Source organism: Dendropsophus ebraccatus, chromosome 4 (assembly GCF_027789765.1).
Source record: "Dendropsophus ebraccatus isolate aDenEbr1 chromosome 4, aDenEbr1.pat, whole genome shotgun sequence".
In the NCBI taxonomy this organism is placed as follows: Eukaryota; Metazoa; Chordata; class Amphibia; order Anura; family Hylidae; genus Dendropsophus; species Dendropsophus ebraccatus.
Genome location: NC_091457.1, coordinates 45,106,303 through 45,250,481, shown reverse-complemented (window position 1 = coordinate 45,250,481; position 144,179 = coordinate 45,106,303). Strand labels below are relative to the sequence as shown.

Below are 144,179 nucleotides of genomic sequence, written 5' to 3'. Positions count from 1 at the left end.
GGCATAGCAGAGCTGAGATGGTGATGGCATAGCAGAGCTGAGATGGTGATGGCATAGCTGAGATGGTGATGGCATAGCTGAGATGGTGATGGCATAGCAGAGCTGAGATGGTGATGGCATAGCAGAGCTGAGATGGTGATGGCATAGCAGAGCTGAGATGGTGATGGCATAGCAGAGCTAAGATGGTGATGGCATAGCAGAGCTGAGATGGTGATGGCATAGCAGAGCTGAGATGGTGATGGCATAGCAGAGCTAAGATGGTGAGATGGTGCAGCAGAGCTAAGATGGTGATGGCATAGAAGAGCTGAGATGGTGATGGCATAGCAGAGCTGAGATGGTGATGGCATAGAAGAGCTGAGATGGTGATGGCATAGCAGAGCTGAGATGGTGATGGCATAGCAGAGCTGAGATGGTGTAGCAGAGCTGAGATGGTGATCGCATAGCAGAGCTGAGATGGTAAGATGGTGCAGCAGAGCTGAGATGGTGATGACATAGCAGAGCTGAGATGGTGATGGCATAGCAGAGCTGAGATGGTGATGGCATAGCAGAGCTGAGATGGTGATGGCATAGCAGAGCTGAGATGGTGCAGCAGAGCTGAGATGGTGATGGCATAGCACAGTTAGACACGGGTGCCCGGGGGTGGGGGGACGTACAGTCAACAGCCGCGGGTGAACGGGGGGGGGAGGCGGACAGTCAGCCGCGGGTGACCGGGGAGGGGGCGGGGGGTGTTTGAAGGGGCCGCGGTCACGAAGGTGATGGGGCCGCAGGTGACCGGGGGCCAGTGAGCCGCGGGTTACGGGGGGAGGAGGCCACCGCCAATCGTAAGTGACAGCGCGGGTACAGTGAGTCGCCCGTCACTCACTTGCTGTCAGCCGCTCGGCCGCGGCGCTTACCGGCGGCCCTGCGGCTGACAGCAAGTGAGTGACGGACGACGGGGGGGCAGTGTGGCACGGGTAAGAGGCCCCACATCGCCAGTGACGGACGGTGCGGGGTGGGACAGTGAGCTGCGGTAAGCGCAGCGGCCGTGACGCGGGCGGCGGGCGATGGGTGCCGCGATTGAGGGGGTGCCGGGGGACAGTGAGCCACGAGGGGGGTTTGCCACCGGTAAGCGCCACAGGGTGCTGCGGGCGACAAGGCTTACGGGGGTGCCGTCAGGGGTCACAGTCAGGGGGTGAGCTCTGGGGCTTTGGGGGTCGGGCACACGGTACCGGTGACTGGGGTGGCTGCTGTTAGAGAAGGAGACAGTGACAGCTTCACTGATCAGTCTCCTTCTCTAACAGCAGCCACTGCCGTCCTCCTTCACTTCAGATTGGCTGGGTTAGAAGTGCTAACCCGGCCCATTAAAGAGAAGGAGGACACGTGATGCCGTCTCGGAGGGTGCGGGCCAGGAGCAGGGAGCGTGTCGGAGTGGACTGAGGTCTGATGATTCTATGCAATCCGTGGGGCTGGGGGCACCTAGATAACAGCAAAACTGTGCAGAATCCATAATAACTTTATATTGGAAAGATGAAAAGCTACGGGTGGGCAACGTATTAATGCAAAAATAATTTTGGGGGGAATACCCCTTTAATCTCTCCTCTGTGACGCAGCTCCATTGATTCTAATGGAGCCATGTCACAGAGGGGAGGAGGTTTTGTCACACTAGGGGCGGGCCCGGGCGGGCCCACCCGAAGTGCTACATGCCAGGTCGGTGCCCAGGAATAGAGCAGTGCCGTATGCGGGAACAAGCGCTGGTTAAAACTGTAATCGATTCAATTAATGTAAAACAACTTAAAGCAAAGTACCTACTGGCAGGGGGACACTGAGGGACACAGGGCACTGGAGGGACACTGAGCATCCCTCTGCCATCATCCTCTCCAGCAGCCACAGCCCGCACAGCTCTAGGAGTCGGGTCGTGACATCACCATTTTATCCAGGAAGTGAAGCCTTGATGCAGTAGTAAGTGCAGGGAAAAATACACTTTATAAGCATTTCCCATAATATGTGTATATTGGTGATTTGTATAACTTTTAGGGGGCAATACAATACTTTTTCGCCAGACTTCTCCTTTAAGTTGAGGAAACATTAAAAGAGTACCTGTCATAAGAAAACAAAAACTTTTGATATGTCAGAGAGAGATATAAAAAGCTTCTATCGTTTAGGGTCTGAGTTTGCAGAGAGTGAATGCGCTGTATGGTGACTTTTTCTTCTCCTGATCGGTCATAGCCTGAACACTGACATATTAAAAGTTTTTTTAAATGACAAAGTGCCCATTAAAAGGAGTCATTCACAAAAAAAATTTTCTTTCAAATCAACCAGTTCCAGAGATTTGTAATTTACTTCTATTAAAACATCTCAAGTCTTCCAGTACTTATCAGCTGCTGTATGTCCTTCAGGAAGTGGTATTTTTTCCAGTCTGGAGAGCAGGAGAGGTTTTCTCCTGAAAATTTGCTATGGCTTTGGACAGTTCCTGACAAGGACAGAGGTGGCAGCAGAGAGCACTGTGTCAGACTGGAAAGGATACACCACTTCCTGCATGTCACGGCCGCGGCGGCGGCCCGTATTCCGGGCCGCCTCCGCGACCTCCCTCTGCCCCATGCAGCCGCCGGGGTCCTTGTGCAGGGACCCAGCGCTGCTACCTGTTCCACCCCTGGGGGGGCGCCTTACCTCGCTCCGCTCCTGTCTCCGTCTGTGCCTGCACTATCTCCTGCCTACTGCTCCTGCCACGCCTCGCCTGCCGTCACTATTAACCAAGCCAGGGGTAGCGACCTGGGGGGTCGCCTGCCGCAGCAAGTCCATCCCGCCTTGCGGCGGGCTCTGGTGAAAACCAGCGGCCCTTAGACTCCGCTCCCTGGTGAGGTTAGTGCCATCGCTAGTGACGGTCCAGTGGATCCACTACTCCAGGCGTTACAGTAGGCTCCAACCATGGATCCCGGCGAGGTGCCTGATCTCCGTGACGTAGCCAGAGTGGTCGCTCAACAGGCTCAACAAGTCCAGCAACAGTCGCAACAGATCCAGCAACTGACTGCCGCCTTACAGCAGCATACTACAGCTCAGCGCTCACCACCACCTGCAGCCACCTCGAGACTTCGACTGGCCCTCCTGAGTAAATATGGAGGCGATACCAAGTTGTGCACCATGCATATTGAACTTTTAAGTAGTCAGTTTCCCACCGAGCGCTCTAAAGTGGCTTTCATCATCAGCCTATTGGAGGGTAGAGCTCTGGCCTGGGCCACGCCACTGTGGGACCGAGATTATCCGATTGCAGCCAATCTCCATACCTTCCTGGCTGAGTTTCGCTCCGTCTTTGAGGAACCTGCCCGTGCTACTTCAGCTGAGACTGCTCTCCTCAACCTCTCTCAAGGGAGCTCCTCTGTTGGTGACTACGCCATCCAGTTCCGCACCCTGGCAGCTGAATTGGACTGGAATGAGGCCGCTCTAATAGCCACCTTCAAGAAGGGCCTATCCAGTCGGGTGAAAGACGTGCTCTCCGCCCGTGACCTCCCTACATCTCTGAACGATCTTATTCTACTGGCTACCAGAGTCGACAACCGATTTTCCGAGAGAGAGGAGGAGGTCCGGCAAGAACTACGACTAAGCCTGCCCCGTCGCCATCATTGCCTAGCACCGGTTTTCCAGAATCCTGTTGCTCCTGTACCCCAGTCGACTCCTGAGATTCCTATGCAAGTAGAACGAGTTCGCCTGACTCCTCATGAGAGGGGTGCAGGGGCGCAGGATTCTTCTTTGTACAGAAGAAGGACGGTTCTCTTCGCCCATGCATAGACTACAGGGGCCTAAATAAGGTGACAGTCAAGAACCGTTATCCTCTTCCACTTATCCCTGAACTATTCGACCGTCTCCGTGGAGCCAAGATCTTCTCTAAGCTGGACCTCAGGGGAGCGTACAATTTAATCCGTATTCGTGAAGGAGACGAATGGAAGACCGCTTTTAACACCAGAGATGGGCCCTACGAATACTTGGTCATGCCATTCGGCCAATGCAATGCCCCAGCGGTTTTCCAGGAATTTGTTAACGACATCTTCCAAGACCTCCTCTATGTCTGCGTCATTGTCTATCTGGACAACATTTTGGTCTTCTCCCCTGACCAGCAGACTCACGTGGCATAAGTACGTCAGGTCCTACAAAGACTACGGGCCAATCATCTGTACGCCAAGCTAGAGAAGTGCATTTTCCATCAGCGCAGTCTTCTGTTTCTTGGGTATATCGTCTCCGACCAGGGTCTACAAATGGATCCGGCCAAGCTCTCAGCTGTTCTCCAGTGGCCACGTCCTGTGGGACTCAGAGCTATCCAACGCCTCCTAGGATTTGCCAACTACTATTGGCAGTTCATCCCACACTTCTCTACCCTGGTCACACCCATCGTGGCCCTCACTAATAAGAAGGCGGATCCCAGGCATTGGCCACCTGAGGCCAAGCAAGCCTTCACTAGCCTTAAGTCAGCCTTTGCTTCTGCTCCTGCGCTAGTTTGCCCGGATGCCACCAAGCCATTTTTACTTGAGGTTGACGCATCTTCAGTAGGCGCTGGAGCCGTCCTCTCGCAAAGGGACGCATCAGGCAAACCCGAACCTGTGGGTTCTTCTCTAAGACTTTCTCCCCTGCCGAGAGGAACTTTTCTTTTCACGTTTCAACTTCGTTGTCCATTTCTGTCCGGCTGAGAAGAACGTGAAAGCCGATGCTCTCTCCCGAGCATCTGACGTCATGGGACAAGAGGACTCACCACGCCACATTATACCTCCCGATCGCCTAGTGCCTAGACATCCACTCTTCAAAGATTGCCTCCCGGTAAGACCTATGTGCGCCCTGCTCTTCGAAGACGCATCTTGAAATGGGGTCATTCCTCTATGGTGGCCGGGAGTTCTAAAGACCGGGCAACTGATCTCCCGCCACTACTGGTGGCCTAGCCGACTCCAAGATGTCAAGGACTTTGTGGCTTCCTGTACCATCTGTGCCAGGAACAAGTCCTCCCATCAAAAACCTGCTGGCCTACTTCAGCCCTTGCCAGTTCCAGACCGCCCCTGGTGCCATATAGGCATGGACTTTGTCACAGACTTGCCTCCATTTGCGGGTAACACGGTCATTTGGGTTGTTACTGACTGCTTCTCCAAGATGTCCCACTTCGTGGCTCTTCCTGGACTACCATCAGCTCCTCGCCTGGCCCAGCTGTTCTTTCAGCATATCTTTCGCTTACATGGTCTTCCTCTTCATATAGTGTCTGACAGAGGCTCACAATTCGTCTCCAGATTCTGGCGTGCTCTCTGCTCTCAACTCCAAGTAAAGCTGGACTTCTCATCGACCTCATCCCCAGACCAATGGGCAAGTGGAGAGGGTCAATCAGATCCTTGGCAGTTATCTTCGGCACTTCGTCTCCGCTCGCCAGGACAACTGGTCCAGTCTGCTTCCATGGGCGGAGTTCTCCTACAACCATCTGGACTCGAGTTCCACAGTTCCAAGTCACCTTTCTATGTGGTCTATGGACATCACCCTCGTCCTCCTCTGCCTCTCTCGCCATCCTCTGAGGTCCCAGCCGTGGAGGAGTTGTTATCTAACCTGCAGTCGATCTGGAAACAGACTCGACAATCTTTGCTCAAGGCATCTGACCGCATGAAGACCAGGCGGATAAGAGAAGAAAACCTGCCACAAATTTTCTCCCAGGTGACAAAGTCTGGCTCTCGGCCAAATATGTCCGACTCAAGATTCCCAGCTACAAGTTGGGTCCTCGATTCCTCGGTCCTTTCTCGGTGCTAAAACTCATCAACCCTGTCACCTACAAACTCCGCCTACCCCCTACTATGCGGATTCCGAACACCTTCCATGTTTCCCTCTTAAAGCCAGTGGTCCTCAACCGGTTCTCCAATAAGTCTTCATTGACTGCTCCACAAGCCGTCTCTGACGACGTCTACGTTGTTAAAGACATTCTGGGCATGAAAACTGTCAGAGGGAGACGGTTCTTTCTGGTGGACTGGAAAGGATTTGGTCCTGAGGAGAGGTCTTGGGAACCCGAGGCTAACATCCTGGACCAAGATCTCATCAAGAGTTTCCTGCGGGCTAGAAAGAGGGGAAGGCCAAGAAGGGGGGGGGGGTTACTGTCACGGCCGCGGCGGCGTCCCGTGCTCCGGGCCGCTGCCGCGACCTCCCTCTGCCCCATGCAGCCGCCGGGGTCCTTGTGCAGGGACCCAGCGCTGCTACCTGTGCGGCCCCGGGGGCGCCTTATCTCGCCCCTCTCCTGTCTCCGTCTGTGCCGGCCGGCGCGCGCGTCCCCGCCTCCTAGGGCGCGCGCGCGCCGGCTGTCTCAGATTTAAAGGGCCAGTCCGTCCCTAATTGGGTAGTTGCACTAATCACTCCCTATAAATTCCAGCCCTGCCCCACTACAGGTGTTGGAGCCTCTGCATGCTTCCCTTAGCGTTTGGCCCAGCTCCCTGTTGTTCCTGACCTTAGTCCTTGTCCCTTGTTCCTGTCCGCAGTCCTTGTCCCTAGTCCTTGCCCGCTGCCTTCCCATTGTTCCTGAGTCCTGTCCGCCACCTTCGATCACGCCTACAGACCTCTGCCTGCACTATCTCCTGCCTACTGCTCCTGCCACACCTCGCCTGCAGTCACTAGCAACCAAGCCAGGGGTAGCGACCTGGGGGTCGCCTGCCGCGGCAACTCCATCCCGCCTTGCGGCGGGCTCTGGTGAAAACCAGCGGCCCCTTAGACTCCGCTCCCTGGTGAGGTTAGTGCCATTGCTAGTGACGGTCCAGTGGATCCACTACTCCAGGCGTTACACTGCAGGACATACAGCAGCTGAAAAGTACTACTAAGTCTGCAATTATTTTTATAGAAGTAAATTAGAATTCAGAAACTGGAATCAGTTCATATGAAAGAAATTTGCGTGTGCGTGCGTGTGTGTGTGTGTGTGGGGGGGGGGGGGGGTAAAAGAAGTTAAAGGTAAAGAAAGATGTCAAAACATCAAGATAGAAAACTCACAGACATAAACCTTGGAAATAGAAAATGCACAATTAAACAAATAGGTGGAAACATGAGTCTGTGTTTGTAACAAAACTGTAAGAAACCAACCAAATTAAATGGGGTTTACATATAGAAAAAAAAGGGAAAAGAAAACCAGAATTAAGACCGCCACAGGAGAAAATATCACCATGAGCCTTCTTGGGTACATTTGACTTAGAGGGATCAATAATGTGGCACACACCTAGTCTCTTGACTGTTAGGGAAAATGTAGCTATTGTTGCTGCTAGTAGAATTGTCTTAGTTGCCCCTAGCAACCAATTAGATTCCACCTTTCATTTTCCCAAAAATCTTTAAAGAATGAAAAGTGGAATCTGATTGGTTGCTAGGGGCAACTGAGCCAATTCTACTTTACACCCCTTTGATAAATCTCCCGAATAGTCTCCAGATGTGCATGCTACCACTAAGTATTTTTGCAATCTAAAGTGAAAGTAACCACCAAGTGTTTGTGCCTCTAGGAAGAAAAATAAAGACCTCTGTTTTATTACAAACATGTTAACAACCTTCCAGCTGGGTGTTGACCCCTTACATGTGTTCTCCTTACTCACAGGTCGGGCCCCAGTCAGCTTCAGGAGCACCAGGTCTCAACACTGTACAATGTAAGGACATTGAATTTGTCAATCACAATGTCCTGACGCTGTTTAGGCCCCTCAATACCCTGAGCTGAAGAGGACATAGCTCAGGAGGAACCACAGCAAAGATAGAGAGCAGGGGAGAATCCTGTTACATGTAGGCCATGGTTATTCCCATTTCTGGTATGTTTATATATGCCCATGTGGAATTGTTCATTATCCTCCTTCATAATTGAAGATTTATCACTTCCCTATTTCTAGGTTGATGACAATAATTAATTTTAATTCATTTTAAATAACACTCTTGTGTGGGAGCTATAAGCTAATAAAAAGAAAAAATAAACAAATACGGTTTGTAATTAAAAAAAAAAAATTAACACAAGAACAAGGGGCATGGTGAAAGGTTATTTTGGGAAAGTTTAGAAGCAACCTGATGAAATATGACTTTACTGAAAGAGTAGTAGATGTGATAGTGATCACAGAGGTAGAAGGATAGACACTGTCTGTTAGAACCAAACATAGATCACTAAACTAGGGAACAATGACCTAGGATAGGACGACCACCACAATGATCGTAACTTTCTACAATCCGTGTTTTATGGTGAACGATTTCAGCTTGTTTGCAAAATCACTTGTTTGCGATAGTTAATTGTTGAAGCAAAAAATCAATTTGTCTAATAGGACCCTGTCTGTATACATGATGTCTGGGTAGAAGTAGAAGAAGCTGTCTAGAGTATGTCAGTAGGACCTCCAGTGCAAGAAGTTATATTTTTTGCAAATAGTCCTGCAGAATGATTTCAACATTTAACCCCAGCAGTCAGTAGCTGGTAGACAGAGAAATTCAAAGAGTCACTGTGTTGTTGTTGTTGTTTTTTTTTTTTTTTTTGCAGAAATCAATACTCCAGGTGATTTTTAACCCCTTCAGAACCAGGCTAATTTTCGTTTTTTGCGTTTTCGTTTTTTCCTTCCTGTGCTTAAAAGGCCATAGCAGTTGCATTTTTACACCTACAGACCCAAATGAGACCTTATTTTTTGAGTCACTAATTGTACTTTGCAATGACAGGCTGAATTTTTGCATAAAATATGCTGCGAAACCAGAAAAAAATTATATGCGCAGTGAAATTGAAAAAATTTTACGCTGTGTGTCCTATGGAAAAATTGAGTTGTTATATATGTTCATCAAGTCGTTACGATTACAACAATATGTAACATGTATAACGTTTATTGTATCTGATGGCCTGTAAAAAATTCATACCATTGTTAACAAATATATGTTCCTTAAATTCGCTCTATTCCCAGGCTTATAGCGCTTTTATCTTTTGGTCTATGGGGCTGTGTGAGGTGTCATTTTTTGCGCCATGATGTGTTCTTTCTATCGGTACCTTGATTGCGCATATGCAACTTTTTGATCGCTTTTTATTACAATTTTTCTGGATTTGATGCGACCAAAAATGCACAATTTTGAACATTGATATTTTTTTACGGTTACGTCATTTACCGTGCAAAGTCAGGAATGTGATAAATTAATATTTTGGCCGATTGCGCACGTGGCGATACCAAACAAGTTTATTTATTTATTTTTATTTATAACATGGGAAAAGGTGGGTAATTCTGACTTTTATTAGGGGAGGGGGCTTTTTATTAATAACAACCCTTTTTTTTTTTTTTTACACTTATACTAGAAGCCCCCTGGGGGACTTGTAGTATAAGCACACTGATCTCTCATACAGATCTATGCTGCATAGATATGCAGCATAGATCGATGAGATAGGCACTCGATTGCTTCTGGCTGCTGCAGCCGGAAGCAATTGAATGCCAAGCCGGGATCAGCGCCATTACGGCGCAGACCCCGGCCGGCACCAGTCACGGAGATCGCTCCTCTGTGACAATGTCACAGGGGAGCGATCTCCCCACTAGACACCAGGGAAAAGCTGCTCTGAAGTCTTCAGATGCAGCTGTCAACTTTGACAGCTGCATCTGAAGACTTAATTAGCAGACACGGCGATCAGACCGCGCCCGCTAATAGCCGCAGTCCTGGGCTACATGCGGCACCCGGGTTCAGAGTGGGGTCGCCGTGGGGCCCTGCTCTGAACACCCCCACCAGCGCGAGGACGTACAGTTACGTCCTCGTGCGGGAAAGGGTTAAGAAACTTTGTAATTGGGGTTATTAGGCAAATATGCCATTATCTGCATCTAAAAAGCCTTTCCCCAGGTCCCCCCCCTTCCTCCCCTTTTCCATTCACTGCAAATTATCAGGAAATTGTGTCTTGTTGCATAAGACATGCCCTTGTCTGTTCTAAGAAGAGCGGAGGGTGGACGAGGAAGGAGGGAGTTTAGTCGGCAGCAGAGAGCAGAGAACAAAGGGTTACACAGCTGGGAGCTGAATGAAAGCCCCTATTAAGGGGTCAGAGAGGTCAGTGCTGACTTCAGAGTAGATAGCCAGTGATGTAGCTTTAAATAAACTCTTTGTTGTCTTGTTTTGGTGCCTCATCTCCCTCCAATCCTCCCCTCTCCATAGATAACCATAAAGACAGGGGGGAGAGCTTCAAACTGCTTTTTCATGATAAAAGCTTTCTAAAAAGTTTCCTAAAATCGCCTGTACTATTGATCTTTGAAAGAAAAAAGTAAACGACAGTGACACTTTAACCCCTTCGTGCTGCAGCTAGTTTGGGCCTTAATGACCAGGCTAATTTTTCAAAATCTGACCTGTCTCACTTTATGCTCTTATAGCTCAGTGATGCTTTAACGTATGCTAGCGATTCTGAGATTGTTTTTTCGTCACATAAGGCACTTTATGTTAGTGGCAAAATTTGGTCACTACTTTGTGTGTTTTTTGTGAAAAACATCAAAATATCATGAAAAATTTTAAAAATTTGCATTTTATGAACTTTGAAATTCTCTGCTTCTAAAAAAAGAAAGTCGAAGCACATAAATTAGTTACTAAGTCACATTACCAATATGTCTTCTTTATTCTGGCATAATTTGGTAAACATATTTAACTTTTTTAGGGTGTTATGGGGCTTAGAAATGTATCAGCAAATTATCACATTTTCGTGAAACTGATTTTTTTAGGGACCAGTTCTTTTTTTAAATGGATTTAGAAGTCTGGTATCCTGAAAACCCCCATAAGTGACCCCATTTTGGAAACTACACACCTTAAAGAATTAATCTAGGGGTATAATGAGCATTTTAACCCTACAGGGGCTGGAGGAAAGTATTCACAATTAGGCAGTAAAAAAATTTAAAATTTAAATTTTCCAATAATATATACGTTTAGATTAAAGTTTCTCATTTTCAAAAGGAATATGAGACAAAAAGCACCCCAAAATTTGTAATGCAGGTTCTCTTGAGTACAACGGTACCCCATATGTGGGCGTAAACCACTGTATGGGCACACAGCAGGGCTCAGAAGGAAGGGAGCGCCAATTAGCTTTTCCAATGCAAATTTTGCTGAAGAAGTTTCTGAGCGCCAGGTGCGTTTGCAGTGCCCCTGTAGTGTCAGCAGAGAGAAAACCCCCATAAGTCACCCCATTTTGGAAAGTACACCCCTCAAAGAATTCATCTTGGTGTGTGGTGACCATTTTGACCCCACAGGTATTACAGGAAAGTATTCAAAAGAAGACAGTAAAAATGAAAAACTTGAATTCTTCCAATAATATGTTCGTTTAGTTTGAAATTTCTCAATTTCACGAGGAACAAGAGGAAAAAAGTACCCCAAAATTTGTAACGCAGGTTCTCCTGAGTACAATGGTACCCCATATGTGGGCATAAACCACTGCATGGGCACACAGGAGGGCTCAGAAGGGAAGGAGCGCCAATTAGCTTTTTCAATGCAGATTTTGCTTCAGAAGTTTCCGAGCGCCAGGTGCGTTTGCAGTGCCCCTGTAGTGCCAGCGGAGTAAAATCTCGCCATAAGTCACTCCATTTTGGAAAGTGCACCCCTCAAAGTATTCATCTTGGTGTGTGGTGACCATTTTGACCCCACAGGTATTAGAGGAAAGTATTCAAAAGTAGACAGTAAAAATGAAAAACTCAAATTTTTCCAATATTATGTTCTTTTAGTTTGAAATTTCTCAATTTTATGAGGAACAAGAGGAAAAAAGTACCCCAAAATTTGTAACGCATGTTCTCCTAAGTGAAAAGGTACCTCATATGTGGGCATAAACCACTGCATGGGCACACAGGAGGGCTCAGAAGGAAAGGAGCGCCAATTAGCTTTTTCAATGCAGATTTTGCTGAAGAAGTTTCCGAGCGCCTGGTGCGTTTGCAGAGCCCCTGTAGTGTCCGCAGAGTAAAATCTCCCAATAAGTCACCCCATTTTAGAAAGTGCACCCCTCAAAGAATTTATTTTGGGGTGTGGTGAGCATTTTGACCCCACAGGTGTTTGAGGAAAGTATTCAAAAGTAGACAGTAAAAATGAAAAACTCGATTTTTTCCAATAATATGTTCCTTTAGTTTGAAATTTCTCAATTTCTCGAGGAACAGGAGAGAAATGTCACCCCAATATATGTAAAGCAGGTTCTCCTGAGTAGAACGGTACCCCATATGTGGGCATAAACCACTGCATGGGCACACAGCCGGGCTCAGAAGGGAAGGAGCGCCAATTAGCATTTTCAGTGCAGATTTTTCTGAAGAAGTTTCTGAGCGCCAGGTGCGTTTGCAGCGCCCCTGTAGTGTCAGCAGAATAGATTCCCCCCAAAAGTCACCCCATTTTGGAAAGTGCACCCCTCAAAGAATTCATCTTGGGGTGTGGTGACCATTTTTACCCCACAGGTATTAGAGGAAAGTATTCAAAATTGGCCAGTAAAAATGAAAAACTCTAATTTTTCCAATAATATGTTGGTTTAGTTTGAAATTTCTCAATTTGACGAGGAACAGGAGAGAAAACGTACCCCAAAATCTGTAACGCAGGTTCCCCTGAGTACAACGGTACCCCATATGTGGGCATAAACCACTGTATGGACACACAGCAGGGCTCAGAAGGGAAGGAGCACCAATTTACAGGAGCAAAATTGCAGCTAGTAATGGTTATTAGAATAGCGCAGTTACTAAAATAGAATAAAAAAAATGAGATTACAGGTAATGTGGGGTGGTTACGGGCAACCAGGGGTGGTTATGGGCAACCTGAGGTGGTTACAGGTAATCTGGGGTGGTTACGGACAACATGGGGTGGTCACGGGCAACCTGCTGTGGTTACGGCAACCTGGGGTGGTTACAGGCAACGTGGGGTGGTTACGGGCAACGAGGGGTGGTTATGGGCAACGTGTGGTGGTCACGGGCAACCTGCTGTGGTTACGGCAACGTGGGCTCTTTACAGGCAACGTGGGCTGGTTACAGGCAACGTGGGCTGGTTACAGGCAACGTGGGCTGGTTACGGGCAATCTGCTGTGCTTACAGACAATCTGGGATGGTTACGGGAAATGTGGGGTGGTTACGGGCAACCTGCAGTGCTTACAGACAATCTGGGGTGGATACGGGCAACGTGGGGGTGGTTACGGGCAACCTGCAGTGCTTACAGACAATCTGGGGTGGTTACGGGCAACGTGGGGTGGTTACGGGCAACCTGCAGTGCTTACAGACAATCTGGGGTGGTTACGGGCAACGTGGGGTGGTTACGGGCAACCTGCAGTGCTTACTGACAATCTGGGGTGGTTACGGGCAACGTGGGGTGGTTACGGGCAATGTGGGGTGGTTACGGATAAACTGAAGTTCTTATAGGCAATCTGGGGTGGATACCTGTTATCTGGCATGGGCACCGCAATCTGGAGGGGGTCATTGGCAATTTGGGGTGGTCAGAGGCGCTGTGGCGTGGTCAGAGACGACGTGTGGTGGTCAGAGGCGACGTGCGGTGGTCAGAGGCGACGTGCGGTGGTCAGAGGCGACGTGCGGTGGTCAGAGGCATCGTGGCGTGGTCAGAGGCATCGTGGCGTGGTCAGAGGCAACACGCGGTGGTTACGTGCAATCTGGGGGGGGGGGTTACATGTAATCTGGCATGATTACGGGGAACCTGGGGGGTTATGTGCAACCTGGAAGGGTTACAGACAATCTGGGATTGTTACTGATAAACTGAAGTGCTTATAGGTAATCTGGGGTGGGTACATGTAATTTGGGGTGGTTACGGGCAATCGGGAGGGGGTCACTGGCAATTTGTGGTGGTTACGGGCAACGTGCGGTGGTTACGGGCAACGTGCGGTGGTTACGGGCAACGTGCGGTGGTTATGGGCAACGTGCGGTGGTTACGGGTAATCTGGGGAGGGGTTAGGGGTAATTTGGGAGTAAACTGCAATTATTACTATAATAAAAAGTGTGTGTTTTATTTTTTTGTATGTTTGTCACTTTTTGTACTTTACATATTCATTTTCACTGTATTACTATGATTACTGTGATATTTTCTATCTCAGTAATCATAGTTCAGTGACAGAGACCAAATTGGTCTCTGTCACTTTAAATTTTCAGAGTTGGCTGGTTGTGAAGCGCATGCGCACTTCATAACCAGCCAGGACGTCGAGGAGGAAGGAGCTCCGTGGATCCGGTGAGTATATGGGGAAGGGGGGGTGACTGGGGGACGGGGGGTGACAGGGGGGGGTGGGGGGGCGACTTGGGGGGGTGGGGGGGGACATCACTTTTTATCCCCTGTCACCAATCATTCATGGTGACAGGGGATAAAAAGTGCCTGGATGCACATGGCACAAGCGATCAGCCGGTATATAGTATATACCGCTGATCGCTTGTACCGGGACCAAACAGGGGGGTCCCCGATGACTGCCCCATGCTCTCCGCTACCTCCGGTGGCGGAGAGCATGGGGCTTTCACTCATTTTAACTTTTACATCGCTGTGAACCGACATTAGTCGGTTCACAGCGATGGCGGCGGCCGTCTTGGAAATGATGGCCGCCGGGGGAGGGGGGTTAGTTATTGGGGCACTAGGGGGGGCTGATCTGAGGTCTGGGGGACACTTATTTCATCTCCCCCCACCGTAGATTCACGGCGGGGGGGGATGAAAGGCGGCGGCGGCACCGGTAATCTCCTTTACCGGCGGTCGCCGCTATAACGTTAATAGCGGCGATCGTCGGTAAGGGGGGGGGGGCCGGGACGGACCCCACACACTGCCCCAACCCCTCAGCTACCTCCGGTAGCCGGGGGGATGGGGTGGGGGCCGTCCCGGCCCCGCAGCCTTATTCTCTGCCATCGCCGTAAAAAGCTGATGGCAGCAGAATAAGGACCATTAGTGACCGCCGTAGAAAGCCGTATCGGCGGTCACTAAGGGGTTAAATAGAATATAGGTTTGGTGGTGATCAGACTGGTAGTTTTTCCTCTAAATATTAATGAATCAACATGTCTGATCCCCCAAGTCCAAATACTGAACCTTATTCATGAAAGAGAAAATCAAGAATTTTTCACTAATTACGATGCACACAAGTTCTCTTCTGTCTTAACAAAAAACGCCCACAGCTTTCTTTCATGATTCAGCTATGGTAATGCGAGCAGCCAGAAACAGCAGAGAAATTAAAATACCAAAATAATGAGATTTATTGCATGAAGTATGTATTAGAAGTGCCTCCGCAGTGTCCCTGCATCAAGGGTGTGGAGTCATGTGGCTTAAGGAGTCTCTCACGGCTTGTCTGGCTCTGTGTGAGTATCATGAGCTGACAAAGTAATTTTGCTTATCGTGTTGTTGGACACTGAGGTATTATGAGGTATTATGGATATGTGAAGGTTAAAGGGTTAGTGCGGCCTTTAACATTTATTCACTTAAATAACACACATTACAAAGTTGTATAAGTGAATGGCCCCCTTCCCCGTGTTCCCCCCACCCTGGAAGTGTGGTGCAGTATACTTACTCAATTGCTGTTGACCCCGGCCGCCATCTTGGGTCGACCAGGCCGGCCAGACCGCTCCAGCCGTCCCTCATGCCAGGCCCCCCCTCTGCCGCGTGCTGAGCATAACTATGCTGAGCTGAGCATAACTATGCTCAGCCAATCGCGGCTAAGCAGCTGATGACGGCTGAGCATAACTATGCTCAGCCAATCGCGGCTGAGCAGCTGATGACGCGGCAGAGGGGGGCCAGCATGAGGGGCGGCTGGAGCGGTCTGGCCGGCCTCCTGAAGATTGACAGCAATTGAGTAAGTATACTGCACCACACTTCCGGGGTGGGGGGGAACAAGGGGAAGGGGGCCATTCACCTAAATAACACAAATTAAAAAGTTGTAGAACCTTGTTTCAGTGGTTGGATCGCATGTGATCATACAATATCCCCTTTCCTGAGGAGATGGAATTATTATCATTAGTGTAAGAAACAAAATCACTTTTATGAGCTGTAGAATAACAGTTATCACAGGTAGTTCAATTCCTGATATATAGTATGGCTAGAACATCATGATCGTGTAAATCCTTGCAGACCGAACACAGACTTAGGGTCCTATTCCACAGGCCGAGCAGGCAGGGCCGCTTTAACCAGAGGGCACATGGTGCACGTGCACCGGGCCCACTGGTTAAAGGGCCCCCCCCGAGCAGGCCGGCCGTTGCTATGTGCGACCAATGCGGTCGCACAGCGCTGCGGCCACCAGCCTGTCAGGGGAGAGCGCCATGGATGGGTAATCTACTTACCCCTCCATGGCGCCCCCTGCAGGGCCCCCCCGGCGTTCGCCGCTGCCCCCGTCCGCTGCTGCTGCGGCGCTTCAGCGCTGCAGCAGCAGCGACACTGACAGAGAGAGAGCCATTGGCTCCCTCCCTGTCAGTCACTCTTGTGGCCGTACTTCCTGCGGTCACAAGAGGCCGCACTCTCCCTCTAGCGCCCGACGTCACTGGAGTGTCGGCGCGAGGGTAAGGGGAGTGCAGCCTCTTGTGACCGCAGGAAGTGCGGCCACAAGAGAGAAGAGAAGAGGAACGCGAGGACCTAGGTGAGTAAGTGTTTTTTTTTTTCAATGTTATATGGGAGGGGGAGCTATATACTATGGGGGGGGGCACAGGGGGCTATATACTATGGGGGGGGCACAGGGTTCTATATACTATGGGGGGCACAGGGGGCTATATACTATGGGGGAGGACAGGGGGCTATATACTATGGGGGAGCACAGGGGGCTATATACTATGGGGGAGCACAGGGGGCTATATACTATGGGGGAGCACAGGGGGCTATATACTATGGGGGAGCACAGGGGGCTATATACTATGGGGGGCACAGGGGGCTATATACTATGGGGGGCACAGGGGGCTATATACTATGGGGGAGCACAGAGGGCTATTTACTACTGGGGAGCACAGGGGGCTATATACTACTGGGGAGCACAGGGAGCTATATACAATGGGGGAGCACAGGGGGCTATATACTATGGGGGAGCACAGGGGAGCTATATACTATGGGGGAGCACAGGGGGCTATATACTATGGGGGAGCACAGGGGAGCTATATACTATGGGGGAGCTATATACTATGGGGGAGCACAGGGGAGCTATATACTATGGGGGAGCACAGGGGGCTATATACTATGGGGGAGCACAGGGGGCTATATACTATTGGGGAGCACAGGGGTCTATATACTATGGGGGAGCACAGAGGAGCTATATACTATGGGGGAGCACAGGGGACTATAAACTACTGGGGAGCACAGGGGTCTATATACTATGGGGAGCACAGGGAAGCTATATACTATGGGGGAGCACAGGGGAGCTATATACTACTGGGGAGCACAGGGGAGCTATATACTACTGGGGAGCACAGGGGAGCTATATACTACTGGGGAGCACAGGGGGCTATATACTACTGGGGAGCATAGGGGGCTATATACTATGGGGGAGCACAGGGGAGCTATATACTACTGGGGAGCACAGGGGCTATATACTATTGGGGAGCACAGGGGAGCTATATACTATTGGGGAGCACAGGGGGCTATATACTATTGGGGAGCACAGGGGAGCTATATACTATTGGGGAGCACAGGGAGCTATATACTATTGAGGAGCACAGGGGTCTATATACTATGGGGGAGAGCACAGGGGGGCTATATATTATGGAGAGCACAGGGGGGCTATATACTACTGGGGAGCACAGGGGAGCTATATACTACTGGGGAGCACAGGGGGCTATATACTACTGGGGAGCACAGGAGAGCTATATACTATTGGGGAGCACAGGGAGCTATATACTATTGAGGAGCACAGGGGTCTATATACTATGGGGGAGAGCACAGGGGGGCTATATACTATTGGGGGAGAGCACAGGGGGGCTATATACTATTGTGGGAGAGCATAGGGGTCTATATACTATTGGAGAGCACAGGGGGGCTATATACTATTGGGGGAGAGCACAGGGGGGCTATATACTATTGTGGGAGAGCACAGGGGGGCTATATACTATTGTGGGAGAGCACAGGGGTCTATATACTATGGAGGAGAGCACAGGGGGGCTATATATTATGGAGAGCACAGGGGGGCTATATACTATTGGGGAGAGCACAGGGGGCTATATACTATTGGGGGGAACACAGGGGGGCTATATACTATTGGGGGAGAGCACAGGGAGGCTATATACTATTGTGGGAGAGCATAGGGGTCTATATACTATTGGAGAGCACAGGGAGGCTATATACTATTGGGGAGAGCACAGGGGGGCTATATACTATTGTGGGAGAGCACAGGGGGGCTATATACTATTGTGGGAGAGCACAGGGGGGGCTATATACTACTGGGGAGAGTGCACAGGGGGGCTATATACTAATGGGGGAGCGCACAGGAGGGCTGTATATAACTGGAGGAGCACATGAGGGGCTATATACTACAGGGACACCTTAAAACTATGGAGGCACAGAGGGGTGTAACTATGTAGAGGTACAGAGGGGTGTAACTACTGTATAGGGGTACAAGGGACCTAACTACTGTATGTGTTGGAGCCTAAAATATTTGTCTGACAGATTCTGGAGAGAAGATTCACAGCCAGGAGAAGACTTCAAGGTGGCCCAGGCTGGATGTAGAGAAAAAGAAAAGGTGACAGACTCTGATCGGAGAAGACGCCCCCGGTGAGTCACTGGATGTAACTGCACTCTGTTATAGGGTTGTAGTGTTAGGGGTCATGATGTGGCGGTATTATGTAATGGTATCATTGGTGATATCTTTCTGTTTTGTTCAGTGCAGTTTTTATGTAATATGTAATCACTGTATGGTGGAAATAGTGTTATAAGGTAACTACTGTATGTATTGGGGCTCTTGATACAGTGTGGGGGCAAATTCAGTACATTATACAATGTGCCGAAAGGGAAGGGGGGGCCCACTCTTGAGGGCTGTGCACTGGGCCCACCAATGTATTAAAACGGCCCTGCGAGCAGGGCCCGATCAACGATGTAAACGAGCACCGATCTATGCATTTAAAGTCCAAACCTAACCTAAACGAACTGCACTAAACAGTCCATTTATCAATACTATCCGTGCTTCCCCAGTGTCCCTCGCTGATCCCAGACGCCTCCACTTCCTGACTGAGAAAAAAGTGACAGCCCACTCAGCCAGTCATTGCCAGACACTGTCCCGTGTCAGCCAGTCAGTGATGGACTCTCGTCTCGAGAGTGACAGTCACTGACCAATCACTGACTAAGACTTGTCTTGGGAGTGACAGCCCGCCTAGCCAATCACTGGTCACGGCATCGTCTTAGTCAGTGATTGGCTGAGCGGGCTGGAAACCTACAGAAGGACACCAGGGGAGTGTAGACAGGTAAGTGTTTTTTGCTTTCTATGTGTATTAATATGTGCAGCCACCATCTTTAGGAACTCGCTACAAACTCTGTAACCAATCAAACGTTTTACTATTTCTTCTTAACGAATCTCGATTCATGTAATTCAGTTCACTCATGTCTATTCAAGACACTAGCATTACGTGTGTACATAATAAGTGCAATAACAGTAAGGCTATGTTCACACAATGTCAGAAATAAAGAAAAGGCCGCAGTTTAACTGACTGCAATGGCACAATGCATTGAATAACGGACGTTTTTAGCACGGATGTCAAAATAATGAACATGATCATTATTTTCGGACGTTTTTATTAGTTGTTCACACACAGTTTTTCTTTTTCCACCGGTCTTTCTCCATTCTTACTATTAAATTCAATGGACTTTTCAATTAAGCCACATCCAAAGGCCAATTAGTAACCCAAACTAGAATAATGTACCAACACCAGTCATTGCACTAAGGGGAGGCCAGGCTGCTAAATGACGTCCGTTATTTTAGATTTAAAATAACAGACGTAATTTTAAACAGAGCTGAAAAAAACGTGTGAACATAGCCTAAGGTAGATTGAGGGACCCATAATAAACAAAGTGATAGGGCTGCAGAAGCAATGAGTGAACCTAATGTTAGTATAATAAACAGTATATCTTCATGAGATATAATATCAATAGAGCCAGTCTACATAACTACCACAGAAAGGCTATAACTCTGCGTAATAACAATAGAGAAAGATGAAGTATTCTTCATAATAACCTCAGTATTATAAGGCTGCAATCTGGTAGTTACCTCCCTGGCCTTGAAGTATTATTTTGTCAATAACAGCTGCAATAGCAGCAGAGGATATGACAGCCGATGATGAACAGGGCCCGGTGCAATTAAGGCACAAGAAGCTTTGATTAAAAAAAACATATAATGGAAAGATTTGCACCTTGGCTGTGTTTTAACCTCAGTCTTGGTTTTTGTTAAAAAAAAAATTCCAACCAAAGTTCTATGTGTGAACCCTGCATTGAGAACTACTTTTCACCTTTTTCTATGCCTACCCATTAAATTCACTAGATGGCACCACATCACTTTGCTTAAATAGCAATGCTGATTTATTTCGAATGCAAGTACAATTGAGGTTGTCAACCTGCGGAAACCTGAATTATATTCTTTTTGATGTGTAAAAGAAAAACAATATTAAAAGCCTTGACAATAAAGAACAAAACATAGTGAAGGAACATTTGCATATTATCTATCAAATATAAGTCTTTCAGTGGACGGTATGAACAGGCGGCTGAGGACTCATTCACAGCCAAATCAATGTGTATTTGCATATATACATATACAGTGTGTACTTCTGTGGCTGAGCCCTCTTGATGCAGTCCAGTTGGCTTCTTAGCATGCATCATGGAATTATCCAGGTATAGAAAAACACAGGCACTTTCTTGAGCAAACAGCGACAACCCTGTCCTCAGGTTTTGTGGGGTATTACAATTCAGGTCCATTCACTTAAAACTGAGGACAAGAGTGGAGCTGTTTCTGGCAGAAATCAGCCATGTTTTTCTAATCCTGGACAACCTCTTTAAGCATTGGGGTGAGGTGCAAATGTTGGGTGCAGATGTTACAATCAATTGTAACAATCAATTTAGGGTCCTATTCCACGGGCCGAGGAGGGCCCGATCAACGATGTAAATGAGCGGCGATCTGCTAGATTGCCGCTCGTTTACTGGGCCTATTCCACGGCCCGATGATCGTTGAGCGAGGGCTGCAAGGACATCATTACCGATGTCCTTGCAGCCCTTGCAGCATCATACATTACCTGGCTGCAGGGCTTGTCCTCCGCTCCTTCTCCTCCCCGGGTCCCCCGCGCTCTATCTTCTGAATGGCCGGTCAGCTGACAGGCCACACTCAGCCAATCACAGGCCGCTGCGGTCCCGGCCTGTGATTGGCTGAGTGCTCCGTCAGCTGACCGGCCATTCAGAAGATAGAGCGCGTGGGACCCAGGGATGAAGACAGCGCAGAGAAGAAGCCCTGCAGCCAGGTAATGTATGATGATGCTGCTGCTGTTTCTTCTCAAATCGTCGGTCGCCCTCCACGCACCGCTATTCAACCGTTGCGATGCGCGGTGGGGGAACGATGATTTTAGGTCTGGCCCTAAATGAACGATCAGCCGATGACACGATCATCGGCTGATCGTTCTCTCTATTTCACCAAGCGATAATCGGCCGAATCGGACCAAATGGGGCCGATCCGGCCGATTATCGTTACTGTGGAATAGGGCCCTTACACTCGGGCTTAGACAGTCTAACAACAAGCCCTCAGGACAGATGCCATTTAAACCATTTTGAAAAATTGTCCAACTATAATTTTGTTTCTTATATAAAGAGCAGCAAACAAAACCAGTATTTTGCATGGCCATCCTTTACCTTAAAGGGGAACTATTAGCAGTTTAGACAAATCCAACCTGCTTAAAGCCCCTTATTACACAGGAGGCGCCAAGCAGGACAGTATGTGTCTCACCTTACTCCTCAACACTGTTCTGGTGCAGTTAGTTTTTTGCTCCATGCTCCGGTGAGACAGTTAGGAGCTCTGTCCAACCCCATAGCGATGATCCGGCCTGCCCCATTCATTATCATTAGAAAGGGGTGTGCTGGACAGAGGCAGATCAACGCTATGGGGGCTGGCAGTGCTCCTATCGGTCTCACTGGACTGTGGAGCAAAAGACTAACTGCACCAGGACGATGTTGAGGAGGAAGGTAAGACACATGACGCAGGTAAAACAGACCTTGTCCTATCACCTAGCCTGAAGATACCCGATTCTTCCTCCCCCCTACTGCTGGACCACCTATCCTAAATAAAACACACGACCACCTGTTTGGATAAAGTGGCCACAGCAGCCGTTTATTAACATAACAATAAAATAGATCATGTAAATAGCATACATAGTAAAAAAACATCCTAAATGCTATATTTTAAACAACTATACTTTAAATATCTTGTCGGGAGGGGGTCCTTGAAGCTTCAACATTGCAGCTCATCTGCTTCACCAAACTTTTGCCCCCCCCCCCCCCCCCCCCCCCCCCCCCCCCCCCGCTGCTGGTTCAGGAGCCCTCTATAAAATTACTTGCAGATGGCAAAATACCTGTTAAAAGACACCAATCCCCGTGACAACACACAGACGGGAGCCCAGATACGAACTTCCACCGGATGATCATTTACATTGGGGGAATTACCTTCCTGTGCACCCCCACCCATCAGTTTCTATGACCAACCTTAAGGACCCCCAGACCTGCCACAGCTGTTATGTCAAAAAAAAAAAAAAAAAGACACACCCCAAAGTGATTAAAAACAGGATTAGCTGTGTCATAGAGTGGCTGGAGTTTCCTCCTACTGGGGAGCCGGCCTGCCTCCAGTGCTTCATCCCTGGCCATTGACCAGGAATAGAACAGCGCCATATGCGGTATCCATGTATATATCAGAAAAGTGATCTACCGGTGGTACATTCACTTTTTAAGCACTGAAGTGAGACAGTGTAACAACAGGGTGCAAGGGCCCCGCATATGCAGCAATGTCCAAAGGACAATACATTCTGGCTCTATACTTTTTTTTTTTTAAGAATTTATTTAAACCTTTTGCATATTATACAAAAAAACAACAAACAGGCACAATCCGCCCACAGTATGCAAGTGAAAAGTACACCAACAGGACTACAACAGGTGAAATGGCGTAAAGCCCCAGTGAACAGTACAGGAAGCATTGCAATAGGTGTAAGTCTCGAGGTGGAAACATCTACCATAAAGGCGAAAGCGTATACGTGCGGAGTATTAACATAACATAGGACTGGACACACAACCACATAAACACAATCAACCACACCGAGGCACAGCGGCACCCCCCCCCCCCCCAAAGTACTAAGAGAGGGCTAGACATCTACCGTCTCAACCAGCATAAGCCAATGAATCCAGATTTTCTTGAAATTTCTGGGGCATTTACGACTTTCATATAAGACTTGGTATAATGGAGCATATTTTTTTACAAGCTGCTTCCAACGGGCCAGGGAGGGAACATCCGTACATTTCCATTCCATAGCAATGATCTTTTTGGCACAGAATAAAAGAAACCTGATAAATATTCTGTAGTATTTGTTTTGTGTGATCTCTTTAATGAGCCCTAGCAAACAAACAGAGGGGGTACAGACAAACGGAAAGTCAAAGTGGTCGGACAGAAACCGAAGCACTGAGCGCCAGAAAGCCTGAATCTTAGGACACGCCCACACTGCGTGCATGAAGGTTCCAACATCAGACTGGCATTTGAAACAAGTATCTGAAGGTTACACCAATCCTCCTGAGCCTCTCCGGAGTGTAGTATGTTCTGAGTAGGTAGCGAAACTAAATCAAGCGGTCCCTAGCGCTGACCACCGTAGTAAAGTAAGTATGCACTACCTTCTTCCACCGCCGCTCACTCAATGACGGGATGTCTATCAGCCATTTCTCATATGCCTTTTGGAACGGGGATTTCTCATCAGGGCATAGCAGCAAATAGCTGTGAGTTAGGGGTTTAGTGAGATCCACCGTGCCCAGCAGTTTCTCAACCGGTGTGAATTCCAGGGGAACCACCAGGCTGCCAAATTGTGTCTGGATGGCGCGGCAAAATTGTAGGTAGTGAAAGAGGGCCGTACGGGGCACCTCGTACAATTCACACATGGTCGAGAACGAGTGAAACACATTGGCGGAGGAGAATAGGTGAGACAAATATCGGACACCGTGTTTACCCCACAAGGTCGCACCTGGGAGACCTACAAGCTCCGGCAGATACGGGTTCAGCCATAGGGGTGTGCGCGGGGAGAAGGGAGGCGAGGATAGCCGCCTGTGTGCAATCGACCACACCCTCTGCACCGTAGCCAGCGGAGTGGGCCAAGAAGAAGCGCGCGTATACCTATAGAGCGTGTTGACCAAACCCTCATAGGAGCCAATCAGCGCCCCAGCCAGGGCCACTGCTGCATTACCAAGGTCCAGATCCAACCAATTAGCATAAACTAGCTGAGACGCCAGAAAATATTGGTACATATGAGGAGCCGCCAGCCCTCCCTGGTGTTTGGGCACAAGGAGATGAGTATATTCAATCCTAGGGGACCCGCCCTGCCAATAGAAGGATCTCAGAATCCTGTCCAGATCAGTGAAGAATTGAATGGGAGGGACCGTGGGGGAGGCATGAAACAGGTACAGAAATTTTGGGAGAAAGATCATTTTAAAAATGTTAATCCTACCTAGTAAGGATAAGGGAAGCTGTCCCCATTTTTGCAGACGGAGATCCGTTGTTGCCAGGAGGGGCGCTAAGTTTAGGGTCATATAGCTGTCTACTGATGTGGTGACCTCAACGTCCAGATAGCGAAATTGACAGGCCACCAACAGCTGGTCCAGCAGGTTTGCGGGTATGGGGAGAGAGGATGCCAGTGGCATTATGACAGACTTAGGCCAATTCACAACCAAACCGGATATGTCACCAAAGCTGTGGATAATTGCCATCAGGGCTCTGAGGGAGGGACCAGTGTCAGCCAGATATACAAGGGTATCATCCACGTACAGTGATACCTTCTCAACAATTGACCCCCACTGGAGGCCACGGATGGAGGGCGAGGCCCGGATGGCCGCCGCCAGCGGCTTAATGGCAAGGGAAAAGAGTAAAGGTGACAGCGGACAGCCCTGCCTCGTCCCCCGACCGAGTGAAAAGGGAGGGGAAATATCTAGATTGGTACGGATCCTAGCCAGGGGGTCCGAGTACAGTAAGCGGACCCAAGCCAGGAATCCCGGGCCAAACCGGAGCCTACCAAGGAGGGACCACAGATAAGACTACTCCACAGAGTCGAAAGCTTTGTGAATGTCCAGGCTAAGCACATAACCCCGCACTGCATCAGATGTGCTTGCAGCGATATTTAAGTGTAAACGGGAGATGTTAATGTCAGTGGCCCTCCCCGGCATAAATCCGGTCTGGTCAGGGTGGATTACGGACTGTATGACTCCATTTAGCCTCAGCGTGAGCACCTTAGCCAGAATTTTGACGTCAATTGTGAGAAGTAAAACTAGCCTGTACGAGGACGGGGACAGGGGTCCTTGCCCAGCTTCAGGAGTAAAGTAATCAGAGCTTCCCGAAGGGATTGTGGGAGACGCCCCACTTGCAGGGAGTCATTATACATGGAGAGCAGGCGAGGGGCCACTACCTCAGCGTTAGCCTTGTACCAGTCTATAACTAAGCCATCCATACCTGGCGTCTTTCTCAGGGGCATGGACTTAATTGCCTCTACTATCTCCTCAGTGGTGATCGGGGAGTCAAGGGCTTCGGATTGCGCGGGAGCCAGGGGGGTTAAGGGAGACTGATCAAAGAAAGCCGCATATGCTAGGGGGTTTTCCGGACAGTGGGGAGAGTAGAGGTCTTTATAAAAGGACTTAAAGACAGCGTTAATGTGGGCAGGATTGGTCACCTTGGCCCCTTGGTCATCCAAGACTCCGGGGATGGAAACCGTGGGACGTTCTGCTCTTGCAAGGTACGCCAGTAGTTTGCCATTTTTATCGCCAAACTCAAAGATGGCCGCCTCTGTGGCAAAGAGTTTTTTCCGGTTACGTTCTTTCTGCAAGATCAGAAGGTCCCTTTGAGCCCTGGCCCACTCCTTCTTCCTATCCTCCGCCCCCGTACCCGCCACCTCAACTTCCAAGGAATCTATAAGAGAGACCAGAGAGGCCTCCTTTTGCCTGTTAATAGACTTTTGGGTGGTCACCCCAGTTATGTATGCACCCCTGATGGTTGCCTTATAAGCATCCCATTTTATCAATGGATCGGGGAAGTCAGAGTTATGCTCCCAATAAGTGGAATGAGCTGCTGACATAGCCTCTGTAACCGCCTCTGAAGACAGCCAACCGGGTTGCATCCGCCATAGTCTGGAGGTGGGTGGGGTGGCCAGTCGTAGGGAAACCAACAATGCGGAATGATCTGAGATCCCTCTACCGGTGTATGACACGTCACCCACATGGGGCAGTAAGTCAGGAGAGGCGAGGGCTAGGTCGATCCTAGAAAAGGAGAGGTGTACCTGTGAGAAGTACGAATACTTCACGGTATGTGTTAACCTCCAGCGCCAAACATCTTTCAGGTGGAGGGCAGCGCACCAGGCATTTAGATGAGAGGAAGCTGGATCTGTACCACTGGTCCGGTCCAGTGAAGGATCAGGGACCGCATTGAAATCTCCGATAAATAGAACAGGATCTACGGGAAAGGAGGACAAGTGAGCAGAGATAGTATCCAGGAGAGAGTGTTGCTTCACATAATCAAGAACAAGGGCTCTTTTAAACTTAGAGTTGAGACCACGCACATTCCAGCTGAGGACCTTAAGGGATCCCATGATGCAGGTTTAGGAAGATTGGGGGACCCACCAAGGGGGCCATCCTAGGGGGAGGGCTGCACCACCACGCACACCACCAAACATTCCAGACAGGCACAGGACAAACATAAAGCAATGTACAAATAGTAAACACAAACATTCTAGTCAACCTGACTAGGTACCCAACACCCTGTCTAACACTTTTTAACAATCGGTGCAGACCTTATACCCTAACTCAATACAACTATGCAGGGCTAGTCACCGCTGAAGAAAAGTACACTAACTAACACTGTTAGCTGAACCCCAACCCTCCCCCCACCCCTGGAACAGATTTGCTATAAGCTCCCCCAACCCCATGGTTGAAATAAACAACTAGTAATTGAAGACCCAGTAACTAACCAAACGGCAGTCCCGGACAAACAAAAGACAGACAGAACATCGTGCCCCCCCAGACCCTCAACCCGGAGGAAGGACGACCAGAGCAGCTTCCACCCAGTCCAGGGCAGCAGTCGGAGATGTGAATAACTTCGTGGAGTTGCCGTCCACCACTCTAAGATGGGCAGGATACATCATTGAGTATTTGTAGCCCTTGGCTCGAAGCTTGGCACGGACTTCCGTAAATTGGGTGCGTTGTTTCTGAATTTCAACCGAGAAATCCGGGTAGAATGATACTCTGTTGTTGTCGACCAACACTTCTCCTTTAATCCGAACCGCTCTCAGGATGGCATCCCGGTCACGAAAGTGCAACAGTCTCACAAGGAAAGGCCGAGGGGGGGCTCCTGGCTGCAGGGGTTTAGTTGGAATTCGGTGAGCACGCTCAATTGTAAAGAACTCAGAGAAAGTCTCGGCGGGCAGGGTTTGGCGCAGCCATTGCTCAGTGAACGCTACCGGGTCATCGCCTTCGGTTCTTTCCTTCTTTCCTTCGTAGCCTGTTTTCAAAGTCATCAGCCCGGGCCATGAGTACTTTCATTTGCTTTTGCAGGTCCACGATTTGCGCAGGGATAGGATGAATGATGTCCTCCGCCTTTGAGACTCTCCTCTCCACTTCAGCAGTTCTCTCCCTGATTTTTTGGGTTTCGTGCCTGAGGATAACAAAGTCCTGGCGAAGTTCATCCACTTTAGAGACCAGCATAGTCTGACAGGTGTTTATTGATGCCAAAATTTCTGAGAATTTCCCATCAATCGTGGAGGCTGAATATTGAGATCTTTCTGGAGAGTGCAGTCTGGGTGGACTAGGGGAACCCTCGAAATAGGAGGCACGGCTCTCCGGAGAAACATCTCTTTGGCGTGTGGCAGACCTGGAGAACCGTTCTAATTGTTTGGCTGCCTGGACCTGCACTTTAGTGGTTGATGGGCTGTGAGCTGCGGATGACGCCTCCACCTCCTCCGACCCCGAGTCCACGTCTGATTGGGGATGGGAAATTGATGCCTGAGCCGCCTTCCCCTTTTTCTGTTTGTTGGAATTATGGCCCCCTTTAGAGCCCCCCATACCTCCAAGGTAGTGTATTCTGAAAGCGTGCAGGAACCCCCAAGCAGGCAGAGTAACTTTCAGTATGTATTGTAAGGTATGCAGTCACTTGGTAAAGAGAGGGCAGCTTATAGAGGACAGTTCACAGGCAACAGCAAGGGGACTCCACAGTACAGAGGTATATGGTTCCGGTCACTACAAGTCCGCTGAGTGCACAACCATCACAGGCAGGAGAGGTATATGGTCTAGGTGGCAGGGCAAGGGACAGCAAGCACATCCGGTATCTTGTGTGAAGTACAGGGGACAGCCGATGACCAAGTCCAGGAGGCTGTGGAGCTCCCCTGCGGCGACCGCCCGTGTCCAAGATGGCGCTCGCGACAGGCGAAGAGGCGCCTGCCACACCACCCGGCCCGTGCTGCCGCCAACCCAGGGTCTCACCGCCACCGGAAAGGGTAAGGCGAGCTGCCTGAGGCACTGTTCTGGCGCAGGGGGGAAACGGAGGGGGCGAGAATGTGGGCCCCGGGTGGTAATGGCTGACACACTCACCGCCACCTGTGTCCGTACCGCGGCTACAGTGCTCCGGTACCTCCTGGGATCCAGCCGCCACCGGAGTGTTCGTGGGAGGCAGGCGGCACGTCCTCTCAGCCGCAGGACTATCCTAGTGTAGGAGGCGGGCGCGTGTACCAGGCGCCACTGCAGCTTCGGTCCCAGGCTGCACCGAGAAAAGAGGCTGGAGCGGGTCTTTGCCGTGCACCGGGAACACCGAAATAGCAGCCGGGGTTTACTGTTGCCACTGAGGTCTGTTGAGACCGCAGGGGGAGACTTATCAGGGTAGTTTTTCAGGGGAAATTGTCAGGGGCGGTAGGAGCTCCTGTGAGGCACGTATTCCTCAGCTGGCCATCAAACCACGCCCCCTGGCTCTATACTTTTAACACAAATATGAACAATTGACATATCATAACTTTTATTCTCATTTTTTTTCTAGTGCTTTTTACGATTGTACCTCTATTCCATGATTACATTATTTTACTATCATGTCCTTATATTTTATATTCATGTATTATTTTTAATTTTATCTTCATATGTAATAAATTAATAGTGTATTACTTACCACTTATACTCCACCACTTGAAAGCTTACTCCATGCATTACTCCATACATGACAGATCTGTATCCATAGGAGCTGTATAATGCCTCAATTCAGCCTATGACTGTTGGAGAATCCACCTAATGAAAAAGAGTTATTCTACGTGGACAACCCCTATATATACATATATATATATATAAAAGAAAGAGGAGGAGAGGTGCTGCATGTGCCATTACTTGAGAAAATGTGGGTATGGAACAGGTACTACGATAGACAAACCACCTAAACCAGAAATGTTCAGTCCAGAACAGTTCCTGACATTGATGACTGAGGGATTGTGAGTACATACAAGTCTGAGTAGGTCCATAGTACATGTTGGTGTTATGTAAATAATGAGAAATGAGATGATTCAGTAGTATAGACAGTCCAGGTTTACTCAGTGCTGCTATCTGACCTTTTCTGTATTAATACCAGCAAATACAAACTGAATCGTACAAAGACGGCCATGACTATGTTCTTATTTATTAGTCACATCCATATTCTTGTCAGAAGAATGTACAGAGACGCCTGGGGTGCCCTGATCATTACTTACCAGTCACCAGCCTTACATAGTAGCCAGCAGGTACAGGGGCCCATTAGCTGACTATTAATCACAACCAGAGAGAAAAATCACTTCACAAGATTTCCTTAGGCCAGAAACCCCAGCTGTAATACAAGAGACACAACAAAATAACAGATAGTGCCAAGAGCATAAGAAAATAATCAGGCTCAGGTTACTCTCCTGGCTTCTGGATCGGTGCAGGCATAGTCATTTCTAAGTATTTCTGATTCACATGAAGAATGTGTTATTTAATTCTGGCTACCATATAATTGCTGCGATTGTATCTGTCATGTAACTCATAGAAGCGGGTAATGTATGCAATGAAGATGTGGGAGGAAGCATATAAAGGGAAAGAAAATGCAACTTTTACAAACATTCCTGGCTTATACTTAGGCGTGTGATAGGAGCCCACCAACAGCGAGGATGGAGGGACACTGAACGGAACATAGCATCTACACCTGGAGCACCTGATGCAGCAGTGGCCATTGATGTGATATAGTACTGATCAATATGGTGCACAGTGCTGCTTCCCCTTGATACGTAGAAGGTCTATGCGGTGTAAACTTACCAATCCACCTACTATATCCACATATTCAAAAATGTTATGTATTTTTAGACCTTCTTCAAACTGTAAAATGCAATATAATATATGTTACTGAGTATATAAAACATGAAAATAAAATAGGAAAACAAGTTTTTGTTAGCTCAACAACAGGGATCATAAAACATTAGATATCCCGTTTTAGTGACTACAGAATCCAATAGACTTTGTTGGATCTTACAGAACACAGAACACTCTTTGTAGCTGCTTTGAACACAAGGGTAAGTTCACATAGGTAAAACCTGTGTCTGTGTGCAGCACTGTGCCATGTCTTCTCGGAGCTGCATGCAGTACAAGGGGAAGCCTTGAAGGTCCCATTGATTTTAATAGGAGCTTCAGAGAGTGACCACATGGAAAAGAAGTAACAGGTCATTTTTTTTTCAAATGTACTCTCTCCGAAATAAATGAGATTGTTGTTTTTGGCACTGATACTACATGGTGATGCACTGTTTCCACATCAAATACCCTGCAGTTATTAACTGGGAGAATATACCCTTTTTTGTTTGCGATTTTGTTTAAATGTTTTCTATGATTACCCAGTGCTTCAACGGGGGCCTCAATTTAAGCGACCATGATGCCTTGACCTCACGATCATAGGAATATTGTTCAATTTCAATTTCATTTGTCTTATGAAGATTGTATAACATTAAAATAAGTTCAAAACTATTTAAAAGTGTTTCCAAACCATAGATTGCTCCAGTCTGAAAAAGATAATGCAGCAACTACCTCCCCCAACTATGTCCCACCAACAACTAGGAAGCGCCCACTGCTGAGTGCTGCCTCACAGTTTAAGAAACAGCATGCACACAAAAGGCTTCCTGTTCTCTGTAACTTACTTCTCAGCTTTACTGTACAGACTGAGAGAGAATAAGCAGAGGAATCTCATTATTATTATTACAAGGTGAGGTTAGGTTCACACTATGTAAAAATGATGTCCGTCTTTTATAATAATGGCCATCATTGAGCAAATAATGTCCTTTTTTATGCTGTTATTATGAAAAACGGATGTCTTTTTTTACATAGTGTTAACTTGGCCTGATTGAGTTATTGTACTGGTGAAGATCTCTATGAGGCAGTTTAATAACACTATATACTATGTGCACCCATAGATCTCTGCATCCCACGTTTAACTCTGCTCTCCAGGAAGGGGTCTGTACTCCATTACATCCTGGACACTAGAGAAGTCTATGACACTTCTCAGTAACATAAGACACACAGCACAGCTCTATCTACCCAGACAATACAGGAAGAAAGTATACGTTTCCAATATGGCCCCTTGGGGGTTTGAAGAAAGATGTAAAGACAATAAAAAAACAAACATTTTTCTTTTCTAGACAACATTACAGTAGTTATGATATATTTTTATGGTATATTCATTGTTGTACACACAGTTATTCACTTCTTCCTTACAGTGGCTTCCTCTCCCATTTCCCCAGGACATGTACTCCATAGCCAGGATCAGACATCACCAGAATGCAGAAGGAAGCCAAGGCACTTGGAGGAAAGCACAGTGCAAACACTGAGCAGATGGCGCTTCCGTGGGAGCTTACTCTCAAATCACTATAATTAGCAGCAAAAGGTGAAGAATATTTGAAGAATTAAAAGAAAAAAAAAGTTAAGAAAAAATATTTGTCTACCAAAGTGTTGCTACAGCCAGCATGAAATGAAAAACCTTCCTGAATCTTTATTGCCATGACTGTAATCTCTAGTTATCTCAGTTGGTTGTGCTCCACACTTCTCTAGATATAGTTTCGGAAGAAGAGAGTAGCTGACGGCCACAACCTGTCAATCTGAAATCTCATAGGGCAGTTCTTTCTGTCACCCGGTCACCCAGAGGTTCTTCTCTTCCTTCTCTCAGCCCTCCCTGAGTGTCAGTTACATTGAGAAATTCATCCCTATCCTTCTCAGTGGGAGAAATAATGCTGAGGGTGCATTCACACCTACAGGATCTGCAGCAGATTTAATGCTGTGTTCAGTTATTTAAATGAAATCTGCTGCAGAAAATCTGCTGCAGATCCTGTAGGTGTGAACGCACCATTAAAGGGGTTTGCCAATTAAAAAATTTGGACAAAGGGGGGAATTGCCGTAAAGTATGTCCCCCTTTTATTTGACTAAATGCTCTTATACACAGATTGACTGTCTGCAGTGAGTGCTGATCTCTGTCAATGGCGCTTATTTGCTTTGATTTTTACAGGGCACTATCAGTTGTGTGGCCCAGCCGCACAAATGGACGCTGTTTCGTTATTGCTGCCCATTCAGTGCACTATCGTTGCCGGTGCATTTCCACGGGACAATGTAAGGCCGACAATGATGCATTAAATGAAGTACTTGCTAGTTAATTAGCTGATCAATCACCAATCACCGCCAATATAGATAGATCCCTCTGTTAGTTGAATGAAAATATGAACTTCTATTGGAATCCACTGTTATACTCAAAGCTATTTATGTGTTATGATATTATTATGACTCACCCTTTTCCTTGCTCTATATATAAAATGTACTGTATAAAATAATCTGTGTGTTTATTTATAATATCTAGGTCTGTAATAATAAATACACATCCCACATGCATCACATTAACTAATGCCCGCTATATATACAGGTCTCCTCCATTACTCATTTTCTGGCCCACACAATTCATCAACAACTTCCGATCCCCATGATTACTGTGCCCACTCACTGGCGATGTGCCTGCACTGCTTACTTATTATTACAGTAGACACATCCTCTGCCCAAAAAATAGTTTCCTTTCTTGTAAATATGAGATCACGCCACTGTATAGGACTAAAGCCTAAGAAATCCAGGTGGTCCAGAACAGAGAGATTTAGCATAGACAGCAACATATTTATTCTTATCTGATCCTGAATTACAATATCAATCTTTCAGTTGGTTTATGAACTAATAACTCCCAGCATCTCCTGCCTGTTCAGTGTCTTAAGCCCCTATTAAACGGGGCGATGGAGAGAAGCAAACAAGCTCTGACAATGACAGACAACGATCAGCAGACATTGCTCATGTCGGCTGGTCGTTGTCTTCTATTACACGAGACAATTATCGGCCAATATCAGCCGAATACACCCAATAATCGTTTTGTGTAATAGGGCCATTTACGGATCATTTTCTGGAAATTTTCATTGTGGAAGTTATACCACACACTATGCTAGAATCTGATACAGTAAAAATATAGGAGTTTTCTCATTATAGCTCCCTTCTCCTGTCTATCTTATTGGTGAGGGTCTTGCAGTGTCCCAGAGTGGATGTGCCAATGCTGTGTGTGGCATGTGTACAACGGTACTAATGTATTCCTATTATCTGGGATAGAAGGTTGTAGTTTCAAATCCAAACACTTGGTGTCACTATCTCCTATTACACCAATTAACACAGCTGAAGGAGATTCTTTACAAAGAGTTAACTGTATAGGTGTTTTTTTCTCATGTATTTGATGTGTTACTGTGCCCTGAGCTGGGTACTCAACAGTGTTGTTACCTTCATTCTTGTGGTCTATCCCTGAGCCTCCTTGCCCGATCAGGTAGCCCCTTGGGGTATAAGATGTGAGGTAAAGCTAGATTGGGTTATTGTTTTTGTTCTTGTTTTTGCATATCTGCAATTCAGTGATATAATCATATTACATGATACGGGACTGCTGCGTCGGTAGGATTACATGTTCTTCTCTTAGCGAAACGCCATACAGCATTTTCACCAATGTAATTGGACTTTCACTTAGGCCGCAGAAGTCGGCATTCGAAAACATTCACGGAACTGTGCATGGATAGGATTATCTGCTGTATTAGAGATACGTTATTCTCCTGTGGACTAGTGGTATTGTTCTATATGCCTACTCTGTAATAGGATACTATTGTCAGCACCATGATTTGGACACTGTATTATCTGTCCTGCTGTCTATTGAAAAAAATAAACACATGTTTAATAAAAAACACTAGGTGGAGCCTACGTTTCTGGATCACATGTCACTCTGTGTCCATGGACAGCAATAGGCAGATGTTCATACCCATGGATGTAGGTACTTCTTTACTAAGCCCCCACAGCTGGGTACTTAAAGGTCTGAATAGGGGCTCACTAAACCCTAACCCTGCAGGCAGTCCTCCGTCACCACCACTAGTCAAGTCAGTCAAGCTAAAGTAACTAAAAGTAACCAAAGACTAGGCTATATTTGCCAGTGAGAAGCTGTGATCTTATAATTCTATGTCCTGCCAAACAAAAGCTGTGAAGTAAATGACTGTTATTGTACACTTTGCCTTTTAAGAAGAATCTCTACAGTAGTTTGCAACTTATTAAGTTTAACTGCTGTTTCCTCAGCATAAACACCTGCTTTACACTAACCTATTACCGGGCTTGTGTCGGTACATTCAGGGGTGGGCGCATACAACTCCAGGCCACTGTGACAAATCTCTAGGCGGTACACCACCATCTTGCCCTAGCTAACACCTCCTGGCTCCCCTGGGTTACCACAGTCTGATCACTGGACTTCCCTGGCAATCACTAGACCTTGAGCCTGGTTTGCAGCTCTTTGGACATTTCTACTAAGCACTGTGCAGTTAGCTTTATTCAACTGACTTTTAGTATCAACCTAACCAACGACAACATCTGCATAGGGTATGAACGCAGTTTTTTCTCCTCTTATTTAAAAGATTTAAAAGTAGTCACTTGCATAACACCAGCTGGTATGTGTGTGAATGCTAAAAAGGGACATTCACAATAAATTAATATTACATAGATATTTGGGGAAGGTGATTTTTTTTTTTTGGTTATGTAAAAAACCTCTTCAATCCATTTTCTAGACTGGTAAAAAGCTAATCTATTTTAGTGGCAGTATTTTGAATCTACCAGTAGATGGCAGACATCTACTAAATTCCATGTAATCAGAGCTGTTAATGCCACTTGTGTTGGCGAAGGGCTGTCTTCTATTGGGTATACTCGTGTACATTGGTGCCTTGGATTAATTCGTTCCAGGACGGTGCTTGTAATCCAAATCCACTCTTAAACCAAAGCAAATTTTCCCATAAGAAATCATAGAAATGCAGGCAATTGGTTCCACACCCCAGAAATAATGATTTATTATTCTGAATAACATGTAAAAGAAATGAAAGAAACATTTATAAACAGCAGAATCTGTGATATTATAAGTTACTGTACAGTAATAGAGAGGATGGGAAACACAAAGGCGGACAGAGACTACAGGGAGCATGAAGGAAGGAGCAGGGCAGATGTAGGTACATACATGCAGCACTCTCTGTCCGGGGAGAGAGGGGTTACAGCTATGAAGAGATTACCTCCACAGTCCTGTCCCCTGATGTGAGCCCCAGCCTGAAGTGTATCTGCTGTGATTTGGAAGGTGAGGGAGACTTCCTGGGTCAGAGTACAGGGCTGTAGACCCCGCTATGCAGACCATGCCCCTCCTCCATTCGCGCTCCCACCCAGTACAGGGAGCTCTTACACCAAACAATGCTCTTAAACCAAGTCACAATTTTGAAAAACTCTGAGCCCTTAAACCAAGTTACTCTTAAACCTAGGTACCACTGTATTTAAAAAAAAATAATAAGTTGACATTCAATACATCAATGATACTATGAGCTGTAATGAGCTAAAATTATTGGGAAATTCATTACTGTAATTACAGTGAGGTACACAAATATTTAATCCTGTCATCCCCTGCCATAGTTTATTTCTCCCAATAGCTATCTATTTGATGTCAAGTGTAGCTGGTGTAATGACTTAATAACTAGAGATGAGCGAACCTGGAGCATGCTCGAGACCATCCGAACCCGATCGTTCGGCATTTGATTAGCGGTGGCTGCTGAACTTGAATAAAGCCCTAAGGCTATGTGGAAAACATGGATATAGTCATTGGCTGTATCCATGTTTTCCAGACAACCTTAGAGCTTTATCCAAGTTCAGCAGCCCTAGCTAATCAAATGCCGAACGATCGGGTTCGGATGGTCTCGAAACCGAACCCGGTTCGCTCATCTCTATTAATAACCAATAAGGCTAGTCAAACACCGCCCTTTCTATATTATATTCCTGGCCGGCAAAACAGAAGTAGAATTGCTCTCCTTAGAGGTTAACAAACTGGCTAGTCAATAGATGGCAGAACAAGTACAAGACGACCAATAGACAGAACCAGAGAAGATGGAATGGAGGATGGCACAAACAAATATTGATGATGTCTGCCAGGAATGAGCAGAAGATGATGCAAATACAAGGACTGACCTAAGGAAGAAAATAAATAAAAGGTGGAGCAAATTACTCCACCTGGTTATAATTCTTTTACATTGGGCAATGTTTCATAAAACACAGCACACAGATGTTATATTATTGTTATTGATTTAAAATTGAAATGGCCACATACTGCAATATACTGGATCGGTAACAGGTTCTGGCCAAATGAGGACCAATCAGCATGATTGTGCGCCCTATAGATCTACTATGCAGCTCCCCTACCATATCAGCAGTATCTGTAGCGTTATCTTCATATCAGGGAAAGCGCTCTGTGGGAATGATTGGCAGAGAGGCCACTAATGGGTGGCTATTCACCGGTGGATTTCTCCGCCCAGGTGACTAGTTGCCACCCCTTTTCTCTTGCGCGTCGGAATAAAAAAATGCTTTTCCCCCTGGTAGGGGAGCTGCACAGTAGATCTATAGGGTGTAGCTGGGAGCTATTGTTCTGATTTGTTCCCTTTAAGCGGGCTGTACAAGATTTTAAAAAAGCTACGTTTATTTCTTCTTCATGCTTTGGTGTTGCAATTGAAGTGAATTAAAGGGTATTAAAATGTTTTATCACCTTATGGATATGAGATCGCGGGGATCAGGAGCTATCAGGGAGCTATTAGGATTTAGACCCCAAATGATGTCACTCTTATCCCCTATCCTGTGGATATGTACTTGAATCAGGATACCTTTTTAGGCCATGTTCTCGCATGGCAAAAGAGCGACCATTGCTTGACACCATGACCGGCTGGGTGAACATCACTTCATCTTAATTGGAATGCGAGCACATTCCTGTTTGCCTGCATTCCAATTAGACATAGAGCACAATGTAAAGTACGTCCAGGAGCCGTACTTTACATTGAGTGCACAGGCTATTTTGTGCGGCCACTGCTCATTGAATAGCGACTGCACAAAAGAGACATGTTAGTTTTCTGTGCGGCCACAGAGATCATTGGCCGCAGTGTATACAGCGTCTACACACTTGTTCTATATCATCAAAGCCACAGTGTCAATAAGCAGAGGCCGGTGTTGCAGCCTGCAACAACGGTCGTTTATTGAATGTTTGAATTCAATCGTTTATTGGATGCACTAAATTATTAAAGGGCTGTATGTTTTCCAAAAAGAGCACCAAACCTATTCACTCAGATGGGACTGAGCTGTAATACCAGACCATGGGTAAGAGTGGTGCTGTTTATAGAAAATGAAAGTTGACCTTTTTTTTCTAATCTTGTGCAACCACTTTGTTCATTTGACCTTCCTTTTTATTACTAGAATATCTCTGAACAAGTCTGAAGACGTAGAATTGACTCTTGTGTCCAGATACACTGAACTGAGCCTCACGGTCACGATATTAAGCGATATTATATGATGGACTGGTTCTTTGTACTAGAATTGCACAATTTGATTTATTGATTCCCTAGCTCTTTCATGTTATTAATGAGAAGGACTTTTCACTAAGATTGATGAAGCGATCCCACAAGGTAATGAATTCTCATCTCAAGTATGCCTGAAGTAGGCTAATAGTGCAAGTGCACGCCTCAATTCTCAGGATTATTTTATTTATTGTATTCTTCCATATAACGACAACATATTCTGCAGCGCTGTACACAGATTGTCATCACTCTGCGTCTCACAATCTAAATTCCAAATAGAGTTTTTAGTATGTTTTTGGAGTTTGGAAGGAAATAAAGGCATCCAGAGGAAAGGCACATAAACATGGGGAGAACATTTAAACTCTTTGAAGAAATTGTCCATTTGTGGAATTTTTTTGTATCCCTGAAACCTATGTAGAAACAAAAAAATAAAGACTGTCACTAACTACTTTTCTGCCCCCTACCCAAAAACTGTTTAACGTTCACCTGGAGAAGGATCAGTTTTGAGTTTTCATGTTACTTATAGATGTCTATGCAGAGGGGATGGGGGAGGAGGCGATACCTGCAAAGCGAGACACATATAGAAGAAGTTAAAAGCCCAAATAAGCTTAAAATTAGGGATGGTCCGAAACTGCCGAGGTTCGGGTTCGTATGAACCCGAACGCTCGGCATCAGATACCCGCTGTCTGTCCGCTCCGTGCAGCGGGTGGATACAGCGGGAGGGCCGCCTTGAAAACTGGGATACAGCCTATGGCTATGGCTGTATCCCAGTTTTCCAGGCGGTCCTCCCACTGTATCCACCCTCTCCACGGAGAGGGCAGACAGCGGGGATCATTGCCGAACGTTCGGGTTCATACGAACCCGAACCGAACTTAGTTCGGACCATCCCTACTTTAAATCTCACCCAGTCCCATTTTCACAGCTTAAATTGCTCAGTACTACTATATTTTCCTCCATGCTGCTGCTACGTCTGAGGGTGTGCTGTAGAACTATACGGGATCAGAGCCACCTCTTTCTTGTCTTGTGTATGGAAGATGTCATAGAGTAGTCTTTACCTACTAGTTCCGGGACAACTGAAAATAAGAGATAGGGCAGAGCAAAAATCTAGTGAGTGATGGTAAATCCTATAGAACCTTATACCTCAATTTCCTTAAAGGGGTAGTGCGGTGGTTCAAAATTATTCACTAAACAACACACATTACAAAGTTATACAACTTTGTAATGTATGTTATGTTAGTGAATGGCCCCCTTCCGCGTGTCCCCCACCCACCCACCCACGCTAGACCCAGAAGTGTGATGCATTATACTCACCTGATTTGTGTCGACCCCCGTCCGCCATCTTGGGACAATGATGTCATCTTTGGGAGGCTGGACCGCTGCAGCCGTCCCTCATGCCGGCCCCCCTCTGCCGTTTCATAACTGTGCTCAGCCGCGATTGGCTGAGCACAGTTATGCTCAGCCACACGCGGCTGAGCTACTGATGACGCAGCAGAGGGGAGGGCTGCATGAGGATGATGTCATCATTGTCCCAAGATGGCGGACGGGGGGTCGACATGAATCAGGTGAGTATAGTGCATCACACTTCTGGGTATAGCGTGGGTGGGGGGGACACGGGGAAGGGGGCCATTCACTAACATAACATACATTACAAAGTTGTATAACTTTGTAATGTGTGTTATTTAGTGAATAATTTTGAAACGCCGCACTACCCCTTTAAACAGTATAAGTTGCCGATTAGTTGTGTATTTTCCCAATTAACTTTAATAGGGAAGCCAAAATCTGCAAGAAATCTGCAGTGTGAACATACCCTAAGGATCAACTTTGATCTGGTCATAAATCAGATTAGTAGATCATTCTGGAGAGAAAAGAAAAGGGCTGGAGACCAAGTTATTTGACAACTGTTTTGATGTCTTTTGCCCTTAATGAGACAGCACAGCTTGCCCTATCTGTATAAAGATGCAGGCTGAGAGAAAGAGAAACTGAGCTGAGCAAATTTTTAAGGCCTATGGGAATTTAGGGGTTTTGTTTGTACTATAAAAAAAAATTCTGAAGTGTTCATAGCCTTTAAACTTTTGAAAAAAAAAAAAAATTATATATATATATATATATATATATATATATATATATATATATATAAAACACGTCATCCTCCGTCCCCTATTGAGCTTAAATTGGGATCTAGGTAAACTTCATTGTACAGTCATGCTGCCTCCTAATAATAGCCAGGAACAAATCTCTTCATAAATAATCAATCTTCAGCAACCCTTGTAACTTGGTGAAATATTTGGGGCAGAAACTTGCCAGTACTCATTTGAACTCCTGATGTTTCTACTGTTGAGCTTTTCCTCAGGAGCAAAGTGATACATCCGTGTTTAATCAGAAGTGACAGACTGGCCGCGGTGCGGTGGAAAGATGTTTTTGCAGCTTTGTTAGAGATGTTATTCTCATCTTACAGCTCAAGAAAAAAAATATCTCAAATATCTTCACTTCTTGTAGTTAAACTAGTGTATACTCTTAGCTCTTTGGCATAAGGGAGATTATATTGGACAAGTAGAATCATTTTGCTATGACACTGTGCACACTGTACTAGATTATGTGCAGCAAAGGATACAGCTAGGACTAAACATCCATTTAAAGGGGTACTCCGGTGAAATTATCCATGTCAGGAGCTGTCCACAGCAGGAGCAAATCCCCATAGAAAATCTTTACTGCTCTGGACAGTTCCTGTCACAGACAAAGGTGGCAGCAGAGATAACTGTGTCAGATTGGAAAGAATACACCACTTCCTGCAGGACATACATCAGTTGATACGTACTGGAAGACTTTTTTCAAAAGAAGTAAATTACAAATCTATAAAAATTTCTGACATCAGTTGATTTAAAATATTTTTTTGCCGGAGTACCCCTTTAAGTACCAAAATAAAGAACTGACACTTTCATAGTGACTCCAACCTGTCGCTTCTCAGTTGCCGCTAACACTACTTTGCTGGGGCTATGAAATGGACATCACTGCATGTGAGGTTATTGACTGTTATTGAGGAATCTTCATGTATCTTATAGATTGTAACTTTTTGCAGTGGGGAACTTCCCATTTTGGGAAATACAAATAGTAAATGAAAGTAATTCCAACAATATATTATGGCTATATTCACACACATGTAATAACGGCCATTGTTATAAAATATTGTCCACTATTTGCTGTTAAATGATGGCTGTTTAAAGAAAACATCTGTTGTATTGACAGTGTGTGAACATAGCCTTTATATGTGGACTGACCTAATTGTACTTCCTGGGTGAAGTAAATACATGAACAAACAAATCAAAGGACAAAAAGACATTGGGCTTATTAAAAATACAATACATTGGATAGAAACACTGATCTTCTAGACAGCAGAAACCTTGTCTACTGTGTAATGGCTGAACTTAAAGTGTCACTGTCGTGAATTTTTTTTTTGCAGAAATCAATAGTCCAGGCGATTTTAAGAAACTTTGTAATTGGGTTTATTATCCGAAAAATGCATTTTTATCATGAAAAAGCAGTTTGAAGCTCTCCCCCCTGTCTTCATTGTTCTCCTATGGAGAGAGCTAAAGAAAAGACCAAAACAGGACAACAAAGAGTTAATCTACAAATCCCTCACCCGTTATCTCTTCTGACCATCACCAGTGACCTGTCTGAGCTCGGATTACAGCTGTCACCCAGCTCCGTGCCTGTAATCCTCTGTTATCTGCTTTCTGCTGCCGGCTAACTCCCTCCTTCCTCCTCCCCCCTCCCCTCTCCCTAGAGCAGACAGGGTACGACTCCTGCAACAAGTCACAATTTTCAGATTTTCAGAGTGGATGAAAAAGAGGAAGGAGGGGGGGACCTGGGAAAAGGCTTTTTACATGCAGATAATGGCAGATTTGGCTAATAAACCCAATTACAAAGTTTCTTAAAATCGCCTGGACTATTGATTTCTGCAAAAAAAAAAATACGACAGTGACTCTTTAAGATTCGGATCACCACCGACATCTTTAAAAGAAAACCTCAAAATTTCCATCAGAAATACTGAGAGATGGAGACACCAGGCAAGACTAAAACATAAAGGAAATAAGGTAAAACATAAATCAATACATATAACAACAAGGTAAAGAGAAGGTAGTCCTAAAGAGAAGGTAGATGGAAGTTAAAGTGACTCTGCCCCCCCTTTTTCATTCTGACATCTCTACACAGGTGTAATGGGTAAATTTTGCAGTTTTCATACCTGATTTTATATCATACGTCATGGTGCTGGTTAAAGTAAAAAGTGATCCTTTATTAACTGCAGATTGTGCTAAGTGGGCAGGGCTTTATGGCAACAGCGTCACCTAGCCCCGCCCACAGTGCCACTGTTGGTCCCATCCCTTTGTGACATCATCGGCACATAGACCCTGCCCCCTCTATGCCCATGTATGGGCCGACCTAGAGGGGGTGGGGCCTAGACCTTTAGGCTAGCCTGTTCCAATGGTCGGTGAGGACGTGGGGCCTATGTTTTTATGATGTCATGGAGCGGAGGGGGCAATGGTGGCACTGTGGGTGGGGCTAAGTGGTGATGTTGCTGTGAAGCCCCACCCACTTAGGACAATCTGCAGTTGATAAAAGATAGCTTTTTACTTAAACAAGCACCGTCTTTCTGTGGCTTTGCTGTCCATTCCATCAACATAATAATGTGCTCCATTGAAGTCAATGGGAAATTGGATGGCAGTGCACACATGGTATAAGAGAGTGGGGACGCACGCCGGGCAGAGAGGCGGACAGGAGTGTGACCTGGTGAGGCTCCCCTGCATGTGGGCTCCGTTATCCGCCGGGGACTGTGAGCGGGGAGACCGAGTGTGACAGTATCCCATTGAGCAGCGGGTCCAAGCACCAGACTGGTAGCGATGGCATCTTCTAACATGTCACCTTGATAAATCAAAGATAATGTAACCCGAAAAGAAGGTTTGAGAAAGACTTCATTGAGAAGTTGAAAAGTTTCCTTGTCTTGTGCATATGGGTGATTAAATATAGTCAGGGACCTTGTTAGGCTATGTTCACACAACAATCACTGCAATCACTGCTGGTGGTACATTATTCTAGTTTAGGGAGACTGATCGCCCTTTGTCTTTAATTGAAAAGTCCATTGAATCTTATAGTAAAAATGGAAAAAGGACGGTGAAAAAAGAAAAACTGTGTGTGAACAACTAAAGAATAACGTCCGCTGTTTGCAAAAGATGTCCGAAACTGATTAACATGATCATTATTTTGACGTCCGTCATTTTAGACACTGTGTGAATTGGACGTCCGTCATTCCACTGACTTCAATTCATTGCATTGAAGTCAATCACACCGCGGCAATAGCTGACGTCTTTTTATAAAGAAAAAGCGTCCACCTTTTATCTATTTTTTGGCGTTGTGTAAACATAGCCCTTATTATTGTCACCGTGCTGCCTCCACAGTATGTTCCATTTAAAGAGAAATGATCTGATATAATACAGTTCTCATGATGGTTATCCCTTTAACAAGTGAGATGACTGAACATTTATTTTGTGATGCAAAATTGCTGGAAAAAAAGAGGAAATCTGCAGTGTGGGCAAAGAGCAGCAATGAGTGTGCCTGGCGTGTGATGGAGGCAATGATCCTGCTATATACTCTTCCATATCTGCATTACATTGGGGAAGTGCAGCCTGCAGTCTCTACTGCAGCAGCCCAGCCATCCCAGTGTGATTCCCAGCCTGTGCAGTAATGGGAATGCCCCTACACCAAAGTGTTTTCCTGAGGATGCTCCTCTCCTCAGCTTCCCCATATAGTGCTTTCAGGGGTGGGACTTCTGCAGTCAGTAGGAGGGCTTGAATGAATGCAGTGAGAAGCATCATCATCATCATCATCACTCTCCCAAAATACCAAGCATCCCTGTGGATGTGCAGTCTCCAGGATGCACCTATGAGAGCAGGGTCTCCAGCACTGACCAGGACATCCCCAGCATCTGCTCCAACATGGCTGTGTACAGGAGAGCAGCCTGTCCTAGGGGCAGAAATCACATGTAAGGAGCCAGGAGCAGCTTTGATTCTTCCTGCAGCAAACTCTGAGCAAGGTAACCCTTTCCTGCCCACTCTCTTCTTGTTCTGTGCAGAAACTTGGGAGTTGTGTTAGACTCCTGTATCTGTGTTACATAACATGTGTAGCCACCCAGCCAGCAGAGAGGACACTGCACACTGTTTGTGGAAATATTATCTATATTTGCTGCAGTCTATTGTTGTTGTTTATAGGTTATGTAGCTTAGTATATAGTCTACCTGTGTGGTCTATATGCCTAGTGTAGCTTGTTTATATATAGCACACATCATTTCATCACAAACTTCCTAAGTGTTCTGTCATTTTTATACTCTATTTAAAGTATACAGTGGTCTGTAGCTTAGATTATCCAGTATGATTACTGTATTACAGGATGAATATTAGTAGGTTGTTATCACCTATAGAGATTAAAGGTGTCCCCCTCCCCAGCAACAGGCTACCTTAGGGGTGTCTAGTTGCATATTGGGGGGGGGGGGTCCTCAAAGTTCTTGTTTTCCCTCACAGCATTGCAGGGTGCCTATTAAAAACAGTGAGTGTCCATTGATTTTGATGGATGCTGGGCACTCTTCCAGAGCTGAGTTATAGGGTCCAGAGTATGATGGGACTAGTCTCTCTTAGCCTAATGTGCCCTCTCTTCCTTTCATAATATATCTGTCTAAATCTTATTCTTTCTCCTGCTTTCTCTATTTTCCAATCTATTTCATATCTATCTATCTATCTATCTATCTATCTATCTATCTATCTATCTATCGATTTTTCTCCTATCTATCACCAATATCTACCTCCCACCTATCAATCTATCTACCTATTTATCCCTCCATCATCACATTGGGATATAGGGTAGCTGCCTGTTACATAAGCCTATACTCTGTACACTGCTGCAGTTCACACTTGGCTCATTGAGGTCAGTAAATCCATAGCAATACATGTACACTGCAAGAAGTTGGAGAAGCTGAGCTTGCTATTGTGAATGTAAATCACTGTGATTATCCGACTGGATTGTCGCTCGTTCCCATTCTCTAGCCAGACCCTGTAAAGGATACCTGTATTCTTGCAGTTTTTGGTGTTTTTGTGAATCCCCCTTATATTTACCATTATAGGTTCCATTTATCATGTTTTTCCGTATTAAATCACTGATTCCACATTGCTGTATACCTAGACTAAACAGACTACTAGGGTGTGAAGCTGCAAGAAGCTACTATATATTATTGGTATTGGGAATGTAGGTCATCCTGTTATAAAGCAGAACACATGAGTTACTACTGGTATACATGATAGCCAGTGTGAGGCGTTGCACATTATAAGGAATTATAGGGCACATAATACATAAATAAAGACACCCTAAAAGCTTCCAGTCCTGAGGATGAAATGGCTTAGTATGCAATGATTGTCTATCAGCAAAAATGGAAATGGTAGAAGGAGCAGGTGTCACCACTATACATATTACCAAGGAACAAAGATCTGAGAATGTTGCATCTTGTTTATAGTGTAATGGGGAACGTCATCGAGGAGGACATTACACCTTATGGATATCTGGCACTAAGCTTCCTATACACCTTATGGATATCTGGCACTAAGCTTCCTAAATTAGTGGATTTCTAATAACCTGCCACTTGTTTTAGTACAGAATTGCAATATAATGTGGAGTTTCCCCAGATCAGAAGCAGAACAGGCAGAGGAGAGAATAAACAAGGTTATTATAGCAGATTTTATATAACCATGTTATTCAAGTGAGTTTAATACCCTGCTTTAGAACTGACTGATAATCCGGAAGATCTGGTGATCTGGCGTCTATCCGGTGCATTTGACGTTAAAATAGAGGAAGTTTTCTGTGATGGTTTCTGTTACTGTCCTAGTCTGTTCTACATATAACATCCTTACTAGGGGGCTCCTTTCTTTGAGATTGGATATATGTAGGGGTGTAAACCATTCTCTGTATTAGTGAGCAGATTGTCTTCAAGGGTTTTCTGCATTAGAAATAAACACTGCCAGTTTTTTGCAAAAACAGCACCACCCCTGTCCTCAGGTTGTGTGTGGTATTACAACGCTTTTCCATTCACTTTTATGAAATTGAGCAGAAAAACGCACCCAAACTGAGGACAGGTGAGGTAACGGTCTCAAAGAAAGTGGCCATGTAGCCTTAGGAACCCCTTTAAGCTGAGTGGCATAATCATGTTTTGTGCACATAATAACAATGAAATGCACAGAGGATTAGGGGAGCGCCCATTTCATAAATTTTTACTTATTCGAAATGTCTAACTATCCATCCACCTGATAGATCCAGTCTATGTCTGCCAAGCAGCATTGCCTGAACCACAAATCATTGGCGAAGTCCCTCCCAGTTTCTCCCAACCCCACCAGTGTTGATTGATAAATCTCCACACCCAAACAAGGAGAGATTTATCAATCCAGGATGGTGGGGCAGAAAGAAGCCATCAAGGATCTCCCTGATGTCTTGTGGTTCAGGCAGCATGAAATGATGACAAGTTCACTTTAAAGGGGTACAAAAACATGTCCACTTTCTTCCAGAGACAGTACGACTTTTGCTTCCAGTTTAGGTGTGATTTGCTATTAAGCGCCACTCACTTCAATGGAACTGAGTTACAAAACCCCACCCAAACTGGAGACAAGAGTGGTGCTGTCTCTGGAAGAAAGTGGCCATGCTAGATTACCCCTTCAAAGAGGATTCTCAAGCATCTGCATAGGAGGCACTCCATCTACTGGATAGGGTGGCAGCGGGTCCAGCAGCTATTTCATAGCAGTACTACTCAGTACTAGGTAGCTATAAAGTCAACAAAATTGTAAGATAGAAACTCGATGTTAACAGACAGGTAACTCAAAAATATATAAAGTTATATTGTATGATTATCAGATAAGAATGAAAACTGAATGTGAAATCTTTATTTGAAGATACAATTTAAAAGTTTTAATTGATGTTACTAGTTTTTATGAAGATTTTTGATGGGAAAGTTGCATAGATTGTACATAAGGTCCCAGGATGATAAACTGATCACATGGTGCAATGTTACACAAAGCAATTAACGTGGCACAAGCATTTAATTTCCCTGCAGCACCACCACAGGGTAAACCAAGCATTACATGATGCCTATTAAAATCAATGGACTATATAAGTAATGCTTGGACTGACTGGGACCTCCAGGGGCTCTGACTAATGTTTTATTTCAAAATATTTTTTTTTTAACTGTAAAACCCCGTTAAAGACAGTGTTGCCTGCAGTTGGTATGTAGGGCTTACAATTACTGAAAATCAGTCATTTTCATGTTTTGAAACCTGCCAAGAGACTGTGTCTCGCAGAAATGAGTTGCCAACATTTTTTGGGCACCTACCCAAATTCTATATTTTAATTAATATGGTGGAGCCAGCAATAACATGGAGCTCCAGCATTACAGTAGGCACAAGAGTTACTGTCATCACCCACCTAAATAGCAGTCCTGGGGATATTACATTTCTACCGTGTTTCCCCGAAAATAAGACAGTGCCTTATATTAATTTTCGTTCCCCAAGAGGCACCCTGTCTTATTTTCGGGGGCAGGGCCGATTCTGGGGTCTCTGCCGCTTGAGGCAAACCTCAGACGGCCGCCCCCTCAGTGATGGCTGTCATCGCCCCCCCCTCCCCCCCCAGCCAGCCGCTCACCTGTCCCACGCCTCAGCCGGCCCGCGCTCTCCGCTGTCCTCACATCCTGTCAGGTCCCGCGACGTCACCCTGCAGCTGTCATCAACCTCTAGGCTGTGGTGAGTGAGTGGGGCGATCGGTTCGCGCGGGGCCTTGGGGGGGGGGGGGGGAGTTGCGGTTTAATGCACCACCTGCACCGCATCAAACCGCAACAACCCCCCGGCGGCCCCGCGCGACTCGATCGCCCCAACGCATCCCCCACCAACCCTGGGCACTCACCACAGCCTGGAGGTGGATGACAGCTGCAGGGTGATGTTGCGGGACCTGACGGGATGTGGAGAGTGCGGGCAATGGGACAGGTGAGCGGCCGCTGTCATTTTTGTTAAGTGATACTTAACTAAAATGACAGCAGGGGGGACATAATGCCGCCCCCTGCCGGACCACAAAATCTGCCGCCTGAGGCGGAAGGCTCATTCCGCCTCATGGCATAAGCGGGCCTGTTCGGGGGATGTCTTTTTTCTCGGGAGCGCCACCAGACAAGCACCTTCAGGGCACGGGAGGCAGAGAGATGAGCGGTACAGGAGGGAGAAAGGTGAGCAGCAAGGGTGGGAGACTAATGAGCAGCACGGGGCAGAGGGAGAGTGGTGAACTGCACGGGAGGGAGAGGGGTGAGCGGCATGGGAGGAAGACTGGTCAGCGGCACGGGAGGGAGAGAGGTGAGCGGCACTAGAGGGAGAAGGGTGAGTGGCATGGGAGGCAGAGAGGTGAGCGGCACAGGAGGGAGAAAGGTGAGCAGCACGGGAGGGAGAGAGGTGAGCGGCACGGGAGGGAGAGGGGTGAGCGGCACGGGAGGGAGAGGGGTGAGCGGCATGGGAGGGCGAGAGGTGAACGGCACAGGAGGGAGAGAGGTGAGCAGCACAGGAGGCAACTCATGAGCAGCACGGGGCAGAGGGAGAGTGGTTACCTGCACGGGAGGGGGAGAGGTGAGCGGCATGGGAGGAAGACTGGTCAGCGGCACGGGAGGGAGAGAGGTGAGCGGCACTAGAGGGAGAGGGGTGAGTGGCACGGGAGGGAGGGGGGTGAGTGGCACGGGAGGGCGAGAGGTGAACGGCACAGGAGGGAGAGAGATGAGCGGCACGGGAGGGAGAGGGGAGAGCTGCACGGGAGGGAGAAAGGTGAGCGGCACGGGAGGGAGAGGGGTGAGCGGCACGGGAGGGAGAGGGGTGAGCGAAACAGGAGGCAAAGAGGTGAGTGGCACAGGAGGGAGAAAGGTGAGCAGCAAGTGTGGGAGAAAGGTGAGCGGCACGGGAGTGAGAGAGGTGAGCGGCACAGGAGGGAGAGAGGTGAGCGGGACGGGAGGTGGAGGGGTGAGCAGCACGGGAGGGAAAAAGGTGAGCGGCAAAGGAGGGAGAGAGGTGAGTGGCACGGGAGGGAGAAGGTGAGTGGCACGGGAGGGAGAGAGGTGAGAGGCACAGAAGGAGGAAAGGTGAGCAGCACAGGAGGGAGAGGGTTAAGGGGCACTGCTGGGAGAACGGTGAGGGGCACGGGAGAAAGAGGGGTGAGCGGCACAGGAGGGAGAGGGGTGAGCGGCACAGGAGGGAGAGGGGTGAGTGGCACTGCAGGGAGTGGGTGAGTGGCACGGGAGGTAGAGGGGTGAGGGGCACGGGAGGGAGAGGGGTGAGGGGCACGGGAAGGAGAGAGGTGAGCAGCACAGGAGGGAGAGGGGTGAGTGACATGGGAGGGAGAGAGATGCACGGGGACGGGGACTGATGATGTGAGCAGCACGGGACAATCACAGGGAGGGAGGGGGTGAGCGGCAGCGGGTGGTGGACAGTCTTACTTTTAGGGGAAGCCTTACTTTCAGGGTGGGGTCTGCCTTATTTGGCGGGGGGCTTATTTTGGGATACTTGGTAGATTAGTTGAGATGACTTATTTTAGGAGGATGCCTTATTTTTGTGGAAACGCAGTAGTTGTTCTGTAGTTTCCATTCATATTGTAGGGTAAATCTATCTATGCGATACTTCATTTCTGCATTACAAATCTACTAAGGATTGCCATGCTATAATATTTTACATTGGTTCTAAGATTGCCATTTGCTAAATTGCTTATTATATAAGAATAACTCACAATCAATGCAACACTTCCCTATGCGCATGATAGAAGCTATGTGTCCTAAAAAGAAAAGTTAATATTACATTCAGTCCATTCTGCTGGATTGCTGAGTCTTTTCTCTAGTTCTTCCCTTCACCTTTTATTACATTATCTCCAAAGCTTGAATACAAGAAGACATGACTATATGCTTCTCATTTATTCTCCATTCGCAGCAACTTGTAGATTTGATTTAATTAGGTCATTGCTAAGATACAAAAGGAATCATTTGAGACGCCTAGCTGCATCTTACAGTAAATTCTGGTCACTTCATCGCCTCCAGGCATTTAGTACACAACTAACAATTGTGACATTTAGGCTGTTAGATGTTTCGAGGACGAGGGAAACAGGGAGCAGAATAAACATGAACTACAACCCCTAATGTGCCAAAAGGTCATCCAAAGTGGAGCTTGAATTGTTTGCTAATGAGTGTATTAGGAAGCTTCAGTATTTCCGGAGAGTTCAATAAGGCTCAATAAAAATCTGATGGAATGACTAGTAGCTGCTAGTTACATGGTCGCTCCTGGCACTACGGATTGATTCCGAGGAATTAGAGAGGCTATATATGCATGTACTTTGCCTTACTATGGCCATTCTGAGACGTGAACCAGCTACATGAGGGCAAACTTCATTGTGCAGTATAATAAAAGGTCATTAATATGGCATGCCAATAACTAAAGCTGAGCGTACACTTGAGGTAAGAGTCAGCCTAATGACCCTTTTATACGGGACCAATATCAGATGAAAGTGTTTATAGGAGCACCTGTTCCTGATAATCAGCTTGTGTAAAAGAACCAATGATCAAAATGAGAAAACAGTTCTTTCATGGCTGATTGCGGCCAATAGAATCATGTCAGCAAACTTCTTACGTGTCATAGTGACATCTGAGAAGGTTTGATCTTTGGGGGCTCATGTGTGGAGACTCCCTGGGAATCTCTGTACTGAGCAAAACAATGTGTCCATTTGCTTCCGGGTGGCTTAGCCTGGCTGTTCCTTGAGAGCCCAGCAAACAACATATATATTTACAGACCACTGGGTCCATCTAGTCTGCCCTTTTAGTATTTCCCTTCTTATTATCTTAGAAAAGATATTACTGATGAGTGAATACGATTCGATCGAGTAGGTATTCGATCGAATATTGCGGTATTCGAAAGATTCAAATTCAATCGAGTAGTGAGGCGAATACGCGGGAAACATTCGAAAGCCCTCCCATCGCAGTTGGTACTTTTTTTAACCCAATCACCATGCAGGGAGGCCGTGAGGGACCCTGGGAGTATGCACGCAGCGTGAAAACGTTGTCTACCCTCATTGGATAGCAGAACCACATGACCTTGAATCTTAAAGTGTCACTGTCGTGAATTTTTTTTTGCAGAAATCAATAGTCCAGGCGATTTTAAGAAACTTTGTAATTGGGTTTATTATCCGAAAAATGCATTTTTATCATGAAAAAGCAGTTTGAAGCTCTCCCCCCTGTCTTCATTGTTCTCCTATGGAGAGAGCTAAAGAAAAGACCAAAACAGGACAACAAAGAGTTAATCTACAAATCCCTCACTCGTTATCTGTTCTGACCATCACCAGTGACCTGTCTGAGCTCAGATTACAGCTGTCACCCAGCTCCGTGCCTGTAATCCTCTGTTATCTGCTTTCTGCTGCCGGCTAACTCCCTCCTTCCTCCTCCCCCCTCCCCTCTCCCTAGAGCAGACAGGGTACATCTCCTGCAACAAGTCACAATTTTCAGATTTTTCAGAGTGGATGAAAAAGAGGAAGGAGGGGGGGGACCTGGGAAAAGGCTTTTTACATGCAGATAATGGCAGATTTGGCTAATAAACCCAATTACAAAGTTTCTTAAAATCGCCTGGACTATTGATTTCTGCAAAAAAAAAAAATACGACAGTGACTCTTTAACCTCTTAAGGACCCATGACGTACCGGCACGTCATGGATCACTGTCACTTAAGGACCCATGACGTGCCGGTACGTCATCCCTTTAAACGGGCGCCGCGGCCGGCCGGGTCCCGATCGGGGGAGATAGCCTGCTATAATACATAGCAGGCCATCTCTCCCTGTCGGCATGGAGGGTTGTTAACCCCCCCCATGCCGACGATCACCGCTATTGGCTGATAAGCCCATAGCGGCGATCGGAACCTTTCCGGGCCATCGGTGGCCCGATGACCCGGAAAAAAATGGCGGTCGGTGCTGTCCGAGGACGGCACCGACCGCCATTACTGTAAAAAGTAATGGTGGTCACGGTACCACCGTCCCGATCGCCGTGAACGGCCGGCCAGCCGGCCGGCCGTTCACGGCGATCAAAGTCCCCACAAGTAATAAATACCTGCTCCGGACCCCTCAGCTAGGTAGCTGAGGGGTCCGGAGCAGGTATTTGTACATTACTCACCTGTCCCGGGGTCCTGATCGGCGTCTTCCGGGTTCCCGGCGTCCACTTCCTCTTGTTGGGACTTCGGCTTCTTCCGTGAGTCCCGATCGTCTCTTTCCGGCTCCAGCGTCGTCTATTTTCGTATTTTTCCGGCTCCAGCGTCGTCTATTTTCGGATCTTGCGCTCTGCTGCCCCCTAGCGGCTGATAAGTGTAATACACTTATCAGCCACTACAGGGATGTTCAGAATGTAGTAAAAAAAAAAAATTTTTTCCCAATTTTTTTTTTTTCTATTTTCCGCACCCTATCGCCGCTGAGTGTTGATCAGCATCGCACGAAAGTGCGCTGCTAATCAGCAACTCCTCCTTTTTGGCGTAGGGTGTTTTTTTTTTTATATCCTACTGCCACGGTCTGCTTATAAGTGCCGAACATAAGTGCGGCATTCATCAGCAACACCATTTTTGGCGTAGGTTTTTTTTGTATACTTACTGTAAAAAACACGTAAAAAAACACTACATTACACCACACTACATTGAATAAAGTTTTACACTACACCACTACATACCCCATATACCAATCCCCATATAAAGATGGCCCCCAGGGTGTTTTCGGTGTCGGACGCATACGTTATTATTGCCTCCGACACCGAAACAGCCAGTGAGGATGAATTGGGGGGATCCTTCTTTCCTCCATTCATCCTCATCCTCCTCATCATCCAGTGACGTGTCTGGGAGTAGCGTAGCGTACGCTGCCCCCCAGACACGTCTTTTCCGCCAGTACCGTCCCAATAAGAGATGACGGTATGGCGTGAAATTCTACAAACTCTGTGAGAGTACCTCAGGGTACACTTACAGATTTAGGGTACGTGCACACTGCGGAATGGCGAAGGATAACCCTTCGTGCATTCCGCAGCTGGCACCCGCCGGCGGACTGATGCAGGGGCGCGTCTCCGCCCGTGTCATAGACTCTATCCTATGCACGGGCGGATTCCATCATCCGTCATTCCATCAACACGTTGGACGCAGAGCGGAATCCGCCCGTGCATAGAATGGAGTCTACGACACGGACGGAGACGTGCGCCTGCATCAGTCCGCCGGCGGGTGCCAACTGCGGAATGCACAAAGGGTTATCCTTCGCGATTCCGCAGTGTGCACGTACCCTTAGAGTGTATGAAGGAAGGGACACTCGAATCCAGCCGCCAGATGCCCCCCCCCCCATCCTCGGAGTTAGTGGGGAGATCGTCCGGGAACTGATCTTCCCACTGCTGGATAAAGGTCACCACCACCCGTACGGGGATAACTTTTATACCAGCACCCCCTCTTCCGGTCCCTCGCTGCCCGAGCTACTGTAGCTTGCGGCACGATCCGAACATATCAGAAGCAGTAATAGAGCCCTAATATTTAGCAGCCATGGAGCGGACCCAGCGCTTCTGGATATGAAGGACCCCGTATCGCACCAGGACAACATTTTCCAGGTGACGTCCCCCACACTGGAGAACAGGAGACCCCAGAAGAAGTGCAGAGTGTGGGGTAACAGGGGGATCAGGAAGGACACCATTTACCAGTGTGACACCTGTCCTGATCCCCCCGGCCTCTGCATACTGGATCGCTCCAAGGCGCACCACACGTCATTGGGGTTCTACATTATCTAAATTCTCTCCCTTATTCCTATTTCAGGGGTCACGTTGGTCCGGGGATTATTCTGATCGCCATTATGGAGTCAGGAAGGAATTTTTCCCCTGTGATGAGGCTACTGTCGTCTGCCTCACGAGGGGTTTTTGCCTTCCTCTGGATCAACACAGGTTGAGTTTGATGGACACCTGTCATTTTCCAACCTTATAAACCAATAATTGGCCTAATACCCCCAAATAAATTAGAATTGTCCCTTTTCCCCAGCTAAGTAGGTATGGCCGCCATTCCCATTAGAGGATGCCATGATGCAATTACAAAGCCTCTGTGCGGCCAGGACAATAGAAACCCCCCACAAGTGACCCCATTCTGGAAACTACACCCCATAAGGAATCTAACAAGTGGGGCAGCGGGTATATGGCCCCCTGGTGACGGCCACATTTGGGACGTGAAAATGAAAAAAATGGTATTTTTTATTTTCACGGCACATGTCCTACACATGTGCCCATCACTAGTGGGGTCCATATGCTCACTGCACCCCTTGTTAGATTCCTTATGGGGTGTAGTTTCCAGAATGGGGTCACTTGTCGGGGGTTTCTACTGTTCTGGCAGCACAGGAGCTTTGTAATTGCGACATGGCCTCCATCCCCCATTCCAGCCTCTAAATGGCGCTCTGTCCTTTTGGTGACTTGCCCTGTGCCCATATGGCAAATTATGTCCACATGTGGGGTATTTTCGTACTCAGGGGAAACTACCCTACACGTTTTGTGTTCATTTTCTTTTTTAACCCCTTGTGGAAATGGAAAAAAATCAAGGCTAGACCAACATTTAGTGTAATTTTTTTAAAATTTTTACTCTAAATCATTGATCTTGTCTTGATTTTTTCATTTTCACAAGGGGTTAAAAGATAAAAAAAAACACAATGTGTAGAGCAATTTCCCCTGAGTACGGAAATACCCCACATGTGGACATAAAGCGCCATGCGGGTGCAGGGTAAGCCTCCAAAGGGAAGGTGCGCCATTTGGTTTTTGAAGGCTGGATTTGGATGGAATGGATTTCGAGGGGCCATGTTGCATTCAAAAGGCCCCTGTGTTGCCAAGACAGTTAAACCCCCCACAAGTGACCCTATTATGGAAACTACACCCCTCAAGGAATGTAACAAGGGGTGTAGTCAGCATATGGACCCCACTGGTGACGGGCACAAATGTGGAACAATGTGGCGTGAAAATGAAATATTAAATTTTTTACACTATAATGTTGGTCTAGCCTTGAATTTATCATTTTCACAAGGGGTTAAAAGAGAAAAAAACACACAAAATGTGTAGAGCAATTTCCCCCGAGTCCGTAAATACCCCACATGTGGACATAAAGCGCCATGTGGGTGCAGGGCAAGCCTCCGAAGGGAAGGAGCGCCATTTGGATTTTAGAGGTTGGATTTGGCTAGAATGGATGATGAACGCCATGTCGCATTTACAGAGCCCTTGTGCTGCCAAAACACTGTAAACCCCCCACAAGTGACCCCATTCTGGAAACTACACCCCTCAAGGAATCTAACAAGGGGTGCAGTGAGGATATGGACCCCTGGATGACGGCCACATTTGTGCCATGAAAGTGAAAAAATTAAAATTTTCACTTTCACGTCACATTTTTCCACATTTGTGCCCGTCACCAGTGGGGTCCATATGCTCACTGCACCCCTTGTTAGATTCCTTGAGGGGTGTAGTTTCCAGAATGGGGTCACTTGTGGGGGGTTTCCAGTGTCTTGGCAGCACGAGGGCTCTGTAAATGCGACATGGCCCTTGAAATCCATTCCAGTGAAATCCAGCTTCCAAAAGCCAATTGGCGCTCCTTCCCTTTGGAGGCTCGTCCTGCGCCCGCTTGGCACTTTATGTCCACATGTGGGGTATTTCCGTACTCGGGAGAAACTGTGCTACATGTTTTGTGTTTTTGTTTTCCTTTTATCCCTTTGTGAAAATGAAAAATTGAAGGCTAGAACAACATTTTAGTGTAAAAAATACTTTAGTCTTTTTTCAAGCCATATTGTTTGGAAAATCTGTGAAGCACCTGTGGGGTCCAGATGCTCACCGCACCCCTTGTTACATTCCTTGAGGGGTGTAGTTTTCTAAATGGTGTCCCTTTAGGGGTGTTTTTTAGGTTTTGGCACCCCAGAGCCTCTGCCAACCTGAAGTGGTACAGTCAAAAATGACCAAAAATAACGGAGCCATTGAAATTCACTAGGCGCTCCCTTATATCTGAGGCTTGTGGTTGCGTCAAATAGCGCAATAGGGCCACATATGGGGTATTTCTATAAACTGCAGAAATGGGGCAATCAATATTGGGGTGCATTTCTCTGGTAATAGGTTTATAATTATGAAAAATATTGGATTACAATAAAATCTCTGCACAGAAAATTAAAATTTTCAAATTTCTTACACACTTAGCTTTTATTTCTGTGACTCCCCTAAAGGGTTAAAAAACTTTCTGGATGTGCTTTTGCAGAGTTTAGGGGGTGCAGTTTCTGAAATGGGGTGCTTCGTGAGGCTTTCTAACACACAGTCCCCTCAAATACACTTTAAACCTGAACAGTTCCCTAAAAATATCTGATTTTGAAATTTTACAGAAAATTTGGAAATTTGCTGCTAATGTTTTAAGCTTCCTATTGTCTAAAAAAAATGAAATATAGTTTAATAAATGCCGCCAACATAAAGTAGACATGTTGCTAATGCTATTTAATATATAATTTATGTGGTATAACCATTTTCTGTATAAGCAGAAAAGTTTTAAAGTTGGAAAAATGCATTTTTTCACAATTTTTCACGCTATTTCGGGTTTTTTCATAAAGATTCGTTATAAGTATCGACTCCAATTTACAAGAAATGTGAAGTACAATATGTCACGAGAAAACAATCTCAGAATCAGCCGGATAGGTAAAAGCATCCCGAAGTTATTAATGAATAAAGTGACACTGGTCAAATTCATAAAATTTGCTCCGGTCCTTAAGGCCATTTCAGGCTCTGTCCTTAAGGGGTTAAATACTTGGCTTCCGCCTCTCGACCGCAGATGAGCTTTCAACCTAGCCAGGGAGAGATCTTGCAGCAGAGAGATAGATTTTAGTAGCGTTTTGGTTAGGCAGGATTACTACAGAGCCCAAAAGTCCTTTTCAGGGCTAAGATCAAGCGAAAAAGTCATCTCTGAATCCAAAGCACTTCTCAGTGCTAAGAAATAGATGATATTACAGCAGCATCAACATCAGCAGGTGTGTTCATTCCAGTACCCTGTGTGTACAAGTGACTTATAGGGTCCTTGTTTAACCCCTTAAGGCAATTTTGATTTTTGCGTTTTCGTTTTTTTCTCCTTAGGCCATAGCAGTTGCATTTTTCACCTAGAAACCCACATGAGCCCTTAATTTTTGTGCCACTAATTGTACTTTGCAATGACAGGCTGAATTTTTGCATAAAGTACACTGCGAAACCAGAAAAAAATTCAATGTGTGGTGAAATTGAAAAAAAAAAAACACATTTTGTGTATTTAGTGGATATGTGTTTTTTTTACGCCGTTCGCCCTGGGGTAAAACTGACTTGTTATATATGTTCCACAAGTCATTACGATTAAAACGATATATAACATGTATAACTTTTATATTTTGTGTTGGCCTGTAAAAAATTAAAACCATTGTTTACAAATATACGTTCCTTAAAATCGCTCTATTCCCAGGCTTATAGCGCTTTTATCCTTTGGTCTATGGGGCTGTGTCAGGTGTCATTTTTTGTGCCATGATGTTTACTTTCTATCGGTACCTTGATTGCGCATATACGACTTTTTGATCCCTTTTTATTAAAAATTTTCTGGATTTGATGCGACCAAAAATGCGCAATTTCGCACTTTGGGATTTTCTTGCGCTTACGCTGTTTACCGTGCGAGATCAGGAATGTGATAAATTAATAGTTCGGGCGATTACGCACGCGGCGATAGCAAACATGTTTATTTATTTATTTGTTTACTTTTATTAATAACCTGGGAAAAGGGGGGTGATTCAGACTTTTATTAGGGGAGGTTTTTTTTTATTAATAATGACACTTTTTTTTTTACTTTTACACTTATACTAGAAGCCCCCCTGGGGGACTTCTAGTATGAGTACACTGATCTCTCATAGAGATCTCTGCAGCATAGATATGCTGCAGAGATCCATGAGATAGGCACTCGTTTACTTCCGGCTGCTGCCAAGCCGGGATCAGCGCCATTACGCCGCTGACACCCGGCCGGCACAGACACGGGGATCGCTCCTCCGTGACAACGTCCCCGAGGAGCGATCTCCCCACTAGACACCAGGGATGACGCTGCAAACGGTAATCGGATGCAGCTGTCAATTTTGACAGCTGCATCCGATTACTGTATTAGTGGGCACGGCGATCGGACCGTGCCCGCTAATACCGGCGGTCCCGGGCTACAAGCGGCACCCGGGAACGCCGTGGTTCAGAGCGTCCTTAACAACCGCAGGGCGTAAATATACGCCTGCGATCGTTAAGGGGTTAACACCACTAGGGGCACGTTATACATACTGTTCCAGTAGCCCACTAAGGGCACCTGATATATACTGTTTCAGTAGCCCAGTAAAAGGCACATGATACATATTGTTCCAGTAGCCCAGAAAAAGGCACGTCATACATACTGTTCCAGTAACGTTCGTACAGCATGACGCGTGATACGCGCGAATAACATGACACTCTGTGGACGCACATTGGAATCATGTGTGTAACACTGCGCAAGAAATGCGAACAAAATGTGTGAACATTGCCATAAATGTTCGTAAAGCATTCGCAAATATTTTTCCTTCGCAACTGCAGAGAGTGGCATTATACTGCCATTTTGGGGTGTTGGGTGCACCCAGGCATGCTCCCCCTAATGTCCCAGTGTCATTCCGGAGGTGTTTGCATCGTTTAGGGAGGTTTCATGGGGGGGCTTGGTGACCTCCAAGTGGTGGAATTTTGATTTCCAAGTGCCGCAATTTTTTTTTCCATAGACTATAATGGGATCGAATACTCATTCGAATAGTCGAATATCGGTGCCTATTCGATTCGAATTCTCGAAAGTCGAATATTTCACTACTCGCTCATCAGCAAATTTGATGCACCTGCTTCTGGCTGGACAGACATGGTGAATCACTGAGGGGATTGGGGGATCCAGCCAAGCCTCCTGTGACATCACGCTCTGCCCCCTGTCTGCATCATCAGCCTGTGCTCAGCAAACACACACAATGTGAGACAGAGGCATGTAATATTTGTCTCCTAAGGTGGAAGAGCAGTGGGAGCAGGAGACAATGTGGATTGGCACAGAGGCCATTTTTCTTCACTTCCTGGATTTTAACCAGCTACCAGTGTGGCAGAACCGCACAGATATGGTAATACATTATATAGATTTATCTATATAACTTTTAATATACTTTTAATAAAAAGCAAGTTTTCCTTATGTGGAGTTCCCCTTTTAAGTAACTCTTGAAGTTTTTTGTCTTTCATGTTTCCAGATAATTGGATATTGTCAATTGAGGTTAATTTTGTATGGCAGTAAGTGGGATTTTCGCATTATGAAAGAAAATTTAATGATTTATGCATTTCTGGCAGACACAGAATCCTAACTCAACCTCCATTTAGCAAATGAGTGGATGACTTATACTTAACGTCCTTCTATTACTTTACTACTGGACCTGTTCCTCAGGTTCAAAATTTTAGATGACTACTAAGTCAGTACTAGCAGACATATTGAACAGTGGGTAACCCTGGTGTCCTTTAGGGAGTGCATACTTTTTTGAAAAAGTTCTACTTTATCTAAGGCTTATAAGCAACTAGTTAGAGAATTTCAACAGAAGAGGAAGCAATTTGAATGTATATTGAGATCATGCATCTGATCATGCAGTAAACCAACTGCTGAGTAGACATTTCTCATGTTATGACAACCCACCCAAAAGTGTTGGACCTAGTTGCGCCCAGAATTGAGTTTAGGTTATGTTCACCCAATGTTTTTGAGAGGAAATAATAAAAGAAATAGTAATGATCATTATTTACAAAATATGATGTATCAAAAATGTTACGTGAACATAGCCTTGAAGGCCTCAATTTTGGAAATTTAATGGTTGGTAAGTATGCTGCCATTCTGTTATTGCTGAGATTAATCAAAAACAAGAATGTGTCAACTTTTTAAATATATATTTTTTTATTTATATATTGTTAATTATATGATTTTCTTTAGATGCATTTTTTTTTTATTATTTTTTATTAGTAATCATATCTAATTATCCTACTCTAAATGTATTTTAATATGTATTAAACATTTAATATGTAACAGGAATATTCTAGTCTTTTGAGTCTGCAGTTTCCAGGCAGTCGTATGTCTCTCTATGGTAACCATCTAAAAATATACTCTCTGTGTAGTCTTTTTTTACAGTCATTCCTCAGTTTCACCTGCATCTTCTTCTACAATATGTTGTTTATTATGAAGGCTAGGCAGATAGAGAAAAGTAACACATGACGGCAGGATCAGACTACACAGAATATGTTTGTAGTCAGTAACCATGGAGACACATAGGTCTTTTTTTTTTCTTTTTGTTATACATTGTAGAATATCCTAAATCAAGACCATAGACTTGCTTCAGTTTTTACATGCTTTGGAGCATTGGTGAGAAAATTGCTCATAACTTTTCCAGTTTGCAGTCTTCTGTGTATGAGCAATTTGATCCTTCAAAGGGCAGACAACTCCAGGCTTACGGACACAGTTGTGAAGTACAACCATGTTTTTTCCTCTAAGCAACCACTCTCTAGTAAAGGCTGGTGCTATGCCATAATTTTTGGCCACCACATGAGCTAGGGTCAATACTGTTTGTCTACCAGGTGCCTCAGCAATAAGACGCTACAACTGGCTCCAGAGACAACTACCCATAAATCATGCAATAAAACCTCCTATGAAGCATTTTTAGGACAACAGGGCTTTACAGCACTGTACCGATTGACCTGCATTCATTAATCACTTATTATGTGCATTGACTTTGCTGCACAATCTCCTTAATTTCCATGGGTTAGTGGTTCAATAAGAACCCCAAATTAATGTCATCTTGACCTATCCAGAGTTGACTTCCTCAGGAGTGGTATTGATGCCTGCAGCAGTACTGTCTTGTCAGCTAATCTCTTCAGACAGTGTATGGATTGCTTCATTCCTCAAAATGTCATTTTGAAATACCCGAGAGGATTCTGGGGGAGTTGGGAGGGAAGGTCTGGGATATCCCTTATTAGACATGTTGGACAGAGCTTACAGCAATTTATTTGTTTGCTTGAGATTCTACATGTAGGCTTAGTTGTAATTGATAATGATGTCAAAGGAATTGGTTGCTACATAGAATTGTAATGCAAATGTAACATTGTTGTAAAAGTAGCTATTAACTTTAAAATAGTGTATTAAAGGGGTACTCTGGGCAGGGTCCATTTTTAATATATGCCCCAGAATAGGTCATTTGAAAATTATAAAGTGCACATGCCCCCCCTGGCTCCTGCACTGCTGCTGGTATCCCACCGATCCCTCCCACTGTTCAACCGCTTCCGGATTGCCCAGCCACTCAGCAGCTGCAGCAGTGTCCCGCCTCAATCACTGATTGGCTGGGCAGGCCTGCAAGGTCACAGGGTTGCCCAGATGAATTTCACTTCCCAATACATTGTCCAGGCCATAAAAGGTTTGACATTGGTGTTCGTTGATTGGTTGATCTCTTATGGCCCTTTTTATTGTGGGATTTTCCCCAATTAGAGTGTCCCATGAATGACCTTTGTATTTTTAGATTCCTGATATATTGAGAACTACAGTGGCCCCTCGACATACAGTATTAATTTATTCTGGGACAACCATTGTATGTTGAGTTGATAACTATATTTAAAATTGGCATTTGGTTCCAAACCTCCTAAAATATCCATCCAAAATAGCAAAACATTAAAGGAAAAGTCCTGTGAAGATGTTTATTAAAGAATTGTATTCCCCCCAAAAAATTATACAAATCACCAATATACACTTATTACGGGAAATGCTTATAAAGTGCTTTTTTCCCTGCACTTACTACTGCATCAAGGCTTCACTTCCTGGATAAAATGGTGATGTCACGACCTGACTCCCAGAGCTGTGCGGGCTGTGGCTGCTGGAGAGGATGATGGCAGAGGGATGCTCAGTGTCCCTCCAGTGCCCTGTGTCCCTCAGTGTCCCTCTGCCATCATCCTCTCCAGCAGCCACAGCCCGCACAGCTCTGGGAGTCGGGTCGTGACATCACCATTTTACCCAGGAAGTGAAGCCTTGATGCAGCAGTAAGTGCAGGGAAAAAAAGCACTTTATAAGCATTTCCGGTAATAAGTGTATATTGGTAACTTGTATAAATTTTGGGGAGTAATACAATACTATAATAATGATCAGAGCAATAGAGACAGCTGGCTGGCAACTACTCACTCCAAGCAATCGGCAAAACACATAATGCTGGTAGCTACGGAACAACACCTAATAAGCACCTAAGAAACAGGGGTGCACCTCTCAGAAATTGCAAGACACAGAACGAACTTCCAAAGAGTAGAGGAATGGAGTGGGCACTCACCATAAAAATCTTCTTTATTCAGTCCAAAATATAAAATTCATGCAGAGTGTGTAGCAGTCGGCGGGGACGCCATACAATCACAGAAAGGGTGTGACAGCCGTTTCACGAGCGCATGCGCGCATCATCAGACACTCCTTCACTCCCTCACCTGCATCCATAAGAAGCCTATCGGTGCAGGTACAAGGGGCGTAACAACAGAAATGCATAGGTTTAAAAAATACAGTATAAAACCACGTTACAGTGAAGTTTTCAATATTCTGCAATGGGAAGAAAGAAACAAGAGAAAAAGAAGAAAAGCGACAAAAAATATATATACACGAGCAGGAAATTCACAAAAACATACTTAGATCGGTCCGTTCATTCAACCCACAGCCACTTTGTGCATTTGTTTTTAGAATAATCTTGGCTTCTTTTTGCAGGAGTTTTTTATTTGTGTCCACACCATCACTATGAAACACCCGTTGCAAACCCATGAACTTAAGATGCTTTATATCGTCGCCATGCACATCGTGCATATGCTTAATTAACTTTGGGACACCTTTCTTAGTTTTGAGTGAGCGGACATGTTCATAAAACCTTCTAGTGGGCGAACTGTCTTCCCGATGTAAAAAAAGCCGCAACTACAGGTTAAGGCGTAAACCACATTTTTGGTCCTGCAGCAAATTAGATCCGAGATCTGGAACACGACTCCACCAAGTTTTACTGACTTACCGGCAGAAAAATGGCAACACCAATTACAATTTCCACATTTAACATTCCCTACAACAGGAGAATTAGTGAGCCAAGATTTAGTACTTATTTTTTTGGGTTCTTTGAACTTGCTACTAACAAGAGAATCTTTCAAATTTTTACATCGGCGAAAAGCTACTAGAGGTTGTGGGGAAAAGTATTTTGTTAACACCGGATCTTGAGTGATAAGAAACCAGTTGTTCTTTATGATGGTACGTATACAATCAGCCATAGGGCTAAATTTGAAGGAAAAGGCAAACCGTGTGGCATCTGAGGATTTGTGTGCGGCACTGCCACTTTTTTTGTGTTTAGATAGGAGTGAAGTGCGTGAGGCTCTAAAAGCTCTATCGCGGGCAACTTCCAGATCTTTGATAGGGTACCCTCTGGTTGACAGGCGGGTGACTAATTCACTAGCTTGAGCTAAGTAAGTGTTATCAGTACTATTAATACGTCTCAACCGCAAGAACTGTCCGTACGGGACAGCCTTCTTGGTGTGTATGGGATGGTAGCTGTGGTAGTGAAGGAAAGCGTTAGTGGATGTGGGTTTTCTATAGCAGGTAGTATGAATAGTTTTGTCATGCAGAGAGACCAAAACATCAAGGAACTCTATCTGATGTGGATCAGTTTTATAAGTGAAAGTCATATTCATGGAATTGGAATTTAGATATTGAACAAAATCATGGAACATGTCAGTAGTCCCCTCCCACAAAACAAAAACATCGTCAACAAATCTAAAGTAACCTTTGATGAATATAAGAAAAGGATTAGAAACACTGTAAACCATATTTTTTTCCAATAATGCGAGATATAAATTGGCGAGGGTACATGCGACGGGCGTACCCATCGCAGTACCCTCGTTTTGAATGAACCAGTCATCCCTGAACGTAAAAGCATTATTACCCAAAATCAAAGTTAGAGCTTCACAAACAAAATCAATAAATTCAGAGGTTCTATCAGAAAAAGAAAGCAGCTCCCGAATGGCCTCTACACTTCCCAAATGTGGTATTCTAGTATACAAGCTTTCAATATCGATGGTACCCAAAATCATATTTTCCGTGCACGGAAGGTCTTGGAGTGCCAATAAAAATTCATTGGTATCCTTGACCAAGGAGGGTACATTGGGAAGCAGAGGTCTCAGGAGAGGGTACATTGGGAAGCAGAGGTCTCAGGAGCCAATCCACATATTTCGAGAGTGGCTCGGTGACCGAGCCAACTCCCGAAACAATGGGGCGTCCTGGGGGAGGAAGGATGGCTTTATGAATTTTGGGGATGTGATACCATATGGGGGGTCTGGGTGTAGATGGTAATAATTTCTCGGCTTTATTTTTAGACAAAATCCCTTTTTCGACGCTGGTTCTAAGAAACGTCTGCAGACGGGCTTTAATTTTACTAGTGGGGTTCTCTTTCAATTTGACATAGGTTCTGGTGTCGCTGAGTTGTCGCATAGCTTCATTTAAATAATCTGTGGTCCAGAGTAAAACAGTGTTTCCCCCCTTATCGGCCTTTTTGACCGTGATGTCATCCCGGCTTTTAAGCCATTTTAAGCCCGCAATTTCTTGGGGGGTCAAGTTAGGTTTATCTGTGGGATAAATAAGGGCTCTAACGTCCTCAAGGACTTTATTTCTAAAGAGGTCTACATTACTACCAATAGGGATTGTGGGAGAGAAAACGGACTGAATTCCACCTGTAAAGAAACTTTTTTTATTGCCAGTAGTATCATTCACTGCAAAAGACCCGTTATCACCATCTGCCAAACTTAATAAAGTATCAAGTACCACAGTATCACTAGCTGAAGTGGCGCCTGCTAGAGAGAAACCAAGGGCACTGGAAGACATAGCAATGTCACCCTCTGGGGTCGCTGAACCGCTTGCGGGGACATTTACATCAAAAAACTTTTTTAATTGTAATTTACGTGCGGCCTTGAACAGGTCCACCTCAAAATCAGCGAGGTCGAACTGTTCAGTGACGCAAAAATTCAAGCCTTTATTAAGTACTGCAATAACATTGTCTTCTAAATGCACGTCCGTTAAATTAACAACCAGAGGTGGATCGTCGATCAATGGAAGTTCCCTGGATTGCTCCACGAAACTTGTTTCCTTTTCACACTTTGCGTTTTTCCTTCTTCGCCCACGTCCTCGGCGAATTTTCCTCTTAAAACTGGTAAGTTTTTTGCCACAATTTCCGGACCGATGGAGCCGGTGGAAGCAGCTGCTCCCAACTCATCCGGGTGCCGGGTTGAGGTGGTTTGAACGTCCGGTTTTTTAGAATTATTGCTGTTGTAGAAAGTTCTTTTCTGATCCTGCAGTTGAGTTTTTTATTTTTATTTTTACGTGTCAGCTCCTCCGTTGATGAAGAATCAGATTCAGTTGTCCAGAAGTCCGATCTTGTTTTATTTTTGGAGCTCTGGTCAGTTCTCTGATTCTTATACTTTTTATTGTTGTTATTGTTAAAGTTTCTTCTGTTATATCGTGGTTCTTTTTTAGTGGTGAATGCGTTCCCAGTCTCATAATCTAATTTGTCCCGAATGAATTTGTCCTTTTTCTGTTCTTTAATTTCAATTTGTAGTTTAGCCAATTTTACATCAAGTTTATTTTGGAAATCACTGAGAGCGGCGCCACTCAAACGTGTACGAAGTTCCGTTTTAGATTTACAGAGATTTTGTGCGGCCAATTCATATTCAGTTTCGTTACGTTTCAGGATGAGTTTCAACAAATTCATAGCATGGATCTGATGTAAATGATCCCATTCCTCAGCAAAGCCAGTATCATTGTGGAATTGAGAAATTTCTTTATACTGTCTCAAACCTCTGGGGGCTCGATCACACTGTATGTAGGCTTTCAGTGAATTAATAGTCCAGAAAAGCCGCAATTCTTTTTCGGCAAATTGTTGGACTTTAAACTCCAAGCTCTTGTCGCTGAATGATTGTAAACAGTCTTTCTCATCACATTGCAGAAAAAAATTGTTGGCGTCAAACCGCCCTGCAGTTAATTCACACTCTGCGGTAGAAGGTGCTGGTGTGTCCGTATTAATATCCATAGTAGCTAAGTCCATAGCATCTGTATAAGTGGCGTCTGTTAAAGACATCTAAATGAGCCAAGGAGGGTGTGCACAAGCCAAAGGAAGCACGTAAGTCAAACAGTGATCAGAGCAATAGAGACAGCTGGCTGGCAACTACTCACTCCAAGCAATCGGCAAAACACATAATGCTGGTAGCTACGGAACAACACCTAATAAGCACCTAAGAAACAGGGGTGCACCTCTCAGAAATTGCAAGACACAGAACGAACTTCCAAAGAGTAGAGGAATGGAGAGGGCACTCACCATAAAAATCTTCTTTATTCAGTCCAAAATATAAAATTCATGCAGAGTGTGTAGCAGTCGGCGGGGACGCCATACAATCACAGAAAGGGTGTGACAGCCGTTTCACGCGCGCATGCGCGCATCATCAGACACTCCTTCACTCCCTCACCTGCATCCATAAGAAGCCTATCGGTGCTTTTACGTTCAGGGATGACTGGTTCATTCAAAACGAGGGTACTGCGATGGGTACGCCCGTCGCATGTACCCTCGCCAATTTATATCTCGCATTATTGGAAAAAAATATGGTTTACAGTGTTTCTAATCCTTTTCTTATATTCATCAAAGGTTACTTTAGATTTGTTGACGATGTTTTTGTTTTGTGGGAGGGGACTACTGACATGTTCCATGATTTTGTTCAATATCTAAATTCCAATTCCATGAATATGACTTTCACTTATAAAAATGATCCACATCAGATAGAGTTCCTTGATGTTTTGGTCTCTCTGCATGACGAAACTATTCATACTACCTGCTATAGAAAACCCACATCCACTAACGCTTTCCTTCACTACCACAGCTACCATCCCATACACACCAAGAAGGCTGTCCCGTACGGACAGTTCTTGCGGTTGAGACGTATTAATAGTACTGATAACACTTACTTAGCTCAAGCTAGTGAATTAGTCTCCCGCCTGTCAACCAGAGGGTACCCTATCAAAGATCTGGAAGTTGCCCGCGATAGAGCTTTTAGAGCCTCACGCACTTCACTCCTATCTAAACACAAAAAAAGTGGCAGTGCCGCACACAAATCCTCAGATGCCACACGGTTTGCCTTTTCCTTCAAATTTAGCCCTATGGCTGATTGTATACGTACCATCATAAAGAACAACTGGTTTCTTATCACTCAAGATCCGGTGTTAACAAAATACTTTTCCCCACAACCTCTAGTAGCTTTTCGCCGATGTAAAAATTTGAAAGATTCTCTTGTTAGTAGCAAGTTCAAAGAACCCAAAAAAATAAGTACTAAATCTTGGCTCACTAATTCTCCTGTTGTAGGGAATGTTAAATGTGGAAATTGTAATTGGTGTTGCCATTTTTCTGCCGGTAAGTCAGTAAAACTTGGTGGAGTCGTGTTCCAGATCTCGGATCTAATTTGCTGCAGGACCAAAAATGTGGTTTACGCCTTAACCTGTAGTTGCGGCTTTTTTTACATCGGGAAGACAGTTCGCCCACTAAATAGAAGGTTTTATGAACATGTCCGCTCACTCAAAACTAAGAAAGGTGTCCCAAAGTTAATTAAGCATATGCACGATGTGCATGGCGACGATATAAAGCATCTTAAGTTCATGGGTTTGCAACGGGTGTTTCATAGTGATGGTGTGGACACAAATAAAAAACTCCTGCAAAAAGAAGCCAAGATTATTCTAAAAACAAATGCACAAAGTGGCTGTGGGCTGAATGAACGGACCGATCTAAGTATGTTTTTGTGAATTTCCTGCTCGTGTATATATATTTTTTGTCGCTTTTCTTCTTTTTCTCTTGTTTCTTTCTTCCCATTGCAGAATATTGAAAACTTCACTGTAACGTGGTTTTATACTGTATTTTTTAAACCTATGCATTTCTGTTGTTACGCCCCTTGCACCTGCACCGATAGGCTTCTTATGGATGCAGGTGAGGGAGTGAAGGAGTGTCTGATGATGCGCGCATGCGCGCGTGAAACGGCTGTCACACCCTTTCTGTGATTGTATGGCGTCCCCGCTGACTGCTACACACTCTGCATGAATTTTATATTTTGGACTGAATAAAGAAGATTTTTATGGTGAGTGCCCTCTCCATTCCTCTACTCTTTGGAAGACAATACTATAATAAGAATTTTCGCTGGACTTCTCCTTTAAGAATGAAGAACAATAAGGCCAAAAATAGTACAAATCAACCATGTCCTTACTTTTAATAGTCGAAATGAGCAACTACTAACTGGTTAATCACTTATTTTGCCTCATGTGAAGGGAGCAGTAGTGTGTGTGACTAACACTCCATTCACCACCAATGGCAGTGAAGGAGATACCCGAATGACTTGGTTATTGCTTGGGAGTCTTGGGAGTTGGATTCCCACTGATGATACATTACATTTTTTATCCTAATCTCCTATGTCCTGTCTTATCCTATCAGAATTTACAATGTCCATTGTAAAACATTAACACTGATTTGCTGATGGAGCTTTTTTAAAATTGGCTGACTTAGCCAATTGCTCAAGTAGTAGAACTACAAATGCACAATGAATAAATGGATAGTCCAGCCAATCACTGTGAACAAGCTACTGACACTTGCTCTGACCACTGTCGCAGGGTAGCTTACTTCACCAGCTGCTTAGCAGAATTGTTCACCATAGTTGATGCCAGGCAGCAAGAGACCCTGCTGGACTTAGAGGACAGCAGCTATAGTAAGTAGCTCTGCTGGAAGGCTGCTTACCTAAGCACTATGGAAGTATGAGAGCAGGACTACTAATCAGCCCGGCGGCTGCTTCAGCAAGCTGCTTAAGTAAGTGAACCTCTGGGCACAAAGGGCAGCACTATGACAAAGCAGTCCAGCAGCTACTTTAACAGTAGCTCCACAGGCAGCTTTGGCACCAACATAAAACATCATGTAGTAAAGCATCATGGTTGTCCAGGGAGAGGACAGCTAAAAGTACATCACTAGACTGTCTTCTCCTTACACATCTTTCTTTCCAAATAGTCTTTTTAAAAAAACGTTTTATCATTGAGTTTCTACTGAAACAAAGGTCGAATGGACTTTCTGCTCCCTCAGGACCCTATTACACGGAGGGGTTCTACATGAGCTCAGGTAGTAGGCAAGAGGGAGAAAAACCTTGGAGGACAGTTCACACATGCTGAAAAGGAGAGAGCAGATAAATGGCAGTCTGCAGGGGAGACTACCATGTATCTGAAAGAAAATAGAGCTAATAAAGAAAACTGTAGAGGCTGTAGAAGCAAAAGCAAGCAGACATTTTACTGCTTCCCTACTTGACGTGTTTTTTTGCAGTCTCTGGTACTACAAACTGTTGTATTTGACTTTCACTGAGTTCTATATAACATTTAAAATTCAATATACGCTTAGCTAGTGTCAGTGCGTGCGGCCAGAGTTATCAGATGTATGTAACTTATTCCTCATTTGCACTATTTTCTATCACTGATTGTTGACAAGAGTAGAGCCCACGAGGGGCTACAAGGCTTTAAAAATCTTAGAAAAAGGGGCACCATGTTAGTGTGAGCTTCCAGAGGGTGAAAGATGACTGGAAATGTTATCTTTTTTTTCTTTATGTCATCCCAATTAGAAAGTTTTTTTTATAGTTATAACTGTATCCTTGTATAAATACATCTGGATTAGAAGGAACCAAAGATAAAAACACTAGTTATATGCCATGCCCGCTTAACCCAAAGATTTTTCTTCTCCTTGATTTCATTCAGGATCTAAATTACACTAATGAATCAGCTTCACTGTTTAGTTTTTCATTAAATATGAATTAAACTTCATTATCCCACTGTTGTCTGAAAATTAAAGATTATAACGCCTTCAAGGGCAATTAATAGAAAATTAATTTCTTACACCAAACAATAATAGTAACACCATAGTACTACTATGTCATGTGATGTACTCAGCAAATCAGCTGATGACGGTTTGCTTGAGGAGATAAAAAAATGTAACCACAAATAAACTCCTCATTCACATGCGATTATAAGGAAGATTTTACTTGGTTACCTTAAAGAAGAACTCCATACATTACAGAATAGGCAATTATTACAGTATGATGTTGAGGCCCTTGTGTATGCCTTGTGTATACTTCAGTTAAAGTGATTGTAGCACTAGTACATCGCTTTGTGGTGTTTTACATGAATAGGCGTGGGGATGGCGATGCTGCAGCCCTTTTTGTGAACCGTGGCCTGGTTCCCACGCACAGTGTGAAGGGCTCCACAGAGGGGAGGGGAGATCATCACACACTGGGGGCTGGCAGGCCCACCCCTGGTGCTTCATGCCAGGCCGGTGCTTACAAATAAACTGGCACTGTGCGCTGGAACCAGGCAGCAGTTCCAAAAAAGAACTACAGCACCGGCATCCCCATGCCTATTCATGTTAAACACCACAAAGCGATGTACTAGTGGTACGTTCACTTTAATGTACTCCTATTCTTTTATTATGTTTATCATGTTCAGCCATGCAGCCTACACTTCACTACTAGCTACAATAGACTACTCTCCCCTGCCCTCTGCTTTTAAGAGCTAACAGGTAAAAATCTATCAAGCAAGAGAGCAATGTAAAAATTTTAATGGGTTAAGGCCCTATTACAGGAAGCAGTTATCGTCCATATTCGGCCAATATAGCCGATAATCGCCTCACGTAATAGAAGACAATGATCAGCTGACATGCACTATTGTCTTTCAACATGTTGAAAAATCAACAATCAGGATAGCAGCGATCTGCTGCCATCGCTCAGTGTAATAGGAGCGGCGGCAGGAGATTGCTGCTGTCTTCTATGGTCTGCCCGGATGATGTAGCGATCATCCCGGCAATTTATAAGTTATTTTGTCCCTGTTTCTGATAATGGGCCTAAATAATATCTGTTTCTGTCAGATAATGGGCCTAAATAATACGGTCTCAAGACTATAAGAAGTATTTTCATATTATAACTAGTGTTGAGTGGATCTGTGAAAATGTTCAGGTTTGGCAACGTTAGCCAAACCCACATGCTGCAAGCTGAATGCCTTGCTGTGGTGATGATGTTTACTAGAGATGAGCGAACTGCTCGGACATTTGGTCCGAAAGCAGTTCGCTCTTTCATCATGCCTTTCATCTCGGCCGCATACTTGCGCTCACGGGAATATGCAGCCAGGAATGTTGAATTCCCTGGAATATCCTGGCCGCATATTCAGATTTTGAGAGGGATGCATCACGCAGCAGGCCAAGGTGGTGTGTCCATACGCCCCCACCTCCGCACCCACACTACCCCACCTGAGAGATGGGAGTATAAGGGAGTTCGGCTATGAGGAAAACTGAGTGACCACCAATATGGCCACCACTACAAGTCATCACTTAGCTTGCAGAGGTGAAGCAGAGGCAGAGCAGGAGTGCGGGGGCCGCTGCAGCCGGCCAAGGCATGTGTGTTGATTGGAGCCCCGCGATTCTGCTCTGCGTGGATTGGATTGGAGAAGCACGTCTCGGCACTATGTGGGGCGGGCTGCTACTATGCAGCATCAGCAGTATCAGCAGGCTGCGAGCGGGCTGCAGGCGGGCTGTAAGCCATAGGTTCCCGACCCCTGTTTTAGACCATCAATGTATTTTTTGGAATTTCCTTTCACATGCACTTGTTTAAAAAAAGGTCCGTATCCCAGCTAAATAAGATGTCCCCTCATTCCTGTAGTCTTTATATTTAGGTTCCCTTTTCTTGCTCGCTTTCAAGTGTTTGTTTTATGATTACTCCACCGTACAGAATGAAAACCAAGCTGAAGGCGCTCAAACAAGGATGCTGGCCGCGGCTTCGGTTGCATAAATCTGTACTTGTGAATCTAGCATAAAGCTGCATATCTATTCCTTTAGAGACTAGGGGGTTGTGTGAGTTTTTGCTGCTTCAGCTGCTGGATAATAAGATTTTCTTGTATGGCTGTAAGAAAAAAATGTCACATTTGCAGCTCTGCAATACATGTCTATTTTTAATGGAATTGAAATAAGGGGCAAGTGTACAATGGCTACATTTATTTCACACTTAAAAAATCAAACAGTAACACCAAAGTGAAGAATACTGTGCGATATGTAGCTAAAAGCATTAAGAGAATCCAATTAGACATTGCAGTAATAGGAGGCTGGGACGTGAAAGCCTGAAGACCATTTGCCAAGCTTCCTATTGCACTTAAAGGTTTCTGAAGCCTATCTGGTGGAAAGCAGTGTACAGATAGATATGACTGTGCTTAATCCTAGACCTGCCACTTGTATGATGGAATACAATCACCCTTGACTGTGGTTAGTAAAGGCAGGCCTGCTTCAGATAAATATGCCTTTATGTTAGAAGGGTTCCCTAACTGGCCGAACCCAAGTGATTAGCATTTGAATCCTGGCTGGAAGTGGCTGAAAGTGGCTGGAGAAGTTGGAAAACATGTTTTCCACAACTCCTTAAAGGGGTATTCCGGTCTGGGGGAGCAGACTAAGCGGACTTGAAACTTCACGTCTTAAGCCCGCGCCAGTGACCAGGAAGCGGCTTGGCAGCACGGATCGGAGCGCCTCAATCCGGTACCTGGCGCTGGAACCAAGGAGGTAAGTGGACCTCATTTCCCTCATCCACCTCCTCCCCAGCCATAAGAGAAAATGCCCCCCAGCCCGGAGTACCTCTTTAAGGCTGCATCCAACTTCTCCAGCCACCAGCAGTCAAATGCCGAGCATTCAGGTTCGGCCAAACCAGAACGCTTATGTATGTATGTGCTAAGTCCTCGAGATGCAGTGATGCCATGTGAGCACCTTCTCCTCTGGATAACAGAGAAGGGACCCAAATGTGGGACCCCACTCTATTAGCTCAGGGAACCCTTGAATTTTCCAAACCAAAAAAACCTTTTACCAAACTAACAGTCTAGTCTAGATAAAACTAAAAGACTAGAAAGCAGCATTTGCAAATCAGTTGTGAATTTGTATTAATAGTAAGTTACAAATGGCACAGAAAAACAATTTTTCAACCTATTTCTGTGATTCTGAAAACATGGATGCGACCAGTGATACATTTTGAATAAGCAGTACACAAAGTAAGTGAAGGAAACTACTATACTACTATACTATAACTACTATATTTGTCGGTACTTAAAGGGGGTTTTTCAGCTGAGACTCTGCTGTCATATCACAATTTTTCCTGCCTACTGCTAAAAAATGGCAGCCACTGCCACCTCGTTGGGGTCCTAATGGGGTTATCCAGCGAAAATCTTTCAGTACTCAAGTCTTCAAGTACTTATCAGCTGCTGTATATCCTGCAGGAAATGTTTTCTTTTCAGTCTGACAAAGGTCTCTTTGCTGCCATCTTTATCTAAGGGTGGGTTCACACTACGGAATTCTCACAGATAATATCTGCGGAACTCCGTCGGCTGTCCGCACGCATGGCCGCGCGCCTTTCCACCGGCTCCATAGACACCATTCTATGGGCTGGTGTATTCCGCTATCCGCCTAAAGAAGTGACATGTCAGTTCTTTCGGCGGATAGCGGAATACGCAGGCCCATAGAATGGTGTCTATGGAGCCGGTGGAAAGGCGCCCATCCGTGCCCGCGGACATACTGCGGAATTCCGCAAACATTATCCGCGAGAATTCCTCAGTATGAACCCACCCTAAGACAGGAACTGGCCAGAGCAGGAGAGGTTTTCTATGGGGATTTGCTCCTGCTCTGGACAGTTCCTGTCTCAGACAGAGATGTCAGCAGAGAGCACTTTGTCTGGCTGAAAAGAAAACAACACTTCCTGCAGGACATAGAGCAGCTGATAAGTACGGGAAGACAAGATTTTTATAAATAGAAGTAAATTACAAATCTATATAACTTCCTGACACCAGTTAATCTGAAAGAAAAATATTTTTGCTAGATAACCCCTTTAAGGGGGGGGGGGGGGGGGTCTTGCACTATGCATTTTTAAAGGGAACTGCCTGTGCTGCCATTTCAACAGTGTCTGTTCCCTCACTTATTACTGCTTCCTGGTCCATGTTTGGACACTCAGGAAATGCCCACTTAGCCACAATGCTGGCCCACACTAGCCAATTATTATTAGAGCAAGTATTTTCTTTGTGCTGAGACATGGACAAAGGAGCACTGATCAGCAGAGATCAAGCGGATGGGTATCTATTATTTTAAGGCCAGTTTGGACACTTTAAATAAATATTTTAGAGCAGGAAAAACCCATTAAAGTGACTAAATGGCATTTTGACTTTTGCAGTGATTATATAAATCCATAGCTTAGCCGTTTACCCCTTTTCCTTTTCCTTTGGAAACAAAGATGTAAAAGTTTCCCATAGAATGTAATCTTCCAATTTAAATGGAGTTTTTCCTTTAACTTTTTAAACTCCCAAACACTATAGCATATAATTCTCAGATAAAATCTTTTTTTTTTTAATTGAGTTGAACGTAATTGAATCAGCGCTGACATTTTGAGCTGGTGCTTTTCTAAGCACAACACAACCATTGCAGACTCCATTGGCAGTTTTATTAGTAAATGTGATTGTGAGCTTGGGTTTAATAGGATTTCAAGAAAGAAATTGCAAACATAGAAATCCTTTGGAAACACTTAGACTGAAACTTCAATGCTAATTTATTTCACTGGCAAATAAATTAAGAAATTAACTTATAGCTATATTTCCTTCATACACCTATTAGGAAAGGATGCTGGGATATGATATTTATTTTATAAAATCTCAAAAATATAGACTTTACTTTTTGGCAATGAAAATAAATTTGAAAAAAATAAATAAATTCTGGTTAATTGTAGATACCACTAGGGTCAGAATTCTGCATATAGATTTATACAGCTTCTGAAGAGTCCAGCAGCCCGATTGTGTTGAGCAGCCAATTACAAAGGAATTAGACATTACAAAGTAATATAACTTGATACCTCCCAACTTGTGCTGACAGCAAAGGACATCCAAGACAACATGCCTCGCCCTCATAGCCACTCCTCCATATAGTCAAGCCTCCAAAAAAACAGAAGGTGCAGCAGCAACCCACAGGTGCAAGGGCTTACCATATATACTCCTCCCAGCGTACACACGGTAAACACCTGCTCTGTAGATATAAAAAAAAGTGAGGATCTCGCGCAATCATAGGGTAGCACCATGCGCTTCATATTTTTGCAGCAGAAAATGGAAAGTGGAATAATGCCAATTACCAATTATCACTGCACCTTCATGACATACTAAGTAATACCACCATAGAATAAAATCCAATATACCAAGACCAATAATACCAATAAAAAAACACATAGAGGGACATGTATCATCCGGCGTACGGATGATTTTCGGCGGAAAGTGCCGATTTGTGTATTATTTTATTCGCAAATGGACGATTTGCGAATAAAATATTTGCAAATTGCCACTTTCCGCTGAGTACGCCAGGGGGGCGGGGAGGGGGTGTGAAGGGGGCGGAACGGAGGGCGCGGACTCAGAGTGAGCGCGATTCTCCATCCGTTCCGCCAAAAGATACGCCGAAAACCTACTCCAGTCCACCTCTACATAAATCCCCGTAGCGCTGGAGATGCAGGGACATTTTTAAGTCCGGCGTAAAAAATGCAGGACTTAATAAATGTCCCCCATACTGTTTTATCGCCACACTGTGATCACTGCCATTACCAGCACATAGTGGCTAATACCACCATAGCATTGCTAAATAACATCCAATATGCAAAGACCGGTATCCCCCATACACTGACTCTTATAGAGGCAGACACTAAAGATGAGCATGCTTAAGTAGGGATTATCTCTAGTAGATACCAAGTGTACACAGATTCTGCACAACAAATCATTGATAACAGTGCAGTTACACCCTATGATTTACAGGGGGTGTCTTCTTTTATCATAATCTCTCACTTTTCCTTTCTTTTCCATCTGGTTTGACCATCATGAAGACTTCTTCTGATAATTTTTCATTGTGAAAGATCTGAGTATCCAGACTCTAAACGATTGCTTAAACTAGCAGAGAGAAGTGTGCAGCTGAGCATTCCTCTTCCCGCACTCAGTGCGAGCACAATGGTTCCATAGGCTTACATAGGGGGTCCATCTACGTCATGTTCACAGAGTTGAGGAATGAACTCAGTCCGCAGTCCAGCTAGTGATCGGTGAGGATCGAAAGACTCAGAGCCGAACCAATCAAAAAAGCAATCAAACTGTATCCAGCATATTTTGGAATTCCACCATTGAATTTATATTATCCAATATTATATAAAAAATTATGGATTACAGGTGTCAACACACAAAGCACATGACAGAAATATGTTTTTACTTCCTGGAATGGTGCCACTCTTCTCTTGTGGCTGTGGCTGGTACTGCAGCTCAACCCTGCACCTCCCTTTGTAATGCTGGACAAAAAGCTTTTAAGAATCATTCCTGATTCCACAGCTCAGTCAAATATTAAGCCATATTGCCATCAACACAGTCGACTGTCCACTGGGTTATCGACTTTTAGCAATTAATTTATAATTATTTAGCGGAAAATAGAATGGACCTGAAATATTAAACCTGCCTTGAAGATATAAAGTGCCCGTATTCTATGCCAGGCAGACTTATTATTGGAAAGGAAGTGAAGTGCTGCAATAGAAGCCGGGGATATTCTGGACACTAGGTACATGCTGGGAGAGGTGGAACACTCCTTCCAATACATTCTGGTTTATGACACAATGTGTTTGGTCATCTATTCATCAGCAGGATTTGGCTTAGCTGAGAGATTGTATATTGTGTCCTCATTGTAGGCAAGCAAAGGGCAATCTGTCATGTCAATAAATTTTATCCCCTTTAATGTGATGGAGCGTCTGTTGATGTCAAAACGATTATTTTTACTGGCTGCTAAGGGGCAGTTAAGGCTTGCTGGGATAACACGCACAATGATAGACTCGCTTCCTGGATTGTCTACTGTACATGATGTTGTTGCATTGAAAAAGCAAAGCAAGGAAATACGTTTCCTCCATACATATCTCATTAAGGCTTACTAGCTTCAGTGTCGTTGTGGCAGATACCAGTGTATATTAGAATGATTAAGTCCTGTAATATAAAACAGCTCTGTATGCAATTCCCGGAGAGCTTGTATTACAGTTGTGATGTACAAAGGCATTAGAAGCCCCCTGCCCCCTGCCCCCACACTCAGAACTTGTATAGCGTGAGTATAAGTCAATAGGACTTAGGGAGAGTAATTTCCAGTTTGCTCTCAGCGCCTTAGGGCATGTTCACACATGGCTAATATGTTGTAGCTTTTACAGTATTTGCAGGAGACAAATCTGCAGGGTTTTCATTGGTATTGTAAACTGCAGATTATTGGCTTAAACAATCTGGCTAAAAAATCTGTAGCATATTTGTCTCCATATGGGTGGAATTAAAGTAGAAATTTTCCCGGAAAAAAAAAAAATAACCACCAAGAACGTCAAATTTGGAGCATAGTGTTTTTTTTTTTTTTTTGTCAAAAACAATGTAGGCAGATGTGAGCTAGGAGTCAATGGTAGAATATGATATTAACGTGAACTTGATGTTTCTTGTTATGGAATTTTGTCAGTACATTTGCACATCGTGACATTGCTGCGTTCGTTATATTTTCCACAGAAACGTTGATTTTTTTTCCCTTCATAAGTTTTAAACACCAAAAGAAAATAAAAATTGGCCCAGATTTATCAAAGCGTGTAAAATATACCCTAGTGTAAACTGCCCATAGCATCCAATCACAGCTCCCCTTTAATTTCATCAGAGCTGAGCTGTGATTGGCTGCTGTGGGCAGTTTACACCAGGGTATATTTTACACCCTTTGATAAATCTCCCCCATTGTATCTATATGCATATTGTAATCACATAGTAAAGAATCACATGACTTGTACTGAAAGAACAGGGGATAAACTACCAGGGATAAAAACATCTATAGTTATTTACACTAAAATAAGAAAACGGCAGAAAAATCACAAAAAAAAGGAAGGAAAAACCCCAAAAATTGTGTCTGAGGGAAGCCTCAAGACAATGGACCAAGATGTGCTGTACTAAAACTTTCTAATCTACAGACAGGTTAGACTTAGGGCCCTATAACAGGGGGATGATTATCTGCAAAATCAGCCAGAATCAAAGAGATAATAAAAACAATGGATTAGCCAAGTTGCCGTCTTTTGATTTTCTTTCAACATGCTGAAAAATCACTCCGGGTAATAGGTCGACGGCTGGTGAAAGGCTAAAGAAAATAATAAACATGTTGCTTACCTGTCCTTGCTCCCCAGTGTCCTCTTGGTTTGTTTCTGTGTTCCTTGCTGACTGCAGCCGCTGCTGAACCGTCCGAACCAGTCTCTGCAGTGACAGCCCGCTCAGCCAATCACTGACCAAAACAGGACAGCGTCATTGATTGGTTGAGCAGGCTGTTACTGCGACTGGTTCGGAAATGTCAGTGGTGGCTGCGGTCAGTGGGGAATCTAGACACAAGGCAGGAGGACACCAAGGGGGGGGGGGGGGGGGGGCGGGGGGGAGGAAGGAGATGTAAGTATATTTCTTTATTATCTTGTATACACATCGGAATACCCTAGCATTGATGCATGGTAATCAATAATCGAGCCATCTAATAGGCTCTATAAGCTAGCACTGATCTAGTAGATAGGTGCTCACTTACCCAACATATTGGGCTGTGTAATACGATCTATAAATGTACCAGATTTATCAGAGAAACACAGGCTGTTTGATAAATCTGGCTTATTAGACTGTCTATGTTTTGAGAGACTTGGCTAATGCTGTGACAAAATCTGGCGCATTTTCAATAGTAAATATGGAGCAATGTGCAAACATTGTATCTGTAAATGCATTCGGTGTACTTATCCATTGACATCAATCTCCTTAGCAATCATAGGGCAGTTATAGATCATATACATGTATAGGGTAGATATACAGTAGTTGAAACTCATTGTAGATGACTAGGATTTATCCAGTGAAGACCCAATGTTTCATGAGCACCATGGGCAGAGTACAGAAACATTTGTTAATGATAGTGAATATTAAGTTCCAAAATTTATTGGATTTTTTGTCTGAAAAAATCTAAACTGCTCTACCCTGCCGAAAATTGGAAAGCTTTTGTTGTAAGTCACTTCTAGCTTCAGCTAATATAAAATTCCTGGGCACAAGAGACTATAATAATGAAACAACCCATCTTGTCATATTACATGTTAGGGAATGTATTCGAATAATTAAGCTTGCCGATTAAAATCAAACGCTAGCCATAAAGAAGGAAATTGATTGGAATTACTTGCCAAATGTATGAAAGTTCAGATTCTAAAGATTACTTTTTAATCGCTAAGTTATTTCCGTCACTGATTTTAGTAGCAATTATTTTTATTGCTGTAGATTTAAAGGGCCACTAAATGAGTAGTTCCGGATTCTCTGTAGAAGGTTGCAGCAAGAATATTCTTAGACAAGGTTCACAAACGTAATATGATAGCATGGTTGCATCTGTATTCCAGCCCAACCAGATGCGAAGTGAAAGTATCATAAGTTCTCCTGGAACTTGCAGCCTTATTACTCTAGTCTGAAAATACATCCATGTACACACACACAATGGATCTTATATACAGAGCACATACTTTACCGATACCTACTCAGTGCTCTCTTAAAGGGGTTGGCCACTTTACAATAAAATTGTTTAGTGTACGTGCACTTACTGACAGCAGCTCCCTGTGTACTGCAGAGCTAAAATGAGACTTCCCTCCTCCAGGCTGTCCTGCCCTGCTCTGTGAGTCTGTCCCTAAGATGGCCAACATGTAGGAGCATGTGACCATGTGCCGCCCCCAGTGTCCTCCAGGCATGGTCCCATGCTCCTCCATTACAGCCATTTTATGGACAGACTCACCACAGAGCAGGACAGCACAGCACAGTAGGAATAACAGAGGAACATCACAATTTGGAGAGCTAACAAAATATGCCCCAGAGTTGTTTTGTTATGGTGAATACAATATCTTAGTAAATCTGATCATCTTTTAATAGCATTTACTAATGGAACAGTATTTGTCCACCATTATCGGCTATTGTTTGGCATTAGGCTGTGTTCACATTGTGTTGTGGCTTCCATCCATAATAGAAGACAAGGTCATGTGTTATATTTGCCCTTGAAGTTGTTGCTGCGAGAATACATACTCATATCTGTTCTCTCTTCCATTTAGGTAGAAACTAAATAAATGCCATGGAGAATAAAATGATTGACTATCGCATTAGTGGTAAGTAAGATTTAATGTTTTCACAGGGGATTTATGGCATAGGTGTGAACTATTGGCAAAGATTCACATTGGAATGAAGACTTGAAAAGTGGACTATAAAAACAGTATTACACTTAATATTTTTTATATTAAGACTATAAACCGAAAAAGCTGTGCTGTATACACAATATTAGATTACAGTGGACTACACCTCAGAGTGGTCCTGACAGCAGCACCCCCAGTACTCACTGTGGGGGGGATCTGTAAATAATTAAAGTTTAACTAACAGCATCACATTAAAGTGACACCCCCTTTTCAAAGAAGCCCACTTTAACCCCTTAAGATGACAACCAATTTTCCTTTTTGCGTTCCTCACCCACTAAGAGACATAACTTGCAGTCATACGAGGACATATTTTTTCCGAGACTAATAGTACTTTGTAATGACACCCTTTATCCTACCATAATACATACAACAAAACCAAAAAAATGATTTGTTGGTTTAAATTGAAAAAGCAAAATATCCTTGGCATTTTCCCAAAAAGCACTGATTGATACAGCCCATATGTGTGAACTCTAGTCTCTCGGAGTGTGCTACTGGTGGTGCTCTGAATATATGCAATTCTAATGAGAGGCAGAGAGATGAGATGAATAGATGTAGCACTCACCAATAGTAGCAAAACACACTGGTTACTTTATTCCATCACCATCAGGTTACATGGAGCGGACAAGACAAAAAAAACGCTCCATGTCTTGTCTGCTCCATGTAAACAATTGGTGATGGAATAATGTAACCAGTTTGTTTTGCTACTTTTGGTGAGTGCCACATCTATTCATCTCATCTCTCTGCTTATCATAGTTTATTTTATGTCTGATATTTAACAAAAAGTTGATGCCCTAATTTTACCTAAGTAACAACTTACCTCTCCCCGTGCCCGGGGTGAGCGGTGGGAGCGACCGCAGGACCCCTGCCGGGCTTTGGGATCTCTGGGGTGTCCATGTCATGACCAGGCTGATGGACTGGACGCTCAGCCAATCAGTGACTGGGGCGGGATGCTGCTCCAGTCACTTACTTTTTACAGGGAAAGGTAAGTTCTTACTTGTAAACAATTTCCCCCCTCCCCCTGTAGGCTTCCGGCTTTTAGAAACCGACAGACTTCTCCTTCGATTGTCCTGGGCTCTGAAGTCCTGAAAAACATTCCATACAATATAGAGCATTAAAAAGCCTACATGCTGCTGAGAGCAGATTTACATCCCATTTATATAGCTTTACATATTGGCTGCTGCCAACTAAATTTTATTGGTCCTTTAAGTTCCTACATAAAATTCGTCATGGTTATTTTATGGACATGTTTTACAGTCATCACAAGCCCGCCTGGATGGGAAATAGGAATCTACATTGCTGGCGCACTGACTTTGCTGGGAGTGGTCAGTCTATACTTATGGAGACTATACAAATCCGGCAATTACCCGTCTCCATCTCCGTTCCCCAACTACGATTATCGATATCTCAAGCAAAAATATGGGGCATCATACTCAGAGGTGAAGAAGAAGGTAAGCTCTAAAGATTTAAATGTTATTTATTTGTTGGGTAATGTTAGAGACATTGGTGGCATATTGCTAGAATGGAAAGTGAAGGGCACTTAAAAGTAAACTAAACAGGTGAGAAGTATCCAACCTGCTGATATATCCCTATAGCCTAAAGGGTGCTAAGGATCCTTGGTTTTGAGGATATTAGTAGTTCCTTTCATATGCTAATGAGTTGGTGTGGTGCATCGGAGGTGGGAACTCCACCCTCCACTCCGCACCGATCCACCCCGGTCTGCCTGCCCTTTTTAAATAATATATGGGAAGCACCCTGCAGTGATGTCACTCATTACTGCAGAGCACCTGACAAATATTCTGTAGAAGGGGTGGCCGGCCAGGGCAGATTGGTGCACTGAGAGTGGTAGTTCTGCCCCCAGTGCACCAAACCATCTAATTAGCATATGAATTAATCTGCAAAATTCCCCAAAACCTCTTTTGATGACCAGTTGTAGCAGTGATTCAGAAAGACCGCCAGGACTGCTTTGATTTTTCCAGACAGCCATCCAGAACACGGCAATCGTATCTCCCTACTAAATGAATCAACCAGAGATGACATGGCCTTGCACTTTTCTAGGCTTCCTAGAACTTTATTGTGGCAATGAGTCACAGTGGTCAGACCCCATGTATTGGATATTGGTGACATATCCCAGCTAGATGCCACCAGTTTCTCCGATCAGACAAACTTCAGACAAATTTCCACTATAATATTCTACACGCCTACAGCCGCTAGTAAGGTTTTCTCTGTTTAATTCAGCTTAGAGATGTAACCATACAGTACGATAATGAAAGCAAGAGCAGCTGCTTTTACACTTCAGCATATTTCTAGATAAATCAAACATAGCCAGGATATTTTCAAGAATAAAAACATATATAAAATGAACTGTATATAGCATAATGTAGCTATTTAGAACCTAAGTAGATGACCTGGTACTGCTTGTCTCTAATATGATATCATACATTAGTGATGTCTGGGATTAAATCAAACATTGCCTTATAAAAAAGAAGCTGTATGAGATGATAGTAATGCCTGAATAGGAATATACAGTGCACAAATATAAAGAGAGTTCTGCTGTGAAAATAAAGAGATGAATATTGACTGGTAAGTGGGTTAGGGCAGTGAACCAATAAAGAATGCATGATGTTCTATTTGTAGAAGCCGGAGCTCTTCAGTATAAGCTTAAATTGTCACAATGCATGCTGTGCACAGGTAAAAAAGACTTCTATCTTTGTATAGCTAATTATGTGTGTATATATATATATATATATATATATATATATATATATATATATATATTTATATATATATATATTAGACACTGTATATAGCAAAAGACGCAATATTAGGAATGGTCGGCCATATATTGTGTAGGCCCCCCTCATGTCTTAAACCAAAACAGTTTCAGACAAGGATTAAACATGACCTGTGTAAATGTCCTGTTGGATCTGAAGCCTAGATTAGCAGTGAGTCCCTTAGTTTTTGTTTGCAAGGGGGAGTCTAGATCTCGATTGTTTTTTAAGCACATAACAGAAACTTGATTAGATTGAGATGTCCCACAAGCAGTTAGGCGCCTCAATGTGCCCCTACACAGTAGTTAGGTTTCCCTTTGTTCCCCCACAACCAGTGCCCCCCACTGTATCATTTGTGGCAGTCATTATCCGATTCCTACAATTCATGTCACTCGGTAGCAATCTATCTCAAGATTCCTCCATTTCTTTCTCTACTGCTAAAAAAGACATAGATGGAAAGATTTAAAGTAGGAACTATTTTAGGAAACTCAATATTTACTAGTATTAATTTTGTATTTAAGGTATTTTATTCTGGATCACAATGTTATAATTCAGATCTTAAACATGTTTTTTTTTCTCTAGAGAGCCTTTCAGGGCAATGCAGCGATGGCAAATCTCAATGACACCTATGAAAGCATTAATGAATTTGGTCCAATGGAATTGATCAACAGGGATATGGAAATGACTCCCTATGGGATGTTAAGGAAATCCGTCTCTACTGATTCCCTCTGCTCCATCTCTTCCATTGGAAATAACTTTGGCTCAGACTTTACTGTAGGGCAGATAGAAGTCACTATGGACTACGATGTGAATTCCAACACGTTACATGTCTCTTTAATACAAGGAAAAGATCTGCTGGAGAAAAAAGAAGATGGCAACTTTGAGTCTTGCTTTGTGCATATCAGCCTGCTTCCAGATGAACAAATTGTTGGCATTTCCAGAGTAAGTATACCCAGAACATACAAAACTATGTGGTACTACTTCTTGAACTATTGTTGGTTCTTCTTTCTTCCTTGTAGAACTGTTGAGAACAGAATTTAGTGTCTGATGTATTGAAAACAATTGAGGCTATACACACTATAAAACCGTCATGCATATTTGTACGATCTGTCTATACATGATGGAATCCGGAGACTTGGTGAGCAACCACATGCAGATGTACTTTCTTCAGGGCTGTTTACTAATGGACAGATCATTATCTGATGTTACAGGCAGCGGTTTCCACCGCTCATACTGTATTGAGGCCCTATGTTGCTGGTATATATTAGGATAAGTCATGAGCAAACTTACAGAACGTTCAGGTTTCTGCAATATTTGACTCCTGGGACCTGGAAAAGTTGGATGCAGCAGCCCTAGGGAACCCAGGAAATCGATGATACAGCCATAGGCTGGACGCTTATTTTCTTAGCAGCCCTAGGGCTCCATCTAAATTCTGCAGTCCCCAAGAGTCAAATTCTGAGCAAACCTGAGCATCTGGTAAGTTCACAGGACTCAATTCATGGTCTGCTGCTATTTTGACTCCCACAAAATGAAAAGTATACCTCCAGGAGATAGAGCAAACGTCTTCACTTGTAGACTACATTTAGTGTGTCAAGGTACTGTATATATGTCAGCATACCTTTTACTGATATTCTAACCTATACCTCCCTTGTAGAGTCGTACTGCAGCGTGATCTCAGCCTAAACATTTATGTGCCTATGATTTTAATGGATTGGCTTGTGTGAGTTATCATGATTGAAGTTACATATAGTGCCCTATTACACACAGTGATAATTGACTGAATAAGGCCAGTTTGGCTGATTATCATTCCATGTAATAAGGACAACGATCAGCTGATGAAACGATCTATGGCTGAATGTTTCTTTTGGTCCAGACTTAAAATTGCCGCTACATGTATTGGCGATGCACGGCCAACAGTTGGTGACTGTGTAAAAAAACACAACAAAAAATAAACCATACCTCTCAGTGCTCCCTGACATCCTGCTAGTTTCAGCCTACTCCTGGCACTGTTTGAAGTGACAGGCTGTTCAACCAATCACTTGGACAGTGCCACAGTACTGTCCCGGTGATTGGCCGAGCATCCTGTGACTTCACACAGTGCCACAGTACTGTCCCGGTGATTGGTCGAGCATCCTGTGACTTTACACAGTGCCAGAAGTAGGCCAAAGCTGGAAAGGTGTGTGGGAGTTTATTTATACAAGGGCTGCACGGACATCACTAACAATGTCCGTGAAGCCCTTGTTGCCTAATTATCATATATAGCGTATGGGTTCATTAAGCTTAGGAGATTGGTGCTCGATTACGGAAAGTCATCAGACAGTGTAAAAGGGCCCTTAGCAGGGGCGTAGCTAGGGGTTCAGCCTAGGGCGGGCGTCTGAGTCTGAGTGGGCCCCCAACCAACCTTACCAATAGGGAACCTCAGCAGGTGACAAGGCTTTCTGAATAATAAAGGAAATATTCTTCTACATTACTCATAGTGGATAAGGATAAAGAGCAGTGTAAGAGGCTTTTGTACATTTCACATATAGAACCACAAAAAAATTTAAAGTGCTTAAGATTAGAAAAATATAGCTGCCTTCTTCCACAGACAGCACCACTCTTGTCCTCAGTTTGTGTGTGGTATTAGACTGAAGTGAATAGTGCCAAGTTGTAATACCACACACAACCTAAGAGCAGGGGTGGCGCTGTTTTGGAAGAAAGCAACTATGTTTTTTTTTCTTAATTCTGGAGAACCCTTTTAACCAGATTATCTTTGCCTAAAAATAATAGTGGTATAGGTAATGAGTTTTTAGACATTAAGGCTATGTTCACACTGCTTATGAGTCCGGCCGCATTTCGTACGCCGGCGTACATGTGCGGCTGAAACTACAGGCGTGAGAAAAATCGACATGCGGCCGGATGCGTACGAACCGCGAACATTCGCCCGTAGTAGAGTTATGCTTCCCTAGCTTGTTTCGAAGCGATCTGAAACAGGTCATTTACTTGGAAATCTTTGCCCAGACCAATAAAACTCACAGAACCTTTTGGATCGAAAAATCAAGTTCAATTTTGCTGAAATAAGTACTTTGTACGGGACCGTATGGAAATCCACGGCCGTGAGTTTCAACATTTCCGTCCTCAAACAATGGTCTTGTTCATTTTTCACGGCGCCGTATACGATCCGGCCGTAAGCTCATACGTAGTGTGCATTGTGCGGCCATATATCGTATACTTTCAAGCGAACGCATCAACCTCAAAACTGCGTATATTCGCGGTTCGCACTACAGCCGGAAACATACGCAGTGTGAACATAGCCTAAAAGGGGTGAGCTGGTTGTGATCATACATGTACAATCCAAGATATGTGATGAGCTGCTAGATATCCATTTCCTATCTATCTCTATCTATCTATTAATTAATTATCTATCTATCTATCTCCTATCTATCTATCTCCTATCCATCTATCTCCTATCTATCTATCTATCTATCTCCTATCCATCTATCTCCTATCAATCTATCTATCTATCTATCTATATAACTATCTATCTATCTCCTATCTATCTATCTATCTATCTATCTATCTATCACATTACAGGAGGAGATATAAGAGGACAATGATCACATGTCCTTCATGCACCAGCATCTTCTCCCGTTTTCAGCCCCGCCCCCTCATGACATCACCACAGGTCCTTCATCCACAAGAATCCTCTCCAGTTCTCAGCCCCGCCCCCTTATGACGTCACCACAGGTCCTTCCTCATCGCTCTGCAGGCTGTCTGCAAAAGAAATAGCTTTTGCAGACAGCATTAAGCCTCTGAGACCTCAGTGGGCCCCTGCCAGTGTGGGCCCAGGAGCCACTGCCCCCATGCCCTCCCCCCCCTAATTTCGCTTATGGCCCTTAGTCTTCATATCAGTATTCTGAGCTATATACATTTATCCCTTTTATAATTCCTTTAGTTTTTCCAACATGTTCTGTCTATGTGTTTTACAATAATTTGCCAGAAAAATTCAGGTTGGCAACTCTGTGACAGGTTGTACTTATGCTTATAGGACATTTATTCCCACTCTGTATTTACTCCAGGCTTTTCTCCTAAGCACGTCGATATGATCAGGACTGCTCTATATTAGGGCAGACAAGTGTGATAAGATCCCGGCCGTAATACCAACAGCTATTTAGGGAGAATGATATTGAATGTAGAAGAAATGAATACAGCTCTGTGGCGGTCTAGGGTTGGATATTGTCCTGGTCTGCAATAAAGAAGTTAATGACTTGTATAAGATCTTATTTACCATCTTTGCATTAAGGCCGCTCTATTACATATCCCTGAGTGCTCGGCTCTACATTCATTACATTGCTCTCTTTAGACTCCTACCTCTTTCCATGTTGAAAGACGTTGCAGTAGCCTAATACAGAAAGCTACTGAATCGTATAGACAAGGAGAGAAGAAGCAGGCAGATCGTCCTTGGGGGATACTGCTTGCCAGGCTTCCAGCATCCCAGTGTGCTGCGTGGGTGTATGTGCTAGAAGTTTAATATGGTAGATACTCATTAAAATATGACAGGAGAAATCCGTGTCCAGCTCTGTCTATATACTGCAGTATTCTCTATACGGCAGTCCTCTTTATTATAATAAACACGGCACAACAAAAGACTACAAAGCAAGTCTTACAGAAGACACAGCAATGACAGACAGCTTTAAACCGATTTTTTCCAAGATGAACACCCTAGGAATCCTTCTCTGGGATAATCTAATAATCTCTTATGGAAATTATTTTATTACTAGGCTACTAGGACTATTCGATATGCCCAAAATGTCTTTTAACTCCTTTGATGCATATGTTGTACAAGATTTAGGAAACTTGATAAAGAATTCTACAAAACCTTTAAATGTAAAATCAAGAAGAACATATCCCTTAGGGGTTGTCTGCTATACACATCATTAGAAATTGATGCTCCATTTGTTCTGTGAAGAGTACTGATGGTGCGGTCCCGGGTGTATTTCTCCAAAAAATCACTGCTTGCTTATTCTCTCGTAGCACCTTCTAGATTCACTTACTACACACTGATCTTATTGTCGAGTCCCAATAGTATATGAATACACAATGCACCAACTAGAATAGGAGGCAACCGCAGGAATATTGAGTCACTCTGCAGCCAGGACCATTGGAGCACCACATTGAAAAATGGAGCACTAATACCCATTGAAGCATACTGCAGTGACATAACTAGGCTTTTTATTACCTACGGCAGGAATTCAAATTGCTTCCTTAACACTATATCTAAATGCTCCTGAAAAGGCTGAGGGACTTTTTGGCATCCTCTGGTGCCCACCATGCATGACACATTAATCATGAAGACTCCTCTAGCAATTTTACCAACTTCTCCATTGGGTGAGTTCTTCTTGATTTTAGATTGCAGAAAAAAATATTTCCCTATATAACTTCAGTATTGGAAATGTTTCTTTAGGAGTGATTCGGTTATAACGTGCAGAGCTACAAGTCTATGGAGATTCATCAGCAGAGCTTCTCCCTGGCGTATACCTCGGGCAGGACTTTTGTAAATGTCCCCCTATATCTTGCATACAGAGTCCAGGATGATGATCAGCCACTAACTGGACTAGATAGCCCCAGCTATGCAAATCTCACATGGAAAAGGGAATTGGGCTTACTTTGTGCTAATGATGGGGTAAAAGCCAGGAGTCACTCTTACCTGCCATGGCTGCTGAGGCTTTTCCCCTCTCACAACACTCCCCAATCTCCCTGAACAGTGGTCACTCCTGAACCAGTACGCATCAAAGCTCTTCCGTCTAAGCCAATGTTCTGTTACCTCTAAATACCTAGGGACCCACCCCTCATTGCTTTGTGCCACATTAGACAAAGTAATTTTTAACGACTTATGATAAACGATCGCAGATGAGATTGTTTATCGTTAACCTGAAATCATTCACAATATTACACAGAACAATAGTCGTCAGTTATGATCATTACACCGATCGTTACTACGATTATTTACTCTATCTGATCCCTGCAATCACACTGGACGATTAGTAAACGTATGTGGAACTACAGCAAACAAATGTGGAATTACAGCGAATGATGAGTGAAGATTAACAATCATTTTAGGGTCAGATCTAAATCAACCATCAACAACACACAAATAAATTTTTGATTGTTGCCTGCAATTACACAGAACCATTATCATTTAAATTAAAAGATATAATGATTTTTCACACAATAATCGTCCTGTGTAATAGGGCTCTAAATATTTTCCACTGTTTGGTCTTTTCCTACTGACTGCAAGTTATCTGTTCATGTCTACCTGTTCTGTTGCTTGCCCTAATCTTGTTTACTATGTTAACTATTGTAAGTTAATTCCGCCTGTCTGACAATGCCTCCCATCTCCTGCTTTGGTACCATCTATTGTCAGCTGTTGCTAACAGAGACTAGGTTGAGGATAGCCACCTGGGAGGGGGGTTTACTGTATAGGGATAAAAACCTATGAAATTCTTTAAACTATCCTCCTCAGTTTAAAGCGACTCCGTACCCACAATCTGACCCCCCCAAAACTCTTTTACCTTCAGATAGCTGCTTTTAATCCAAGATCTGTCCTGGGGTCCGTTCGGCAGGGGATGCAGTTATTGTCTTAAAAACAACTTTTAATCCTGCAGCGCTGTGTCTAACTGCCGGGGCTTACATTTGTATATGCATTAGGCTGGCACAACCTCTCTGTCCTTCCTCCCCACCCTCCTCATCATTAGGAATGCTCCAGGCAGATTGCTTCCTATTCCCCACTTGTGGCAGCCCAGCACATGGGCTGGATCGTTAACACACCTGTGCAAAGCTCAAACAGCAGTAAATGTTCCTGGATCATTCCTAATGATGAGAAGGGTGGGGAGGAAGGACGGAGAGGTGGTGCCAACCTAATGCTTATACAAATGTAAGCCCCGGCCATTAGACACAGCACTGTAGGGTTAAAAGTTGTTTTTATGACAATAACTGCATCCCCTGCTGAACGGACCCCAGGACAGATCTTGGATTAAAAGCAGCTATATGAAGGTACAAGTGGTTTGGGGGGGACAGATTGTGGGTACAGAGTCACTTTAACCCTAAGCCAAACCCATTTAAGCCCACACTGTCTTAATCTTGCCAGGTTGGCTTTGCGTTAAGGTTTATCGCTGACCAATTTTTAGGACTTCTTACAGTCACTACAGACAGTCCTCCCCATGTGCTGATGTTTCTTGCTTTTGTTGGATATGGATTTTATGGCCTATGGTCAATGGATTTTTACTATTGGTCGTAAAGATTATAGGCATCAGTACTGAAATAATAAGCAGTGAGTATAATATTCAGGACAATAAGCAATGCAGCAATAAAGTACAATAGTATTGGGTGGGGGAAGGGACATGTATTCAAGCCAAATATCATGAGTACGTAACACCAGAATAGGTGAGGAAGCATGACATTTTTATTACTTTAAAAATGAATTGCCTCAAGGAATAACCTACTTTTCTCCTATAAGGTGTAAATTGATTTTCAGTATTCTCTGAGATGAGCGTAAGTCCTGGCGCTGGATATGCAATATGTAATAAATGATGTGAGGCATGAATCAATAATGTATGTGACCAAAGCATCTTCCTTGATATGTAAAGGGCTTTCCCAACTATAGGCTTCTACATGTAACAACAATAGAGGGTCCCTAGACTGCAGGACCAGGCTTCACCTTTAGCAGGAGCTCCGCTCTTTCCAGGACTTATGGCAGAACAGACTAGTGAGATCCTGCAACAGTCGTGCAAAGAAATTATACAAGCTCATAGCAAATGTAAGAAGCGAAAGCAAAAGACAACTCACCTTAGATATCAGTGACCGATGAATGCAACAGTCCTGCAGGGAGTAGTAGTTGTCTTGCAGGAAGGCATGTGCAACAGCAAACACAACAACAACAACACAGGCAGGGGAAATATCTGACAATTACCGAAAAACTCAATAAGCAGAATACTACAACGTACCAAACTCCCAAGGCAAATGCTAAAACACAGACAGACAGACTAGGGAGACACAGACAGTACATGACAGCAGAGACTGGTAGATCAATATTCTCTGCAGACCGGCAGCCGGGCTCTTACATAGACTCAATTGGGGGGGGGGGGTGGTTAATATTATGATGGTTTTTGTGTAAAATTGGTGCAAATTTTTTACCAATCTATCATTTGCAAATATTTGCAAGTTTTTTCTGCATTTTTTGCAATATTATAGAACATTGTGGAAAAATTGACAGTGTTTTTTTAGCACTAGTTTTCTCAAAAAGCATGAATCCCCTCCCCCAGTGTGTTACCTAAACCAGACATGGAGCAAGACTCTGGCAACTGTTTTAAGAGTTAAAGGGGTTATCCAGCGCTACAAAAACATGGCCACTTTCTCCCCTACTGTTGTCTCCAGTTCAGGTGTGGTTTGCAATTAAGCTCCATTTACTTCAATGGAACTGAGTTTCAAAACCCCACCCAAACTGGAGATAACAGTAGGGGAGAAAGTGGCCATGTTTTTGTAGCGCTGGATAACCCCTTTAAAGACAGGAGAAGCAAACATGGCGGAAGTAGTCCAGCCATGCATAATTCAGTAGTTGGCTATGTCGATAAGATATCATAAAAGATGAGTGGTGATCCAGCAGCAACTGGAAACTCAAAACTTTTCAGATTGTACTCCTTGTTTTCAGTAGAGAACTGGCCAAGTGGCTATTAAAATGGATATCAGGTTATGGAAAAAAATTACTTTGCCATCCTAAGAACTGGTCTCTCCTGGAAAACCACCCTAGATTATGATATGTTTCATTGACACTAAATGCCACAATGTTTAGGGTGTTAAACTTCCTCAAAGAGTTGAGATGGCTTGGGTATTCTGTGGACATTTGGTGGAGCGAAAATCAACTGGTTTCAGACAGTTATATAGATTTGTAATTTACTTTTTATTTAAAAATCTCAAGTCTTCCCATACTTATCAGCTGCTGTATGTCCTGCAGGAAATGTTGCTTTCTTTTCAGTCTGGCACAGTGCTCTCTGCTGACATCTCTGTCTGGGACAGGAACTGTCCAGAGCAGTAGCAAATTCCCATACAAAACCTCTACTGCTCTAGACAGTTCCTGTCTCGGACAGAGGTGGCAGCAGAGAGCACTGTGTCTGACTGAAAAGAAAGCATTTCCTATTAGACATACAGTAGCTGATACATATTGGAAGACTTGAGATTTTTAAATAGAAGCAAATTACAAATCTATATAACTTTCTGAAACCGTTGATTTGAAAGGAAAATATTTTTGCTGGATAACCCCTTTAAGAGGAATCCATCTTCCAAATTAAACCAACTTGGAACTACCTACAATGTCTCAATGAAACCTTTCAGAAAACACCTTCACAAACCCCTGAAATGTTCCAGTACTTGCCCAAATGCCCAGCACTTTACAAGTGGATAACAAGCAAACATAAATCTCTTTAGCAAAATGTAATCTCCACTCTGTCGCCCGTGTCTTTTCTTCCTTTCCTCGGCCTCCTTTGCCTACTCTTGCCTTCTATCGTCTGAAAATATCACCTGCTTATGAATGGAGATTACACCTCTAAATTCCTTGGCTCTATAGCAGCTGTCACAGAGGAGCTGCCCATGTGCAGGGCCCCATGGATCACCTGAATGCAGGTACTATAACTTTGTGGTTGGCAAATGTAGCTTACTGCATTTCCTTTGGAAAAATGTAGCATTTTTCTTCAATGGTCTCTTTAAAGGAAATCAGAAAATTACCTTGTTAAATACAAATTTTTTATGTTAAATATATTTTCTTCAATTTTGTTTTTTTCATTTTATTATCTTTATTTTAAAGTTTAATCCTGTTGCTTAGAAAAGCTGAAAAGTTATGTTTCCTACAGGTTTTTTAGACAAAAAACATATTTGGAAAATCCGTTTGTGGCCATGTTGTTTTATTTCTTTTCTGTTTTTACTTCCTTTGTGGTTCCTTCTGTCCGAGCTTATAGCTGATCTCTTCTTCTTCAAAGAGTACAGTATTCCCAGACTCTTCACAGCAGGTGGATTTTCAGTCAGCTGAAATATGTATTTAAATTAATAGAGAATAAGCCCACGAGGACTGCGGAGCTGGTTCAATAGATTGTAATTTTGTCAGATACTTTATATTAAAATTGAATATTATCCTATCATGTGTATGGTGTAAATCCAAAGAGACCTACCTTGGAAGTGACAGCTATTTTAAGGCTTGTGGAGAATGCTGATGATTGCAGTCTGTACTGCTGCTCTCTTCTCTCCTTTGACATTATAAGACGTCAGTGTGAGCCTTAAATTCCAGTTCAGAGGTCGCCTTTTCTATTTACTAATGGATGGAAAGGCACACGGATGACATTTCCATCCATTACTCCAATGTTTCTAATCCATTTTGCCATTTATAATAATGGAAAGATCCAAATTATTCACCATTCCATTTTCTCCACTCTGAGTCAATCACAAGTAGAAGGTGCAATAGGTCCCTACCAGGAGCCGCTAACTAAATCAGCAGTTACTTTGCAAGACTAAAATCCGTTCCATTGCCCCCAATTACTGGTGACCTCCTGAGGTGCATCTTATGGCAAATACAATAGATTGGTACAGCTCCTTCTGAAATGTGTTATTTCCCTAAAAAAGCAACAAGCAAGGGCCCTCTTTTACCAAATTCACTATACAAGGGGCCTCATCTGCCTCAAGGTTTGGTACAGCACTTGGTTCAATGTTATTGATTGTGCATAGAAGCGAAAACAGAATAGAAGGAGGAAATACCACCTGAAGGTGGCTGAGCTGAGATGTGCACTGTGTGGGCAGAGGACAGCCAGGGGAGGAGAATGGTTGAATGGTTCCCCTGTCCAGCTTCAGCAGTCAGGTTTTGTAAACTGTATGAGAAAAAGATTTTGATTTATCAATCTCGAAGACCAAATTCAGACACATTTTTTGTCTCATTTTGTCAGATAGCAACCAATGACAGCTCAGATTTGGTTGCTGTCTGTGCGAGACACAAATACTGTATATACCTGATTGATAAATCTGAGCCTTCATCTTATTATAGAACCACCAAATGTGAAAGCCTCAAAGAAAACTAAAGCTGAAAGAGTTTTTGCAAGGACTTCTTTCCACCTTGCTACATCCCAACCTCTGTCATGGGGCAACTGGTAAGCACCCATTGTGGTACCCAAGTGCTTTGTCTTTGAGCCAAGCTCAGAAACAGAGTCTAAGTACTCTCTTGGTTTTCTGTTTTTATCCACTGCAGGATGTAGAAGCTAAACAAAGCTGTTGGAGGGTAGAAGGTTTCTTCCCAGCAGTGGTAGCATTTGGACTAATGGATGCCAGTGTATGACACTGAAGGGTCAGGCAAAGACAGGTCAAGGTTCATGCATGGATCGTGGGCAGGTTGAAAGGTAGAATGGTCAAATACTTGCAAGAGAACTAAAGCAGGTGGCAGGTTCAGGGACAGCAATCCAGGTCAGGTATCAGAGGCTCTGTATGTTACACGGGGGTCAGGAAATCAGGCACAGGTCAATATGCATGATATCAACCAACAAAACACATTTATCACTGAACACAAGGAGAACAGTGAAAAAAATTCCAATGAAGTACTCAATCAAGAGTCTCCACTGATGCCCCCAAAAATTTAAAAATGCAAAACAGGAGTCCGTGGAGCCTCGGTTGCGAGACTCAAAACACGGGATAGCCAGATATCTCTAGCCCGTTGCCACGGGGTGCCTCCATGATAGAGAGAGCACCACACCACCCTGATAAATAGCCCCTTAAGTCCCACTCGGTTACGAGTATTGGAACATAAATAGGGAAACACCAGGGTGGCCCCTTTATGTCAATGTCTAACTCAAGGTGCGAGTATTGAGATCATGACAAGGGCTTGCCAAGGCAGGCCTCCATCCACAGACAGCCACTCTGGTGTTTCCCTATTTATGTTCCAATACTCGCAACCGAGTGGGACTTAAAGGGCTATTTATCAGGGTGGTGTGGTGCTCTCTCTATCATGGAGGCACCCCGTGGCAACAGGCTAGAGATATCTGGCTATCCCGTGTTTTGAGTCTCGCAACCGAGGCTCCACGGACTCTTGTTTTGCAATATGCATGATATCAGGAGAATAACACACCTCCACTATGGACACAGAGAACCACAGTATTGCTCAGTCACAGGTGAGCAGGTTGAGGAACTTAAAATAAGTAGTACTGAGCAAAGATACAGTATGTGGGGACATATTAGGAGTGTGAATAATGACCCCTTAAGGTGCAGACCTGGAAGAGCAGTAAGAGGATGGTGATGACCGGGAAGAGAGAGTGGAACGCGGACAGTGAAGTGGCAGTGTGCTGGTGAGTGCTGACCATCGGTGCTACGACTTTATTGTGTGCTGATCACTTGGCCAACCTCTTGCTTTCCATATACCTAGTCTACCATTTCTTATATGATGACACTTCAATGGGATTCTTCTAAAGGTCCACATTGTATCTAAACCCTGATGATCAACCAATGTCTGCTTATAACATGATTCCATAAAGAATGTCCTCACTGTGCAGTGATACTTCATCTTAGGGTGGTATTACACGGCACGAATATTGTTCGAAAAATCATTAAATCGTTCGGATATGAACGATAATCGTTTAGTGTAATAGCAGACAACGCTTAAACGACACACAAGAAATCGTCGGTCGTTTAATAGAATTCGGACCTATTTTTATCGTTCCGTGAAATTGGGTGAACAATTTCAGGTTGTTGGCCATAGTGGTCATTCGAATTTGTTAATCGTTGATCATCAAAAAATGTCTTTGTGTAATAGTACCCTTACAGTATGGATGTTTAGTGAAACATCAGTAGAATCTGTTAATAACATCTCTTGATCATCTCTATGTTGGCAGCAACTATCCAGGGGCTTTTTTGTTACATACCGTAAATATTCCATTTGTTACTATTGATATTTGTAATATAATCCATATACAAAGGTTGTAGAATCTCTATTGTTTACATACAAACAGTGTCATCCTGCTATTTCGCTTGTGTCTTTGGATGGGATTACCATCTAGGAGCTAGGAGTCAGTGATCATAGCTTCATTACAAGCTTAGTCCAATCAATACAGTAAATGGACAGGCAGGCTGATGTAGCATTGTTGCATAAAACGGTTGCATCTCAGGGGGGAATTAATTAAACTGACCTTGTGCTCTGCAGAACGGAGCAATTAGAGAGATGAATTTACTGCTCGGGCTTAACAGGAAACTTTGTGAATATTAAAGCGCAGAATGGTCACATCATCTGTACGCGTGTCAGAAAAAGATTACTCATTGAGGAGCTGTCATCTGCACTTTGGGGTCAGTCGCTGTAAGGGACAAAATAATACATAAAAAATAGGAATTAATGCAAGTCGTGAACGAATATCAAGAATAGGAACTCACCAATAGATGACAGAAACAGAATAGCGATGGAAAGGGATAAAAGATGGCAGTCAGGAATTGAAGCTGATGGATGATGAATAGAAACAAACTAGAAAAACCGACCCTAACTAGCTCTCCCTGAATCTTTCCCTAGATCTATTCTTGATCACTGACCTTAAAAACAGACACCACTGACCCCAGCAGTCTCTGAAAATATTCTTACCGAAAACCGTAGTCTACAAAGCTGACCCTAACACAAATGAGGACTCTAGGGTTTAGAGATAAAAAAAAAACAAGGTTGAACTGTACTGAACTAAGGGGCAAATGCAACAAGATCAAACTGCGAGAAACAACCGCTACAAAACAAAGAAAAAAAAGAGAACAAAGGTAAAAAAGAATTAAACGAAAGCCAGCTAAAATGAGCAGGGGGATAACTAGAAATGGCTGGGCCCCGTAGCAAACTTCTATTGCCCCCCAACGACTTACCACTAAGCTGTTAAGTGTAGCCATAACTGCGCTTGCAGTTAAAGGGACATTTGTAGGTTTAGGGTTAGGGGAGGCCCGCCCAGTCACCTGGTGCTGCAAATGATGACAGCTTAGGAGGCCTTCCCAGATGAGTGATCCCAACTCCACTTCTCCTAATACGAGCTCATTTTTGGCTGTAGGTGGCTGAAGATTGCTAAATGTAAAAAGGACCCCAAGCCTGATTTCAGACGCCCACTCAAACTGCAGACAAGAATCATGCTGTTTCTGGAAGAATGCAACCATTTTTTTCTAATCCTGGATAACTCCTTTAAGGGGCCTGTGTGCATTACACAAAACTTAGCTGACAATCTCATGTGTATTAGGCATTGGGGGAAAGTTAGGGAAAGAAGAGTCAGGCATGTTGGGTCTTAGAATGTCAGATTTGTATGGGAGATAAGCATAGAAGTTCAAGGTGTAGCCAGATATTTTGGCACTTTATAAATTAAAATTATTATTATTATTATTATTATTATTATTATTATTATTATTATTAATGACATGACAAATAAATACTTCTTGTATAAATCACTAGTCAGACTGCACATAGAATATTGTATACAGTTTTCGGCACCAGTGTACAAGAAAGACCTAAAGGAGCTAGTGAAATTTCAAAGACACACAACCGGAGTAATAAACTGTATGAGAGGACTACAGTACCCAGAAAGATTATCATAATTAGGGTTATTTAGTTGATAAAAACTATGTATAAATATATCAGGTGTCAGTACAGAGATCTCTGCCACTATCTATACACATCCAGAACTGTGTCTATATAACAAGGTAATCCTATACGTCTAAAGTAAAAAATAAATTTCGATACTAGCACAGATGCGGAATCTTTACTGGAAGAGCAGTGAGACTATGGAACTCTCTGCCAGAGGAAGTGGTCAAGGTGATTAAAGGGAAACTATCAGCAGGTTCATCCAAACGAACCTACTGATATCTCCCTCCAGCCGGCTACCTCATCTTTCCTGCGCCGATCTTGTTTTCTTAGTAGGTCTCATTGTTTTGAAGAACTTGAATCCAAACAAAATTTGTGAATGAGCTTGCTTGGAGCACTGGGGACGTTCCTCGGCCCCGAGTGCACTGTTTGGACTTCCTGCTGTCTCCTCCGGTCACACCTACCTATGCATATTCAATTACACATAAGCAGGCCAGTCTTTAGGTAGGCGTGACTGAAGTAGGCGGTGAGCAAGACAAATGGTGCACAAGGGAAGGGAGGGGGGGGGGTCAAGAAATGCCTCCAGTGCCCCAAATGAGCTATCTTACATATTTCATTTTTCTCCAAAGTTCTCCAAAACAGTGGGAGCTAAAAAGAAAACAAGACCAGCCCCAGAAAGATACAAACCTGCTGATAGTTTCCCTTTAATAAAAAGCCTGGATGCATTTCTGATGTGTAGTAATAATAATAATAATAATAAAGGTTATGGATTCTGGAGAAGTGTGGTTGATCAAAAAAAAAATTCTGATTGTTATATGTGGAGTCAGAAAGGATTGGTTTCCACCTCGTGGAGTCTTCTGCCTTCCTCTGGGCTAACACCATAGGGTGATAGGCTGAATTGGATGGACGTATGCTTTTTTCAACCTTACAAACTATGTACAGTTGTGCTCAAAAGTTTACATACAGAATTTTTTCTTTCTTCTACCTTTTTTCAGAGAATATGAATAATGACACAAATACTTTTTCCCACTCATGGTTAGTGGTTGGGTGAAGCTACATCACAATGACAACCAAAAACATCCAAATGACCCTGAGCAAAAGTTTATATACCCTGGTGTTTTTGGCCTGATAAGATGCACAAAAGTTGACACAAATTGACAAAAATTTTGGCCACAACTGTAAGGATAGTTGTTCGGGATACAAAGAAAAACTCACAAATAACATCAGCTGAAATACAGGACTTTCTGAAAACTAGCGGTGTGGCTGTTTCAAGATGCACAATAAGGAGGCACTTGAAGAAAAATGGGCTAGAAGGTTGAGTCACCAAAAGAAAGCCATTATTGCCCAAATGCCACAAAGTATCTCGCCTACAATACACCAAACAGCACAGAGACAAGCCTCAAAACTTCTGGAACAAGATCAAACTTTTTAGCCACAATAATAAACGTTACATTTGGAAAGGTGTCAACAAGGCCTATGATACAGGAAAACCATTCCAACTCCTATAAAGCATAGTGGTGGATGGCTGATGTTGGGGATGTGTGAGTTACAAAGACACAGGAAACTTGGTCAAAGTTGAAGGAAAGACGAATGCATTTTTGCATTCATCAGCCTGAAAGCTGCATATGGGACGTACTTGGATGTTCCAACATGACAATAATCCAAAACACAAGGCCAAGTCGATCTGTCATTTGCTACAGCAGAACAAAGTGAAGGTTCTGGAGTGGCCATCTCAGTCTCCTGACTTCAATATCATTGAGCCACTCTGGGGAGATATCAAGCGTGCAGTTCATGCAAGACCGCCCAGAAATTTAAAGGAACTGGAGGCATTTTGCCAAGAAGAATGGGCAGCTGTACCATCTGAAAAAATAAAGAGCCTCATCCACAACTACCACAAAAGACCTCAAGCTGTCAATGATGTTAGAGGGGACAATACACGGTATTAAGAACTGGGGTATGTAAACTTTTGATTAGGGTCATTTGGATGTTTTTGGTTGTCATTATTTAAAAAGAGAAAACACAGTAGTTTGACAATAAATGGTTTCACCTAACCACTAACCAGGAGTGGAAAAAAAACTTTTGTGTTATCATTCATATGACAAGAAAGCAAAAATTCTGCAGGGAGTATGTAAACTTTTGAGCACAACTGTAACTATATGTAAAATCTCTCTCTAAAAAGCAAACAAACAAAACCTAACAGTGGTCTTGTGACATAATTTTCAGTTTTGGTGGCCACATTGCCTAACAGATCTCACTGTGGTGGTCACAGCCAATGGTCACATTGCTTTTATCCTGATTTTATTGTTGATATGAAATATGATATAATTATTTGCCCTTCATGTATCAGATTATAAGTGCTTCCACATATGCTTAGATTACTATACATATTTGCATACCAAGCATCCCCTTTAATGTGGTGTCTAGAGAGCCAGTTGTTGTTGCATATGGTCCAGTGCTTTGTGCTTAGCTATTCTAGAGCAGAGAGCCCATGTAGTTTCCTAGAACAGGGGCTTTAGGGACCTATGTTAACCCCCTGATGCGCCATCTGTAGCTGCAATCTATGACAGCTAGCTGGAATAGCTCATAGATATTTCCCCTTTGGTATAGTGTATTTATCTGTATTGAAACATCATTGTTAGAAATACCCTCTTCACTGGAAAGCCAAGTTAATATAGATAATTTATTACTTCTGCATCCTGTTTAGATAATGTCAGTTCGCCACCATTAGCGATTGCACAGTAAAAAGCGTTGTCAGTCTGCAGAGGTTTCCTGAAGTTGCCCTCATTATATATAACCTAATTCCTCCTCCGTATTTCCCCTACTAAATTCTCTTGTCTCAGAGAGTATGCAGGAGCCTCAGAGACTTAAACAGCGGGCAGCAGGATAGTTAAAACCCGGCAACATATGACAGATAATCCCCCATCTCTGCAGGAAATCCCAGTTGCATCAATTTGTTCCTTTTGGAAATGTTCATTGCTTGACTGGGTTTGCTGCATCAGATGCTGAGCTCTTAAAAATAAAGGAGACGTACAGTTGAGAATGCAAGGGCTCATTGGTATGAAATACTGATAGTTCTTAAAGGGAATGTTCACCTTTTATCATCATGTCATTTTAGATGCATCATTCTGTGCTAAATCATTTCTTAAAGTAACTTTATAATGGTTAGAGCTCCAGATTTCTGATACAGTACCCCAAATTTTTTGTATAAACCTAGGGTTAACCCGTTAATACACCATAAAATACTATTTGTTAAATTGTAGTGGTTTAAAGGAATTATGGAGCAAGCTCAGGAGCAAACTCATGGCATGTGGTGGTTGTTAACTGAAGCTGACATCTTTCATGAGTGGTCAGGATTGGAGATATCTCTGATCCCTGCTGTTTAACCCCCTTGATGCAGCAATGCAGCAAGCCCTGCTTGGCCCTATGTATGGCACAAAAAAAGAAAAATCTGCTGATAACACTTTTTATTGCCACTTCCAAGTGTTAAAGGAGTCTAGCCAGTGTGCCCTCACTCTTATTTTCCTTCCGTTCCCCGTTTTAGTGACAGGCAGGGCTAGTTTTCCAGTGCTGAGCCCTGGGAAATCTCCTGTATCTGGAAGCTGAGCTGTGTCTGTCACTCAAACAGGGGGCAGGTGGTAATGGAGAGCAGAGAGGCGTTTCAGCCCAGGTTGGCAATAAAGGATTTTTTTTTATGGGAATCCAGCTGTTAGCGTCAGGTATGGCAAAGGCAGTCTGACAAGACATGGACAGTAAGCCCTAAGCTGACCCCGCCCACTGTTCCTGCCTACTTGCCACAAGACAGTCCTAGGTGACTGCAGACAACCACGAAGGCGTTCCCTACTCTTGATACGTGGAACACAAAGCACGGACAGACAAACAAACACAAACAAACACAATAAGAGGTGTCAGACAAACCAGGTCAGCAACAGTCGGGCGGCATAGTACAAAAACAGTAATCAGGAGAATAGTCGTGGTCAGGGGCAGAAGGTCAGGAACGCAGAGAACAGAGTAATGCTGGGTTTACACGGAGCGATTATTGGACAAATTTTCGCGATAACGATCGAATTCGAACGATAATCGTACGTGTAAACGCGGCGAACGATCGAAAAATCGTTCATTTTGATATTTTAACAGGTTCTTAAATCGTCGTTCGCAAAAAATTCACCGATCGTTCCGTGTAAACAGTCGTTCACTGATTTTCCCTATGTGTGAGATAGGCTTAAGTGAAGCAAAACTAATTTTCTGTACGATATATCGTACCGTCTAAACGCTGATCGTTATAAAAAAAAATCGTTACTTCAAAATCGTTAATCGTACAATCGGGCGAATTATCGCTCCGTGTAAACCCAGCATAATGGTGCATTTACACAGGCAGATTTAGCTGACAGATTTTTGAAGCCAAAGCCAGGAACAGACCATAAACAGGGAATGGGTCATAAAGGAAAGACTGAGATTTCTCCTCTGTTCAAATCCATTCCTGTCTTTGGCTTCCAAAATCTGTCAGATAAATCTGCCTGTGTAAACACACCATAAGGATCCATTTACACAGAAAAGATTATCTGACAGATTATCTGACAAAGATTTGAAGCCAAAGCCAGGAATGGATTTGAAAAGAGGCAAAAATTCAGGCTTTCCTTTATGACCTGATCTCTTTTTATAGTCTGTTTCTGGCTTTTGCTTCAAATCTTTGGCAGATAATCTGTCAGATAATCTTTCTGTGTAAATGGACCCTGATGAATAGGGAGATGAGCAGACGAGTAAACTCTAAGGGTATATTCACACGGGCGGGCTCGCAGCGAGATTCTCGCTGCGAGCCCGGCAGGTCCTGGCAGTTCCCACACACTACATACTTGCTGCGGTCTAAACGACCGCAGCGAGTATGTAATTATACCGCCCTTAACCCCTTCTGCTCCCCCGCTGTGTATATACTTTACCTGTCCTCGCTGCACGGGTCCGGCGTCCTGCTCTCCTGTCCGGCCAATCAGTGTGTTGCCCAGCCGCAGCCACTGATTGGCCGGGCGGGAGAGCAGGACGCCGGACCCGTGCAGCGAGGACAGGTAAAGTATATACACAGCGGGGGAGCAGAAGGGGTTAAGGGCGGTATAATTACATACTCGCTGCGGTCGTTTAGACCGCAGCAAGTATGTAGTGTATGGGAACTGCCAGGACCTGCCGGGCTCGCAGCGAGAATCCCGTCCGTGTGAATATACCCTAATAGTGAGCAGGGAACTGAGCAGCCAGCTGCTATTTACCCAGGATCAGAGACTGGGTCCAGCAGCTGATTGGACCAGCCCTGATCCCTGAGGTTCAGCTGAGCAGATCTAGCAGTGCAGTAACCCCTGCACTGCCAGAAGTCTGACAGGAAGAGCAGGTGTGGTTGGTAAATTGGAACACAATTCAGACAGACACAGTTGCAAAAAAACACAGACAGAAACTCAGCGTTTTCTCGGCCGCCTGGCATGGACCGAGGAGCCCAAAGTCATATTCCTAACACCATCACTGGATAAATTATGGTACAAATGGTCTTATTTACCTCATACTTACTCAAATGGAAACTTTAAAGAGAATTTAACCAGATGATATCTCCCTTCATCTTACCTTTATTTTCAGTACCATTGCCATGCTATTAGGAGTTCGATCTTATGCTAATTAGGCCTATTGGTGCACCGATTACAAGACCAACAACCCAAGTCCATCGATCCACCGCCGGCTGGAAACGGTGTTGAGACTTATTTTCATCTTCAGTGCCCTGTGTGCAAAAGGGAGATATTAGCAGGTTATATTCTAATCTTCTAAAAGTTTCCCTTTAAGCATGTCAGCAATTTGTTACATGTCTTTTATGGGACAGACTCCCTTTAAGTATTTAACTGATAAAATAAAGTCTATAACTTTATTCTGGAGACAATTTTCTTTATGTTCTTGGGATAGGGTGTAGTGTCCCACTACATGTTTTTGTTTTCTTCTTCTTACACCTTGGTAAAACTGTATCAGTCTAGTGTCACAGGTTAGGACAGGTGGCCGCTGTTCATTACTCCAACCACTAGCACAGCTGCAGCTAACACTAGGTTTAGCTACACACACACACTTCTGTTACAGTGACTAACTTCTTTTGTAGTTAGTTAGTGCCTGGGTACAGGCCAGGTAGGACGTGTATATAGTTTTATTCTGCCTCTTGCCTATGCTGAGGATCATACAGCTAACACAGGACAGTGGACCACCTTAGAAAAAAAGGATGGATAACTCCACTGCTGTAGAGCACAGTGCCAGCAGGCCACTCTCTACTGACAAGACAATCAGCTTTGTAGGAAGGGTTCTACAAGCCAGCTACACCCAGAAGAGAAACCTGGGACTCGTACTACCCCAGTAGGACGGAAACCCGACACTGTGGGGCAGAAGGCAGTTAGGTGAGATAACTGGGACTCATCCATAAGTGAGAACAAGGATTTCTTCAAACACTCTAAAGATACTTTACCTTATCCTGGCATAGTACATTAGGCAAGGGCCCTTCTATCTGGTCCCTGTCACCTGTTACCTTACTATTTCTACTATCAATCCACCTATCTACCTGTTGGAGTATTATTGCTGATTATTTTTGCACTAAGTACCTGAGCACTAGTTGTCACTGTTTTTGCACTCCAAAACACCAGAGCCCACCAGCAGGACCAACATCAGTTCCAGCAACCTGGGCCACAGCAAGAAGATAACTGTATTAGATAGGAATACCCCTTTATGGTGCGTTCACACCTACAGGATCTGCAGCTGATTTTCTGCAGCAGATTTCATTTAAATAACTGAACACAGCATCAAATCTGCTGCAGATCTGCTGCAGATCCTGTAGGTGTGAACGCACCCTTACAGAGTTAAATAACAAAATTTTGGTTACCAGCAGCAAACACTAGAGGGTGTTTAGGAGCTTACTGAATACTGTTATTAGTACATCCAGTATATACAGTAAACAGTATGTGATAAACAGTGGTCACTGCAAGCAGACAGAATTTAGAGGAAAGTAAGTAATCTAAAAAACAATAGCAATCAGATAGTCAAAGATATTAAGCTAAGGATTAAAATTCCACATTAAAGGGGTTTTCCAGGATTACGCAGTGGGTATGTGACCCATTCAACTTCACACTACCAGGATCCGCAGCAGATTTCGCTGCAAACTCGCAGCGTGAAATCCGCTCCATAACAAACTGACACCTTCTTCCTAATCCAGACTAGTTATTTTCTCGTTCATTATATAGTGGCAATGTGTTTCACAGTGTTGTACAGGGATTGTTACCCCTTCCCCAGCTCGCTCACTTACTCAATTTCACAGGCAGCCATTTAACCTGTATGTATGTGAGAAAAACCCACACATACAAAAGGAGAATTTGCAAATTTTATTTTAGACCCAAGATCTCATTGTTTCAAGGCAGCAGTGCTAACCAGGGCCGGCTCCAGGCTTTTGTGGGCCCTTGAGCGGCAGAGCCTCAGTGGACCCCTTTGTATAGCAAATCATGTGGCATCATTATTAGAGGGTCTCAGCACACCCCTACTACTAAATAAAATGCTAGGAAATCTGGGTGACCTCTATAATACTGACTACTGTACAAGATGCTGAGAAAGCTGGGTGATCCCATTATACTGACTACTATTCAGGATGCTAGGAAAGCTGGGTGACCCCATTATACAAGATGCTGGGAAAGCTGAGTGACCTCCATTATACTTACTATACAAGATGCTAGGAAAGCTGGGTGATCCCATTATACTGACTACTATACAAGATGCTAGGAAAGCTGGGTGACCTCCATATACTGACTACTATACAAGATGCTTGGAAAGCTGGATGACTGCCATTATACTGCGTACTATAGAAGATGCTCGGAAAGCTGGGGGACCTCTATTATACTGACTACTATACAAGATGCTAGGAAAGCTGAGTGACCTCCATTATACAAGATGCTAGGAAAGCTGGGTGACCTCCATTGTACTTACAATACAAGATGCTAGGGAAGCTGGGTGACCTCCACTACACTGACTACAAGATGCTTGGAAAGCTGGGTGACACCAATATACTGACTACTATACAAGATGCTAGAAAAAGTAAGTGACCCTAATTATTCTTACTATACAAGATGCTAGGGAAGCTGGGTGACCTCCATTATACTGAGCACTATACAAGATGGTAGGAAAGCTGAGTGACCCCATTATACTTACTATACAAGATGCTAGAAAAGCTGAGTGACCTCCATTATACTTACTATTCAAGATGCTAGGGAAGCTGGGTGACCTCCATTATACTGACTACTATACAAGATGTTAGGAAAGCTGAGTGGCCTCCATTAAACAAGATGCTAGGAAATCTAGGTGACCACCATTATACTTACTATACAAGATGCTAGGAAAGCTGAGTGACCCCATTATACTTACTAAACAAGATGCTAGGGAAGCTGAGTGACCTCATTATACTTACCAAACAAGATGCTAGGGAAGCTGAGTGACCCCATTATACTTACTATACAAGATGCTAGGTGACCTTCAAGAGAGAGTCCCGTCTCTCATCCTCAGGCCAATCCTCCACGGTCAGCACCCAGAGCAAGGCTTGTTGGGATGGGGGCAGGGCTTATCAGGACTTACCAGGGCATTTAATTGCTGGTACAGCTGGGAACTGGGGTCTGGTTGCCCTACATTCTGGGTGAAGCAAGTGCCATGGGGGCCCTTGAGGTGCTGTGGGCCCCGGCACTTGTCTGAGTAAGCTGGGTGCTGATGCCGGCCCTGCTGCTAACCATTGAGCTACCATGCAGCCTTCAGCTTGCTCATAATTGCTATACGCTTACTACCTACACTACATTCCATTTGCTGTTGTTTAAAAAAAAAAATATATTGCTTTTGTATGCCACTCCATGCTTATACTCAGTTTCTTCAGAAGTGTGAAGAACTAACATCTCCTGGGATGCCCTGCTGGTTCAGTGTCTTATGAGAGCACGCTCTGCTGATCTGCATCTGGACAGGTGTATTCTTTACACTGGGCTCGGTACATTAGTCTGATGAATTAGAAGGATGCATCATAATTTGTCACTTATTTTGTGTGTTTCTAAACAATTCAGAATATTTTGAATATTCCACAGAGAACTCCGTATTTCTTCCAGTACAATTTCCTTTAAGCGTCTCCCTTTAACATATGCATACAATTTTTGTTTTGACAGATCCAGAGAAATGCATATTCAGTTTTATTTGATGAGAAGTTTTCCATTCCTCTCGATCCTTTGGCGCTGGAAGAAAACAGCCTTAGGTTTTCTATTTTTGCTATCGATGGAGATGAAAGGAATGTAAGCACGGGGGTGGCAGAGCTGAAATTATCAGACCTGGACTTGACTGTGCGACCGTTCAATACATGGATATACCTTCAAGATGTCAATAAGGTCAGATTATTATAATTTTTTAAGGTTTTACTATTAACAAAGTCAATTAAGTAGATAGATTTTGTTGTTTTAAGTAATTTAAGTAGCTTTAAATAAGTGGCTAAGGGATATTTCACTGCTGTCTTTTTTCATTTTCTCTATGCACCTTATATACAGTCACTGAAGGGAGTCTAAAGTAGTCTGAAACCCACCTCCTATCTGATCATTGGCTCAGGTTACTGACCCCACCCATTATTGCTCTGACAGTTCTGATTGGCTACTATGTAAAAGCTCACAAAGAGGTAAAACAAATAAGATTTACTAAGGCACTAAGGAAGGATGCTAGAGATCCATTATAATGAAACTTTATGGGCTCTTAGGGTATGTTGAGGAATATGCGCGGAATCAGTGGTGAAATCCGCTTCAAATTCCGCCTTTAAATATGAACTTAGCACTGTCCCATTAATTTTCATAGGATTTCCGCACTGTTGTTCAAACAGCAGAATTTCTGAGCCGAAATTTCTGAGCCGATTTCCACCTGAAGAGTTGACATGTCAATTCTTTGGATGGATTCCGCTATAGGAATCCTATAGAAGTCAATGGGGCTTGAATTCAGCTTTAAATTCTGCTTGAATTCCACTCAAAAAAATTCTGTTCCTATTCTGCCAGAGATGCATAGGCGAGGAATTTCAAGCAGAAAACTTTCCTTTCCATGGCCTCGAAGAATACTCGCCTATTCCTCAGTGTGAACATACCCATAGATAGGAGTCAACTTTAGCCAAAAGTAAAAGGGAAGTCCAAAAAAATAGCAGTGAGTTATTAACACTCACTGCTTGTTATTTTAGTGCTCATAAGCTGTCATCAGAGGTTAGCTGGAAGTCAATAGGCAACTATAAAATGTTAGACCTACATTTTTATTTATCTATTTTTTATCTTCTTTTTCTCACTTGAGTTGCATGTTTGGACTCGAAATTCTGCTTACATTCCACTTGAATTCCACTTGAATTCTGCTCCTATTCTGCCAGAGATGAATAGGTGAGGAATTTCAAGCAGAAAACTTTCCTCTTGAATTTTTTGCTGAATACACTCCTATTCCTCAGTGTGAACATACCCTAAAGTCCAGTTCACACTGAGCAAAAACGGCAAAATTTCCGCCGTGCTCAGTGTCCTGTTGTATCTCTATGGAATCGTGCATGCCTCCGCTGACGCCGTTCTCTGCGCAAAAAATTGACATGGTAAGTCGTCGAGTGGAGAGGGAAGGGAGTGGAGGCACGTGCGCTCTTCCATAGAGATAATGCAGGACACTGAGCACGGTGGGATTCCACGGCAGACAGTTCCATCGCGGAATTCCGCCATTTTTGCTCAGTGTAAACTGGACCTAAGGGTATGTGCGCACTGAGGAAAACACGCGGAGGACTTATGGCTGATTCTGCCACTTGTCTCTGCATTCCACCACTTTACTCTCCACCTGTGCCATACATAGCCCCCGCCCCAGTGTACATGTTCACAACACCCTTTATCGAGGGCCCCTTGATAAATTGTGAATACGTGTAATGTGTGTATTATCATTTTTGAACTACTTTAATATAAAATGGAAAATCACAGTGAGAAAAATATTGCACCAAAGAAATGCAACAAACCTACTGTATGTTTGTTATTTGTTCGTGTATGTTTGGCAAACACATTCCATTGCGAGTATGTAACCCGATCCCTTTAACCCCCCCCCCCCCCACACACACACAGCCCGCAGCATACATCTGCGCGGCTGCATGCGAGGCTCCGGCTTGCATTGGTCCCGCTCAACCAATTAGTGACGGCCGTGCACTGATTGGCTGAGCAGGACCAACGGGAGTCAGGAGCCTCACATGCAGCCGCGACACCAAGCAAATGTATGCTGCAGGCGGCGGGGGGTTACATACTCGCAGCAAAATGAAAATTCCACTACGGGTATGTAACCCCACTGAAAACACAGTACCGGGATTCGCAGCGGATTTCACTGCAAACTCGCAGTGTGAAATCCACTGCGAATCCGGTATGTGGGAAGCTACCCTTATTGTAGCTTTGTTTCAAGCCCAAAAAATGCCACATACTAAGAGTGTGTAATGGAGGACGTGTTGAGACAACTCTTTTAGACAGTGGCAGCAAACAAAACCCATGTAACCATTATTAAACACAAAAGAAATGTAAAAAATAAAATCTCAACATCTTATTGGTTGAGCAGTATCTAAGTATAAGATTACTTAATCGTAAGCAAGAACAAGAAATGAGCCTTGTGCCAACCTTGGTTCTGCATCTGATTTATATGATGTTTATTTAGATTATATAGGATTATGTAAAATCTTTTATGTAAACCACAATGTTGTCTTTTAGGCTGCGGATGCTGTAGGAGAAATTCTACTGTCTCTGAGTTACCTTCCCACTGCTGAACGTCTTACGGTGGTGGTAGTGAAAGGGAAGAACCTACAGTGGACAGAAGGAAAGTCCACAGCAGGTAAGCAGGTATTGAAAGGGTCATATGAGACTAGAACGTAACAGGATTAACAAATACTTAAAGGGTTTGGCCACTTCATAGTAAAGTTGCTCAGTGTTCAGTATTAGTAGGTGTACTCACTGTATATACTGACAGCAGCTCCCTGTGTACCTCATAGAGCTAAATCAGACTCCCCTACTCCAGGCTGGGCTGCTCTGCGGTGCACTGTCTAAAATGGCCGACATGGAGGAGCATGTGGCTGTGCCCTGCCCTCCAGTGTCCTACATAGGCATATACAGGCTCAATGGTGGACACTGGGGGCAGGGCACAGTCACATGCTCCTCCATGTTGTCCATCTTATGGACAGACTCACCACAGAGCAGGACAGCACAGCCTGGAGGAAGGGGTGTGATTTTAGCTCTGAGTTGCACAGGAAGATGCTGTCAGTATATACAGTGAGTACCAGGGGCGTAGCTAATGTCTCCTGGGCCCTGGTGCGAGAGGTCAACCTGCCCCCCCCTCCTTTCACGACCAAGTGATGCTATTGGTATATATATACACACACATACACACACCAAGACAGATATTACCAATAACACCAGCGTATAGGAAGAGAAAATATTATTACATATTACCGCCATACTGTTACTGACCAAATCCTGTATACTGAGACCAATATTACCAGTATATAGGAAGGAAATATTACCGCCACATCACAACCACTACCATCACCACCATATTGTTACTGACCAAATCCTGTATACTAAGACCAATAAAACACAATACCAGATAGCAAGTGACAAATAATTCCACCAAATATGCACAAGCCAAAAAGACAGAAATGGCTGCACATCGCACCCATGGCTGACACGAAAGCTTATTCAGCTACATTTAAAACCAACATCAGAAGTTAGTATATAATTTGGCCAAACCATATTGCCTCATGTACCACGTGCAGGTCTTCTGATACACATGAGTCCCTAACCAAAAAACATCACTGTGCCGGTCAGCGACCACAATCCCCGCAAAACGTGCGCAAGCAGAGAAAGGGGGGCCACGGAATGGCCCTGCAACCCCGTTGTCACAGGACCAGACCCTAAAGGGCCCCCCTGGACCCCGCAGGCGCCACCGGCGGAAAAAGTGGACGCCAAGCAACACAAGTGTGAACAAGCTCTTACCTCTCTCCATTCCTCTGCAGGTAGAATGGGAGAATACTAGGAGATCCTCCCCTTATGTACACAGGTGCTTCCTGCTAATTTGGATCACATGGGTCTTACACAGCACGAGTGCTAGCCACAATGAAAAAAGGGACAGAATACATAAAATATGCACAAGCCAAAAAGACAGAAATGGCTGCACATCGCACCCATGGCTGACACGAAAGCTTATTCAGCTACATTTAAAACCAACATCAGAAGTTAGTATATAATTTGGCCAAACACGGGGCAATATGGCTTGATCAATTCATATACAGACACTCTGGTGTTGATTTTTAATATAGGCCTAGCGGCATTAGTATCAGCCATAGATGGGATGTGCAGCCGTTCCATTCTCTCCAGTTCGTGTTTTACAATTCTCCCTCTCTGAACAGCTAGCACTCCTTTATAAGACCCACATGACCAAAATTAGCAGGATATGTCTGTGCTCACATGTCTGGACCCTATGTTTTCCCCATTCTGTGAGAGCAGCAATGGTAAGTGTAATACCATATCCATACTTGTGTCGTTTGGGGGCAGCCTTCCCCGCCGGTGGTGCTGGCTGGGTTTTGGTGGGGCTTTTTGGGTCTGGTCCTGTGACATTGGGGTTGCAGGGCCGTTCCATGGCCTTCCTTCCCTGCACGTGCATGCTTTGCGGGGTTGGCGGTCGCTGACCGACACGGTGTGGAGTTAGCGTAGGGACCCGTGTGGACCAGAGGACCTGCGCGGTGGTACACGGGGCAATATGGCTTGATCAATTCATATACAGACACTCTGGTGTTGATTTTTAATATAGGCCTAGCGGCATTAGTATCAGCCATAGATGGGATGTGCAGCGGTTCCATTCTCTCCAGTTCGTGTTAAATAATTCCACCACATACTGACTAACACCACCACTGCTACTGACTAATACCACCACATACTAACACCTCCGCTGCTACTGAATAACACCACCACATACGGACTAACACCACCACATACTGACTAACACCAACACTGCTACTAACACCACCACATACTGACTAACACCACCGCTGCTACTAATACCACCACATACTGACTAACACCTCCGCTAATACTGACTTAACACCACCACATACTGACTAACACCACCACATACTGACTAACACCGCCACATACTGACTAACACCGCCACTGCTACTAACACCACCACATACTGACTAACACCACCGCTGCTACTGACTATTACCACCACATACTAACACCACCACTGCTACTGACTAACACCACCACATACTGACTAACACCGCCACATACTGACTAACACCACCGCTGCTACTAATACCACCACATACTGACTAACACCACCGCTGCTACTGAATAACATCCACTGTACACGTATCACCACGTCCTGTCATATAGAAGTGGACGCAGCTCCACACAGGTTCTGTACATCATATACATCACAGTGCAGTTACATCTCTGATTGGAGTTCTTCCCTTTTCATCTTCTTCTCCATCTGTCCTGGGCCATCATAAGAACTTCTCTGAGCCACAAATCCATAGAGTCTGCCAGACAGACATATTAGGCTCCTCATTCTGGCACCATCCTCATCTTTCTACACACTGCACATTTGTATGGGCCCCTTTATGCCCTCATTTAGTGGGTAGGATGACTCTATGTGACCCCCTAATAGTATAAGCTCCCTACTATGTAGCCCCCTTATAGATGGCCCCTTCTCCCCCCCTTATAGATGCCCCCCCTTATAGATGGCCCCTTCCCCTCCTTATATATTGCCCCCCCCTATAGATAGCCCCCTCTCTCCCCTCCTATAGATGCCCCCCTCCCCCCTTATAGATGGCCCCCTCTCCTATAGATGGCCCCTCCCCCCCTTATAGATGGCTCCCTCCTATAGATGGCCCCCTCTCCCCCCTCTTTATATAGATGGTCCCCTCTCCCCTTCCTTATAGATGGTCCCCTCTCTCCCCCTTATAGATGGTCCCCTCTCTCCCCCTTATAGATGGTCCCCTCCCCCCCCCCCCTTATAGATGGTCCCCTCTCTCCCTCCCTTTATAGATGGCCCCCTCTCCCCCTCCGTCCTATAGATGGTCCCCTCTCCCCCCCTTATAGACGGTCTCCTCTCACCCTCCTTATAGATAGCCCCCTCTCTCCCCTCCTATAGATGCCCCCCTCCCCTTCCTTATAGATGGTCCCCTCTCTCCACCTTATAGATGGTCCCCTCCCCCCCCCCTTATAGATGGTCCCCTCTCTTCCCCCCTTTATAGATGGCCCCCTCTCTCCCTCCCTTTATAGATGGCCCCCTCTCCCCCTCCGTCCTATAGATGGTCCCCTCTCCCCCCCTTATAGACGGTCTCCTCTCACCCTCCTTATAGATGGCCACCTCTCTCCCCCCCTTTATAAATGACCCTTTTAAAGACTACCTGTTGTAAAAATAAACTTTTGCCATGTCATCAGGCATGTCAAAGGATATTAATCACAGCAGCTGTCACTGCTGACACCCGCCATGATCAGGAGATATAGCCAGAGAAGGAGCAAGGCAGGAGCGCGATCCACTTCCCGGCCACTTTGTAGGTAGTCTCCTAGACTTCCATTGACAGAGAGTAAATAACACGGCTGCTGGGCTCTCTCCTCGGCTGTATCTTCTCACCACAGCGCGTGTCAGCAGTGAGAGCAGTAAGTCTGATGACATGTCAAATGTTATTTTTCTTGACAGGTACATATCATAACATATAATAACTCTAGAGAGGATAAACGGACGGTGTTATACTAAATGTGAACATAGCCTATGAATGAGATTTGCATCTATGCCACAACAGATCATACAACCAATAGGAACAAAATGTCAACCAAGTGTACATAAGACAAAGTGTTGGCTGAACCTTGTATACATATATTGTATGTTTCTAAAGAGCTCTTTGAATTTTTATACATGAATCGGCAACACTTTTAGTAACGACATACAACCCTGGCAAACTTGCTGGCAGGCAGTAAAATCACTTGGGTTATATTTGTATGTGATGTGATGCGTCTTGTTCTAAAATTTTATGTGGTTATAAAAATAATGATCTCCCAGTGTTAAAGTATTGAAGAATAATGCTGGCCTACTCTGCTCATTGAAAGGTAATCTTGGGTATTCATCACCTTACAGAAGACGATGGGTCAGCAAATATTTCATGGTTTTGCTGCTGGCATATTAACGTGCCACCTCTGTAATACCAATGAGTATGAGAGAGCTTTGTATTGCTAAGAATTACAGCGCTCTCAGGGCGGTCGTTTATCTTTATCTCAGGTAACAGAGGGAAAAAGCAAATATTTTCTCGACTGTTAGGACCCCAGGATGGAGGCTGGGACGTAATGGAGAGTAAAGAACGACAACATACAGACTATAATCAGACCTCAAAGACACAATGGATCTTATGTTTTACCCTACAGATAGTCATGGGATATACAGTGATCATCTGCTGTAGATATTTGCAGAATTCTTTGTATTTTCAAATGTTTCTTGATTTTGTATTTTCATGTACATTGCTGTTTTTGGATTTTTTTTTTAATAGGTGTAAAGCAGTGTTTCACTCTTCAAAATATATATGTATGTATATATTATATCACAGGTATATGTATACAAAGGGCAGATATTATCACCATAAATATTACTGCTATACTGAGCAACCAGTACACCAAGCTCAATATTAGCAATAATACCAGTGTACAAGAAGGAAATATTATGGCCATACTGTATATAAGGATATAGCAGGGCTCCTAGAGCATTCCAACTTTCTGCATAGTCATTAGGGTCATGTATGGATCCCTGTGTGACAGATCCATTTCAGGCATATCTGTATCTATACACTGTAATTCATATAATAGCACACATATCATCTGAATATACAGTAGAATTGTTTAATGGGAAATCAGCGAGTTTGACCAAAGACATATATTATTAAGGAGCCATTGTTACATCATTGGGTGGGAGTTTTCCCTTGATATCTATACTGGACCCAATGATATAATAATATACATATAACTGGATGTAATATATGTTCAAGAGCCAGATAGTAAGGCCTCCTGCTTCCCCTCCCTGCAGGTATTGGGGTAGATGCAGGAGCTGCTGGGCCTTATTACATACATGTCACATGGTCAATAATAATCCCATCAATGACTAGAAAGTTCTAATAAATCACATAAGAGGCAGCAGCTGTGATCATGGAGATTTATTTATCATATACAGATAATAATAAGTGTCTCCTTCATGGGTGGCTGAGGTTTTATCCAGCCTGTTGTTACTTGGAGTAGTCCAAGAAAACAGAAGATACACACCATGAAATTCTTTTCAGTTTCTTTATCCAAAATGATTTCAGGATAACAATGCACATAAGGTATATCACCCAACACTCGTGCTCGTAATCTTCAGATGCTGTGTGAGAGACGGAAAAGTCCTTTAAGGCTCAATCAGAGCTCTGTCGTCCTCATGGAGGTGATCGGCGTCGTGGGAGCAGATGGCGGATTCTGCGACGTTTCGTGGAGGAACTCCACTTTGTCAAGCATTTCCTCCACGAGTTCCTCCACGAAACGTCGCAGAATCCGGCGTCTGCTCCCGCGACGCCGATCACCTCCATGAGGACGACAGAGCTCTGATTGAGCGTTAAAGGACTTTTCCGTCTCTCACACAGCATCTGAAGATTACGAGCACGAGTGTTGGGTGATATACCTTATGTGCATTGTTATCCTGAAATCATTTTGGATAAAGAAACTGAAAAGAATTTCATGGTGTGTATCTTCTGTTTTCTTGGATTGCTATTAGAGGTTCATAGGCCCTCTAGATTACACACCAGTGTGAAAGACTCATGTGCAGCGTATTTCTGTGTTTGTTGCTTGGAGTAGACATCCAGGAGTTTCTCCACAGGAATCTTATCTCCATATCGGTCGAGCATATCTTTGATGAAGCGGAGGACGATGTAGCAGATGACGGCTAATATTACAAGTACGGCAATAGTCCACTTTTTCAGAGAGGATAGAAAGTCGTCCATCCAGTCCTCTCTCATAGCTCGGGCACGGTCTTTTCTGGCTTGCCTGAAGTATCTGGCCAGGATACCAGCTGTGGCTTCCGGTGTCTGCTGGGTCAGGTCTGGCGTGGTGGTAGGAGGGGGAGGAGAGGTCCCTTCAACCAATCGGCGTAAAGCGTCATATGGTTGGGGGGTATGTCCTCTATATGTGCTCCGCATTGGGTGGATGTAGACTCTGACATGGCGGTTAGGTGCAGGCTTTACCATAGTCTTGGGTGGTGAGGCCAGAACGGCCATGTTGTTTTCTTCCTGATGCGTCCTGGTAAATGGTCTTCCCTGCACAGGACCGCTGAAGATCAGGAAGAGAAGGAAAACTATCCTCAACATGCTGGAACCTCGAAGTGGATTACCTCCAAAGGTTCTGGTCTGCAGGATGAGGTCAGTATATATCGCAGGATATAGAGAAGGCGCTGGACACTGTTTCTCTCAAAGAGGCAGCGAACAACTGAAGATTATAGTGTAACTACACTGTGTATGTAGCTCTTGCTGTCTGTGACATCACCTACTTTACATAGTCTACAATGACATCATCTATTATGACATCACTGCCGTTCTCTTTCAGTGTTTACAAAACAATTACTATAAAGTTATGATGGATTTATATACCAAGCATCCTATGGATATTACCAGATAGAAGTATCAGATTAGCTACATCAGCTGTTTATCAGCTGTATTCAGCGCTGAGCTGTGATTGGACGTTTAGGGAAGGTGACAGCAGTTATGATATTACACAATGTGATAGATCTGTCAGTATGGTCCTCATACACCTCCTGTGATCGCTGGCTGCTGGGGAGGGGGTGGGGCTGCTCTGTCTTAGCAAATCAAGATTATCCCTACAGTATCTGGGGATGTATTCTCCCTGTAACTGGGAATAATATAATATTATGGGAAAATACCCAATAAAATCACAATATAATGCAAACAGAAAAATATATACAGTGTAACCAAAATGACCAAAAATACATAAATAACTAAGGAAACAGGTAACAGCTATTTACACATCTATAGGCTAAGTTCACGTAAATTATTTTTGCAGAGTTCTTTGGTCAGTATTTTGCAACCAAAACCAGCATTGAAAACACAGAAATGTTCATGCACTGTTGAAATTGAGTAAATGGCCATCATTTCATGGCAAATAATTACCGTTATTTCAAAAGAACCGCCGTCATTTCTCTTTAATCCCTAGACGACCCTGGAGGTATGGGTACGTCCTGCCAGTCACCAGACGACCCTGGACATACCTGTATGACCTGAGTTCCTGTTGTGCTATGAAGCGTGCTCTGAAATGGAGCACACTTCATAGCAGGTGGGGGCCGGCTGCAATCAGGCCCACTGGCATACAGGTACGTCATGGGTCCTTAAGTGACAGGATTCCATGATGTACCTGTACGTCATGGTTCCTTAAAGGGGTTATCCAGCGCTACAAAAACATGGCCACTTTCCCCCTACTGTTGTGTCCAGTTTGGGTGGGGTTTTGAAACTCAGTTCCATTGATTTAAACGGAGCTTAATTGCAAACTGCACCTGAACTGGAGTCAACAGTAGGGGGAAAAGTGGCCATGTTTTTGTAGCGCTGGATAACCCCTTTAGGGGAGTTTTTGGGGCGCTATCATAACCCCTTCATGACCCAGCCCAAAATGGCCTAAATGGCCAGGTCAATTTTAATTTTTGCATTTTCGTTTTTTACTCCTCACCTTCCAAGAGCTATAGAGCCTTTATTTTTTCATCTTCGGGGCCATGTAACGGTTGGTTTTTTGTTTTACGAAAAATTGTACTTTCTAATAGCTCCTCTCAATATACCATACAATGTATGACGGAACCCCAAAAATATTATTTATGGGGTAAAACTGGAAAAAAAATCATCCTGACCTATGAGCAGCCCGGCCCTCACTGTTAATGACAGGCTGCAGCGATCGTGCTGCAGCGTGTCATGAACCCCTTAAATGCCGCGATTTGAGTGTAAGTGACAGGGGGAGTCCCCTGTCACTTACCGATCGGGACCCGATCTCTGTATCGGACCGCCGGAGGTCTCTTACCTGCCTCCGAGCGGTCCGATCGGCTTTCTGCTAAATGAGCCTGCCACTGCCCATACAGCCCAGTAAGTGAAAAAATAAAACTGTTCTAAGCGTCACAATAGGACCATTTTATTAATAATTAATTGCAAAAAAAAGGATTTCATTAAAAAAAATATATAACATTAGATAATCTGTGTAACCTGCATATGGTTGTGCTCAGACTGACCTATAAAATAACGGTATCATGTCACTTTTACTGTATAGTGCATTACGTAGACACAGGAACCCCCCAAACGTTACCATATTGCATTCTTTTTTACGATTTCACCTATTTATATCTTCATAAATAATAATTTTGGGGTTCTGTTAGGGCTGGGCGATATGGCCTAAAATTTATATCACGATATAATTTGATGCATGCACGATATAACGATACGGGCGGGCCGCGTCTTCTTCCCAGCATGCACTGGGAGAGCCCTGATGTCACACACATCGTCAGCTAGCGCGCTGACGATGCGTGAACGGAAGGCCCTGCAGCGCGGTACCACGGAGCTGTAAGTGAGAAGCTTATTCACTACCACTCCGTGGGCATGTATCGCGATATGACGATATGCCGAAAATCTATATCGTCATCCGAATTGATGACGATATTTTTGCATATCGTTCATATCGCCCAGCCCTAGGTTCCGTCATACATGTTATGGTAGAATGAAAGACGCCATTACATAGTACAACTACTCCTGAAAAAAACAAGCCCTCACATGGCCCAGTAGATAGAAAAATGAAAGTGTTAGAGCTCTTAGAAGGGGAGGAAGAAAAAAACGAAAACACAAAAATGAAAATTTGTGCGGTCCACTGGGTCATTTGGGGCTTGGTCCTCAAAGGGCTAAAGGAGAACTCGGGCCAAAATCAATTTTTTATGTTATTTCATAAGCAAAGTTAGACAAATTTCTAATGTACATGCCATTTCCCTTAACCCCTTAACGACATCGGGCGTACGTATACGCCCCCGCAGGGTGGGCTTTAACGCAAACGGGCGTATACGTACGCCCGATGTTTCCCCGATCGCTGTGTGTTCACACACAGAGGTCGGGGAAGATGGCCTGCTATAATGTATAGCAGGCCATCTCTGCTCGTCGGCACGGGGGGTGATTAACCCCTCCCATGCCGACGATCGCTGCTATATGCTGATCTATACAGATCAGCATATAGCAGCTAAATTCAGCTTTCCGGGTCATCGGTGACCCGGAAAGTAATGGCGATTGGTGCTGTCCCCACTAAAGATGGCCGTGGTGCCACCCCCACGATCGCTGTGATAGGCCGGCCAGTACCGGCCGGCCCATCACGGCGATCATACTGTAAAAAACAGTTTTGCCGGGTTCTGCACCCCCCAGCTAGGTAGCTGAGAGGTGCAGAACAGGTGTGTGTGGTGCAGGTGTACCATACTCACCTGATCTGGCCGTCCGGAGCGAAGATCTTCGGTCCGCGCCGTCCTCGCGTCTTCTTCGCGTCGCTTCCGGGTTCGTTCGTCCAGCGTCGGAAATCTTCGGAAACACTCGGGTCTTCGTGTTCGGCGGGCCTCGGTAATCTCCGGCAATCTTCTCTCTACTGCCCCCTAGCGGCTGATCAGTGAATATCATTCACTGATCAGTTGCTTTGGGTTAAAAAGATTATTTTTTTTTTCCCCCCAATTTTTTTTTTTGCGCCCTAACGCCGCTGAGTACTGATCAGCATCGCACGTAAGTGCGCCACTGATCAGCAACTCCTCCTTTTTGGCGTAGGAGTGTTTTTTCCCCCTATATCCTACCGCCACTGTCTGCTGATAAGTGCCGCACATAAGTGCGGCATTTATCAGCAGCTCCTTTCTTGGCGTAGGGATATTATTTTCTTACTGTGAAAAAAACTTAAAAAACACTACATTACACTACACTACATGAAATAAAGTTTTACAATAAACATTTACATACCCCATATACTAGTCCCCGTATAAAGATGGCCCCCAGGGTGTTTTCGGCGTCGGATGCATATGCTATTATTGCCTCCAACACCGAAACAGCCAGTGAGAATGAATGGGGGGATCCTTCTTTCCTCCATTCATCCTCATCATCATCATCAAGTGACGTGTCTGGGGGTAGCGTAGCGTACGCTGCCCCCCAGACACGTCTTTTCCGCCAGTACCGTCCCAATAAGAGATCACGGTATGGCGTGAAATTCTACAAACTCTGTGACAGTACCTCAGGGTACACTTAAAGATTTAGGGTACGTGCACACTGCGGAATGGCGAAGGATAACCCTTTGTGCATTCCGCAGCTCGCACCCACCGGCGGACTGATGCAGGCGCGCATCTCCACCCGTGTCATAGACTCCATCCTATGCACGGGCGGATTCCGTTGTCCGTCCAAAGAATGAACACGTTCATTCTTTGGACAGAGGGCGGAATCCGCCCGTGCATAGAATGGAGTGTGACACGAGCGGAGACGCACGCCTGCATCAGTCCGCCGGCGGGTGCCAGCTGCGGAATGCACAAAGGGTTATCCTTCGCCATTCCGCAGTGTGCACGTACCATTACAGTGTATGAAGGAAGGGACACCCGAATTCAGCCCCAGATGCCCCCTCCCATCCTCAGAGTTAGTGGGGAGATCGTCCGGGAACTGATCTTCCCACTGCTGGATAAAGGTCACCACCACCTGTACGGGGATAACTTTTATACCAGCACCCCCTCTTCCGGTCCCTCGCTGCCCGAGCTACTGTAGCTTGCGGCACAATCCGAAAATATCAGAAGCCGTAATAAAGCCCTAATATTTAGTAGCCATATAGCGGCCCCAGCGCTTCTGGATATGAAGGACCCCGTATCGCACCAGGACAACATTTTCCAGGTGACGTCCCCCACACTGGAGAACGGAAGACCCCAGAAGAAGTGCAGAGTGTGGCGTAACAGGGGGATCAGGAAGGACACCATTTTCCAGCGTGACGCCTGTCCTGATCCCCCCGGCCTCTGCATACTGGATCGCTCCAAGGCGCACCACACTTCATTGGAGTTCTACATTATCTAAATTCTGTCCCTTATTCCTATTTCAGGGGTCACGTTGATCCAGGGATTATTCTGATCTCCATTATGGAGTCGGGAAGGAATTTTTCCCCTGTGATGAGGCTACTGTCGTCTGCCTCACGAGGGTTTTTTGCCTTCCTCTGGATCAACACAGGTTGAATTTGATTGACACCTGTCATTTCCAACCTTATAAACTAATAATTGGCCCAATACCCCCAAATAAATTAGAATTGTCCCTTTTCCCCAGCTAAGTAGGTATGGCCGCCATTCCCATTAGAGGATGCCATGATGCAATTACAAAGCCTCTGTGCTGCTGGGACAGAAGAAAACCCCCACAAGTGACCCCATTCTGGAAACTACACCCCATAAGGAATCTAACAAGGGATGCAGCGGGGATATGGCCCCCTGGTGACGGCCACATTTGTGGCGTGAAAATAAAAAAAAATTATTTTTTATTTTCACGGCACATGTTCCAAATATGTGCCCATCACCAGTGGGGTCCATATCCTCACTGCACTCCTTGTTGGATTCCTTATGGGGTGTAGTTTCCATAATGGGGTCACTTGTGGGGGGTTTCTACTGTCCTGGCAGCACAGGAGCTTTGTAAATGCGACATGGCCTCCATCCTCCATTCCAGCCTCTAAATGGCGCTCTGTCCCTTTGGTGGCTTGCCCTGTGCAAATATGGCACATTATGTCCACATGTGGGGTATTTTCGTACTCTGGGGAAATTACCCTACACGTTTTGTGTTCACTTTCTTTTTTAACCCCTTGTGGAAAAGGAAAAAATCAAGGCTAGACCAACATTTAGTGTAAAAAATGTTTAATTTTTACACTAAATCATTGATCTTGTCTTGATTTTTTCATTTTCACAAGGGGTTAAAAGATAAAAAAAACACAAAATGTGTAGAGCAATATCCCCTGATTATGGAAATACCCCACATGTGGACATAAAGCGCCATGGGGGTGCAGGGTAAGCCTCCAAAGGGAAGGAGCGCCATTTGGTTTTTGGAGGCTGGATTTGGCTGGAATGGATTTCGAGGGGCCATGTTGCATTTAAAGGCCCCTGTGTTGCCAAGACAGTTGAACCCCCCCACAATTGACCCCATTATGGAAACTACACCCCTCAGGGAATGTAACAAGGGGTGTAGTGAGCATATGGACCCCACTGGTGACGGACACAAATGTGGAACATTATGGCGTGAAAATTAAATATTACATTTTTTACACTATAATGTTGGTTTAGCCTTAAATTTTTCATTTTCACAAGGGGTTAAAAGAGAAAAAAACACACAAAATGTGTAGAGCAATTCCCCCTGAGTCCGTAAATACCCCACATGTGGACATAAAGCGCCGTGTGGGTGCAGGGCAAGCCTCCAAAGGGAAGGAGCACCATTTGAATTTTGGAGGCTGGATTTGGCCAGAATGGAAGATGAACGCCATGTCGCATTTACAGAGCCCTCGTGCTGCCAAAACACTGGAAACCCCCCACAAGTGACCCCATTCTGGAAACTACACCCCTCAGGAATCTATCAAGGGGGGCAGCGGGGATATGGACCCCTTGATGACGGGCACATTTGTGCCATGAAAGTGAAAAAATGAAAATTTTCCCTTTCACGTCACATTGTTCCACATTTGGGGGTGTGGGGTCCATATGCTCACTGCACCCCTTGTTAGATTCCTTGAAGGGTGTAGTTTCCAAAATGGGGTCACTTGTGGGGGGTTTCCAGTGTCTTGGCAGCACGAGGGGTCTGTAAATGCGACATGACCCTTGAAATCCATTCCAGTAAAATCCAGCTTGCAAAGGCCAATTGGCGCTCCTTCCCTTTGGAGGCTCGTCCTGCGCCCGCTTGGCACTTTATGTCCACATGTGGGGTATTTCCTTACTCGGGAGAAACTGCGCTACACGTTTGGTGTTTTTTTTTTCTTTTATCCCCTTGTAAAAATGAAAAATGAAGGCTAGAACAACATTTTAGTGTAAAAAATAGAATTTTTCCTTTTTTACACCACATTGTTCTGAAAATCTGTGAAGCACCTGTGGGGTCCAAATGCTCACCGCACCCCTTGTTACATTCCTTGAGGGGTGTAGTTTTCTAAATGGTGTCCCTTTAGGGGTGTATTTTAGGTTTTGGCACCCCAGAGCCTCTGCCAACCTGAAGTGGTACAGTCAAAAATAACCAAATATAACGGAGGCGTTGAAATTCACTGGGCGCTCCTTTATATCTGAGGCTTGTGGTTGCGTCAAATAGCGCAATAGGGCCACATATGGGGTATTTCTATAAACTGCAGAAACGGGGCAATCAATATTGGGGTGCATTTCTCTGCTAATAGGTTTATCATTATGAAAGATATTGGATTACAATAAAATCTCTGCACACAAAATAAAAATTTTCAAATTTCTTACACACTTAGCTTTTATTTCTGTGACTCCCCTAAAGGGTTAAAACACTTTCTGGGTGTGCTTTTGCAGAGTGTGGGGGTTGCAGTTTCTGAAATGGGGTGCATTGTGGGGCTTACTAACACACAGGCCCCTCAAATACACTTTAAACCTGAACAGGTCCCTGAAAATATCTGATTTTGAAATTTTACAGAAAATTTGGAAAATTGCTGCTAATGTTTTAAGCTTTCTATTGTCTAAAAAAAATGAAATATAGTTTAATAAATGCCGCCAACATAAAGTAGACATGTTGCTAATGCTATTTAATGTATAATTTATGTGGCATAACCATTTTCTGTATAAGCAGAAGGGTTTCAAAGTTTGAAAAATGCATTTTTTCACAATTTTTCACGTTATTTTGGTGTTTTTCATAAAGATTCGTTATGAGTATCGACTCCATTTTACCAGAAATGTAAAGTACCATATGTCACGAGAAAACAATCTCAGAATCAGCCAGATAGGTAAAAGCATCCCGAAGTTATTAATGACTAAAGTGACACAGGTCATATTCATAAAATTTGTCTCTGTCCTTAAAGAGAACCAATCATGGCCGAAATTTAAAAATTTTTTTTTTTGCTAAATAGCTGTAAATTAATATTTTATTAATATTTGTAATTGGAATTATTTACTTTTATGCCCGTGATTTTACAATATACACATTCTCTTTTCCTGTCTCGCGCCGGCTCTTTTCAAAAGAGCCGTCGCGAGACAGGAAGCTCCCGGCATGCCGAGCCGCTCTGTAAATACACAGTGATCCACCGCTATACAGCGCGAGATCACTGTGTATGTCTATTCTAACTGGGCCTATTAGTATGTCCCTGAAGGTACAGACTGCCTGTGCAGTCTGCATCTTATGCGTTTACCTAATCCTGTATAGCGGAGCAGTAAGGGCGGGGGCGGCCATCTTGATGACGTCACTGGTGCGCTCCAGCGCTGGAACGCAAGGGACGTAATCAAGATGGCGTCCGGCTTAGCTGCACCGCTACAGAGGACTGGGTAAAGTATAAGATACAGACTGCCTTTGCAGTCTGTATCTTCAGAAATAAACTACATGAAGATACAGACTGCCTTTGCAGTCTGTATCTTATACTTTACCCAGTCCTCTGTAGCGGTGCAGTAAAGCCGGGCGCCATCTTGATTACGTCCCTTGCGTTCCAGCGCTGGAACGCACCACTGTGACGTCATCAAGATGGCCGCCCCCGTCCTTACTGCTCCGCTTTACAGGATTAGGTAAAAGCATAAGATACAGACTGCACAGGCAGTCTGTATCTTCAGGAATAGATTTAGGGAGAGATAATCTTTTATTATAGGGACAGTAAATTTTCGGTGATTGGTTCTCTTTAAGGCCATTTCAGGCTCTGTCCTTAAGGGGTTAATCTAGTAGATCAGGCAGGCTTTAATTTTTCTAAAAAAAAGTGGTCACAGTCCGGTCTATACCTGAAGGGTCCAGCAGGGGGCACAGTATATGTAGAAATTACATGTAAAAAATTACAGGGCCCTTGCTGTGCTTTGGGCACAAAATTCAACTATCCGCAAACCAACCCCCTACCTCCCCCACCCTCGCCGGAAAGGAGCCGTAGTGCAACCCTGAGTGGGGCATATGGAAATAAATGTTCCTGCAGCTTTCAGAGCTCTGACGGGCGCAGGAACATGAAAATACCTGCCGGAGTATGGCCAGTATACCAACAGCCGTTGTTATACTGTGTGAACATTTTTACAGTTTTAACATATCTGGGCTCACCAAGGTTCTGAGGTGTCTTCACACAATGCTGCTTTATAGAAACAGGTTTTGGCCATTTCCTTCAAACCATTTGGTCTACATAGACGTGTATATTATTTAGAGGTGTATTATTTTGCTGTAAGATTGGTTTTGTGTTACCATGACTATCATTGTTAAGTTATAATAGTGTTATTTTTCTCTCAATTTTTCTAAATTTACTGCAAAATCGTGGCAAAAAAATTGTAAAACTTTAATGCAAACACAACAATTGAGTTAAAAAAGCACACTTTTAGGGTATATTCACACGAACGGGCTCGCAGCGAAATTCTTGCTGCGAGTCCGGCAGGTCCTGGCAGTTCCCACACACTATATATTCGCTGCGGTCTGAACGACCGCAGCTAGTATGTAATTCTACCGCCCTTAACCCCTTCTGCTCCCGCCCGGCTTCCCCGCTGTAAGCATACATTACCTCTCCTCGCTGCACGGGTCCAGCGTCCTGCTCTCCCGTCCGGCCAATCAGTGACTGCGGCTGGGCAACACACTGATTGGCTGGAGACTGACTGGAGAGCAGGACGCTGGACCCGTGCAGCGAGGAGAGGTAATGTATGCTTACAGCGGGGGGAGCCGGGCGGGAGCAGAAGGGGTTAAGGGCGGTAGTATTACATACTCGCTGCGGTCGTTCCGACCGCAGCGAGTATATATTGTGTGGGAACTGCCAGGACCTGCCGGACTCGCAGCGAGAAACTCGCTGCGAGTCCGTTCGTGTGAATATACCCTTAGGCAGATTTGGCAAAATCAAAACTTACATTATTTTAACACAAATAAGTAAGTCCTGGTAAAATAATGCATTAAGCTAGACATAAGTGGTGGAAAGCATGAAAGTCACAATACAACAACAATAACATTTCATTAGTTTGTATTTCATCCCAGCCCAGCAGTTGCCATAAGCAAAAATGTATTACCAGCAGGCAGAGGGGCAGAAACTGCGACATCTAGTGGCCAAAGTTATCACGTTCAGTTACACACAGAAAACATTTCTTTTAAATTTGATATTGATCCCTCTGTCCAAATATACAAAGTTGTTTTTAATGACAGCGGCCATTTAAAGATGAGTAAATAGATAATAATTGTTTCCTTACTTATTTATGAATTTTTATTACATTATGTATGTAGAGTATGTATTTAGATTTATCACATTGTGTAAAATAATAACTGGTGTACACAGCCCTAAGCGACCAATCACAGCTAAGTGTTGAACTCTGGTATAAAAAAAACAACCTTTGCTGTGATTGGCTGCTGTGGGCAGTTTACATGAGTTTCTGTTTTATACAGTTGGATAAATCTGGGCCAATGTGTTTTCTAGCAATGCAATGAACTGTCCTTCCCATATGAATGATAAACAGCTGATGTAGCTAATCTGATACTTCTATCTGGTAATATCCATAGGATGCTTGGTATATAAATCCATCATAACATAGTTACTGTTTTGTAAACACTGAAAGAGAATGGCTGTGATGTCATAATAGATGATGTCATAATAGAATATGTAAAGTAGGTGATGTCACAGACAGCAAGAGCTACATACACAGGGAAGTTACACTATAATCTTCAGTTGTTCGCTGCCTCTTTGAGAGAAACAGCGTCCAGCGCCTTCTCTATATCCTGCGATATATACTGACCTCAGCCTGCAGACTAGAACATTTGGAGGTAATCCACTTCGAGGTTCCAGCATGTTGAGGATAATTTTCCTTCTTTTCCTGATATTCAGCGGTCCTGTGCAGGGGAGACCATTTCCCAGGAAGCATCAGGAAGAAGTCTACATGGATGTTCCGGCCTCACCACCCAAGAATATGGTAAAGCCTGCACCTAACCGCCATGTCAGAGTCTACATCCACCCAATGCGGAGCACATACAGAGGACATACCCCCCGACCATATGACGCACTACGCCGACTGGTTGAAGGGACCTCTCCTCCCCCTCCTACCACCACGCCAGACCTGACCCAGCAGACACCAGAAGCCACAGCTGGTATCCTGGCCAGATTCTTCAGGCAAGCCAGAAAAGACCGTGCCCAAGCTATGAGAGAGGACTGGATGGACGACTTTCTATCCTCTCTGAAAAAGTGGACTATTGCAGTACTTGTAATATTAGCCGTCATCTGCTACATCGTCCTCCGCTTCATCAAAGATATGCTCGACCGATATGGAGATAAGATTCCCGTGGAGAAACTCCTGGATGCCTACTCCAAGCAACAACAGGTCGGATAAGAGCTCAGCCAGCCCTGAAGGAGACCACTTTATGATCTTTATATTATTATCTATATGATGAATAAATCTCCATGATCACAGCTGCAGCCTCTTATGTGATTTATTAGAACTTTCTAGTCATTGATGGGATTATTATTGGCCATGTGACATGTATGTAATAAGGCCCAGCAGCTCCTGCATCTCCCCCATTATTTACAGGGACGGGGGCAGGAAGGCATATGTGGAGGCCAGGCTCCAGTGGACACCTGGGGCTGCTGCCATCTGCACACATAACATAAAGTTATTCAGCAACCACAAGGTTTTTCTGCTAACACAGTAATAGCAATGCAGTAACTTAGTTTTCTTTGTGAACATGTTCATTCTTCAGCACGGACAGAGCAGGAGCGCGCGCCTCCCATAGACTCCCATTATGAGCGGGAGGCTAACGGCATTCCGCGGCGGACAATTCCGTCGCGGAATTCTGCTACCTTTGCTCAGTGGGAACGGGGCCTTACTTAGCGTGCGGTCGGCAGGTGTGTGGAGTTGTGCACAAGGTCTGAGCTGGGCTGCGTAGGCAGGTGTCTCTGCCTCCTGAACCTTACATGGCCCCGCCCCCCGACCTTACACATCTGTTTGCTGCTCTGCACTGTAAGTGCTCCTCTCTCCTAGGAGCCAGCTAAGCTCCCACAGGCTGCCCATAGCTCCCACAGCTCTCACAGCTCCCACAGGCTGCCCACAGCTCCCACAGGCTGCCCACAGCTCCCACAGGCTGCCCACAGCTCCCACAGGCTGCCCACAGCTCTCACAGGCTGCCCACAGCTCCCACAGGCTGCCCACAGCTCTCACAGGCTGCCCACAGCTCCCACAGGCTGCCCACAGCTGCCGCAGGTTGCCCACAGCTCCCACAGGCTGCTCACAGCTGCCACAGGTTTCCCACAGCTGGTGCAGGCTGTCCACAGCTGCCTCAGGCTGTCCACAGCTGCCACAGGCTGGTAAGGCAGTGTAAAGGCTTTTGTTGGGGGACACTAAACAAATATTGGGGCTGAAGGGAACAGCTATTTGCATAGATCTGCCTGGATACTATGGGTGCCATTCTGCGCACAGTATTCAGGAGGATGCTGCCCAGCCTTGGTTGGTCGCTTTGGTCCCTGTACTTTTCACCTCAAGGACATGACCTCTAATCTTAATATTCTCGTACATAAACTAGAGGCTGCTCCAGAGGCCACAGCACTGGCAGAGGTTACAGCGGATAGTTGCTGCTTCCCTTCTGCATCCGGCTGAAGCTCACTGTAGGATGGATGACAGGCTGTTGCTCTCTGTTATCAGCCATTTGAGGCTGTGAAGACGCAGAGTCTATGAGAAGTTAAAGAAATGTATTGGTCCCTGTTATCAGCCATATCTCTGGTCTGGGGTCTTCATGACTTATTTGAGGGTCCTGTCTGGGGTCAGAATTTTTTGGAGTTGCTATGGAGTACAGAGTTTTTAATTAGGGAATAAGTATATTGTAAAGCAGACATATTAGGAGAGCTGCCATCTTCTTTACTGGGTATGTATTCTGCCAGTATCTACATCAGATCAATGCTGTATTCCCTGTATAGTCTTCTGGGTGATAATACTCTGTAGAGCACCATTAAAGGGGTTATCCAGCGCTACAAAAACATGGCCACTTTCCCCCTACTGTTGTCTCCAGTTTGGGTGGGGTTTTGAAACTCAGTTCCATTAAAGCAAATGGAGCTTAATTGCAAACCACACCGGACCTGGAGACAAAAGTAGGGGGAAAAGTGGCCATGTTTTTGTAGCCCCGGATAACCCCTTTAAAGACCATATGGTTACTGTATCAACAGTAATACTTGTGCTTATACAGTATAGTAGTAGGGCCCTTATAGACAGGCCAACATGAAGCAGGCTCCTGCTGATCGTCACTTACTTGCTGTGGCCCAATAAATTCATCACTGTGGGCACTAGGCCACCTGGTGCTGCGCCTATGCATTTAGGGTGCCTTCACAGATAGCGAGTTTGCAGTTTCACATTGGAATCCGCTACAATACCCAGTACCCTGTCCCGGCGCAGTCATTGATTGGCTGAGCAGGCTGTCAGTGTGCAGGGACTCAAGCAGGGGTGTGACCAGGGAGCACGGGCAGGTAAGCATGGGCTGTTTATTATTGTTACCAGCCCGGTAGCTACATTCTCGCAGTGGAGTGAAAACCTGCTGTGAGAATGCAGGACCATAGGCCATAGTGGTACTGAGTATTGCAGCGGATTCCAGTGTGAAATTGGCAGCGTGAAATCTGCCGCAAACTAGCTACGTGTGAAGGCGCCCTAAACTATAAGGGAACCCCGCTATGACCATATATATGGCCATAGTATTTTCTTCTTGTACACTGGTATTATTGGTAATATTGAGCTCAGTGTACTTGTCGCTCAGTATCAGTATAGCGGTAATTAGGACTGGGCGATATGGTAAAAATTGTTGACATTATGAACGATTCTCAATTTAAATCTCCCTCTCTGTACCTATCCCTACTCCTCCCTACAGTAACACACCCCCTAGCCGCCAGTGTTTGCATAAATAGCACCAGGGCCAGCAGGTTGTACATGGAACTGACTGCCACAGTATAGACATATAGGGGGAGATTTATCAAACATGGTGTAAAGTGAAACTGGCCCAGTTGCCCCTAGCAACCAATCAGATTCCACCTTTCATTTTCCAAAGAGTCTGTGAGGAATGAAAAGTGGAATCTGATTGGTTGCTAGGAGCAACTGGGCCAGTTTCACTTTACACCATGTTTGATAAATCTCCCCCCATAGAGTCTGTATTAGTGCAGTGTATGTATATACTGTGGCAGTCTCCATTCTTGTCCCAATGCAACACACACACACATAAATAAATACGTGCGTGTGTGTTATGAGAGAGAGAACTGTACTGCCTCTCTCTCTCTCTCTCTCTATATATATATATATATACAGTATATGGTATGCACTGTGCATGCCATATATAGAGAGACAGAGGGAGCATGGTGCCTTCTCTCTCTCTCTCTCTCTCTCTCTCTCTCTCTCTCTCTCTATATATATATATATACACTCATATAGAGATATATACTCAACGGAGGAGATTCATCAAACTGGTGTAAAGTAGAATTGTCTTAGTTGCCCCTAGTAACCAAACAGATTCCACCTTTCATTTTTCAAAGAGTTTGTGAGGAAAGAAAAGTAGAATCCGATTGGTTGCTAGGGGAAACTAAGACAATTCTACTTTACACCAGTTTGCTAAATCTCCCCCAATGTGTATGTATTTATAGTAGTTATGTAGTTGTCCCCTTAGTCTCAGCAGGCTGGGGGTGGAGAGCGGCAGGTACAGGTGTAGCGTGTGTGTGTATATATATATTTATTTATTTTGCAATACTGTTGTAGAGGATGTAGCTAAAGGATGAACCCCAAGAATGAATTCCTTTGGTGGTCCTCAACTACTCCAGTCTGACGCTGGGCATGGGCACTCAACATAAGGGGGGGGCCCACTCGGCTTTGGGCCCACCAAGGGATTCCCTGGTTCTCAGATGCTCCAGTACGTGCCTGAATTCAGTGTCCTGATACCCGCATCCCAGTCAGAGTTATTGTGTAGCTATCTTACTAAGTGTCTAAACTTTGGGTCTAATGTTTCTTGTATGTACTGTTATTTTGCATGTCACATTGCTAGACCATACTAAATATCATACATGTATACACTGAAGTATGTTGTATAGTGAAGAGAGAGAGAGATCCCCTAATCCAGACTCGTTAAGCTGGGGTGAACCTAAACCAGTGTAAAGCCTGGGTCTCCAAACTGCGGTCCCCCCAGCTGTTGCAATACTACATTTCCCATAATGCCTGGACTGCCAAATTCAAAGCTTTAGCTGTCTGGACATAATGGGAATTGTAGTTTTGCAACAGCTGAAGGGTCCCAGTTTGGAGACCAATGGTGTAAAGACTGGCTTTTTGCCAGAGCACATGGCTGCTAGCTGTGCTCCTGCTGGTAAGTCAAGTCATTCAGCTGTCCATAGTCTCAAGACACCCTTTTATTTTAGAAATGAAAGGGAAAATAACATATTTGAATACCCCAGCAAGTAATTGGTGAGAGAGACTATCTTTTAGGCAATGTCAGGAACATAGCTGCTTTCTTAAAACCTGCCATATTGGGTGAAGGCCAAGTTTTTCCAAAGGGTAGGTGGTCTTGATAGACCAGAATTGTCTTGGATATTGACTGACGCAAAAACCACAAATTTGATTGCGGCAAACAATTTCTCAGATAATTCTGGTCTTCTTTGATCTGCTACATTACCACTTCTGATTGGAAAAACTTGCTCCACCTGATCCAATAACCTGATCCAATATGTGGAATTTCAAGATGGGGGGCCATGTTCCAGACATTGATACAGTGCCCCCTTTAAATTTAAATATGCAAAATAAGGGGTCCGTGGAGCCTCAGTTGCGAGTCTGAAAACATGGGAACAGCCCGATATCCCTCCGTGGAAGAAAAACCTGTTGCCAGGGGGTGCCTCCGAGTGGGGAGATCACCAAACCACCCTGATACATAGCCCCTTAAGTCCCCCTAAGTACTACTGCAGCCACCTACCAAGGAACTACACCACCTATCACATCCCCTGTGATATCATACAAAGACCAACACATTCATATTTATGGACCATAGGGCAGATTTATGACCTGGGCACCACCATCACTGATAACGCTAAAGGAAGCCCAAACAGTACAGCTGTCTATAGCCCTGTATGCATATTGAATAATACAGACAAATATAACTCAAGGGTTTCCATAGATATACTCATATTTAAACGTGGAGCCTGTTTTGGAAAGATTTGGGTGCAATTTGCTTTGGTATAATTGTGTATGCGTGTAGACTACACAGATTGGGGGAGATTTATCAAACATGGTGTAAAGTGAAACTGGCTCAGTTGTCCCTAGCAACCAATCCGATTCCAGCTTTCATTGCTCACAGACTCTTTAGTGGAATCTGGTTTCTAGGAGCAACTGAGCCAGTTTCACTTTACAAGATGTTTGATAAATCTCCCCCATTGTGTATAACTATAAGTGTGGCTTAGACAATAAGACCACATTAAATTAGTCAATTCGAAAATACAAGTAACTGCAAAGGGCTCACTTAATTTTCTTGCATCTTGAATCTATTTTTTTTTGCCATTTGTTTTTGGTATATTCAATACAAGCACAGGGATGTGGTCAGAGGCAGGAGTCCCTGCTGCTGTACTTACTGAGCATCGAGGCATACATTCTATGTCTGCTGCTATGTTCAGGTTCACTGGGCTGGACCCAGAGTGCTCAGTCCATTGAATGTGTAATGTGAGGTACGGGGCAATACTGTATGCATCTCCACTTGCTTAATGGCTGCATTTGGCTGCTTACTGGCCGTTACAGCCGATAATCATTGAGGTTATAGGTCATGTTAAAAGGCAATATGCACAATTTGTAATGATTATTGTCTTTCAATATGTTGAATAAAAACAATCAGAACTGTGACAGTATGCTGCTCGTCGCTCCATATAATAGGATTTGAGGCAGCAGACCACCCCTCTCTTCAGTGGGCCACTGAAATGATCATCCGGGCAGCCCCTCCAACAGCTCCCCGCGCCACCCCCTTGCTCGTTGTCTGTGTATGTAATAGCAAGGGCAACAAGTGGGGAACGAGGAGAAAGAACTAGGTCAGCGCTTACTTCCTCCTCTATATTTTGCCATGTAATACGGCCCTTACACTCATTGTAGAGGAGCTGGGGCAATAAATTCTATATGCATGGATCCTTGCTCTCCTTAGGGCCCTATTCCACCAGACGATTATCGTTTGCATAATCGTTAACGATTAACGATCTCAAACGACCGCTATTGCGAAAGACCTGAAAACGTTCACTCATTTCCATGGAACGATAATCGTTACTTATGGTTGTAATTGCGATCGTTTTTTCTTCGCTATTTATTCGCTATTGCGTTCGTATCTTTTGCGAACGACCGAGCGATGTCTTACTCAATGCGAACGATTTGCGAGCGTTTTGCGACAAGCAACGATAAAAATAGGTCCAGGTCTTATAAAGCGATCAACAATTTCTCGTTCGGTCGTTAATTGTTAACTGCATTTCAACCGAACGATTATCGTTTAGATTTGAACGATTTTACGATAATCTGAACGATAATCGTCCGGTGGAATAGGGCCCTTAGGCATAAGAAAGTAAGAGGTGATTCTATGCAGGAGAACCCCTTGGTAATAGCCCCTTGAAGGGTAGTCACAGGATGGGTGATAAGTGTCTGATCTGTGGGGGCCCAACTTCTGGAACCCCCAATAATCATGAGGATGGTGATTCAGTGTTCACTTAGATGAATGGTGGTGGTGGCTGAGCATGCACATGGCTTAGATTTATACTCTATGGGGCTGCCAGAGACAGCAAAGCACTGTACACTTGGGTAGTGTCAACTTTTAATAAAGGAGCAGTGTATGTGCACAACCACCATTCATTTAACTTATGGGGACTGTGAGACCATTGTTCCAGTGACCCTATCAGTATTTTACAATACTAATGTTCAGCACTATCTGTTCTCTGTACAAAGTAACCTGAAATAATAGAAGTACATAACCATTCTTAAAAAAGAATCTCCCCATATGGCTTCTAGTAAAGGTTTTACTTGTCCATTTACAGAAACTGTTGATTCAAGTCATGGTTGTATCTGTTTCCCATCGCTTCAAATATGTAACTAAACACCACTAATGCCAAATTAGAAAAGCACAGTGGTTACCCTCATCCTGTTACATTGATTTTTATAGACCCATTTGTGAAAGTGTACCTACTGCAAGACGGCAGAAAGATCAGCAAGAAAAAGACAGCCGTGAAGCGAGACGACAGAAATCCGGTGTTTAATGAAGCTATGATATTCTCTGTACCAGCCATTGTCCTGCAGGTGAGTCATGGCAATTGGGCCTAAATGGATTCCCATCTAATGTAATCTGTGAAAAGGCAGCTGGCGGAGACATGTAATAGCAGACCTGCCTGTGAATACATTATCTACATTTTTAGACTATAATTCTATTCCTGTCCAGAAATACAGTTTGTGCATTAAATATAATTGTTATATACAGGGTGAGGCGAGGGTTCTCCAGTTAAAATTTCTTATTATTAATAATAATAATAATAATAATAATTATAATAATAATGTCACGTCCGCGGCGTTCCAGCCCTGCCCCCTCCCAGGTGTTGGAGCCTCTACATGCTTCCCATAGCATTTGGCCCAGCTCCCTGTTGTTCCTGATTCCTGTCCGCTACCTGGTCCCCAGTCCTTGTTCCTGATTCCTGTCCGCTACCTGGTCCTCAGTCCTTGTTTCTGCTCCTTTGTCACACCATCGCTCCTGTGTTCAGTCTGTCACCTGCAGTTACGCCTACAGACCTCTGCCAGCACCATCTCCTGCCTACTGCTCCTGCCTCGCCTGCTGTCACTAGCAACCAAACCAGGGGTAGCGACCTGGGGGTCGCCTGCCGCAGCAAGCCCAACCCGCCTTGCGGCGGGCTCTGGTGAAAACCAGCGGCCCCTTAGACTCCGCTCCCTGGTGCGGTTTTGTGCCATCGCTAGTGTCGGCTCAGTGGTCCACTACTCCAGGCGTTACAAATAATAATAATAATAGGCATATGTGAATTATTCCCTTTTCATTCTTCAGTTCGCTGATCTCAATTAAGGATCCATATTCAGAAGATGCCATCAGAATCAGATCGGTGAGGTGCCCACTGATCAGCTGTTTACCATAGTTGTTGCACTGCCATACACAGTGAGCAGGAAGCAAGATAGCTCCATTCATACTGTAACTGCAGCTTACCTCTTATTCACTTCAGTGACAGTTACCCTATACAGCCACTACACAATGTACAGACTTGTCTGCTTCACTATGTATGAGGGTATCACAGTTCTGGCAAACAGATGTTTAGTAGGGGTTATGAATTCTCACTGTTAAACCCAAGAACAGGAATAGGACATGTTGAAAAGCAACATGTTTAACCCTTCTCTGCCATCAAGAGAGCATTGAGAGGCAATATGTATGGAAGGTCAGCGGATCCTACTAAAATCTAAGGGTTTGGATGACTTTAATGAGTATAATCTTAACTCAAGTTGCCTTCTTACATAGTAACATAGTTAATAAGGTTGAAAGAAGACAAGAGTCCATCAAGTTCAACCTACAGAAACCCTGCTGTGTTGATCCAGAGGAAGGCAAAAACCCCTATGAGGCAAATGCCAGTGGCCCCATCACAGGGAGAAAAAATTCTTCCCAACTCCATAGTAACATAGTTAATAAGGTTGATTCTAACTGTTCTAACTGTAATAATCAGATTTTTTTCTTAGCTTCCTTTAATAAAGTGATATATCCCTGAATAATTAAAGGGGTTAGACACTTTAGAGTAAAATATTTCTGTGTACAGTATTAGTAGGCGTACTCACTGTATATACTGACAGCAGCTCCCTGTGTACCTCATAGAGCTAAAATCAGACTCCCCTTATCCAGGCTGTGCTTCCCTGCTCTATGGTGTTCCTGTCCATAAAATAGCCGACATGGAGGAGCATGTGACCATGCCCCGCCCCCCAGTGTCCACCACTGAGCCTGTATATGTCTGTGGAGGACACAGGGGCGGGGCATGGTCACATGCTCTTCCATGCCATTTTATTGACAGAAACAAAACAGAGTAGGGCAGCACAGGAGGAGGGGAGTCTGATTTTTGCTCTATGAGGTACACAGGGAGCTGCTGTCAGTATATACAGTGAGTAAACTGACTGATACTATACACTGACCTATTTTACTATAAAGTGGCCAACCCCTTTAAGTAGATTTACCATGCTTTAGCCTGAGTGGACGCCCAGTCTGTGAATTTGTCATGGCAGCAATAGCAATTGTCATCCATATTTCCCTGAGAAGAATATACCTATGGACTTATTTTCTGTTCTATAGGAGACAACTGGAAGATTTCTCTTTATCGGTTATGTTTTCCTATATTTTTTTTTTATATTAGTGGAAAATCTTCTCTAACTACTCGGTTTATGTCGGGTCAGACTACAGATTGTTTTCTGATTAAGTGTTATTAGTAGAAGAAAGACATTTATAGAGCAATGAAAAACGACCTTGTGCACAAGGCTGCAGGAGTCTGTATGCTGAATACTGAGTGCTTGGAGCCGCAGTCCTGGAACAATGGGAAAAAGTTGGTCAGTAACTATGCAGGGCTGGATATAGAGCATCATAGCATTGTCTAGTTAGGAGAGGATACTAATTCAGCATCATAGACCCAAGAGTGTTTTACACAGGTTACAAAAGGTAACACTTTATTAGCTTGTTCATCCATCTGATCTAACTTTAATTTCTATGTTGACATACCCTTTAAGTTGTCTGAACGGTGAAGGCAAAACCTGTTGTTTTGTTGTCATTTCAGGATCTATCTCTGAGGATTACAGTGGCAGAATGCTGTGATGATGGAAGGGCGGAGAATGTCGGACATGTGATCATTGGTCCATCAGTTAGCGGGATGGGCATGACCCACTGGAACCAAATGTTAGCTACACTAAGGAAACCTGTATCCATGTGGCATCAATTACGGAGAAATTAGGCAGCTCTGGTGCCCTGATTTGTCACTAAGTGCAAAAGAACACAAGACTAGGGAGCATTCACTCAAGACGTGTACTGGTAAACATATCACTATAAATAACCTTTTGTGTAGATATTGTGCATGGCACCTCCAAGTTCTTACAACTCTCGTAATATTTCAAGCAGTATGGTAGGTGACAAGCGCTGCATTCATTATTTGTTTTGTGAATTTTGTTTCCAGGGGTTATTTAAAGACAGACTGTGTATAGCAAACAATATTATTATTATTGCTTTTAAGCCCTATTGCAAACCAGTGATATGCTTTGCTGCACAAGCTATATTAATGTCAATTATTAACCACAGCTATGAGGGGTATAATATCTACATTAACTACAACACTTAAGGGGGAGCTGACCACCAATGGGATTACAACTACCCTTGACCAAAGCCATAAATACTCGTAATGACTGAATAATGTACTTACTCTTAATATAATAGAACAAATGCATTACTGAAATCCGTGTTGAGTTGCATTCACTTAGAGAGTTTTCCTGCCCACTGGGGAGGTTATTAATGTAGTCATCCAGTCTACAGACTCACCACCAGGTAGAAGAACTGGCCAAATGGATTTATATAAATTGTTATATGTTTAATCTGGAGTGTTAATTATTGTGGGTTTATGCACTTAAAGGGGAATTCCACCATAATGTTTCTTCTGATTTGCCATAAAGATGTCATAGAAACAGTACAGAAGATGAGTGAATTTCCACTCTTAAACACCATTTTGCTAAAAAATACAGTACTTATGATTTTTTTATGTGCAAACCATAATTTTCAGTTGTTCAGTTTTTGCATTGGGCAACAAAAAAGCTGAAATCTGTCCTGCCATAGAGTTAAATGATATCAGTCTGTCTGTGTAGTGCCACTGCTTCCTGCTCAGCCTGTCACTGGCTGAAGTATATCATTGCTGCAGGCAGGAATTGGCTTAGTGGGCAGGACCTCTGCTGAAGCAGGACCAGGAAGTGGGGAGCAGTGGTGAGAATCGGGGCACATGATAGCCATTTGTAATAAGAGAACCTATTTTATGCACACCATGGTTCAGGCAGCATGAAATTCATGACAGACTAATGCTGGACCTAAAGCAACATGGTGTAAGTAGGAGAAAACTTTTAAGGGGTTGTCTATCTTTTTCTGTTTTCTTTTTTGTAAAGGTGGCCAGGCTGGGGGGGGGGGAGCCATACTCACCTGTCTAATCCCCTGCTGCTGCTGTTCTAACAATGCTCAGTACCTGCTGCTTAACATGTTCTCAGCATGGGAAAGGTGAGTGCCTTTTGTTTTGATAGTGAGGCCAACAGCCGAGACATTAAGGGGATTAGTATATATAGGGATATATGTAAAGGGAGTATAGAGTAGCTGTAAGTTCGTTGGCACACCGCAGAAGCTCTCTCAATAGAAGAATAATTTAGGGTCTGTAAGATTGTGACATTGGGAATGGGAGGGGTGTAGACAGGAGTCTACTTGTCCAGGCTAAATTGTGCCACAGTTTCCAGTTGGACAGTCTCAGGGTGCTCTTAGGTGCTAGGGATATAAATCTGGATAAGTGCAGAATGAGGGAATTTAGCTCTTGTAATGTCTGTCTGCTCCAGTCTTTTGTAAAAAAAAAAAAAACCTGCACCATTTCCTGGGCCTTGTCTCGATACAAATTCCTCCGTAGCCAATCATTGACTGAAATGGGTCACAGTTGTAACCAGTGATTGGCTGAGTGGGCATTTTTATTAGTTAAGACAGACACCAGGAAGTGGTGAGCAGCAAACGGAGCATTGCCTGAATGGCAGCGGCAGGGAATTAGGCAGGTGAGTATAGCTATATAAAAAAAATGTTTCCCCCAAACCTGGACACTTTAGAAATATGAATGAAATACCACATAATTGCTTTAAACTGATAGACTGGTCCTAAACAGTTATATTATTTTGGAATATATGTGTTTTTGGGGAGCTTTCAATGTCATTCACTCCTTTTTTTGTAGTGATGTGAGACTTGACCCAAATAAGTAATTTTATAAGCCTGCAAAGTCTTGGATAGTGAGCTGTCAGGTAGGAAATGGGATGGATTTAATTACATGTAAATATATGTAAATGAACAAGTTCTTGTTGACTGCATGCATGCAAAGTATGTCCGGATTTTTTATATTGTTATGTAAGGTTAACAGAATGGGATACTTGTAGGCAATGCAATACTAGCAAAAGAAGAAACTCCCTGATTATTCACTTTACGCAGTCAAATCAGTAAGTTAAATTGTATTTTCTTAAATATATTTGTTATATCTGACAGCCTTTGACTGATTATTAGTAAGATTTTAATTAAAGGGGTTGTCCAGGATCAGAAAGTAGGATCTTTTTTTTCGGATTCTAGAGTGCCATTGTTTGCCAACCCTTTGTCTGATATTGCATCTAATCACCATTTAAGTTAATGTGGCTAAAGCCGGCCATACACATGATGAAGTTGCTAGTTTCGGTAAGACTAACATCCAATGTGTATGGTGGATGTGAGATTTCTTCATTCAGAATAAATCCTGATAAGTGTGCATATGTGTGTGAGGGTTAGAAGAGAAAGCTCTTAGTCAAATGAACACCTTACAGGGATTTTATCCCCTAGAGTTTTTTATTGGTGAGAGCCAGATACCAAAATTTTAAGACTAGAATTCTTTTATTTGACTCTTTCTACTTTGATTGTAATTTTTTTTTTTATCATTATAGGGGCAGCCATCTTGCCTTTTTTACAAGCTTTGTCTTTTTTAGCAGCACGTAGTAATATGCTTTACAGCAAACCTCATAAACATAGATTAGATGGAACCTGTCCCATTTAAATGTTAAATTAACAGTAAACATTACTGAGCATACCCTACACGGAAGGGCAGGCTGAACTGTAAGCTTTACTTATATCTTCTTTATCTGCTGGTGTCACTTTTTGCTGTAACTGAGCTAAATTTTAGGCTTAGTGGGGAGAATGGAAACTACAAGATTTTAGAATTATTTTATAATGTAACATTCTCTGTTGACACATTCCCTTTAGGCTATGTTACAACAACATCTTTTTTTGGCTGTCTTTTAGGACGGCCAGCGTTTTGAGGCCCACAAAAATGGCTGTTATTCCATAATGATGGCTGTTATTTGTATAATTGTGGCCACCATGAAGGAATAATGCCCGTTATTTGGCCTCAGATGATGGCCATCCTAAAAGAGGACCATCAAACGACCCAAAAACAGTGAGTGAACAAAGCCTTTAGCTATAATTCCAGATATAACCCCTGGACAACAGTGGCACTGTTCCTTCAAAGTTTGAAATCCTGGACAACTACTTTAAAAGCGGTTAGCAGAATGCACACCTGTCCTTCACTAGTGCATTTGCTTTAACAGGGGCACATTTATATTTTTCACAGATTTCATGTTTGCAGTTTATATTTTTCTACAAAATTCTTCATATGTATGTGCATTTAATATACAGGAACTAGTTCAGAAAGATAATGATAATTGTGATAATGATGCTAATGGAACATTTGTATAGTACTATTCTTATAATAACTACTATAATATTACAATATACCATACACAATCCAGTATACCCCATCCAGCATTACAACTAAACAAAATAATGTGAAGATTACATTACATAGAAACGGTATGAATACAGACAGATTAAACAGTTTTGACATCCGTTAGTTTTGTTTAGTATTTTTTTCTGTTTTTGCTTTATACAGTCTTCACATAGAACACACTTAAAGTGTACCTATTGTTGAATACATGTAAAGTACCACTATTTCTAGGCAATGTAGAAGCTGCTGCCGAAGCAGCATAAAAGACGTTATATGGCAGTATTAACAAGTGTAAGCTGTGAATCAAGCACTGAGGTCAGAAATAACACTAGAACTTTCAGCAGCTTCCCTATGTCTTTCTTTGCTTCTTGCTTTTCAACCACTTCACTCTCCCCTAACATAGACTTGACTATAGAAGAGGCAGATTTAGGAAGTTGATGGATTAGTTTGTGGAGTGACAGGAACTTGGTAAATGGAGAAAGAGGCATTTTTTCTTGTAAAATACAAAGCAGATCATATTTTCTTACACTATCCTTCATTAAAACAACGTTGAGCATTCAAAGGGATTATCCAGCGTTAGACAAAAATGTCCACTTTCTTCCAGAGACAGCACAACTGTTGTCTCCAGTTTAGGTGTAGGTTTTACAACTTAGTTCCATTAATTTCAAGCCACAACTGGAGGTAAGTGGCTCTGTTTTTTTAACACTGGATGACACATTTTAAAGCGGACAGACACCCCCTCCCTTCCAAAAAACTAAAATACTGGTACCGCAAGATAAGGTAATCCCTCCCAAGGGCGTGGCTAGGAAGAAGAAAGGCGGGGAAGAAGAGAGAAGCACTGCAGGCCAAGGGCATAGACAATGTAGGGCAGTGATGGCTAACCTTGACACTCCAGCTGTTGCAAAACTACAATTCCCATCCTGCCTGAACAACCAAAGATATGGCTTTGGCTGCCCAGGCATGATGGGAGTTGTAGTTTTGCAACAGCTGGAGTGTCAAGGTTAGCCATCACTGATGTAGGGCATAACAATGAAGAAAATATTTCATTTCTATTTTAAGGGCCAGTTCACAAACAGCAAAAGTGGCGGAACTCCGCGGTGGAACTCTCAGTTGCAGAATCCTGCCTGCATCAGTGTGACAATGGGAGTGCTTGTGCGCCTCCACTTCCAATTAACATGTCAATTCTTTGAGCAAAGAGCGAGGGAAGCGGAGGCGCATGAGCCCTCTCATAGAGACACCATTAAAAAAATATTTTAACTCACCTCTCCCCATGCCTCTTCAGCGCTGGATCTCTGCTCCGTGACCCCAGCCGGGCTCGGGATCTCAACCAGAGCCGACATCATGACCCAGTTTATTGACTGACTAATCCTGGGCCAGAACACCACTGCAGTCATTGATTGACCGAGTGGCCAGTCCATGAGCCGGGATGAGCATTTTCTCGCAGGGGTCCCGGGGGCCAGTCAGGTTGCAGATGGCAGGTATGCGAAGAGGTAAGTAGGGACTGGTTATTATGTTTCCCATCTGCCCCTGCCTATAAAACAAAAAAGTACCTGGCCAGACATCTCCTTTAAGGGAATCTGTCACAATGTTTTGGGACACTGAATTAAGAATTATAACTAATAACTAGCTAAATTAAGAGATTTTTCTTTCCAAATGTAACAGGACAAAAAAAATTACATTGAAAACGAGTGAGGCAAGGAACTGTTGGCCTGGAACAAAGGAATTAGGGTTTGACTAATGTCAACAATGTCTTTATGGAGTGTTTCGAATAATTGCAAATAACCTTTGGGGTACTTACATTTATTTGAGTAGGTGGCTTAAAGTGGTATTCTGGCTAGGACCCTGTTTTCGGCAATGCCTAGGGAGGAGGTGGGTGAAAACAATAACATAGCTGACCTCCCCGGATCCACTGCTGCTGCCTGCATTTCGCTGGTCCGGTTTCCTGTGTCCGGGAATTCCTGGTCTTCAGACATGACATCTCAGGCCTGCTAAGCCATTCAGCGGCAGAGGTGGGACACTACTACAGCCACTGAATAGCTAAGCAGGCCTCAAGACCAGGTAGCGTTCCGGAAACTAGGGGACCAGAGTATCAGAATGCAGGCAGCAGCGCTGGAGCCGAGGAGGTTAGTGGATGTTATTATTTTCAGCCTCACGAAAAAGGGGTAGCTATATGCATTAGCTGACTGTAAGGCAATTCTGTCACTTTTGGTGGGTCTGGCTGACCATCTAATGTTAATTGGGGGCTTCCCCTAATGGCTGATGTCGGGAGAAAGAATGGTCAGGTAGTTGGATTTCGGTATGCTTAGCCTTTTATTCCTAAGAAAGATAAGCCAAGGTGTCTGACAGCAGCGTATTCCTGACTTCTCTTTAAGAACATATGCATTTGTGATTAAGCCCAATATGAATGGGGAAGGATCAGGAGGAACAGCGTCTTAAATAAAAAGCATACGACCAACAACTATCTAATGTACATGGGCAGCCTTAATAATGGTTAGGAAGCTACAATAGGAATATATCCTCAACATTTCTAAGTGGTTTCCACTCAGAATAAGAGGTTAGAAGCCTTCTCTAGGTTCATTGAGTAGGTCTAATCTGAGACACGTCATTGTGACTGCCCAATGTCACCATTGTTGAAAGATGTCATTAATACATTGCTACTATACCTTTTATTTGAGTATATGTGTATATGAGTTGTTTTTTTAATGACATAGCTCCACACACATCCCCACCTATAAAATAGCCACTAGTGTTTGGTATTATGACCACTAATTTTGTATAATGGCCACCAGAATAACGCTATATATTACAGTGTTAAATTTTATATCTTCTAGCGTGTTTATTACTCTCATCCATACACACAATGATATGCTCTCATGATTAAAAAAAAAAAATCTGTGGAAAACTCCATTTTGGAAAATAGATAAGAGCAATAATTATTTTCAAAGTTATTACTGTACATAAATGTATCTTTATGGCTCTCATGCCCATACTTTATTATGTTATATATATGAACATTCTTGGTATTTATTCTACGGGGAAAACCCATCTGTTCACTAAATATGTCTGTAACATAAATGCAATAATGTGGAAGGCGAAAAGTAAGATTTACCACTGGCTTCTGTTATGTTCATTTCAAGGTGTTCTGTAAAAATGTCTCTTTCAGATTTTATGAAACTATTAAAACATTTAAAAAAAAGTTTTTATGTTGTCATTTTTGTGAGCACAGCTCTAAAGTACACCGTAAAAGGAACATGTAAAAAGGGGGAATACAAAAAAACTAATAAATATCAAGCTATACAAGTGATACTACAGTTAGGGGCTCAGCCGTATAAGGACCCAAACTTACCTTGTGGAAGCCCTAGGACCCCACTAAGTATGACGGCTGCCTTGTACCAAAAAATAATACTACATATATACTACATCTTTGCAATTGATTTCATTTATTTTTTTGCCTGTTTTCTATATGCAATACAAAGCTATACATTCAGCCACTAGGTGTTTCACATAAACTGCAGTCCAGGCTTCATCAAGGGCCCTATTACACGGGGCAATAATTGGCCCATTA

At 44.1% G+C, this 144,179-nt stretch overlaps 1 protein-coding gene across 1 annotated transcript; it reads left to right on the top strand.

Moving 5' to 3' along the window:
* Positions 1-43,993: 43,993 nt before the first annotated feature.
* On the top strand, positions 43,994-138,093 carry SYT12 (synaptotagmin 12). The gene is made up of 8 exons (XM_069968357.1): positions 43,994-44,079; positions 80,367-80,420; positions 81,759-81,952; positions 83,855-84,214; positions 107,045-107,260; positions 109,610-109,730; positions 134,233-134,366; positions 136,871-138,093. Exons 2-8 carry the CDS (start codon positions 80,387-80,389, stop codon positions 137,042-137,044), a joined length of 1,233 nt encoding a protein of 410 aa, XP_069824458.1. The 5' UTR covers positions 43,994-44,079; positions 80,367-80,386; the 3' UTR covers positions 137,045-138,093.
* The last annotated feature ends 6,086 nt before the right edge of the window (positions 138,094-144,179 follow it).

What these genes read in the sequence shown, in the direction of transcription:
- SYT12 (XM_069968357.1), top strand. Translation starts at nt 80,387, where the DNA reads ATGGAGAATAAAATGATTGACTATCGCATTAGTG. An exon ending in ACTCAGAGGTGAAGAAGAAG is followed by an intron (nt 81,953 to 83,854) that starts GTAAGCTCTAAA and finishes TTTTTTCTCTAG; the next exon opens with AGAGCCTTTCAGGGCAATGC. An exon ending in TACCAGCCATTGTCCTGCAG is followed by an intron (nt 134,367 to 136,870) that starts GTGAGTCATGGC and finishes TTGTCATTTCAG; the next exon opens with GATCTATCTCTGAGGATTAC.